The sequence below is a fragment of the Opisthocomus hoazin genome, chromosome 1, assembly GCF_030867145.1.
Source record: "Opisthocomus hoazin isolate bOpiHoa1 chromosome 1, bOpiHoa1.hap1, whole genome shotgun sequence".
NCBI classification, from domain to species: domain Eukaryota; kingdom Metazoa; phylum Chordata; class Aves; order Opisthocomiformes; family Opisthocomidae; genus Opisthocomus; species Opisthocomus hoazin.
The window spans coordinates 144509621-144641161 of record NC_134414.1 but is presented as its reverse complement, the minus strand read 5'-3'; the positions used below and the strand labels follow the sequence as shown (position 1 = coordinate 144641161).

The 131541-nt window shown below is 41.9% G+C and overlaps 3 protein-coding genes across 5 annotated transcripts; 1 reads left to right on the top strand and 2 right to left on the bottom strand.

Moving 5' to 3' along the window:
• Positions 1–10149: 10149 nt before the first annotated feature.
• On the bottom strand, positions 10150–31548 carry LOC104338090 (solute carrier organic anion transporter family member 1C1). 2 transcript variants are annotated; one of them, XM_009944107.2, is made up of 15 exons: positions 31516–31548; positions 29139–29284; positions 28385–28526; positions 28144–28276; positions 26771–26901; positions 26408–26554; positions 22443–22541; positions 21383–21619; positions 19896–20060; positions 18359–18554; positions 15857–16022; positions 14415–14596; positions 12910–12974; positions 11607–11724; positions 10150–10839 (listed from the first exon to the last, which is right to left on the bottom strand). In XM_009944107.2, the coding sequence occupies exons 2-15, from the start codon at positions 29247–29249 to the stop codon at positions 10617–10619; spliced, it is 2115 nt and encodes a 704-aa protein (XP_009942409.1). In that variant the 5' UTR covers positions 29250–29284; positions 31516–31548; the 3' UTR covers positions 10150–10616. The 2 variants fall into 2 exon arrangements, with proteins under 2 accessions (XP_009942409.1, XP_075296220.1); XM_075440105.1 differs by lacking the exons at positions 28385–28526; positions 29139–29284; positions 31516–31548 and having other exon boundaries at positions 12814–12974; positions 26771–28230.
• An 11078-nt stretch (positions 31549–42626) lies between these two features.
• Positions 42627–77123, bottom strand: LOC104338093 (solute carrier organic anion transporter family member 1A2). 2 transcript variants are annotated; one of them, XM_075413126.1, is made up of 16 exons: positions 77054–77123; positions 76086–76168; positions 62687–62785; positions 61426–61567; positions 59369–59501; positions 58322–58428; positions 53740–53886; positions 53334–53432; positions 52623–52856; positions 50339–50503; positions 48456–48651; positions 47515–47680; positions 46264–46448; positions 45665–45729; positions 44996–45113; positions 42627–44124 (listed from the first exon to the last, which is right to left on the bottom strand). In XM_075413126.1, exons 2-16 carry the CDS (start codon positions 76086–76088, stop codon positions 43965–43967), a joined length of 2019 nt encoding a protein of 672 aa, XP_075269241.1. In that variant the 5' UTR covers positions 76089–76168; positions 77054–77123; the 3' UTR covers positions 42627–43964. The 2 variants fall into 2 exon arrangements, with proteins under 2 accessions (XP_075269241.1, XP_009942412.2); XM_009944110.2 differs by lacking the exons at positions 76086–76168; positions 77054–77123 and adding an exon at positions 64017–64040.
• Positions 77124–81461: 4338 nt separating this feature from the next.
• On the top strand, positions 81462–84521 carry IAPP (islet amyloid polypeptide). The gene is made up of 3 exons (XM_009944108.2): positions 81462–81541; positions 81688–81822; positions 84329–84521. Exons 1-3 carry the CDS (start codon positions 81462–81464, stop codon positions 84519–84521), a joined length of 408 nt encoding a protein of 135 aa, XP_009942410.1.
• The last annotated feature ends 47020 nt before the right edge of the window (positions 84522–131541 follow it).

The window sequence follows — 131541 nt, the reverse complement described above, 5'->3', positions numbered from 1 at the left end:
ATCTAGCAAAACTGATATGACTCTGCTTAATCTTGTCTTACAATTATATTTGCAAATGTTTTGATACATCCAGACATACCATAGGAATGAGCTGCGGGACCTAATGGAATGAACCACCTTACCTAACTATTGAACTTGGGAGTGAGTTTTGTCAGGGAAACTAGCTGCAGCTGTCTAGTTCTGTTTGTCTTTCAGCTGTTTTGTCCAGATAACAATTTTTAGAAACCTCTTGGTGCATATGTATTTTTCCTATGGTGTCTTTAAAGCCAGGGTTTGGGTGAGATATTTTTAATTGAAAGTCTGTAACCTTTGAAAACAAATTTCATATGACTAAACATACCGTTTTTAACTGAAAGCAAGAGCTAATTCCACATGACAGATTATGAGAATTATGCATGAGAAATCAATGTCAAAAGAAAGTGTTCTGTCCTGCAGCAGACTTAGGAAGTTATCACTCCAGGCTAATGAGGTCAAGGAGACATTAATACACTTGCCTCTTTGGATACAGAGACAAAGGCTGACACAAGAAGGTCATAACCTGCTTGTTCAGGGTTTTTTCCCCTTTCATGTGGAAAAAATGGTTCCAGCCAGAGTCAGAGTGCAAAGCCCAGCGGCCTTTGAGTGCCACAGGACCTCAGCACCTGAGAGAGAGGGAGAGAAGCCAATACTTTGATTTGTTGTGAGCCTTGAAACAATTGCAGCCTTCCCTCCATCATTAAAAAGCTGAAACTGGATCTATGGTGGAAGCAGAGCAAACTGGACAAATTATTTTATGTCACAGTGCAATTCTGCAATGAATGTTTGTGCTACTGCTGTGGCCCGAGAGCCCTTGTTGCATCAGAAGCACCGTGCACACCCGTGCACACCCACATTCATGCACATGCGCAAAATGGCAATCTCTGCTGCAAGATGCATGCAGTTGAGGTAGGGCAAGATATACATTGTCAAGCAGGGAATCAGCAAGAAATAATGATGACCGCTGCTAAGCATGTTCAGGAGTGATTTGAAGAAAACTAGAGAGCTAATTTTGAGCATCTTCACAGTTCCTGGAAGAAAGTCCAAGCACTTTATTCAATGTTGTTTTTGAGAGGAGAACAATTACTCAGTGGAAAGATGTACATGAATGTGTTTCAGCAATAATCAGTCCCTGCAGCCACAATTAATACACACTGAGTAAATAAAATTAAATCCCTGCATCTACTCTTTTACCAAATGCTGTAAATATACCCATAGCTCCCTCTGCTCAACTCTTCGGAAGGGCAGGCCAGTTTTATATTTTCTTTTATAATAAAGTTCTTCGAATTTAAAAAATACCATTAATTTCACATACCAGTGTGAAATATTCTGGAGTAATGTCAAAGCACAAGGGACACTCCACAGTGTGTGCCCTGTTGGTTTATGGTCGCAGCCCTGACCACGGATGGACCACTGATGTGTTCTACTTGTTCAAGGTTAAATGTCTCATATGCAGTCAGATCTCTCAAGTTTTTCAAAAAATTCATCTGGAATCTCAGCTGTTAAGATAAAAGATATTTGCTAGTGGTCACTAATAGCACTACTTTGTTTTCCTGGTGCACGTTCTTGTGCATGCTTTCTGAAATTCCTTACTTACACACACACTAAGTACCTGCAAGTATTTACTTGCAAAAGCTCCTTAGTTTCCCGTTATTCATACTATTTTTTTTCTTTTTCTTCTTGAAAACAGATTTTTGAAAGCAAGTTCAATACCTGACTCATTTATGAATCATCGTTAATTTCAGCCCACTGGTCTTTTTTTAATCCTCATTTTAATACATGGGATTTAAAGTTGTTTGTTGTTTTCATTGACTTTAGGAATGCATTGAGTTGGTTGAAAAGAAGCATTATGGAGGGAAAGAAATGCTTTTGCCATCCAGGTCTCATAACTGCCCTTATTCCAGCCCTGTTAGACAAATCCTCCTGGGCTACAAGAAATTCAACAGCTAATTATTAAGGTCACCCAAATATTAGCAGATTTAGAAAAGCTGCCATTGGGTGAGCTGTCATTGTCTCTACATGGATGACACTACTCAACAAGGCAGCTTTTTGCACTTTGCTAGCTTTCAGTTAATTTTGACTTGCTATAAATGCCAACATTGGCATTCATGGTATTCACTGGAAAGCAACAGCAGACAATGCATTGAACGAGAAGATTCCTGTTGTTCCTAAAAAGCTGTAAGAAGACTCAGGTTTTCACCAAATTTAAGACTGCAGAACGAAACTGCCTTAGCAGCAGGTACTTATGGATAGATGGATGGGCAAATATTCAAATTCAGAATTAAAATACGTCAAATCAATGTACTATCTAAATCATTTTATCTCCTAAACCAGTTTATTTGCTGAAAACAGTTATCATAATACAGTGCAGAGAGTACATATAGGAAGCCTTTGTGAGACAGCAGCTCTTCAGTGTTATTTTGAAAGTTGAATTAAGAGGGAAGAGAGAAAAGACAATGGAATACACAGAATAGGACTAATTACAAACAACAGACTAAATTGGCTGGTCCAACTTCTGGCATTAATAAAGGAAGTGTGTGAATAATCTAGCCCAGTTAATCCAAAAAGGCAACCTCTGGGTAGGGACTGCATGCAGATTGTTTGTGTTGACGCAGGAGTGAATCCCTGCACTATGTGTAATTCCATGTTGAAGAAGGAGAAAATCATTTGTTAAGGAGTTACTCTCCTACTTGCAGTCGTGTCCTTCCAAGCTGCTGTAACATATCTTCTGCAATGAAAGCTCAGTGACCAGCATTAGCTATTTTTTTCCTTTCCTGCTCTTCAGTTTTTCTCTCAGATTATGCCTTCTGAGATCTACAGAAACACATGGAAATCATGGCATTTCCACTACAGTTTTCTTTAGTATCTTCAGATCTTAGATCAGTCTCCATCAACACTATGTAGTCAGAGGACAACAGAGGAAAACTGCGCTGGAAATAACTACTATATTACACATAAAGATTTCAATGGCCTGATAAGAGAAGGAGTGTTGTTTATCTCCCAAAACTTCAGTAGAGGATCTGTTACCCTCACACATAATCTCATGGTAGCCATATTTTGACATACTGAAGTTGAACAGACTGCCTTGGGTTTTGGGATGTCTCCATTCAGTTCCTTGTTCTGTTACATTTTATTTACTTGGTCAAGAAATGCAAGCTTGGGAATCATAGATAAAATAGCATTTTCCAAAGCACTTATAAGCTTAACCTCTAAGTCAAAATTTTATCTTCCAGATTACTTTATAATGTCATCCCAATGGATGTAAGCTCCAAAAAGCTTAACTCATGTTCAGTAGTGAAACAGAGGACCATATAAGTGCTTTGAAAAATTCCATTTTAATGACTTTGATCACAGTAAACATAAAAATAAACATCTCCTCTCCTTCAGGAGATATTTCCTATTCTAAAAAGATATAGCCCAAAAAACTCGAATGTTATGGTTTTTGTTAATAGTTCCTGAGTTGCATCCTCATTCTGGATGAGCTTTTCAAGTCTGGAAAATACACTGTATCTTATAAGTATTTTATAAACATGATTTTATCTGAAGTCCCCAACCTTTCATTTCTTGACCTAAGAGTAACTTTTTCCTGGAGATGACAGCTCTGCCACTGAAAGTTTAGCTTTATTTCTTCTAGACTTGAATGACAGTTGTACAAACGCATCTTAGCCTTCCAGCTTTCAAGCACAGGTTTTTGTCTTTCAGTCCAAACACTTTCCCAGAAACTGCACTGGGTCTGTAAAGCCCATGCAAAGGTGTCTTCTTCACCACTATAATGGGTGGCAGCTGGATTCAGTAGGTTAAGTTCACTCAGCTGTGATCATACATATGACTGCAGGGTAAATCTTCTTTTTGTATATTGCTGTTTTTTAACTTTATGACCTAGCCATTTTACTGATCAAATTAAGGTCCTGTATTTGGAGCCTAAAGCTAGTCAGGGTTTAGTAAACATCCATTATCTTCAGAGAGGCTGAACCAGTTTGTATGCTGGCTCTGAAATGACACTTAAAATATTCCTAAAACTTACAAATTTAATTGTTTTTGAGATGTCCTGATCTTATTATTTTTTAGGAAATGCATTATTCAACATGCCTAGTACTAGATTTCTGGAGAATGCTGAGTACTAATGCTTTTAAATTCAAAATTGTTACCTAAATTACCTAAAACAGAGCACCAAAAAATGGAACTCTTCCTCTAAACTCATTGTCATCTTTTGAATACGCAGATCAATATTTTTAAGCATTCACAGGACACTTGAAAGTCTCCTAAAGCCGTATTTAATCAATTCTTCTCAGAGCTTGCAATTTTATTCTGCTGCTGACGTGTTCCTCTTTCCAAACCAGGTATCCCAATAAACCATTCTACAATTGATACAATAGCATAATTGGCCATGATAATCTTGTATGATTCACACCTTCTGCTGACTATGAAGAATAAAATTCTACATAGAAACCTATCTACCTGTTATGTTTAGGAGATGATTTTCTCACCCATGCACCCACAGCTTTAAAAAAGGTTGAAGCAATCACTACATACAGCACAGCAGGTCCTCTTAGATATTGCAGTTCACACCATCATTGTTATTAGTATAACCTGTTATTCGTACTGGAGTAATATTTCAGGTTTCCTTGGTCTTGTCAGGTTAAGTCAACTTGAGCACAGACTCTATGATTATATACACTACTAACATATATTGGCCTTGGATCTAATCTAAGGAGGGATCAAGAGATGGAGCCAGCTCACCCTGAAGTTATGCTCTGAAAGGCAATGCAGATACAACCAACTCGGCCTCTGAGTGATGGCTATGCTGGCAGGACCCAGCTGTGCTGGCAGGAGCAGTCCATGGGATGCAGGTAAGAGGACCCGCATGTTCAGGCAGAGCTGTTCTCTCCCACTTCTCATTATGAATCAGCACCCCATGCAGGGCCACCTCACAGTGGAACATCAGGCTCCAATGCTCCCATGTAAGTGAACCAGTCTAGCAACCCACTTTTGTTATCAGGGAGACACATCCTGAGTGATGCAGTTAGCAGGGCCACCAGCAGCTGCAGGGGACAAGCCATGGCTCTCTCCCACAGGGCTGCATATTTGTAGAGAAGCTCAACAGCCGTGCATGAAGGTATATTAAGGCACCTAAAAGTAGGCTATTATTGGAGGATGCCTTTTGGCCTTGTCAGAAACTGCATTAACACCTCTCCTGTGCAAATGCCATCTGAGCTATGGGAGTGGCAGAACTCAGTAGATGTATAAGAAATCCAAGTCGGAGATCTAGTATAATACTAATTTTAGAGATACGAGCTAATACATAGCTTCAGTGTTCCATAGATGAGATTATAATGAAATAAATATACATTCAAATGAGATAGAGTCATTTACCGTTTTTGCAGATGACTGAAAGAGCACTCATTCATTTATACAGCAATATGTCCTACCGAGAAACATGAAACTGTTCTGATGATTTCTTACCTGGTGATTTTAGAGGAGAAGAAAATACTGCATTTTTATATAAATGCCTTATAGCGTAACACAGCTGAGGAGATGAATTCTTTAGGTATGACAGTCACTGACTCAGAGTATCTCTGGTTTAAGATGCAGAACTGTTATAATAATTTTAGAAATACTTCTCAGGTTTTTTTCCCAGCATCATGTAAGTCTTATTCTGACCAAATCTCGAGGAATCTACAAGAATACTTTGTCTCCACCTGTATTTCCCTTATAAGAATTTCTGTATATCCTCTCTTGTAAGTGTGTTCCACTGATCTACCGAAATCTGTTGTCTTGTTGCTTTCTGGTAGTCTTGATCACTCAGAACTTCATACTTTTGTTTTTTCACTAAATGTGCTAAGCTCTTTACAGCATCTTTACAAGACCTAAGTAAAAAAATAGCACTTCAGTCCCATTGGAAAACAATCCCAGGCTTTCTGCTTCCAGTCCCACACCACAACCCTTAGGCTATGTACCAGAGACACCCAAAAAGCAGTCTGCATGCAGTGGGTGGGCCAGGCAGGAACTCTCCCAGCATGGGGCATAGGTGGGTGGCTGTTAAAGAAGCTCTTGCTTAGTCATCATCTTCAAGCTCTTGGGCTTTCCGGTCTTTCTGGGTGGCTCCTTTGTTCCACCTACACCAGTGGAATTCAACCCCTGCCTCAGGCAGCTCATCCTATGGAGGAAAGAGAAGTCCCAGGAACTAAAGTGGGACCATAAATGAAGTGACACCATGGCTGGTCTCAAGGAAGAGCAAATTTACTACACATGCAACACACAGCCTGTCCAAACCCATACAACTCCACTGTGCTGCACTTGGTTGTGCCACGAATGCCACGTCCAAGTTTTGTTTGATGCTTAAAAGAGTCCTGACTGCATGAGGGACAAACTGTGTCCCGACTTTCTTAACATGAGACTGCAACACAGGGGTTTCAGACCTAAGCTACGGGCTGCCATCTTCTGCAGGGCATTGCTGGTGCATTAGGCAGGGTTTGGGCTCAAGAGTCCACCCTGTCCATAACACAGATCTGCCCAAAGAAATGGACGAACACCTTAGCACACATACAGCATGCTTGAGTGTTTCCCATGATCACTCTCCACCCTCCACAACCATGGTCATACGCAAACAAACCATTTACCTTCTCTAAATAGCAGTCTCTGTCCTTACAGACCACTAATATTAGTGCAGAGGGGTCTTATGAAGAAACCTGCTTGGCCTCAAAATTCATGTGCACCTGTAGCAAGATTTTTTGAGATTTTAATACTTGGCCAACTTGGACTGTGACTTAGTTATGTTTTAGTAGCTCAGAAGAAAAACATGAATTAATTATAAAGTAAGATGTAAGTAACGCTGGAGAAAATAACATGTGATTCAGACCTGTATTAACAGTTTCAGCTAGAAAGAACTTTGACCATATTCCAGACTAGAGGTAGGCAAAACGACAGTATGTTCCACAGTGAAAAATTGGTAGACTAAATCTAATGTTACCTTTCTGCTACATTGCTAAAATATTTGAAATGCTTTAAATTTAAATTGACAGTCTGAAGTATTTTCTATTTATTTTGCAACAGCTAGTCCTCTATTCCCAATTTATATTTTGCCAGGATAGATGGGACTTGTTGATAATGGGGACACAAAACCCGTAGGAGGGCTTGGTCTTTGTAGGGTATGTGATCCTGATGTGTACGGAAAACTGTAGGTTTAGGGCTGCTGGGGTTTTTTTCTCTTTGGTAAACAACTAGAAAATATCATAAAAACAGGTAGTCATAGGTCATTATGTCTGCTTGATTATATACCTAAAAGTAAGGAAATGCCAAATAACTGCACTGGCTTCTGGGATAAGGCTCTGTCTTCCACAGTTATTCTGACAGAAGGACTTTGATAATGCCAGTAAAGGGCTTTGTCATAGCCTCAAACAAGAGCTGGGTAAACACAAGGCTCATGCCCTCAAACCTCCCACAGTCTGATAAAAATTCACTGGTTTGTCTATTTCTTCATTGGTTTCAGTGGAATTACCATGATTTATGGCCCAGAAAGTTGTCTGTAATAATCTCGAAACTACTTGATTTGTTGTCTTTATTCAAAACCACCCCTGACACGGTGTAGTTGCAAATTTAAGTGCCTCCAACATAGCTTTCCTGGTTAACACCTTCTCTTACCACCTTACAGTACAAGAAGTTTCTCTTCCTTCCTGGAGTGTCTTCCCAGTGATGGAGCTCAGAGGTTTCAGAGCTAGTTCTGAGCATGTTGACACTGCTGCGTGTTGCCCTGTCACACAGTTTTGATCCTAAAATTAGTAATGTGGCTTTGCAATCAAACCAGGCCTCTCGCAGAGTCCCAAGGGCCTCTCTGCCTCTCTTTTTGGTGAAACCTTGCCTTTGGAGCAGGAAGAATTAAAAGGGAGAATGTCCTTGTTTCTTCTCTATTGTGAGAAACAAGATAACAAAAAACTTATGGAAAACGCCACTTATTTGACCACCTATTTATTTTTTTCTATATTCTATGCTAGTTACATGCTGAAGAACAAATTATTCCCTTGAAGAAACTACTACCTGCTGTTCACTGGAAAGTGCTTAGACTTGCATGCAAGAAACAGTGCATGTTGAAAACACAGGCAAGAGATACAACCTTAGAGTTGGGAGTATTCTGAGCCAGCCTGTGGGCCACTGCATACTGTGTTCAGTTTTGGGCCCCTCACTACAAGGAAGACATTGAGGTGCTGGAGCATGTCCAGAGAAGAGCAATGAAGCTGGTGAAGGATCTAGAGAACAAGTCTTATGAGGGGTGGCCGGGGAACTGGGGTTGTTTAGCCCGGAGAAAAGGAAGCTCAGGAAGACTTTATCGCTCTCTACGACTACCTGAAAGAGGTTTGCAGCAAGATGGGTGTAGGTCTCTTCTCCCAAGTAACAAGCGATAGGACAAGATGAAATGGCCTCAAGTTACGCTGGGGGAGGTTTAGATTGGATATTAAGAAAAATTTCTGCACTGAAAGGGTTGTCAAGCATTGAAACAGGCTTCCCAGGGAAGTGGTTGAGGCACTATCCCTGGAGCTGTTTAAAAAATGTGTAGACGTGGCACTTAGGGACATGGTTTAGAGGTGGACTTGGTAGCGTTAGATTAATGGTTGGACTCAATGATCTTAAAGATCTTTTCCAATCTAAATAATTCTATGATTCTATGATTCTGTGATTATTGATTTAGCTCTGTTATGAAGAATGTTATGTCTTATTTATTTGAAAAAACTCACTTTACAAAGTTGCATCTGGGGTAAATATCTGGACATGAGCCATCAGATCTGACCAGAATCTCATTTCTAGTCTGACATCAAATATCAATGCACCTTTGATAAAACATTACCTCGTAGGAAAAATCAAGCAATAGGTGCAAAAGGTGCTCTCATCAAAAAAGCTGTAATGTAAAAAAAATGTACAGAAATAAATATCCGAACAATAGAAGTAAAAGGGAAACGATGTTAGTATGAGTCACCTGACTGAGTCTATATGCCTAGCGCAGAGCAGAAGTGCTTCTCAAACTTCCAATATTTTTGTTCAATGTTAAAACAGTTTGCAGAAGGAGAAAGGCATGCCATGATTTTCTCTGTAAAATTTATGGGGTTTCTGAAACTTGGATTTTCATTAATCATTTCCAGACCTAGACACAATATTAATAAAATCTGTACTAGAGAAGCTTTCATTCCTGTTCCCTTCTAACACACACTGCTTCCCCATATCTGCTCACAGTTTATAATCAGAGCTGTGATTGTAAAAAACAACGTCTAAATGTGCTGTTCATTGTCTTTAAGCAATAAAATGAAAACAACTCCATCCCCAAGGCCAGGATATGAAGAACTTGTTTTCAGTAAGTACCACATCAACATTTTTCCCATTCCCATTCTCGCACTAACCCAGGGCAGATGGCAGAAAAAAGGTCAGATCATTTAATATGGCGACCCCCTCTCTTTAGCCCTCTGATCTGCTACTTTCTCAAATAAGGGGTGGTAAAATTTCTTTAAATTAGCACAACGTTCTCTTCCATGTCCCAAGGAAGTTCAAGATTAGGAAAGAAAGTTTGTTTCCTATATTTAGGCTTGTGCACAAGACTTCAGGGGGCAGAGATACCTTTCAGAAAAGAAAGCAAAATGGCTGTGATGATGGAGACAAAACCTACAGTGAAATATCACACATCAACTATTTTTAGAGACTTTTTTCCCAGTAACGACTATCGGAAGCATCCTTTATTAAAGATTCTCTCTAGGACTAAGCTGTCTGTGGAAAGCTGTGAATTTGCAAGCTTTCAGCACTGTATTTCAAGGCTTATTGGAGGTTCCTTAGAAAAAGAAAGGAAATCTACACACATGTGGCATAAATGCAATGGTCATCAGCATAAAAATGCCCCCACACACATGCACACAAATAAAATCAAAGATACTTAAACACCTATCACTTTATTGCATCAGGTCAGAGTAATTTTACTCAAACCCAACACTGAAATGTGCTGCAAAATTAGTACACCATTTTCTGTTGTTTGCAATCCTTTTGGATTGTTTACTGTGTTCAAGCCAAACTCCAGAGTCATCGTGCAGTTCTTGTTCAGAGGGTGCTCACCAGTGGCCCTGGGGCTCTCACCTGAGCACGGGCCGTGGGACCCAGTCTGGAACAAAGAGCTCTGGTCATGACCCATGCAGCCAAGGCGGACAGAGCAACTGGACAAGTGTGCCATGATTGGCCATTTAAAGCTGTAGGACTAAATACAGAGCAAGAGGACTTGAAATACAGTCGGTGAAAAATGGAAAAGCATCTTATTGTGGATTTCTTCTTTTTAATTTTTCAATCATAATCAAATATACGACACTTCAAAAATTTTGGCTAGTCCCACTGTTTATCTAGAAAAGGACTGAAAGCAAGAGGACGGGAGAGTTCCCCCAAAACTTTGAAAATATTTTCCCCCTATGCTTTCAGATGAGGAGAGGAAGAGGGCAGCACAATTAAAAGTCAAGGTTTCAAAGATGTTTTTTGAACCCTCAAAATGTAAACTAGCTGTTGAAGTCATAATCAGACTCCTGTTGTGCTCAGAAAAACTGAAGCACAGGCAGAGTTATGAAAAGATCTTATTTCTTTTTTTACATACAAGTTTCCTCACTCTCCTCTGAGGTTCTTGCACCAGGAAGAATTTCTTTTTTGTTGGCAGTAGCTGATTCTTTACAGGTTGATCTTTGTGTATTTTTAATATCTGTCATCTCTTTGCTATCTGGTTTGAAGCGTTTCATTATTAAAATAGAGAGCACCATGTATAGGAGACAGCATCCTGCCCGTAGTCCTGCAATGAGGCCAAGATAGACATTTCTAGAAAAAAAGGTGACAAAATATGTGTATATTAATAAAGCTTGCCCCTTCTGGGTGGAAACAAGTAAGACATCACATGCACTTTAGCAAAACCATCTTCTCAGCCAGGTATCACTCCACATTTTGAGAAGTAACAGACAAATAGCAAACAATCTCATGGTGTATCGTCCCAGGTAGGTTCTGATCAGCTCCTATACCCCTAGGAGAGACACCTCCTGTCTGAACAGTACTCCCAATCAGCAGACTGTGTTTTAGGGCTGGGACAGGAGGAACCATGCCAGCCGGGACTTTGCCTGTTGTCCTGGCCTTCCCCAGCTCCCCACTGGCAGCACTCAGTGCTCCCGGCCACAGCTCTCCACACACCCACAGTCCTTTGGGTCCCCTCTCCAAGTAGATTTTGTGAGTCCTCTTATACATTTGGAAGCAGAGAAATGAGGGATGAGGAAGAGTGTCTCCAGTACTACACTTGCTCCACAGTTGTTCAATCTCCCTCAAAGCCAAAGCAGAGTTATTCAGTGCATTAAGGCTTCAGTAAAGGAATTAAATGTGATGACTTAAGGGAGTGTACTGCAACATCATATGTCAGACTGAATCAAAATTATTTTGCTTATTTGGTCTGTTAAGGCCTAGTCAAAAGAAGTTTTGGTGTTTTTAGTATCTTAATCAGTCTATTGACAATTGTCATGGACAAAGTATACCTTGGTCCTTGGTGCACAAAGCTGTATCAGCAGCCAATTCCCAACCCCTTACCAAAGATTTCAGCTTACCTGAATGCTTTCGTGTCATATACCCGGCAAGATCCAGATCCCCCACAGGTTTTTGTGCCCCATTTCAAGCAAGTCTCATCTATCAAGGCACCAAAATAAATAGGGGCTGGGAGTCCTCCTGCAAAGAAAATTCTTATTACAAGATCTCAGACATGAAGATCTCAGAGTTTAATGTCATGGTAAAGAAATGAGGAAATGAAACTCAGAGTTTCTGAATGACGGCTGCATAAAATGGGACTAAACTTCCAGCTCCAGCTTTGAGGTTCCAAGATTTGTGAAAATATTTAAGTACCTAAAGGGAGTTCAAAGTATGGAATATTATAGCATTATTATATTCAGCAAGGGAAATGTTAGTAATTCTACTTTAATGGCATTTTTGTTAGAATTGCAACTTTTGTTGTTTAAAGAAATAATACAATTAACATTTCTTTTTCAGTCCCCAGTGTGAAATTACGTGCATGATGTATTAATATTTACATATACCAATGTATCTGCTCAGGTATTACACAACAGTTTGCCATTAAAAATGGTTAGCTGAGTGCAAGGGCTGATTTTAAGCACTTGCTGAAAACTAACTAGGTAAAAAGTGTATTACTTATGTAGTACTGAAAGAATTCCTTTCAGACAGTCATAATGCTTTAATATAATCAGTAAGCTGTTTCAGGGATAATGTGCAGTTTTGTGAAGAAAACAATTTCATAAAAGCACAAGACTGATTCTCTGCAGCATTCAGCTAAAATATGGAGATTAGGAGAGAGATCCAAACCAGTACTTCGGCTTGTCTGTGTGGAAGAAATCTCAAAAAGTAGCAAGCAAGTGAAGATAAGGCAAGGTTTGTTAGAGGCAGGGCAGACTACATGCCTGAAAACTGTAATGATTATTTATTGTACATAAACACAAGGAAGAAAATAATAGGCAGAGTACATGGTAGCTCTAAGTGAAAAATGGTCACCAAAAGGAAGCATAGGTGTTAAGAATATCCAGGTCGATCAAGCTCAGGTAGTTGTGTCCACGAATCAAAAAAAAAAAAAACCCACACCCCAAAGTACAATGCAATTTCCTTCCTTTGCCCGATTGCTTTGCTGCATAGAAAAAATCCTGAACAGATAATCATAATATGTAATTGCACACCAGCAAACACATAGCAAGCTCCTCCAAACATTTTAAAATGCTTTGTCTTCTTACAGAGGAAACTTCTGGAAAATACCTTTTGCTCTCCTCCGGAGCAAGGACAATGCACTGGCTAGCTTTGGTGTATCTCTTTGACCACCTACTTGAATCCCACAAAGAAATGAGGTTTTACCTAGTACTCTACCACCTAAAGTTTCAATCCCAACAGCAAAGGATTTCAGGTCTGGTGAAACGGATCTAAAAAGGAAACAAAACACTTACATTGTTTTGAGTAACAATAGAATAATGTAGCTGTAGCCATTCTGTGAACATCTGCATGTGCCCCATTGGAAGAGTATTGTGGCTTACCTAGCATAGCTCACTCAAATCTGAACTGAAAACATTCACCAAAGTTTAAGTTCAGATATAGAGCCTCTTTCCATTGACTTCAGTGGATGGACTCTCATTGAAACAAATGGGAGAATCTACAGAAACTGATCTTGATCCCAAGGAGAACGGATTGTAAAGACTTCTTGGAAAGGACACACAGGAAAATTAAAGTGAACCAACTAAATGCAGGCACTTCATGTCCCTAAGTTCAGCTCCAAGAAGCTGCTTTCCTTTAGACAGGGCTGTACTGTGCAGTGGTGAACAGAGGGAACAAAGGTGTGCAGTCCTTTCTAGCTACATGCAGGTAAAACCCACCTCGGCCTCTAGCATTTTAGAGAGAGACAGCAAATGTGAGTTATCTGGCTACAAAAGTACCTCATTCCTATCAGTGGAGAAACAGCCTGTGTCCATCAGATGAGCTGGAAGAACTCACAAAAAGCTGAGGGCAGTACTGAGCTAGCACAGCAGCAGGAGGGAGACGATGCCCAGTCTGTTCCTGAACTGGAGTTTACACACCAATATATTGTCTTTTCGGCATTAACATGAAAGGCTTCTCATGATACACATCAGTATTGTGAAAAGTTTGCCCAGTAAAGTTACCCTTGTCCATAATCCAGGCATACAGTAAGAACAGCTACACTTCAAAATACTGCAGCAGAACCTGCAGCTTAGCAAAGGCAGCTATCTAGTCATGCACACTGACTACTGAGGGTTGCAATTCATTGAACATGAGTAGAAAGAAGCTTCCATCCGAAAGGTACAGAACATTGTCTTTTCTTCCGAGTATAAAAGAAAAGTACTGCTTTACAACTGAAGGAATGAAAATAAGAAAATATTGCTGCTAACATAGTTCTGTTTATACCCACTTGCCAAAAAGTGGGAGTATCAGACTCCTCACAAGACAGAAAGCATTCTGAAGCAACAAGAAATAACCAAGGTGAATGTTTTTCTCCTGAGTACTGTGAACAGCATAGTTACCCTGCACACAGCTTAGCACCGCATCTTCTTTCAAGTTCATTGCTCTGTTAAAAACATCCCTGTCACCGAAGGTGAAAAATAAAGTTCAGGATCAGCATAAGGCCCACCCATTTCATCAACACAATATCTACTTTGCCTTAAACTGGCATTCAGTTGGTGGACAGGCATTTTTCTGTGCCTCTGAACAGAGATGGATTTCAGTACAGGCAAAGACTCAGGGCCCCAGGTTTATCAGCATGCCATTCCTCACAACAGGAATGAAATAGCAGATACCGTATTATGTTTCTCTTTCCCCCAGCTTTATGGTCAAGGTAAGGTAAAGTATTTCACCTAAACATAATCATGTATGTAGGAGTGCCTCCTAAGGCTAAAATAAATGCACATGCAGTCTGCAATGCTAAAAAATAGGGAAATGCTTTGGTACAGCTTTCTCTTTGGCATTGTCCCAAAACTGCAGAGGAATTGCCAAGTCCATGCCCTTGTCCTTCCACACAGCTGCAGTTGCGAAATACCTGAAAGGAGAAGGTAAGGAGAAATTATTTAATCAGAATTCAATGGCACAAAACTATTTTAGTAGCTAGATTTTTCGCTCCCCATAACAGACAGGCTGCTGTTTACGCTGAAAGAACCTCCCTAATCATCCTTGCAAACTGATGGCTAAGTTCATTGGTATTCTCCAGCCACTCTGAGCTGCACAAAAGAAACTGTGACTCTAGCATTGCCAGGACAGAAGGTGCTCTGTGTGTACTTAGAATGGGTCAAAGCTATCAAATTCAAACGTGAACTGTTTAGCCAGCCATTCTGCTCATGAACCCTGTGAAGCAGATGAACAACAATAAAAATATAGAAGTAGAGCCAACAATGCAATCATGCATATCTATCGTCGTGTATCTAAGACAGCATTTGGTGGTGGACTGAGAGTGGGCTGTTTCACAGCCTTTGAAGTCAGCAGGAGACATGGGTTTGAAAGCCATTTCCCCTAAAGTGAAGCAAGTGAATACTGCTGGGACGTATAGACAGAAGTCTGAAAAAGTTGCCTGTCTTTTTCAATATTGCTACATGAAGGCAATTTTGCTTCTGCCAGAAGACATAACCATTTGTACACACTTCTGCAAACCTACTGTTTTCAATGGTCTTGCCCATGTAGAAATGTTTGAAGTCCTGGAAACGATTTTGCTGCTAATGCACTGAACAAATTGGACAGATTTATATTTATGGGAACTCGTGGCTGTACAATTTAGAGTAATGACTTGCTTTCCTGAGTTATGGCAGCTCAGGAAAGTAGGCAATTCCAGTATGATCTGTAACAGTTTGTGATACCAGCACCCACTATTTTATACAGGTCTGCTGCACACGAGTTGACACCATGGGATTTTGCTAGTATAACAACCAGGCTAGTAAAGTTCTTCTAAAGCAATCCCTTCTTAGCTGTGTTGTACCTACGCACTAAGAGGTTTACTGGGAAACTTCAAGCCAAATTGATGGTCATCTTGCTGAGAAGAAAATAAGTTACAAAAACATAAAAATAAAAGCATTCAAGAAATGTAAGTCAAGAGTCTGAGGTTTTCACGTCTTTCCTAAACAGCTCACTTACCTCACCCCATCTCTTCAAAAAACTCCTGCAACCTTGTACTCATTCAGTTTCTACTGCAAGGTTAAGCCATATAGAATGGACATGTTTGTCTACAGGATTCCTTAATCACAAATCCAAAAAAGTAATAGATGGAGAAATTTAGCTACATCTATAATCATCTATCCACCTGTATATTTACCAAACTCTTTCCCGTGCCAATTGATGATTTACATCCCGCAAAGCAGGCTGTCATGTAAGTGATCCCATTACCCCCACACACAGGGTCCCACTGATCCAGCATGCAGCCGCAGTCAGCATTGCAGCTGGCCATGAAGTTGTTTTTCGGGGAGGAAAGATGTTTTAGTCTGGAGGACAACAGAAAGAAAGAAAAGAATTATTTTGTCAAATTATACAGTCAAACAAAATATCAAGGAGTAGGCAGGAAAAATGTGGAGAAACTGAAGCAATCAACAGGGACAGGTATCTTCCACCATCCAACCGACCATGAAGTTGTCATATGGAGATTAAGCTAATTTCAGCTAAGCCAAAGCTCTCTTGAGATTTTTCATTAAGCATTAACATTTTTATGGATTGTTGCTGAAAAGGCAGGGAACTGGCAAACTAGGTATTCTTGGCTGGAAGGAAATATTTGGTATTACTTTTTCATTTGAAAGCTCAACCCAAAAAAAAGAAAATCATACCTAAAATCTCTTATTACCTGTAGAGTGGCTGTGCTTTTACTTAGCCATAGATATCATAGCACATCTGGGTGCTAGAAGTAGTGATGTAAAACTACATACAACTACAGCAGCAAGATGTCCTTGATATGTTTTTCAGTGGATCAGAGCTGGTTAGTGGCAATGAAAGTTGCACGAGTCTGAGTGGGAAGTGCTGCTTCTGTCTCAGCTCTGATAGCATGCAGCAGCAGTCCTGCACCTGGGACAGGCTTGAGCCCTATTTCTTATCAGACCTCATTACTTGTATATTATTATGGACTTTCATAGCTTCCACCTTTACCAACATTTCTGTAAGAAACATCAAACTCAGACCCCAGTGAGCTAAACTAAGCAGATGACAACTAGCATTGAAATTTAAAAAATGGCCAGCAACTCTGAGGGCATGGTAGCAGGGCTCAGTTTTCAGAAAGTGTTAGGAGTCCACCATCTACAAGTCACCCCTGCTTTGAAGTCACTCACAATATAAAGGAAAAAGTGTTCAAAATTTGCCTTTTCTTCCTCCCTACCCCTCAATCCAAAACACACCTCAAGGGGCCTGCATTTCTCCTAAGTCTTATAGAAGGGAAAGTAACTGGGGGGTTTAGCCCTTGTTTGGCTGTTGCTCATCTTCAGACTACAAATTGTCAAATAGGTAACACGTATGTGGCTCACAATCAGAACAATCCTAGCACTTACTAAATTGTCCACTCTCAGTTCTCCTGAAGAAATTGTAATTGCTCTTTCAGTATTTGCTGTCTTGACGTTTCTGCTTATTTTTATTTCACTTTGCAGTATCAGATGTTGCACTCAACCAGAGTTATCTGCCCTGCACAGAGCTCTGACATTGTTTATGCAACTAACCTCAAAGCTGAACTGGGTGTCAGGTTCACCAAGACAACTTAGCTTTTTCCCTGAACACAGGCTCCATTTCAAAAAACACAGGACAGAGTTTCTGTCTGAATTGAAAATCTAGCAAGCCCTGCTGGATTCAGTTTAATCCTTTAAAATCCCTTGAAATTTGTTGAACCAGATGGAGCTAAATTTAAACAGTAGGCAATTGTGACATTCTGCTGGGGTCAGCAAAATGTTCTCAAGGAAGCATGACCATGGCTCTGGTAAGGGAGGGGGAACATCTGTTTGGGCAGCACACACACCTGACATGACCACTTTCTACCTCACAGCTGAGAAAACGGACCCAGGCAGGTCAGCAGCTCCAGAAACCAAGGCAGGCTGATAACTCCCCATGCAGGCTGATCTAGAAGATTGTCCCTTCTAGAGGCAAAGCCATTGGGGGACTATGGGGAAGCCACTTTCAACACTCTTTTTACTTCCCACTCTCTACATGGTAGCAGGAGCAGAGCTTTGAATTAAAGCTTTGATATAAAATATAAAAATTTCAATTGCCTGTGATATATTTTGCATTAACTAGCGATTGACCATAATACAGAGATATATTATCAATATCCAGCAGTAAACAATTTAGTAATGTCCAGTTTAAAAGAAATTTGAAAAATGAAATTGGGGTATTCTGCCCATCCCCAACACTAGGTTTCATCCTGACAAGTCTATCTCAAAATCTAGGGTTTTCTTGTGTGTATCACCATCAAGGGAGCGGTAAAATTATACAATCACAGTAGCTCCACTGCAGCTGAAACCGCTCTGATTGACACTAGTAGACACCCTAGCACTCTCCAGTTTCAATGAAAAATTGTTGTCTTTAAACAGACACATAGGGGAGTGGAGGGGGGTATGCAAAAGGATGTATGTATATGCTACAGTAAATCAACAGAGAAGCCACATTTCAGACCTCATCCAAATTAAAACCAAAATGTTTGCTAGGGTAGAAGGTTTGTAGTCCAGATGAGATAACAAATGCAGATTAGAATGTGAGCAGAGGAATACAGGTGCGTGCACCACGTTCTGCATGGGGCAGGAAGCAACCATGACAAATGGCACAACCAACACAAACCCAAGGGAATACAAACCCAGAGTAGGGTGCTGTCAAACCGGCCACCCGGAGCACCTCACAACTGCATGTAAAGTACAAGAGGTTTAACAAATATGCTGCTATAAAGGTGATGCATGCGAACTTTGCCATTTCAGTTATGTGAAGTTTGAACTTCTTGATCAGAAAGCCTCCTAGAAACATCCCCAGGATTGTGATGGGCAAAAGTATCACACCTGCAAACAGAACATAACAGAACTCTTAACTGCTGTCTCTTGCATTGTCACTTTATAGAATACACATCTGGCTCTAGTATTTCCAAAATATCAGATACTGACCTTTTTTAGGACTTATCCTCTGAGGTTCTAACAATTCATATTACCCTTAAGTAATTTTGCTTACTCCTTTATTTTCTTTCAAGTCATGTTATGACTTTAAACAGCTTAGTTCCTCAATATTCCCTGACTTTTCATTATCCTGTTGTTTGTATGCATAATGATGTAATAAAACTATATAGGTGCCTGTTAGAAACCGGAGTGAATAAGATCAATGCCTCAGCTCATGGGTACTTCCTCACCTAAAGTAAAACATCAAACATCTCTGAAAGTTACGAAAAAAAAAAATCTCCAAAATGGAACATGAAAGGAAGCAGCATCTCGTTTTGCATTGGATTCCATTTTGCTCTGAGATAGAATGATGGAAAGATTTGAATTTATTTTTAATCCCTTCAGCATTTTACAAACTCCAGCCCTAGTACTCACACGCTAAAGAGAGAGCTTTTACAAGGTTTCATTGTGAGGGGGTTGCCTTTCTCTATGTGCTTTTTTGTTTGGTTGGGTTGTTTGGTCATGCTATTTTTGTAAAACTTTCCCTGTATTCAAGAAAAGATAGGAAAAAGAGTTCTTCCCACATTTGCACCTGACACAGCAAAGCAGGCTGCCTTCAGATTAAAGTCATGGAATATCAGTTCTGCAATGTCTTCAAATACCCCAGTTTTCTTGCCAGGTTATGAGACTGTATTAATCATTTTCTTCTTTCTTTTTTTGTAGAACACTACAAAGAACTCATTGAGGGAACTGGCAAATTGAGAAAGAGCTCTGACCTGAGTGAAATGACTCAAAATTTTACATTTTGGTTTCTTGTTGCTTATAAAATTTGTATTTGTAATGAAAACTAAAGAACATTTATACTGAGATGTTATTCTGAAAAGGAAAATCACACATTTCATTACACATTTTCTAAATTAAATATTTTTTCTTGTAGTTGTTACTTAGTTGCAGTTTGTGTGTGTTCACAAACACATTCATAACCCAATCTCACTCTTCAAACCAAATCTTCAGCCTAAAAAAATTCCACCTAGCTCTAACAATCCTCTAGCTCACTAAATTAGGAACACCAGGAAAATTAACATGTAAATTTAAATCCATTTTCAAACTCAGGTAGGAAAATTAATAAATGGCTGCATACTTTTTTTAACAAAAAAAGTTCACATAAGCTCCTCCTTAAAAAGGAAGGTAAAATAATGAATAAAATCTTCCTTTCTGACAATGGAATTTAAAAGGAGGACAGGTACCTACCAATTAGAAAGATGGCTCTTGCCACTGATACATTAAATTGCTGCTCCATAAACTTTGTCTCGTAGGTTATCATCCCAACAAGAGAATTGTACTGCAGAATAGTGAGGAAGATGTACACCAGGAAAACTGGATTTCCAAACAGCTTCTTCAGAGCCGGGAGGAAATCTGCAACGGAGAGTTATACGCTGTACCCCCTGCTAAACATTGAGAAGAGTTGTTCTGACATCCTTTAGATAGTAAAACTAACTTTGATTTAACCACTGGATCTATTGCGGGCTACAATTCTTTGCCTATCAAAATATATACTTGTCCAAGTAAGAGTTTTCCTTATTGCCAAGACCTGACTCACAGAGGCCGGAAGGCTGAATGGCACGGTGGATGCTGGATTGGGAATCAGAAATCCTTTTATTATTTTCTTGTATGCGACACAGGGCTATTCACCAAAGGCACTAAGGCTTGCAGCACTGATCCTCAGTGCCTGTACAGGAGAGTGTCTCTAGAGGAGCATTAAGACTCTCTATAACCTACCAAGTGAAAAGTTTGGTGCCTACAGCAGGAGCCTTCACAAACCACGCAATAGCCCTGCATGAGGGTGATATTCAGAAAAAGGGAGCACCTCACCCAGCAAAAGGCTGAAACCTTTCTTGAGACTCTTGATTAGAGTATCTAAGCCCATAAAATTAAAGTGAGGACAAAAACCTGCATGGCTGCCCAGGGAGGTTGTGGAGTCTCCTTCTCTGGAGATATTCAAGACCCACCTGGACAAGATCCTGTGCAGCCTACTGTAGGTGAGGGGGGTTGGACTAGATGACCCACAGAGGTCCCTTCCAACCCCTACTATTCTGTGATTCTGTGATTCTGTGTGGCTGTTCACACACTTACCTAAAAGACAAGAGTTCAGAACACTTCTGTGGGAAGTGCCGTAGTCACTAAGGATAGCACATGCATACATAAATACGAATAAAACCCTTGGAGCCCTGAGTCCAGCAATGGGTAGTTGGGTCTGATGTTGCCTGTATGAAGTTAATTTAGCATTACTGAGCTCATTCATAGGAGCCATGAGTTCAGTGAAACCCCTGTAACAGCTCTTGTAGTACTTGTCCCTGCGCTGCCCTCCCACATGTTGGCCTCAGTGAAACAGTAACTTCCCAGCTGTGGATTGGTCGCTGACGAGGGATGGGAGTTTTCCCCCTTTTCATCATCATCAGATTATAGCTGTAACACATCATATGACAACTACCATGTCGAACTGAGAATCACTGGTGCTCAAAGCAATAGCATGAGCTTTTTCCAGCCGTCCAACATGGAGAGAGGACTGAAACACAGTCTTAGAATGTAGTTACAATACCACGAATTAGAGCATTTTTGTCCACCATTTGCACTGCAGAAATGTGTGTTTTGCTGAAGGATGTGCAAATCCATGCTCAGTGCTGAATGAACTCATGAGACAGAATTCACATGCAAACATCTGGGCAGTAATCTTTCACCTTTTACTGCCTCTGAGAACTTTAACTGTGGCTGAACTGCGGGGGCTGTTTTACAGTGATCCCCTCGAACAGGCGAAAGACTAATCTTCAGTTTTTCATTCTCTCCTTCTTTCGGTAAGGAGTGAGGCAGAAACCAGAAGGGCAATGAAGCAATGAAGTTGACCGCTCCACAGATGAGCAATCCAAGCCACCAGGCACCAACCCAACGGGTATCCTTAGGATTTATGCTGATGGCATCTATAAAATACAGAAAGACAGGAAAATAGATTAAAACCCTTGCAGAACAATTAAACTATTTATTTTTTATTTAACTAAGGATACAATAGGTATCCTTATCCACATTATTTCAAGACCAGAACAGAAGCAATTTCTGTTTCACATGAAGCATTGAAATGCACCTTGTATCAAATCAGCCCCATGCAGCCAAAACCAAATGTCTCCATTTAGACGCATGGTGGCATTTCCTTGCCACCATCTTCCAACACTTTCTGCGGGAATACGTGAGAGCACGAGGGCCCTCCACCACCAAAAAATTACTTCTCTTTCTCAATTTTCCACTGGTCCCTCATTCTTCCATCCCAAAACACAACAGTTTTTCCTTGAATTTCCTCAAATTTTCCCTGGGATTAGAGACCTGAAAGTGATTTTAACAACAAAATGAGTTTCCATATGAATCTCTGCCACGTCCTTTTGGAGATAACATAATTTTTGCCAAGGGTTGAAAATGTCCATGAGCATAGGCCTTTCACTGTTCCCTCAGCGCGGGGATGGCCTTTCATCTGCTCGTTGGTTCTCAGCTGCACAACAAGTGTGTAACAAGTATGTGTACAATGGTGAAAGAAGGTACAAACTCCTGCAGCAGGGGTAGGGGTCTTGCATCAAGAGCTATTCCAGTCAAACCACAGTGCTGCAGATGTTAAAATGTAAATAACACCAGCTTTGAGCAGGAAAAAACTCTCTAGAGAGCCCCCCTTTTTGGAGCGGTAAGCTGGGAAGGTGCTTCTTAGCATGCAGGTTCCTGCCAACCGCTCTGGTAATGCGCCGCCCCGCAGCCTCTTACCAATATCCACCACGCCGATATCGACCCACAGGCTGGCACAGAAAGATCCGAGCAGGAAGCCCAATGTCGGCCCAAACATCCCCGAGGATCTCACCAGGCCTGCAAGAGACGGGAGGCAGCAGGGGAGAGTGAGCACAACACTGCGTGGGCAAGCGCTCCTGCTCCATGGAAGGCATGGAAAGGAGGGAGGGAGGAGGAGACCGAAGAGGGGCACAGGCCATTGGGGGACGTCAAACAGGAAGCTTCTGACCAGCAAGAAAATAAGCCATAAGCTGCCAACACGCTAGTTGTGATGTGCAAGCAGGCTCCTTCACCGCACAGGGCTTCACTGAAGCCAGCGCGGTCTCATGTGGAATCCCACAATGCATTTCACTGGCAAGACTGATGTCTTGGAGGGACCAGGAAGAAAAAGAATAAGATTGCCATGATTTCTATCCCTCCTCCTCCCTAATTCTCTCCTCAGATTTCTGTAGTTGTATCGCTGAGCTTGTGGTGGCTAGCTAATGAACAAATAACTTGAGGCCCGCTGGAGGGATCATATATCTACCTGCAACTCTACTTACACCTTGTGTGATGTTCTGTGATTGTAGAAGTCAGGACTTCTCCCTGCACTATGTGTTCAGGTCCCTAGTTTAATTTTACGGAGCAGCAGTTGATCTGATGATGGTAATCTTCTGCTCTTTCTTCCTGTTCCCTCCAAGATGACAGGTACAACAAAAGTGTGTGGACATGGAACTAGGTACAGGACCCCGAGAATATTTTCAGTGCACAATAAGATATAAGTGTGCCTCTGTGTGGTCAAAGTTCATTAAACAGAATCTTTGTTGATTCGTTCAGCACCAGAATGAGCAAATCAGCCAAATGATGTGTTAATAAATACTTATGCAGCTGTAAAAAAAAAATCAAGAAGTCTAGTGATCAGGTAATGACCTCTTTAAAATCAGCTTTCAGTTTTGCTACTGGCTTCACTGAGGTTTCCATTGCCCGCTCTGTCTCTGCTTATAAAGGAGATAACAGAGGATCAGAAGAAGGCTGGATGCCCCTATGAGCAAATGAATAAGCTGTGAAGGCTAGCAGGAACCTAGGACTGCATCTTGCTGACTGGGTATCTAAATGCAGCGTTATTTGATTTTGGTGACTACTGCTGCCAATCAACATAAAATAAAAATATCCGCAAAAATAATTTGGTCCTCATTTTCCCTGGTCACGTGTGTTGATGTGTTGAAGTTTAGTGACGGGGTAAAAGCTTCAAAAAAATTTCAGTGATTCAGATTTCTAAATTCTAGCATGGAACTGCCACTTGGGAGCTATTTGAAGCTGCAGCAGGCTTAACTTTATTAGAAAAAAAGGAATTCTTGACCAAGTGCCTGTCAGTTCTTGCCCGTGTTCAGCTCTATGCTCTGTAAATCCTACCATGTTGTTCTGCTGCAAAGATTTTTCTCCTGTTAGTTTTGCAAACTCTCTTCCGAATATAGTATTCACTCAGCTTATGATTAAGGACTTCTATAATAAATTCTTAGAGTATAATTTCACCACATGATTTTTCAGTTTTGCTTCATTGCTCCAGATGCATATTGCTTTCAGTTAGTTCCCTTCTTTTACTTCATTGGAAGATCTGGCATTTTAGATCAAATTCTGATGCTTCCAAACTGACTGACTTCTGCAGAGTCACGATTTTGACACTAGAAGCCAGGAATTAGCTCTTAATGTTTATCAGTGAGTCTAACGCAGAACTTACTACTCAGAACTATGAAAGATCATCTCCAAAATTCAAGTACTCAGTGGTAAATTTCTGAAATAAACTGACAAAAACCAGCAGACCCATACCAATGACCTTGTATATTGTATGCAGTGTATTTCTTTAAGATATCAGAAGCTACTAGATAAACTAAGAAGCATATGTGCAATAATTTTGTGTATGTATAGTTTTTAAATTAAATTTCACACTTGCATACTCTTTAAATTCAAGAATAACTTCACTAAGATAACGTGCTTGTATTGTGATAAACCAAAACCAAATAAGTTCACTGTGATATTTTCTTATTGTATTTTCCTTAAATAAAATTTCTTGTTTGTAATTAACAAACAGACTAAACCACAGACAGTGAATCATGCAGACTTATCAGTTAATTAGCTGCTGCGTATTGACACAGCTCAGCCAACCCTTCTATTGATGAGTAACTTCGTGTGTAACAGGTACTAAAATTTACAACATACATTGGCCTCAGATATGCTTCTGATGAATCCATAGTTTGAATAATTACAAGATCATATATTAGTGCTCAGATCAGTGATGAAATTTCATTCATTCAAAGCCTCTAATAAAATTAGTGACTGCAGCACATCTACCATCCTCTATTAAACTCTGTAACGTGGCTTAAAAAAAATAGGTTAATTTTTCCTCTTCTGTTCCTTCTATTGGAACTCCAGTTTTACTGCTGTCAAAGGATTTTAATTCTATATTCCATTGACACTTAATAAAAAGCTGTCTCTGCCTCAAAATAAGTTCTGTTCTTACTCCACAAAACATCTCAGGGCAGGAGAAGAAGGAGACACAGGAAGGTGAAACTGCTTGCTCAGGGTCAAATAATGAGATCAGTGGTCAAATGTCAACAACAAGACTTGACAGCAGTCTTTTCATTATAGGACAATTTTTTTGTATTTTACAAAAATGCTGATCATAAATTGATTCAGTCATTTGTTTAAAAAAATCAGATATAGAAACTAATTAAAGTTGATCAAGAAAAGGAATTTCCATTCTATGGAAAAAACTGTATTTCAACATTCACTTTTTTTGCAAATCAGGTCAGTTCATGAAAGTATCAAATATTTTAATGGAAGAAGAGACTGAAAATTACTATTCAGAATGTTAAAATGAAACCTTTTAATGCTCTATAAACACAATACTTTGTTTCAATTGCATGACACAATTTTTCATTTTGGTTGAATCCATACTATTCTCTCTGCCAGCTTTGTATTTTTAATCTCACTTCCCCAATAGCTCCCAACCTGTCATGATTTCCCCCAGATCAGATTCTGACAAGAAAACAATTCAGCTGAGCTTCTTAAAACACCTTTAATCAGAAGCTCAGAGGTGATTATAAATATTTTGGATAACTGCTAAGTGGATTTTTTTTTTGTCAGCTCCCTTCACAATACTTCCATTTTCTTCAGCCTGCAGATTTTCTTATCCCCAAAATGAAGACGTTTGCAATGGCCTGACACTGTAGCATTACTCATTGAGCTCCTCCTCAAACTGTGTCTTACTAGCTCTGTGACCAGTTCAACTTCACCAACTTTACTTCAGGCAGCAGTTTTGACCTCCCTCAACCACACAAACACTCCATGCTATTAAATGTTTGGCAATAAATTAATTAGCTTGGGTGTAAGTCCTTCTGTCTTGGGCAATAGGCTATCTTCCTCAAAACAACAACAAAAGAATCCAAATTAGAAGGGATTTGTTACAACACCCTGGCAAGGGTTTGGTTTTTCCTTTGGTAATTAGTGACTTTAAAAAGCTTTCATCAGGAAGTATGCTGCACGTAAAATTCAAAAGGTGAAAGCTTCTGTAACATGTTTATATTACTGTGATTAAGGATAATTCTCTAATCTGTGGAACAGTGATTAGGGATAATTTAATCTTTGAAGCCATGGTACTGAGGATGATATGCCATATAAGACAGGTAGGACTTCTCATGTTGGATAAATGAATATTTGATTATGCTTCTCTTCATGACAGAAAAATTGACGCATGTAGCAGAAGCCACTTAGGGAAATCAAAAGGAGCATCTGGGAAATCTCCTTTGAGAAAAAACATGGGAACTTTTTTGCATTGTATTTTGGCCTCTTCACAACTCAAAATCATCCAGAATAGAGCAGATAGATAGACAGAAATTTGTGGTATTTGCTTGGCTACAGAAATATTAAATAATGTTTAGCATAAAACCCACTCGTTTGCATATTACCTATGTAAAATGCTGAGTTTTCTTCTTTGGAAAAATCATCGATATATGAAACCCCCAGTGGCATAACCGGTGCTTCCCCAATTCCACGTAAAAGGTTCCCCATCAACACAAAGAGCCACAGATAGGAGTCTGTTGTTTTCTTGCATCCTGCAGGCCATAAACATTTACATTTCTGTGAACATAATTCTGACAACACTTTATTGCAACAGAAAAATTACATTAAATATGGATTTTTAAAATCATTATAGGGTGTGTTTGTATATATTATAGTTTCTAACAGGGGTTTTACTGTTATCCAGTTAAAGAGTGTGTACAAAGGGGACAAGCAGAAGAGGGGAACCTAGCATCAGACCTTTTGCTTACCAAGATTTTTCATTGCACTGGGTATTTCTGTAGCAGCTGTGACCGGATGGCCCACGGACGATGCTGGTGAGCAAGCTGATACACTCATAGAGGAGTTGTCCACAGTAACAGTTATTCTTTCATAATTATAACTGGAAAACAACTATGTAAAACACAACTGACACATGAAAGACACTGCTTTGCAGGAAGTGTGTATGAGTCTTGTGTTTGTACGTGTTTGTTCCTGTTACGTGAAGGCAAAGTGGAAGGGCAACCCATTTCCAGTGCTTTCACTTAAAAAAAGACAGGTATCTTCATATCTTTTTCAAGGATCTAGTAGTAAGTAATCTATCTGTGTCTATAAAGAGATTTACACAGGTGCAAAACACACGTGCCAGTTTGTATTTAGGCAGCCAGCTACTACAGCAAATCTGCTAAGTAAATCGAAGTCAGCTTGAGTACATTTGTGTAACATTGGGGTAAATGGAGAGCAGATATTCCCTCTGACTGTGTAATCATGTGGCAACCTTTAATAGTGTGGTGGATGACAGTGAGGTCCCCATGGCCACTGGGTTTTGCTCAGCATTGTGGAGAATGGGTAATCTTCAGAACTGGGCTGTGAGTTTGGGTTAAATCAGATATTTCCATAGCTCTGCTTCTGGCTTGTGCTGTCCCCTGCAGAGCAGGTTCCCTGCTATTTAACAAGAAAAGTAGTGACTGTGGACACTTTCCATACCATGGTCACCAGATATAATTCTTTCCATACTCTCCTTATCACAGGTGTTGACCTTGGAACTAAAGAAGATGCACAGAGTTCAATTTTTGAGGGACAGAGGGCGTTTATTTTCAACTGCTATTCAGTAAGGATGCTGAAGGATTGGAGATATATGAACAGCTATGTAAGCACTAAAGCTTAGATGCGCAGGGATATTTAGATATTTAACTTTCTCTGAGTTCAGAGGAGATAGATACGCATCTTGATAATTTTAAAGACTTTAGCATGACTAGCCCCCATGGAGAAAGAAACCTCTTCTATCAAGATCTCATTACAGTTCATCAAAGTATAATAACGGAGAACAGCTAAAAACATATGTGTATATACATATATATATATATATATATATCTCCATCCCAGGGAAAAATTCAACCTACTGTATCCCTAATTATGTATAGGTTCTGTAGAAATCTTGGGTTTCTCTTTTACTTACCTGTAGAAAGAGACAAGATTTCAGAGAGGAAATCAGAAAGTCAATACAAAAAATCCACCTATTCAAACCTTCGAGTTATCTGGAAGAAACTACTATTGTCAAGCTTTTAACTTGCGTGTATGATTAAAAAACACTTCATATGGTCAAATTGAATTAGTGCACTATGTGAAAACTCTCCATATTTACCGTCCCATTAGGAACTGAGGCATCACTGACAAAAATGCTCCTAAGGACATGATGAGACATCCAACAGCAATTACTTTTGGTCGATGAACTCTTGGTCCAAGGTAGCTCACCAACACCATTACCATTAAGTTACCTGCATCAACAGGAGAGAGAACCAGCAAGATTACAAAAAAAGATATCTTTTAGGGGAAAAATGTATTAAGAAGCAATATTTCTCCACTTTCAAAGAAAGTACACATACCTATCTCAAAGCTGCCATCAATAATGCCAACAATTGATGATGAGATTTCAAATCTCCTTTCAATTTGACTGGACATGCTCTTCACGTAGCTTCCAGAAAATCCTTTGGCAAAAAAGGAAAAAGCTAGAGCTCCAAGAAATATCTGAAGAGAGAAAATAATTGAGTTTGCAAAGAAACGATATTTTCTAAATGGCTGGATGCCTAAGTAACCTACTCAAGAAACACAAAAAACAAATGTTTTGTTTTCTAATTCTCCGTGGTTAGATTTTTCCTAGTGTTTTCATTAAAACAGAAGATTTTCCTTTCTCTTCCAGGATGTCTGCAAAGAAAAGCAAAGTTGACATTGACTGTGTGCATCTTCTACCTTTCTACCACATACTGTTTTAGCCGTTTCCTTCCTTAGTGAAACTTGCAGCTTAAAGTTGTTCATTACTGGTACTATTATTATAGCATGTCTTCTTAATCCTACTTTACTTACCCTGTTCTAAAAAGCATGGATAAAAAAATATAGTTGCAACTACCACTATGACTATAGCACAAGTCTAAATGATTCGTTAGTAAAATATGGCCTCACTTTTTGACTGCTGAACACATTTATTGACTTCTGTGTGGTTGGAATCACAACCTAGAGCATTGTTTCCAACACATATAGTGACAAAAAGTGTCATACAGAACTAGCTGAATTTTAATAGAACTTCAAATTGTCATTTTCAGTATTCTAGAGAAAATATGCAGTGAGGGCTCCTCTCCATACCTTTAGCTTTGAACAATTATGGCACACACTCTTGGCAGGAACTGTGCTGCCATCAGTGTCCTGAAAGAGTGACTTGTCTTTCAGTCGGCTTGCAGTGATTGTACTGTCCATGGTTTTCCTCCCCCTGATCTGATACGTAGGTCTTCCTGTTTAGAAAATATTATTACGATTAACTACTATTTGCAGAAGAATAAAGGTTCCAATGTTTTTCAGACATACTAGAGGGTGAGACACTACTTGAGATGTCTACACATTGACACCTTTTCTCAGGAAGCATGATGTTAAAGTGTTCAAAGTGACATTGTAATGAGTTACGGATTGGTGCAGCTGCTTTGTGAAATCTGCTTTCTAAAAGACTTCAGGACCTTTTTGGGTAGATGGAAAATTTAAAGGCAACTTGCTGACAGTTTCTAGAAATCTTTGTAGAGAAGGAAAGTCCCTAGGCAGCTAGAGGCTGAGAGAGTATGTCAGAGAAACATCTTTACCATGCTTGAATCAAGTGTTATATTCTCTTTTAGGTATCCGCTTTTGATCACTGTTCCAGGTTAAATGGACCTTTGGTATGATCCAGTAGGCACCTGATAGTATGTTATATTTATGAGGATTTTCTCTGTGTTATCTATGAATTGGCAGAAATACTGAACACTACTCTGTAACATTATATCAACATTCCTATGAGTAATGTTATTTATTGGATAAATATTTGTAGAATCAGACCACAAATGATGACTGAGGACAAAAATAGGGTAAAAGATATGATAGGTAAAGATGTATTAGGGAAAAAGAGGGCACTGATTAAAAGAAACTAAAAGTCCACAAGACTCCACAAGTTCCTGCAAGACAGATGATAAATGTAGCTATTTTAATGAGATTGCAAATTTTTCAATTTAAAAATTGGTTCTGATACAAGGAGTCATCTTAGCTGTGCTTGTTGATGTAGATTAAGCTGATCAGGGGAAACCAGCTAATAAAGAGAGATCTGGAATGATAACAAGTCAAAAAGAGCTATTGCCTAGTTTCTCTGTTGGAAAACTGATGCAGTACTACTGAAATCAATCAGTTAGCTCTGATATACATTGGCACATGTATGAGGGGAATGTAGAGGAACACAGGCCAAGAAATTGGCCTGTAATATTTCCCCCCCCAAGACACTGGGATCTTAGGTAGCCCACTCTGTTTAATTCCTCTGGGAACATCTCGAAGTTCCCCTCCTGCAGGGCCCAGGGGCCAGCTGACCCATGAGCAGAGGCCATTTTAGTGTCGTGACAGATTATCTATACCAGGGGTGGTAGGGCTGTGGCAGGGTCCTGGGGTAACCTGCAAAGGTCACTCTGTTCCTCTGGAGAGCTCAGTTCCCCCAAGCAAGATGCCCAGGAGCAACCTGGAGTCCCTGAGAAATGTCCACCTATGCCCAGAAAGGACAACACTCCTGAGTTGCCAAGTTATTCCTACTGACTGCAAATAGGCATTAATGTCTAATGGAGACATAAAGCCTCTTAAGCATTCTAATTTAAATTTTGTAGTTTTTAGTTCCAAATCCTACTCCAGCTGGATCCACCAAAAGCAACTATGAAAAGCAAAAAATGTGTATTTCAGAGGTAACCATATATGAAATTCCTAAAGGGACCTAACCTTCCTTCAACCATCTTCAGCAGCTGACAAATCAAAAAACATTGAAAAAAGAAGTTATAGATAATTAAAGTATGGTGAATTCTGATTTGTCCCAACTTTTAGATGACGGGAGCTGAAAGACAGAGTTCTCTAAAGCAAATACGTTCTTTATTGATTTCTATTTTGCTGATGATTAACTTTGTGAAACATCTGACTTTGTTAAATAAACAATATTCATATCAGTGACATGGTTTCCTTTTCACAATATTTAAGGATATGCTGCCAGCCTAATAATCTACCTTAAACTTATAGAAAATGTTAAACTGTACAAACACTTCTCTTATGCCTAATGAAACCATAACATTTTCCACAACTACTCTATAAAAATCTGAACTTTGGAAAACCTGTGAATCATTGACACCAGTGGTGTTTAAAATTAAATGAAGCAAGAAAAAGAATACAAGATGTAATTTATGACAATTTTTAAGAATTAATTAATGGCAATGAATAGTTTTTGTAAGGAGGGATAAAACATCCCACTGTCCACAGTGCTTATCCTCCAAAAAAAAAATCCAGTTTGCAGAATTGCACCTTTGCACTTTACATAATCTCTTTCAAGTTCAGTGACACTGAGATGTACACAAAGCCGAGTCTGGCCTGACCTAGCACCTAACAACTAAACAAACAAACAAACAAATAAAAAAATGGAAAGAAGCAGGATGGGAGGGTGGGGAGAGACAGCGAGAGGCAGAGGGAGAGAACTTACTTTGTGTCACTGCAGCGTCAGGCTGTTTCTTTCCCGTGCCCTAGGGCTTTCAGGCTTGAAGCCAGCACAACGTCACAGCAAAAGCGCTGCCTACTCCAAGAAGTGGAGCACTCCACCACATTTTTTTTAAACCTTGGATTTCCTTCTTACAGTGATTGCAAAACTTTCCCACAATCACTGATACAAAAGCTTTGCAAGAGAAGGAAGGTTTCTTTCTTGTGTTGTCACTACCTTGGCAGCCTACCTGCCAGTATGCTGGTGGTGCCAGCCTCTCCCGGGAGGAACAACTTGTTTTCTTCACTTGTTTGTTGTAGTTTTTTTCTAAAGTCTAAACACTAAAGCTGATTTAAGCAACTCTCCAAAGCCGAATGTCTACCATCCACCCAACAGCCATGGAGTGGCCCAGTTCACACACAAGAGCCCTCAGAGGGCAGGCTCAGTTTTTCCAAGCATCTCACCTGCAGCCTCAGTAACTTGCACTTCTTAGTGACTTTGATGAGGGTCAGCAGAGATACTAAGGGATGACTTAGCTCCTCAAAGAGCATGAACTGCATATTGACATCTGCCAACTTTTGGTATGGGCGCTCTGTGTCACAATCCCAATGCAGAGGTGCAAGAGGGCTACCCTCATGGAGATCTAAAGAGAAGCGGATGCCCTCACCAAATCACAGTCTCTCGTTAGACCCCCCGCCTATTATAAATCAGGATTATTTAACACAACCACAAGCAGTACCTGCAGGTGCCAACAGGAGATGTGAGATGACACAGCTATCCCTCCAAGCTGACTACAGACTGGCCAAACAAAAAGAGCAAGCATACTACCCACAGCTTGCCCAGCTCTTGTGTCCTAACAAACTACAAGTAGAAAATCAGCTCTCATGTCTAACAGGGCACACACAGAGTGCAAACCTACCTAATCCATGTCTTCTCTAGAGCAGCACTCTCCAAGTGCAAGGAAAGATTTTTACCTAGAAGTCATTCTGGGTGTTGTCAACAGAGTCTCAAGAAATGTTTTTTGTCACCTGTTTGCATTAACAGCACGGTGCTTGCTTTGGCAGAAACTTAAATTACAAAATCAGATGCATGTCTAATTAAATGACCATTCTACTGCTTTCTAAATATAGAAAAAAGAGTTTTGTGACTCCAGTAACTTCAGGAACCCTGGAAGGAAAAGCATTGTCCTACCATCCCCTTTCTCTCCAGCGAAAGCTAAACTCCTGAAATGCAAACTTTGACAAGGATTGTACGAAAAGCCTTGATAAGCTTTTTCTGTATAAAAATACATTAAGAGATTTTCTAAAGATTAAATTAACTCAATTAAATACATGGAAATGTATTATTTAGTCATGAAAGCTAAAAGAAGTGGTAAACTTGCTAAGCCCATAAATATGCAAGTTCTCATTTTCCCCTGAAGCCTGGTGGTTAACTTGCAGACAATCCTTTTATCTGCCATATTCACACACACTATTGAATTTTGCTTGATAGAATTTCACAGATTTTACTGTGATGATTATATATTTATTGGTTTATTATGGGTCTTTTTCCACCTTGCCAGAGGTACTTTATGCTGTCACCAGATACTCAGTGAGAAAATCAAAACACAGCTCATTTCTACCATTTAATAAGAATATATACAACACAGAAAAATGTTATTTTCTATAATGGTTTTAGTTGCAATGTTCCTGCATTAGTCTTTAAAAGATAACTTCTTGTTTAATTAATTTCGTTTTAGCACAAGGGAAGAATGCACATATTGAAACATTCTTTCTCTTAAAAGAACTCAGACAAAGAAAAGGAATCAAACCTGTTCTTAGGATAAACTGATCCATTCTCCTACTTTTATTTAGGAGAAAAAGAGTTATCTTTGCCTAGTTAACGCTTTTTTAAAAAAAAAAATCTTTAAAATGCTTAGATTCATTCACCAGAATATCACTAGAACAAATCAGAATTTGCTTCAACTGATAAATTCAAATTTACATGTATTACAACCTGCATTTGGACTGCTTTAAACTCTAAGGGTATTGCAAAGTTTGAGGGAAAACATATATGAACGTCAGCAATGGGTGCCCTATTTATCATTGCTGCAAGCTTGCAACCAAGTGGAAGAACAGAAGTCTGTTGGAAAGGTAACTGCAAGCCTGTTGTCTATCAGGGGAGAAGCCAGAGCACAGTTCTCAAAATAAGACACCCAGAAAAATCCCAGCAGCACTGCTATAAGTGTTTTTTTAAAGTTGAGTAGAATACAGAGAGGTTTATCCATAGAGGGCACGACACTTCTTGTGATGTCGCACACAGACGGTAGGATCCACTTACGAGGCAGCACTGCGTGGGTTCTGTGCAGACACTTCCAGATGAGCCGCTCTTTATAGTCAGAGAAGGAAAACAAAGCATTCCCAAAGGCGTGAGCTGTCTGGTCTGTTTTAGGTACTTACTGTAGATATGAGATGAAATGAACTCCAGATATGGCTGTGAAAGCAGGCTAGACAGCAAGATCAGCTTTTGGCTACAGGAAGTCAGGAGAGATGAATCCCACCACAAAAAATCTTCAGTGCTCCCATAAAAATAGTCTTCTGTAGCTTTTGCAAACTAAAGTCCAGCATCTGTGACAGCATTTGCCATCATGCCTGTCCATGCAACTCAGTTGTGATACGGCTGCTGCTAAGCGATGAGGAAAAGGACCCCTGCCATGGCAGGGCAGTGCTGGGGAGACAAGCCGCAGCTGCCGGCTCACGGCCAGCCCACTAGCACATGCTGGGGAGAGCAGCAGCAGCAGCACACGTCAGTGCTTCTCCACGAGCCACGGCATGGGCTGTTGTGTCAGCCACCAGCCCAACAACTGGCTGTACAGTGGCCTTGCCCACTGGGAACCTGTTCTGCAAGGCCCGTGGCAGCATGGAAAATCAGAAACAGGAGACCAGGTCACCGGCAAAGAAGTGTTTGTTGTGGCTGATGAAGTGTTGCTGCTTCCCGTGTCGCCCCATACCACCTGTCTGCGGCAGGCTGGTAGTGGCAAGTGGTCAGAGATGGGTGCAAGACACCCTGCAAATGGCCCCAGAACAGTTCTAGTGGAGGGAGCTGCCTCCCGAGCCCAGCCGGGTGCGGTGCTGTGCTGCATAGCACCACCAGCCATGTTCCCAAAGCAGGACACAATGTCCCTGATGCGGTGCGTCCAGCTGGCTACACATCAACACCCTCGGTGTGTTATGAACCGCATCAAAACGGGTGCAAGATATTCTGCAGCCGTGGACAAGTAAGGACATTCAGAGCACGTGGGTGCTCTGCCAGCTTCTTTCTTCAGGAGGTGATTTTGTGTGGCAGTCACTTCAGAAACCGCAGAAGTTTTAGTCTTGGCCTCCTGCCATGCGGAGGTAAAGCAGATGGCAGCTCCTGCTCAAGAGGCTGCTCAGTCAGAGCTGCATCTTGTCCATCAGCGGAGGAAGCATTGTCCAAGGGGAACCCACTGGCCATGGCTTTAGCTGTGCTTGGTTGCACTGATCGAGCTTTGCTGCCAAACCAAGCCCCAGCCCGAAGCGGCACAACCCCAAGTGCCAAGCCAGCAGCCGAAAGATCACATGGCGACGCCGTGTCAGGGCTGATGTGGCTGCAAGACCAAGGCTCAGAGAGCTCAGTCTGCAAGTCTCACCGTGGGTTTCCTCAGGAGTAAGTAGTAGGAGAGGGAAGAGGAGTGTGGATTCTGATAGATTGTTCCCTACTACTGCTGAAGCATGGAAGGACAAGATGTGAAAGAAGACGGGCGGAGAAAGTTAATCCTCTGCTTCAGAAAGAAAAAAGCTTTCAGAAGCATGATTTGTATGTAAGGTATTCAGTCTTTTTCTTGACACCAATTTTTCACCGCTGGAAATGTGCACAGAGGATTTGGGGTTGCTATACTAAGGCATCATGTGATATTATTTTAGTAATTCCACCTTCTTTAGGTCCCAAAGAGAATTCATCAAAGACAAAGACACAAGTGGTAAAATAATCTCTGAGTGCTCTTCTGTGAAAATTTTCGCAGTAAGGGAATTTTCTCCCCAAGGCTGGGGCCCCACTGAGTACTCATATGTAAAATCTCAATTAATAATAGCAGAGGAGGAGTGTTATTGATCTCTTCAAACTGTAAGACAGATATTACGTGTGTGCTCATATGGGAAACAATACTATTAACCTTGGAGGAACAGACCTAAAAAATATTTCAAGTCATATCATTTCTTGGTAAGATGGGCTGCATGTGCCTTTAAATTTAGATATAAATTGTGATTGAATTAATCAGTATTCTGAAAAAGAAAAGGGTATCTCAAAAAAAAAATCAAGTTTTTGTCAGTGTCCATGCACAACTTCCAGCCTGGATCCCCAACACATGCTGGATCAATGCTTTAACCTGAAGAAGGGAATTGTTGTTTAGAAGCACTCTACACTTACAAATAAAACATCACGGGATTTGGATAGCCCAAACAAACATACTGGGGATGCTTTCAAAGCTCCAAAGGAGAAGTCTAACCACCACTGACAACTTTCACAAGAGGGGTGCCTACCTTCAAAGTATGCCATTGGAAATCACCTTTTACAAGTAACTTCTCTGCAAGTTGTATTAAACATGGATCTAATAAACTCATGGGGAAATTTAGCTTCTAAAAACAGAAGTATGTATTAAAATAAAATAAACAAGCAACTCTACAGTGAAATACAACCCAAAAGAAGTCATCTTCAAATACGTTTGTACTGATGTATTTCTCAGGCCAAGATCTCTACTGACCTCTCTAAGCTCCAACTCAGAGTGGGAGCTACCGACTGCCTCTGGCAGCTCTGTGGGAGCGCAAAACGCACATGAGCAAGGAGGAGCAAGCCTGTCTGTCCCAGGGAGCAGGATCACGAAGTCTGGTTGTGCCTTCACAAGCAGAGCACCAGTGGAGAGAAACCCTCCACTCTTACGTAGTTAGCTCTAGGCACTTCCAATAATGCGCTTACGCAAGGAGTGCATTTTCGATCTCATCTCCCTGTGGATGATAACCTAAAGGCACAGAAGAAATTCCCTGCTGGCAAAACGAGTGCAAATCCCCTGAATTCCAGCGAATTTGACCATAGGGAGTACTCTTGTGAGCACTGTGATGGAGCTGCACCACCTTTGTCTATCAAAGTGGATAGTGTTTAAGTACTGGCTAGCTCTTCGATTCAAAAGTATAATAATAACTTCTGGTATTGCAAAGTAATTCTGAAATAGTTTTCACTCTGTCCTTGGTGGGAAGCGTAGGAGGAACATCTCATTACTGATTTGGTTGTACATTAGGAAGTTATAAACTTACCTTCACTTTAAATATGAAGAAACCTTGAAGTACTTTTATATGCGAGACTATTATTACTTATGCAGCTTCGGGGTTTTTTAACTACTAAATGATGTTTTAAAAGTCATTAAAGAAAACTTATAAACTTTGTGCATTTACTTAAAAAGTTCTAGATGCGTGAAGCTTCAAGGTAAACATTTCCTAATTGTTCCCCAGATCAGTATTTCTCCTTGCAGTTCTAAGGAAGGCTTCTTTTCTCACAGCTACTTTTTGAAACAATATTTTACATAGAGTTTTGTTTTTTAATGAAGTGATGCATGAAGGATTTTTTAAGCATTAGTTGCTGTAATTGGTTTTGAGGGAGTTGGGTTTTTACATGAGGACTACCTAAAGCAAACATGATGTGAACTATCACCAAAACTATTGTGCAGCGTAATCTCAGGCAAAAACAAAAGGGGAATTTCTTTCTTCTGCTAAGGAATGTAAAGATATCTTCCTCTACAATCTGTAAGAAAAGTCATAGAGACCATCAGTAATACAGTTTTAAACATTAGAAAGGCAGTATACTCACTATTTTGGTGCTCCACTCCAGGCAGCAGCACGGGGACCCATGTATCTTTTTTTTTATTATTGGCTTTGGAGGTTCTGAAAAGCAAAAATAGGAGTCCCTCAAACAAGTTTCTGACATTCAGTCACACCGGGCCAATGACAACACAGTTCACAAAAAAACAGTTCTTTGCTTTTTGTTTTGTAGATGGCACAAATTATAGAAAAATATCAAAGGTAAAAAATTCACACAGTCTCAAAATGTAGGAAGACCTCAGTTAAAGCAACACTGGTAGGCCTTTTTCAAGGTAATAAAGTAATATGCCAATCAAGAACCAGTTTTCAGAACAAAAGGATGTTCATTAGATGAACATCATACAAATTTTGTGCATTCTTGGGACAAATCATAACGTGCTCAGTACATAGGGAAGGTACAGGCTTCATTTAGGGAGCTTGACACAAGTCAATATCTGAAGAATGTAAAAACATCAAAGAGAAAAAAATAATATTAAATTGGATTAGAAACTCAATATTAAAAGAAAAAATGAACACAACAGGGCGTCTGTGACATACTGGGAGAAGTTCCAAGACAGTAAAATTAACAGAGTATAAAACTATCTCCAGAGACGTAATGGAACTCATGCCATCTATATTTTAAAATTAGACTTGACAAACACTAATAAATACGTGCCAAGAAATACTCTTTCACTGGTGGTAGAGAATGGAATTTATTCACTGTACTTAATTTGTAAACTCGGAAGCACTAAACAAACCCAATTAGGATTAGAATTAGAGGCCTAAATTGTTCCCATCTATCCATTATCTTCCCTGCCTCCGTCCTCCAGCAGGAGCACTTTATAAACAGGCAGTAGTTTAAATCCCCTTTGATAGCCCAGGGCTCCCCATTTGCAGTTTGTGGTGCAATTGTTAGACCCGAGCCAGATGCACCAGACGCTCTCCTTCCCGTCGTGGTGGCGATGCCAGGGACGCCAGCCACAGCACTCTGCTTATTGCCCTCCCTTTCTAGTTACCACAGGCAACACTCTTTTATCACAGATTGTTACTTGCCAGCTCAAAACTCTTGGGAAGCTGTTTTTCTCCTCAGGCAAAGCCCAGGTGGCACTGGAGCTCTGGATTATGGGATTATTCCAGCAGGCATTGCACTTGCTAAACATTATGCGCAGGGATTAATCCTTGGCTGTTGCCTGGCCACCTAAGGGCTGATTCCCACAGCAACTCCTATCTTCTGCCTGCTATCCTATAGTACATAAACACTGCATAAGGATCACTGTGCATCTGGAGTTATCTGCATCCCATTCTATGCAAAACACAGGCTAAACAGACCCTTTTGGTACCTCTTCTCCTTCCTGCTGCACTCTTCAAACTAAAGGCACGTGCAGACTAATCTTGGTGCTCTCTCTTCTTGTCACTTTATTTAAAGAAGATATCATTTAGTGAGTTTGTGGTAATAAACATGCAAACGAGCATTGACAGCTCCCCTGTCATTTCGGGGCATTCAGGCCTTTGATGTGTGCGTGCATATATATATACTTTTGATTGGAATATTCCTGCAAGCTCCTGGTCATAAGTGGAAGTAAGTCATGAAGCAGCAGCAGCAGTGTTACAAAAACTGGTATCCTATTCAGCTTCACCAGGAGGAACACGCCAAGTTGAAACACAGTATGATGTAGAAAACTACAGGGCAGAAAAAAAAAAAAAAAATAAAGTGGGGCTCATGCCCTCTTGGAAAGTTTTTGAAATTCTGACAATTTCTGCAGAAACTTATGCTTGTTTTAGATATGATTTTGTCTTTATACCAGAAAGCTTTCGTGAGATTGGTTTACTACCTACAGCAGCAAGAAAATTGTCGTGTGCCAGTGAGCATGCAGTTGCCTGCACTCTGACCTTCCAGAAAGCTGCCTTGAAACAATAGTAACAGCAAAGGTACAGCATGAACTGGACCATTTTGTGTTCATTAACCTCAAACAAGAAATTTGTTTTTTTCAAAGCCTGTTTTGGAACCATTTAAATTATTACATTATAAAGCTAGGCAGCCTTTACACAAACACAGGGGGTCAAGGCCTTTAAAAAGCAAAACCTTTGTAATGAACTTTTTCTTTTACACCACCATTTCCCACCTGTAATGGCCTTCTGCCCTCCAAGTGAAGTCCTTCCTCAAACACTGCCCAGGCTATCAGGGTCCTCTGTCCAGCAGCCGTCCGCGGTCACATGCATGTCTGCCCTGGACAGAGGGTGTTTGTATTCCCTAAGCACCTCTGTTAGAAATTAACAGGCATATATCAGGCTTCTGCCACGGAGCCACCGCATGGTTTCTTGTTGAAGGGACATTCGGCATTGAGATACCTAAGACTGCACCTTCTAAAGGGATCTACTACTTTCTGTCCTGTGATTAAAGTCTCGTGTGATTTAAGAAATCTGTGCCCTTGTCTCCCTGAACAAAGCAAGAGAGGGGCAATTACCTAGTAATTTTCCACATTCTCAGAGAAAGCCCTAAACAATGAAAGCTCAAATCCAAACCACATAACTGGGTACACTTTATGCCCTCTTAAGAAAGGAAAAGACCAACAACAATTCTGTAAAAAAAGCATCAGTAGCCAAGAACTTGTTGCTGGATATATCCAGTTTTTATCGCATGACCAAACTTATATAAACCAAAAAGTGATTTGGCTTTTTTGCATGACAAATCCCATCCCAGATATGGTCAGGGTGTTCCTTGCTCCACATCCACAGGCTGAATTAGCTCCTGGTGCTAAGAGGCTTGCTTGGATAAAAAGAGTCTGTAGGGAGGAGTTACCTGCTAAAACTCAACTTGAGATAGGAAGGATACAGAAACAGCCTACTGTTCACTGTAACGGAAATGACTGAAAAAGAAAGTGAACTTAAACTGCCAATAATACTTGTCCAAAACTGTAATACTCGTGCTCAGAAGCGATACACGTTAACACAGTATGTTTGTGTCACAAACATAAAGCAAGCATTCATATCATAAATCACAGTCATGCCCTCAGCCACATTATTGTGTAATGATGCAGCTTTGGTCACCACACCTCTCTTATGCCCATTAATTAAAATCAACTTGCCAGGTAACATTTTTTCCTCCCAAATGAGTAATTTCCTCTCAAAAAAAAAACCATAGGTTGAACAATATGCATAATCAGAAATGTTTAATTGTGCATCAAGAATAGGTTAAAATTTTTAACAGTTAGAAGCAGCAGGGAGACAATGATGTTTATACAAGACAATTTTTTAGGATATATATAAAACTGGTAAGAATGACTTGTAAAATACTGAGAGACTTGGCAATAAATTAGCCGATTAAATTATAAGTTGATACAGCGGAAATAATGTAAAGAGGAAAAACCCCCACAAGCCTGCACATGCACAGAGATGTGCTTTTTGCAAAGCATTGCCATCTTCCAGTGACATCTTGAAGACTTTGTTGTTGTTTCTGTGAAAATCATTGCTCAGCACCAGATAATGGTCAGAAAACCCCAGTGGAATATCAGGGATCATTACAAAAGGCATTGAGTACAAATCGCTAGATAAATACACGTGTGCACAGTTTGTGTACCACGGCCTTTAAAATATCTCCAACATGGTTGTACTGGTCACATTGCCAGAAGAACATCAAGTGTATGTTTCTCAGTGTCTGGCAGCATCCGTATCCAGGCACCAGCACCTACCCTTTCACTTGGTAGGTTTAAGGACAAAATTCAACTCATGGGCACCCTTTACCAAGTTAAAACTTCAGTGACAAAGGGATGTGGTTGATTGTGCTGTGAAAGCCATCTGCTCGGCTCTCAGGCACTCAGAAAATAAACCTCCCACCCATTTTTATTGATATTTGTATGCGACTGCTTTATAAGAACTTTACTGCTACTGTTAACTTCTATTGGCATTATTCCCATCTGTGGCTTGTGCTACCCACAGTGCTGATGCAAGTCTTGGTGCTTGAAACATCAGACCAGGTTCAGCCCAAACTTTCAAGCACAGCGAGTATCATCTGAGTACCTACTGCAACGCACAGCAAGTAGAAATGTGTGTCACGACAGTGTCAGTTTGGGGCTCAGTCTTGAAATGTCCAACATCACCCACTTCAATAACATCAGTAAGGCAAATCATTTTTAAGTTGAGCACATGCTTAAATGCTTTGCTGAATCAAGGTCAGCATGCTCAAAGCTTGGAAGCATCGAGTCTACAGTTTGGCTTTGCATTCCAAGGAATAGCTCCACGAGTCCTTTTCTAACCTCCCAGCCTAATCCCAGGAATGTCTGTTGTACCAGACACGGCACATCGTAAAGGTTTTATGACAATTACTCTGGAGTGACCTGCACTATCTCTTTCCTAGTTTTGCTCTGGGGAAGTAACGTTCCCACCGTAGGCGTGTGCCAAGCGGCCTCTCTGCCGTGCCATCACCCAGCCAGCACTGCCTCAGCTGATACACAGTCCGAGTAGCAGGCTAGTGACTTCAAAGTGTCTGGTGAAGGTGGCCTGTTTCACTGCTACATTCCCAAGCAGATGAACTGGAACGATTGGAAAGAAAGTTTATGTATCTACTAAAATGAGAAGTTTAAAACTTGGAAACGTTCCCATCTGCTTCCATACATTTCAAAACACAGTGAGTTAACGAGGCCTGACTCTCTGGCAGCGGTCCATTTAAATGGCACAGATTTGCCTACCTAACAAAAGTCCTTTTGTTTCCTACAGCTGTGAAACCTCAGTGCACTGTACCTTTTCACGTTTCCCAGGTTACCTTGGCACCAGACTGTGACTGAATGCCTGCAAAAGATTTTTAACTCTAGCTTTAGAGGAATATAATATCCAGAAGCAAGAATGACGGCTTTCAGTGAGTGCCCTGTGGTAGCAAGAACAATGCTGAAAACCAGATGTGCTTCAAATGTCCGCAAAGCTTCTGGATGACCTGTGGCTTGATAGAGAACTGCACCCTCTGCTCTGCTACAGGCTGCATCACCTTTGTCTTTTCTTCTGTCCCGTTTCCTCATGTTATACCTGTTCAGCTCCGTCATCTGGTGCAGAGGGAGAAAGGGGCTGCGACATATCTTTTCAAAAGAATTTAAGTGTAAGGACCTCCTCTATTTGAAAAAACTTTAAATTCTGGAGATGATTTCTTACTCCATGGGAAGAAGTGGATCTTTTGTTATTGATTCCACAAGAGCAGGAAGCAATTCCAAGCACATACACATATGGTGTTAATAAGACACCTTGAAGTAAAACAGAATGTAACTTAACTGACCATAACTACTTTAGGGAAATATCCTTCCCATTTTTTGGTGGCTGCAGAAGGTTTCAAGTGGATAAAATGGGAGTAAGTCTGGGTCATACAGATTAAATGGGTAGGAAACACTTTCAAGTGCTGGAGAACTGGTCTATGCTAAAGTTCCAAAAGCTCCCTCCATGCCTTATGCAGTAGGGAATACCAATCAGGAAGGGGTTTTTATTTCCAACAGCTGTAATAAAAGGACTTGAGAAGTTATTGCATGGCCACCTGCAGACAGACTTAAGGGCCCTCTGCACTGGAGCCAAATACGAATGAGGCGGTTCCCATCCAGAAGCACTATACACAACCAAAGATACACCTCGTGTGACATATACCCTATCAGCACAGTTTTCTGTATTTTTTTGTTCCTGAGACATTCAGGGTCTTTTCCTGAGATATTTAAGACATCCCAGGGCAACAGCTCACTGTCAGTGAACCCCCAGATGGATACTACATTCACTGTATCGTCACATCTGAGAGAAATAAAAATTGGACAAAGACCAGGAAGAGCACATGGATGACTATGGTTATGTACCATTCAAAGAACCATTTAACAAGACATGAGAAGGTATAGGATTTAGCAGACAGCAATATGATGGGCAAAATGCTCACAGGTACCATTCTATCACTCTTAATGTGTGAATTATTCCCCTCTAGAGTGAATGTAACTAAAGTAACAAATTCTTAGAACTTTTTCTTGTCCACGCTCTATGCAAACCTTAAAACCTTACCGCAGCACTGCATTTTTGAAAAATATATTTTTTTCTTTCTTTATTTGTTATTACTACCACAGCACCCAGACCATGTCATAAACCAGGTTCCCAGTATATTGATGACCTACACTATGGAGAATAATAAACAGCCCCTGCCTGAAAGGGCTAACAGCATAATTAAACAAATCTATGAAAAACTCATACTGCTACAAATCCTGTCTACAGGCAATGGGAGAGGCTGCAGCAGAAGCCATTGGAGAATTCCAGGATGAAATGTGGCATTACTGGAGTCAGTTGCAAAACTCTCACTATCATCAGTGAAACCAGGACTGAAAACATACGTTTCTGCTTCATAGCCCTTTCCTCTGACAACTCAAATCTGGCATTTCATAAGTTTTCTTATTTCTACTCCTTGTTCTTTTGCACCAAATGTATTTTTCCTGTAATCTCTGTTTATGAACCAATACTTTCATAATGTAATTAGGATACAACTATGTGTAATTCTATTAATCTCTATCCAAGTGTTCACTACTTAAAGTATAAAAACTTTCACAAGGAGATATCCAAAATTTACACTGCAAGGTTTTTCACAGTATGGCCTGCTTTGAAACACTAATTCCGTGCTTCTTGTTCTTTATCCTGCATTTCTACTGGTGCATTTAATAAGACTTGGCTTTCAGATTTAAGTTTCTTCTTTAAAATAAGGAGAATTAGAGCACTTGGGATATAGGACACTCCACGTAATATTGCTGGCAGGCCAAGATAGAGCCACCTGAAAGAAAGGATGAGCTTCATTAAATATATGTATTCGTGAAAAAGTACCAAAACTATTCAGCATATGTTGTTTTGCAACAATTGCCCAGTCACTCTAAAGCTTGTGCCCTGATCCTTTTGGATCTCACAGAAGATGGATCAATATAAGAACAGAGAATATGTCAGTGTCCAAGAAATGGCCATTTACATCACCTAACTTCAGGCAACTAATTTAGCTAGTGACATTACCCACATAGTACCCTTATGGCTTTCTCCACAGGGAAGAGAGCCCTGAAAAGGGCAGCTCAGACAGCCTGTGTAAAACTTCTGAGTATTCATGAGCTATCATCCTTCTTCCAAAACAGCCTCCACACAGTATTAAAAGGAATCAGCCTGAGGTCATTAGTTCAACATTTCTTCAAAATTACCCCAGTGCTCCTTGAAGGGCTGAAAATCCATGAAGTGTACTATCCTGAGCCAATTTCCAACTTGGTAACTATATCCTCTCTATTAATTTATCCTCTATTTTAATTCAAGTACTATTTCAACCATTTTCTGTTCAAAAATATTGCATGGTAAGCCGTTAAACATTTTTCCCACAGGGTTTACTGCTTTTAATTTTTTAATCAGAATTCAGTGTTTTAACGTCTATTCTCATGGAAGGCCATTAGTGAATGCAATTATGGCACCAGGACATTTCTGTTCAAAGGGTGTTCCAACATATGTGGCAAAGGTTGCACTTAAAGCCAATGTCAAAGAAAAGTGTTGTGTCAAATCTCTAGTACGAGAGCAATTTGTCTAGTAGGAAAAGATAAAGTGTGTAAAGTTACATCTCTATGCATGTAATAATACAGTGAGAAGGAGAAATGAAAATAAAGTAGAAAATATACCTGTATGTGATAATGTCGTACATCCTACATGCCCCTTCTCCACCACAAGTCATAGTACCCCACTTCAAGCAAGTTGTATCTATCAAAGCTCCAAAATAAATAGGAGATGGAATTCCTGCTAAAAAGAATATTAGCGACATTTTTGTGAATAGCATATTTCTTCTGATTAGCAGATACACTGTAGAGCCTGTGCTGTTTCTCACCTACTCCATCTGTCCTGTCCTCTTGCAGAATGTTCTCTGTATTTCTTATGTTCTCTGTTCTTCCTTATCCACCTACCCTCAATCAAAGATTTTCCTTCCTGTTGCCTGTTCAACAATAGATACATGCTACAATACGGACTATGATTTATATTCAAAACTTAAAATTTTCTCTCATCAGTGAGAGTGAGTGTTGTGTTGGATAAACATGTAACAAGAGCGAAGGAATGTAAAATGGCTTTCAGATAAGCACCAGATGTAGCCAGTCTATTACCCAATGTAAATAAATGCAAACTGAAAGCTGTTCTAATTTGCCATGCTGTCTAGATCTGTAAAAAAACCCCAAATTTTTCCTGATCAAAGGCAAAGAAGTAGATTCCTGTGCCATGCCCATAGCCCTGATGTGATCTTTGTTGAACTCTAGATCAGACCCAACTGTGCTTTTGAAGTGTGTTAGAGCTTTTCTTACCAAATACTCTTGAAGCTAGTCCATGGATACCCACTCCAAATGATTTTTCTTCAGGCTTTAGAGACCTGTATGATAATTACATTGTACACCAATTAGTAGAGGTGACATTACTATGAAATGGGTTTTTTTAGTCAAACTCTTCATCACATTAGGCCCAAACCATTCTAATTAGAGAATTGGTTGAAAGAGTTCATTATCCTCATTAGATGCCGTTTAGTAAAGTTCCTTACCTAGGACTGCCAAATCACAAAAGGGAAGCTATTGTCCTGTTGGACTGAGGCCAGCCCAAAGTGCGGGATAGTTGTGCCTTAATGAACATCATGTTGATGTGATCAATAACCACATGGGTATCACACACTTCTCAATATCTCAGTGCACTGACTCAGCAGTCCTACATTAATTCAGGATACAGCTGACAGCTGGAAGCAACAACAGGTTATAAAGCTGACATGACACTAAACCTTAACACAGCACATAAACGACAAGATCTTTCTGTTCTTCCTCCATACACAAACTAACACACTTTTCATTCCCGGGGGTGTTTGACCTCAGAATAAAAAGCCCAGTAGATTTCTTAAGATAAGGACATTTTACCGTACCTTATTAAGACCATGTACCCAGGCATGGCTGCTAAGGAATAAATGAAGCTGCAGACTAATGACAGTATTAAAAAGTAATGAAGCATCTTGTCACAGTTTTCTTCTCCATCACACTGGCCCAGAATTGCAGAAACATTTTGAGATGAAAACCCTGAGGCTGCAACACAGGTGCAGTTTTCAAATACCTGTCAAAAGAGTATTTTAATCACACAGACTTGTCAAAACTCACAAATCGAGTGTGAAACTTGCACAGTTGGCACCTAGCTCACTCTCTCCTGCGCTGGAGTATGTTAGACTTGCAGCACTGCACTGCAGCCTCTCTTGCAGTCTGCCAGGCACAGGTCCAACCATCATCTGTCTGTGGTGTACGGGGCTAGAGAGCAGGAGCGAGCTGTGGTCTGCTTATGCAGCTGGGACTATGCTTCCTCAAATTGTCCATGATCAAGAGAGCCCTCATATTTCCCAGCACGGCCTGGTTATGTGGTCCTTCCAGTGCCAATAGATCTGACCCTCTTTTTCATGAGCTAGTGTGTGGTCTTCTGTATGCCAGAAGAGAAGAAACCAGAGATGTTTGATTGAGGCTGGGTTGCAAGATTGTCACTCAAACACTTGCTTCTGATGAAATCATTGAGACTATTGCCAGAATAAGGGCTCGCAAACGTCAGCCAAGGTGAGCAAGAGCATCAGTGTCTGGCCTTACTGTCATCTAATACTTCTCTAAATTATTTGTAAAGTACAGAGGCTTCTAAAATCTGTATGATTTGGGTTTTTATTGAGCTTGTTATTTTCAATCTAATTAGAACTTATAATTTTTCAAAATGGAAAATGTATTATTAATTAAGATGATAAAAGTTCTGTAATACCTGGTTACTTGTTTAAATCTACAGGGTAAAAGAGATCGTTAAGTCCATGCTATAGAATTTCATATTGGCTGAAATTCTCTTGTGCACTAAAGTTTCCATCTGGCAATACTTTGAGAATAATTTCTCCCTCCATTTTAAGCATGTAAGATTCCTTCAATTGTTAGAAAAAAAGGAAGCTTCTTCATTATATTCCTTAATATAAACTTAAATTAATGTTCATATTCAGTTTGGAATTTCTGTTGCCACTCAATGAATTTGTGAAATTCTATTTATCACCTTATATATTTAATTAAATGTACATGTATGGATATTTCACACCCTATATTAATATGGATATTTCTCACATACTATATTTCATAGTTACAGTGCAATAAAACATATGCTTTACCACATTTTTTCCAGTTCCTCTTGAGGCTTTACACCCAGCAAGACAAGGTGACACATAAGTGATTCCATTGTTCCCGCAGACAGGGTCCCATATTTTAAGTGGGCAATCACAATCCCTGTTGCAGCCAGCAAGCAGAGTGCTTTCTGCATATGAAACTTGCTTTAATCTGAAATACATTTGGAAGATGAATAAATATTTCAGTAATGAAATACCTACAGTAGTTCTTTGCAGTGCTTAAGATTCTGTTCTAGCTCAAGTGTTGGTCCAGGACACAATCCTACATGATCCTATCCTGGAGAAACGCCTTTCTATCCTTCTATAGGATGTTCTGTTGTGTTGTATTATATTATATTGATCTTATCAATTCGTGAATAGGTATGCATACCCTACAGCATATTCTCATCTATGGCATGTACATTCTTGATTGATTATAAACGTTACATATATACCTACACGTGCATTTTACAGACAGACAACCCCTCCCAGTGATTAATGGCAGCCTTCAAATCAAGAACCTGCAGATAAAATATCCTCTGATAACTCAACAGCAAGCAAATTCCAGTGAAACAATGCAAAATAAAGGGTTTTATCCCTCTGTAATTCTGAAATTGCATTCATGTATGCCTAATTTGATCAACAGCTTTTTATTTTTATCTGCAGTTACATGACTTGAATGTGTAATTATATTAGTAAACGAATATGGACATGCAATTGCATGAGTCTTGATGTATATATATATATTTTTTATACACTTTATTGTTTAAAACAGGGATAACAGAAGATAGACCTACTATCTCACACAAGTAAAAAGAGTTGAGAATTTAGATCGTGAAACTAAAATGTTGCAAAGCTATATATTCCCTGGCTGATTCTTGACAAAAAAAAAAAAATCATTTTGGTGTCTTAAGACTTAAGTCCTCTTGTGTCTTTAAAGAACGTACCCTTCATAGGAAACTGTTAGGCCAGCAACTGGTGAAGTATCACAGACAGTCCAATAGGCAGCAAAGTAGAGAAGGTATTCCAGTAAAGATACCCAAAATGCTATGTTCGCAGCCTGGTAGATATTTATCTTGAATTTCTTCATGAATAAGCCTCCGAAAAAATACCCAACGCATATAACTGGTAAGTTGTAAACACCTATTTAAACAAGTGAAACTTGCATGTTAAAAGAAAGACCATCAAAGCTTAAGGGAAGACTGTGTTTGGTAAAGATTCATATAGTGCCTCTGGCTGAATAATTTAACTACAGTAAGAAATGGGTCTCTGCTAGTTCCTTTGCACACCCAAAACATCTGCCAAAGTCAACAGCAGTTGGCAACTGTTTGGACATCGAGCAAGAGGGTAGGACTGAAACGATTCATTAGAAAATTGCAATCTAGAGTTGCAGTCTAATTCCAACACACACAAAAAAAGGCAGGGTTTCAGTACAGCCTCCCTAGTTGAGAGAGAAAATTAGCAAGAAAAATAAGCTAGCTGAGCACATGCTGGTGTACACTGCGCATCACAGAAAGGAGAAACAGACTTTCAGTTTTCATGTGAGATTATTGAACGTGCTCTCACTGTTCTTTGCTGTTTGATACTTTAATGAAACAAAGACTTACTGAAAGACATTTAGGAAGCAGTTTTACACAAGCATCATATGGCTTGGTTGGCTTTGCTCAAGGCAATGTTGGTTCTCTAACAATACTGGACTTGTAGGTGGGCATAGAGAATGTGAGCAAAAGGGAAGACTATTTGACCTGAATTTGGATCCTCTCAACATACCATGTATTTCAATATGGAAAACTGTCTGAAAAACAACCCATCAGCGCAACGTCAACGCAAGACAGACGAGATGTATGATAATTACATGCCTTTGGACACAGCTTCAAACACTGGTAACAGAGGGCAATAGTAATACTCTAAAGGTCTGGGACATTCTGTGTGGCAGGTGTTAAAGAAAATGGTGCAGCTACTGTGAAAGATGAGCACAGAGTTAAGGAACAGACGTATGGCTGGATGTATTTTAAGATGATTCTTCTATAATTAAATAATTTCTAGTCTAATTAAGTCGCTGCAGTTAAACAAAGGAACACTGAGAATTTAAGACATGATAACGCTGAACCATAGAAAGGCTCTTATAGTTTCAGGATATTTGCTTTGTGCTACAACTAGTTGCCATTACCATTTCCTAATGCATGAACACCTCGTCCTCACTCATTTAAAAAAAAAAAAAAAAAAAAAGACAAACTAATAAAGAAGAGACAAAAGAGGACAGCAGTTTTTGGTTAGTGCTTTTTTTCCATGGAGTTCTGCATATGAAAGAAGATCTGAGGCTTTCAGAAGGTCCAAGACAAACACCTGGGGAGTGGAGACGATGGAAAGTGTTGAAGACCACTGGCAATTTTAGCTGTGCATAGGTTCAACCCATCTATGTCTTAGGATTGCTAGTGATGGCATTTTCATGAACATGAAAGCTACTCTCTTGATTAAAAAGTAAACTACGCTTTATAGTATACTTTTTAATTGAGATAACATAAACATTGGACCCACACTCTCTTGATGTAAATTGAAATCAGTGGTGCAAGTTTCATATGAGCTGAACTTTCTCGGCCAATTCAAAAGATGGGAAGTAGATTATGAAGTCCCGCACAGATAATTAGGGGGTGCTTAGCAGAAAATTCATGATCATTTAGAAATGCTTTGTAATGTGGAATCTCTCATTCACAGAAGCATTTGACCTGAGTATGTATACGTATAGATGTACACATAAATATATACAGAGAGAATCTGCAAAAAGACAACACTGCTTGGTAGAACAGAGCAAAGCAAAATGCAAACATACCAATTAAAAAGATGGCATCTGATGCAGATTTTCCAAACTGCTGTTCCAAATATTTGGGCATGAAGGATACCATGCCATTGAAGGCACTAAACTGCAACACAGTTATGCATATAAATAACATATAAACTGGGTTGTGAAACAGAGCCTTGAGGAATGGGATGAAATCTGGAATGAAATAATGTAACTTGTTAGTGTGATGCTTTAGGAAGTGAATCACTCATTGCTTAGTGTGGCTGAGTGAGGAAGAAGGGAACAGAAATAGTCCTTAACTGGATCAGGCTAATTCTTGTGCTTTGAAGACATCACAGGCAGAAGATTTCTTGCTTAACCCAGGCTACCCCAACATGTCTCTTCTACACAAAGATAACCTCACACACACAAATGCACACCAATGCATGCTGCTGCTTATAAAAAAAATCACAGCAATAACCCTATTGTAAAAGTTTCCTGAAACTTTTTAGCTGTACAGTGACTGAACTTTGCACCTGCAGATTTCCAGCAGTGGCTACTCCCCCCACCATTCCTACTCCTTTTTTTCTCATCCCATGCTGCCAGAGCATTCACCAAAACACCCTTCCTGCACCTGGTGTGCAAAGGGAGTACAAGAAGGAAGAGGTGCAGACGCACTAGATAGCCGTGGCAACCTGCCCCTGGCGACCTGATCACTGATTTTGGTTATTGCTACTGTCAGTGACGGGGCAGAAGAGGCCTGAAAAGGGACATGGCTGCAGTTATTTTTGTCATACTCTCAAAGCCTGAATCCACCAGTCCTCATTCAAGTAAGCATCTGAGAAAGTAATTTACACAGGTCTTTTCTCTGTGTAATGCCTATTAAGTCAGGATCTGAACCATAAAAAGCCCCACAAATCCTCTTTGTATAACGTTCTCTACTAATTAATGTGCTGAGCTATTGTCAAGAAACTGCAAAAAAACATAAGCATCTGTAAAACAATGGCCATGCTTCATTGAAAGCGGGTACAACTGAGGACGAATATATATCTTTCAGAGACAGCCAAGTATATTACTAGAAGAGGATATGTATGCAAGTCTTGCAAAAATGGGTCAAATATCCGAGGCACTATAAATAGGCTGTGTTATTTATATATGCCATGCAGTTTATAGTCTGAGCTTCCTGAGCAAGAGATTGATTTTAACTATAAATACTTCAATTTTCAACTTGAAATCCTTGTCAATTAAAAAGCTGTCCAAATACGTCCTGGTCAACTGGCTGTAAGTGGCCCTGCTTGAGCAAGGGGTTGGACGAGGTGACCTCCAGATGTCCCTTCCAACCTGAAACATTCCGTGAAATGAAAAGATTCTTATTTCAGGATATTCAGGGACAGTGAACATTCACACTAACACAGGGAGTGAACGATGATAAAAACATCAGCTCTGAAAGGAGTCTGGAATACTAGGACTCACAATCTGAGCTAGGAATCTTTCCTCATGAGAGTAGTACTTTATTCATGGATTCATTTAAGGCTACATGATAGCAGAGAAAGATGCTGTGTTTATCAACATGAAGTTGCAATATCAGCCAAGATCTGAGTACTCACTCTGAGTGAGTGGAGGACTCGGCTTGAAACACCATGGAGAGTAGCTGGCACTTGGCTCTTACTCTCTGAAAATGAAGATGCTGTCAAGGGGCCCTGAGCTGGCTATACTGCATCATGAGACTACTCTGAAGATCATTGCCTTTGACATATTTTATTCACTTACATTTCCAGCTAGCACAAAAAATAGAAGGAAAAAAATAGCTTCCTATAGATATATAGATCTGAAAGATCACAAAGGTGAATGTTGTCAACAGTAACATGAATAAATGTAAGTCAAATAGATACTTGTTCAACAACCATTAAATGTTTATGAGATACTCAACCATCTGTCAATTCCCTTTTATGGCTTTAAGTTGGAGTCAAGAACTGCACAGTGAATGTAGAGTACAAGGAACTAACATCTGCAACTTGTCCACAGCTCACTGAGGTGTAATATTATCAACCAGATTTCAGTGCATTAATCCCCTACCAGGAAGAAAAGATCCAGATCTACCTACGCCCGGAATGCAGGAGGGGGAAATGAGTGGATTCAGATCCTGGATCTACGAAATTAACTTTCTTCCTCTGCGAGGAGCCATTCTAAACCCCTGCACAAATCCTTTGTACTACAGAGAGATGAAAAACAGAGTATGCATTTCATACCTTGGACTCATCTTTACTTACAAAAATACACAGACACAGTTCACACCTTACAGAATAAATTAAGAAGGAAATAAAATATAACTTGCCTTTAGCAATTGCATACATGGTTTGTTTGGCTTCATTTTTATCATTTTCTTGCAATAGTACTACACTTTTTTTACTCATCCCCTCAGGTTCATTGGTTTCTCCTTCCTTCACAAGTGACTTGGGCAAAAACCAGAAAGGTATTCCCGCAAGAAGATTCAGTGATGCACAAATCAAAATGCCCAGCCACCATGCTCCCACCCAGCGGGCATCAGTAGCTGTTATAGTTATGTCCTCTATTTAAAAAAGAAAATTAAAAAAAAAAATCAAAACTATACATCTTATCTTAGTTCAGAAACATTCTTTGCTGTCATTGTGTATTTTCCTAGTCATCTGTGATGTGATATATTAAAAGCATTTTAAATATTCTTAAAATAAGGCTAATAAAGTCTCCAGTCTTCTTTTTTCATGTTGTTAATTTTCTGGCAAATTTCAGTGATTTTTATTAAATTCATTGTAATCCTTTCCTATGTTAAGCCAGATGACACAATTGTTCATCAAATGATTTATATGCAGATTCATTTGTGTATGTATGAATTCAGGCCTTTTGTTGAATTAAATATTATACACAGATTTTCCATTCTAAAAGAAATACCAGCAAACTCATATAAAATTAAGACACCTCATATTGCAAAGAAACATAGTTTAGTGCTGATAAATACACCATCATGCCTACTGATTTTTATGTAAGATTTTATATATTCACCCATTACCTGCATCTACTGATCCTAGATCAACAAACAGTTCTGCACAGAATGATGCCAACAAAAAACCAAGGAAGGGGCCGATTACAGTTGCTGTGTGTAGACATCCTAAAGTACAAAAAGGAGAAAACATACTAAATTAGAACCCAGACATAATTGTTTTCTTAGAAATATTATATATGTTTAAGACAGCTCTACTGAGTAGGCATTTGTGCCTAAAAATGGCCTCATTTCAACAAGTTCATCTCTAGTTAAATTACAAGTTCAACAATATTATTATTTTGAAAAGGTAGTAATGTCTGTCTTCTCTCTTCCTTTATTGAACTGAAGGGAGTCATGATAACTCTCTCTTTTGCTTTTATTTATGTGTGTGTTTGTCTGGGGGAGGGGAGATATCACAACAGGGTAGATTTACCCAGGTAGAAAGGTGAGTTCTCTGCTTTGGCAAAATCCTCCAAATATGAAATGCCTAAAGGCACAATGGGAGTTTCACCCATTCCTCGTACTATGTTTCCAACCATCACAAATATCCACAGCAAGGACCCAGGCTCTTTTTCACATTCTGTGAATAAAATAAGAAGCCAGAATTAATGTTTAAATTCTAACTACTAATTAAATTCCAGAGACAAAGACAAAGAACTGACTAACAGCTTAAACTCTGGTGGGTAGGCCTGTCCTGTGAAACAGGGAAATAGTAGTCATGATACTTGAAAGGCTCCAGAACTGGAAGAATCTGTCATATTTGCTGGAGCAGACTTTAAAGCCCTCCCATCTCCATGCCATACCTTGTTCAACCACCTGGCAGTCCAACCACTGCATAACCTAGGCCCTTCCCTTTATTTCACTTCATTTCCCTCACCAAAACTGCCGTTTTCACATCAGTGAAGAGAAGACAGTGCCTTAACATCAGCGATGAAGGGATGAAAAATCATGCCTGACTAACCTGCTCACCTTCTACAATAAACTGACACTTTCTGTTGACATGGGGAGGGCAGTGGGTGTTTTTCACCTGGGCTTCAGCACAGCATTTGGCACTGTTTCCCACAGCCTCCTCCTAGACAAACTGGCGAGATACAGACTGGATGGACAGTCTGCAAGGTGGATGGGAAATTGGGTCATAGGCCACACTCAGAGGGTGGTAGTCAATTTTACTGATTTACAGGCTGGCAGCCTATTACAAGTCAGGTCCTCCAGGGACCGATACTGGTCACCACTCTATTCAACATCTTCATAAATTATCTGGATAATGGGACTGAAGGCACTCTTACCAAGTTTGCTGATGACACCAAACTAGGTGGTAAGGTGGACATGTAGGGAGGGAGAGCTATCTTATAGAAAGACCTGGACAGTCTGGAAGAGTGAGCTAGCAAGAACAATATGACCCTCTCTCCGAAATTCAAGAGTCTTTTGCCATGATTCAAGTAATTGTTGCATAAAGCCCATACATTGTCGTTTGATTATAAGAGTATTGTCTGAAATAAACCAGAAGAGTTCCCGATTTCACAGTGAGGTGCCACCTTTTGCTTACAAGTAAGCCATGCCAGTGCAGAAGGTGTGGTGACAGTGTACCTTTGCATGGAACGAAATTTCTGAGCTTTCCAGCTTCTTCTCCTTGATTCAGACTGTTAGCTTCCAGTTTACTAATGTTGCTAAGTCCCCAGAAGAGCACATGGAGAGTAAATCAATCTGAGCCTAAATCACTGGCTGTTTGTCAATAACTTCAACCAGAACTCTGTACAACAGTCCTCACCATCTGGAAACCCCAGCTTAGACCCTTAACTCAGAGCTCTGTTCTAGCACTACAGATTTTTGCCTTGCATATCAACGACCTCCCTATCCAGAAATTCCATCTGTGCTGATGTTATCTGTTCAGGTATTGAATTTGAGATTTGGGACATCTTGAAGACAATGCAAATTCTGATTTCACAGAATCACAGAATCACAGAATAGCAGGGGTTGGAAGGGACCTCTGTGGGTCATCTAGTCCAACCCCTCTGCCGAAGCAGGGTCACCTACAGCAGGCTGCACAGGACCTTGTCCAGGCGGGTCTTGAATATCTCCAGAGAAGGAGACTCCACAACCTCCCTGGGCAGCCTGTTCCAGTGCTCCGTCACCCTCAGAGGGAAGAAGTTCTTCCTCATGTTCAGATGGAACTTCCTGTGCTTCAGTTTGTGCCCATTGCCCCTTGTCCTGTCACTGGGCACCACTGAAAAGAGCTTGGCCCCATCCTCCTGACACCCACCCTTCAGATATTTGTAGGCATTTATAAGGTCCCCTCGCAGCCTTCTCTTCTTCAGGCTGAACAAGCCCAGTTCCCTCAACCTCTCCTCGTAGGGGAGATGCTCCAGTCCCCTCACCATCCTCGTAGCCCTCCGCTGGACTCTCTCCAGTAGCTCTTCATCTTTCTTGAACTGGGGAGCCCAGAACTGGACACAGTACTCCAGATGAGGCCTCACCAGGGCAGTGTAGAGGGGAAGGAGAACCTCCCTCGACCTACTGGCCACACTCTTCTTGATGCACCCCAGGATCCCATTGGCTTTCTTGGCAGCCAGGGCACACTGCTGGCTCATGGTTAACCTGTCGTCCACCAGGACACCCAGGTCCCTCTCCGCAGAGCTGCTCTCCAGCAGGTCCACCCCAAGCCTGTACTGGTGCACGAGGTTGTTCCTCCCCAGGTGCAGGACCCTGCATTTGCCTTTGTTGAACCTCATCAGGTTCCTCTCTGCCCAGCTTTCCAGCCTATCCAGGTCACGCTGAATGGCAGCACAGCCTTCTGGTGTATCTACCACACCTCCCAGTTTGGTGTCGTCAGCAAACTTGCTGAGGGTACATTCTAACTCTTCATCCAGGTCGTTGATGAAGAAGTTCAACAAGACTGGGCCCTGTACTGACCCCTGGGGGACACCACTTGTTACCAGCCTCCAACTAGACTCAGCGCCGCTGATGACAACCCTCTGAGTTCTGCCATTCAGCCAGTTCTCTATCCACTTCACTGACCACTCATCCAGCCCACACTTCCTCAGCTTCCCTAGGAGGATATCATGGGATATCTATTTGGCAAATAATACACAAATTCTACCACAACTGGCGCATGTCACCATATGTTACAGCAAGGTTTTCTACCTCCATCATACCTCTGCAACTCAGAAGGTCAGTGTTTCCCTGAGCAGGCACCCACTGGAACTTAGCCCTCAATCTCCCTATCTGGGCACTGCTCTGAGGAAGTCTCTGACTCACTGTGACCTTCATACAACTCTCAATCAAAATCAAGATCCATAACAATATATCTGGCCAGCCTGCTGAATTTGTCTGGAGATCTAGCTCTCATTTATTCACATCTGTCCTCCTACATAACTCAGCAGAAGAATGCTGTGCTGCAGCACAATCCTGTTTGTCCCACATCGGGACAGTTATATCAGGAACTGTTATGGCCTTTAATATTTTCTTTCTCTCCCTAACCATGGATTTCTTCATCCCATACATTCTGCTTCAGATTCCACTGGTCTCCATGGCCCACTTTGTCATGCTGAGACTTCTCAGTGCCAATTTGTTAATAAGTAAAACCCATCTTTGTTAGCGGCAACTGATGACTTTCTAAACCAAAGCATTACTGTTCAGAGATCAAGCCTGGATCTCCTGTATCAGTATTAGATTGCTGTCCACAAATACGGGTGAAGCAATCCATATGCAGATGTGCTCAAATTCAAACCAGTTTTGCATTACATAGGAGATGGACTCATACATATGAATGCCACAGTTTTGCTTATCCCTAAACAAATAGGGGAACAATCACCTTACCTAAGTATAGTCAGAGGCTTGAGGAACTATAGGTTCTAGTGTGTAAATTGAATGGCTATATAATTTAGAAGAAAGTGCTTTACCTATCTATACCTTAATTTGTGCATCTATAAAATGAAGAAAAAAAGTATCTTAAATCTTCAAATGAAAGATTAATACCAAGTGCTATTAAGTATATGCTTTTCTCAACTTTTCATTGTGAAGATGGAAAAATCAATGCCTCAACTGACATGCAGTCTTGGAAAGCCTGGAAGCTACATCCGTTACTAAATGGGGACACAAAAAACTACAGTAGAACACCACTATGGTTTGATGTCACTGTGTACGTACAATATTACAGCAGTGTAATTCAGCTTTAGCACACATTGATGGAACACCGTCACAAAACATAACTGCGGCATTCATCTCACCTAACATTTGCCAGAAGGTAATCTGACCCACCCTAAGTAAAGAGCATGAATACCCTTACAGCAAGAGACACACTCTTCAAGAGGTCTGTAGCCTCCTTTCACCAACTATCAAGGGAGTCTAAAGAGACGGCTCAGACTAAATGCTTCCCTCTGAGGTAGCCAAAGACTCAGGAGATTAATCTCATCCTCAGTGTGAGGATTTTGTGTGTGATCATTTCATAGTTACCTCTGAGCCTTTTGACTTCATAGTAGTAAGTTTATATGTATGTTGCTAGTGCACATACATGTTTCAGTCTCCCAGATAAATTTCAGCCTAGGTTAAACTATTTTCTCTTTTCTCTAAAAGGAAGTGGAATCCATTTTTTTGCGCTGTCTCTGTTTTTCATTCTTTTTTTTTTTTTTATGCAGTACAATGAAAAAGAATCCTGATGCTTTTTACCCAGTCCATTCAAACGTGTTTCCCACCTCCTCACATTATCATTCTATCCTCGTAGTATTTCAAGTCAAAAAGAGGAACATTTATGAGAACAACCTGGTGTTATATTTCCTGAAAGTGGACTGACAGGGATGTTAACTGAGCTGTTTGAATACTGTGAAAACTGCATTAAAAAAAGCTACAGCTCTAGAGTCATAAGACTAGAGAAACAAGAACATCTAGCTTTCATGCTTGCAAAAAATGCTGATCAAAGGCAGGACCCTGAAATAATTGCTAATGAAAATAAAGTCCTATTTACTTAAACACTATAGAGACTGAGGAAAAAGTATTAGTAGACATAAGAAGAGTCATACCTGTTGATGGTTCCTCTGTAGGTAAAGAGAACAAGGTTTGATTAACAAGGCACAGAGGCATGACTGAGAAATTGTCCTGTGGTGAAATACTGCTTTCAATGCGATACCTGTTTGAATCAAAGGAAAGGATGTATAGGTTGAGAAGAAATACATCAGAACTGCCTCATAAATCTGTACTTCAGTAATGAAGCTACCTATTAGAAGAGTGTGTAGCTACAGGAAGAAGGAAATCTACATCAAAAGTTAACTGAGCCTTGGTAACATATCAGTCTAGGAACAAAGGAACCATAGCAGGGAACCAACCCAGTGTTTTATCCAGACTGTTATCTAGCCTCTAACATAATCTTGTAACAGATGCTTCAGGACAAGCTGATGAAACACCCTAATGACATCTTGTTTATCATCTTCTCTGCTACCCTTCTTACATTCTAATTCAATTTACTCGCTAAGCAGAGGGTACCACCAAGGCCATCAGAGCCATACCACATTGGGCATAACAAGATTAGAGGATCTTCTTTTCTCAAAAGATATCTCACCAATTAAAATATAGACAAGCCTAAATTATTATTTTGTTAAGACAAGCACAAATAGTGAAAAAGTGGTTAAAGAATCACTATGGCCTGTAAAGGTCTTACCAACACAGTGACCAGGTATGATCTGTCATCCAGATGAAACACATCTTTATATCATCTCATATTGCCCATCCAAGCAGGTAAGAGCTAGTAGTGTAATGTGACAGTATCACAGGGCACTGTGATCGATGACAGATCATGCCTGATCATTTCTTTGGAGAGTCCACACAAGACATAGCACAAGGAGGAAGGCAAGGCAAGGCACCCAGCAGAGGGGTGACTCTCCTCAGGAAGTGATGACTGACTTTTGAAGCCATCTCAGAAACAAATCAAAGCAAGCTGCTCTACAATTACCACACCATACCCATGCTCAGCAATGTCTCTCTCAATAAGCAATACTATTTCAGTGGGAGAAGTTATGGATTAGGGCAGGTAAGGATCACAGAAGCTCCTGTGAGCTAAGTGAAATACTCACCTTCCAAATAGGAAATGAGGAAGTGATATCAAAAGACATCCAAATGACAGAACTGTGCAGCCCAGAGCTATTATTCTGGGTCTGTGAAGCTTTGCTCCAAAGTAACTCACAAATGCTATCAGTAGCAAGTTGCCTGAAAAAAAAACATGGTTCATATTTACAAAACAAGGCATTCTTTAAAAGATATAATGTGCAACAGAGATTTAAGTATACCTTGTTAGCTCAACATCTGGTATTTCTCTTGTCTTGTAAGAACTGTAATTACACAGGGAACTGCCTAAATGATGCAGTAATTCCCCCTACCTGTGATCTTTTTCTGGGAGAGTTACACCATATGGAAAGAATATGAGAATAGAAGGCAGAATGGAAAAGAGATTACGGTGAAAGAAATTTTTGACTGCATCTATGCAGAGAAAAGATTTCCCACTACTTTACATAAAAACCAGGCCCAGGGGCTGCAGAATAACAGCTGTTTTAGGAAGTTATTCTCCTAGGAGACTCTATTCTGCAATGTGTGGGAAAATACAGAACTATACATGCAAGTGGTTTTGTACTGAAAATAATAAACACGAGATGACATACAGGGAAAAAAAGGAATAATAAATTAATATTAACTTTGTGAATAGTTTGAGAAAAATAAAAAATACACATTTTTGTACCTAGTACCATTTAAAAATACAAATGTGCCAAAAATCTTCCTTCTCTTCTCCTCCACTTTCCCTTCAGAATCAGTTGATTTTCTCTACTCTTCATTTATTGCTATGCAACTAGGAAAAGAATCGAGCTTCCTGATGTGAATCAGGCCCCATAAAAATAACAATTTAGTAATCGTACAACTACTAATTTTGTGACGTTTTTGTCAAAAGAACAAAACCATGTATCTGAGAAAGGAGCATCATGCTCTGAAAGAAGTTAACATCTTTTTTTATGTGTGATTGCTAGCCAGATTATATTGAACCAGTGGCTTACAGGGTCCTAGTAGGTTATTTATGCCAGCCACATACACTGACTCTTAATCATTTCAAATACCAATATGATTATTCACAGTTATTTTACATCCTTGGAGATAAGAATGCCACAACTTGTTATACAAAAGTGCATATGAGAGGATAATTTATTTGAAATAATCAACGTTTTACTTACCACTTAATTAATGTCGGCCATTTCATATTTCTTAAAGTCTCCTCCTTATCAAAAGCAAGATTATATTCTGGGTATTCCTTCTCTATCATAACTTTGAGCTGCCCCATCAGACTGCTTTCCAGGCAGCAGCACAGTGTTGCCAGTAGTTTCTTCTTCTTGCACATGCAGGTATAGGAGACCAGGAAAAGGGGGACAAGGAGCCTTGTCTCCCCTCCCCATCAGTGTATATAAGCCTGTGCAGACCATGTCCTCAGCTGATCGAGGGATAATAAAGATCCGCATTATGACTTTAAGGGTATACAGGATGTCCTCTGAGGATCTCTATTTAGATGGGTTTGAAGCTATCAAGCCTTTTGTTTGGCTTTTTTGGAAATGACAAGACATAAGCTTGTCACTGGGCTATAAAACTCACTGATGGACAGGGTAAGGGTCACTAAAATTAGAACTGGAAACTTTCTTTACAGTTCTACAGTTACAAAATCTTGAAATACTATTGAGTTTGAGGAAGAAGACAACCAACTCCAACCAACTTTGAGGTCACTGATTAAAAGAACTGTAAAATGCTAAATTTGACCTTAAACTCAAACAAAGTTTATAAAATCTTTCTGTTTTGTTCAGAAAGGTTCAATACAAAGCCCTTAAACTAGTTCTGTTTTGTTAGTTGACTAGTTCCATTTTGTCAGTTGCTTTGTCATATCTTGCAGTAGTAGAGAAATTAGCCAAATCAGCTTTTAATACTAAACTTCCTCATTTAAGTTGTCCTGTTAGTTTCAAAGACAGTAAATATGTATGTACCAGCTGAAACGGTAGGATAGAGTTTGTCACAGATTGCTATGGACATGAAAGTCACTAATACATGCTCAGCCAACATGTTATATTTCCAAAGAATAAGAAATATTAAAATGAGTGATTACCAATTTCAAAGCTTCCATTAATGATCCCCACTAAGGAAGCTGGAATATTAAATTGTTTCTCTATCTGTGTGTACATGCTGTTCATGTAAGCACCAGACATCGTTTTACCAATAAATGCAAGTGATAGCGCCAGCAGAAATACCTAGGAAGGAAAGAAGAGAATACATGAAGAATTAAAAGTTATATATTTTGGAATATTCTGTGGTTATTTTCCCCACCCAAGATGTGCTTCCAGATAAAACAAGTGAACAGTCCTCATCCACTGATATGTGCGTAAATACAAGTTCAGATCCCATCATCTATACCTGTCCACAGAGTTATGGCTTCACTAAACAAAAAAAAATGAAAAGAGATTACGTTCTTCATCTGCTCCCATTGACCAAGAAACCTTAAGCATCATTTCCCCAGCCAAGACAGGCATAGCACAGCCTCTCCCACCGTGTGTCTGCTGCAAGATTGCCATCTGCAGGACTGCATAATGTCTGCCACCAGACCAGAGTGAAAAGTCCTCCACACCGTTTGCTCATCTGAATGATACATTACTTGCAGAATTAAGATCGTTTCCTTTGATTGAATTACTTGATTGAGCATCTGTTCTCTCACCTCAGTAGAGGTCATGAGCCCAGAACAAGTAATTTCAAACAGAAGTAGTGAATAGTGTGTCCTTTTTAAAAGAACCTGGTAGCAACTGACAGTAAAAACATAAATATATGCAGTAGTATTCACATCCCTTTAAATTTAGGGTTTTTAATAAACAGTATTTATGAAATAAAATCAAGAGTATTTTTAAATACATCTGCTGTAAATGCTAAAAAGTATAAGTAATGTATTTGGGCCTTGAGTTACTATTGAAAAAATGCTATTTTACAAACTTTTCCAGAGCTTCTTGACAACTTGAACAGTCTAGGGTACATCAAAAGTCAATTTTTACTGCTATGTCATGATTGGTAAGGCTCATTTCCCAGGTTTAAGAAGGAATGGTTAACATGTCAGACTAGGGGATTACACAAATTCAGAGGCGGATCTTTAAAGGAGCCATCAACCATACCTCCAACACATCACAGAGTGTAAAGTTCAGGGACATAAAAAGCAAAGCATGATTGCTTACAAACTTGCTTGACCTTGGTTAAGGCATGAAGGATAAGGAAAGAAACAGAGCCTAGTCATTCATTTAGTCTAGATTGTAACTTCTACCAAACCACTATAAGTACAAGCAATTACAGTTGTGTGTTCATACAAAATTGTTAAAATATTTCTGTACCTTCAGCTTGGAGATGCAGCAGAATTTGTCCTCTGCACGTGGCTTCTCAGCTTCTTTCATGTTGCCTTTTTTAACTGATCCCAATCTCTGTTTCTGAGTCTGTCCAATGATCCCATTACAGTGTTGAAAAAGACAAAAGAAAAAAGAGGAAAATTTTTGTCCTCTGTTTGCAAAAAATCAGGTTTCTTCTAATATATTTGAATGTCTTCCTTAAATAATTGCAAACTGGATTCCAGAAAAAGCTACACGCCTATACACTTTATTCTAATAAAGAAAATCTGACATGGGAACGTCAACAATGCAACAGCTAGCTATTTCTCATTAGATACTGAAAGCCGCATACAACCAGTAAGCAAACAACAGAGAAGAGTCTTTCTGAGGGCAAGCTAGTTTGTCTGTAATGCAGCTTTTCAGTCCGCTTCACAAGCGTTTGGTACTGACCGCTGTGGGAGACAGGACTATGAAGACCTATACGTTTGACTGACGTCTGTGGTCTCCATTTACTATGCCTGTCCTTGCTAGCCATAGAAAGGACATTTAGTTCCAATCTTCATGTTCTCTTGAGCCCTCCCCTCTTCCACTGGTATCAATGTAAATTTTTTAATTTTAATAGAAACTGTATTGGAGACTAATCTCTTGGCATTAAAAATAGACTGAGAAAACGTAAGACCAAAACCACCAGATCAACTGAAGTTCAAAATGGAAACAAACCAGACTCCATTCTGCTTCCCCTCTCAAGATTTGCAAAAACATCTTTGTCTGTCTGTCTGCCTGTTTTTAGTCATCTCCATCCTGACTTGACAGTTAGAGCTTCTGGTAGTGCTAAGTCACCTGCTTTCTTACACGTCTTAGATATTTCCCAAATACGTATTGAAAGAAGGAGCAATATATTCCAGGGACTTGGAATATAGTTACCTGTAAAAGCCCCTACACATCTGGGGGTTAGCATAATAAGTTAAACAAGGAGAATACCAGTTTAAAGATTTACCTCTAAAGACTAGCACAAAGGCTTCATTAAATCAAGTTATTCAATACAGTTCGCTGCTGCCTGGTGGGGTAAGTCAGAGCCCTACCTTACAGTCGGGATGGATATAGGCTAATTTTCTCTTTTGTCTTGGATACACTTCCCGTGTGCAGTCTTGTGGCACCTGCTCATCTCTATGTTTTCCACTTCATGGAGCCATGGCTGGGAAGCAAGCCGCCCTTGACAAGCCCACCAATAGGACTGAATTGCCTTTCACATTCTTCAACCCAACACACCCCCCCCAGTCAATCTCTTCAAACACTAATTTCCACAACAATGTTAATCCTCTCAAATGTATTTCTTAACTAACTTGATTCCTGGCAAATTCATGGACATTAACTCATTCTACGGCTACCTCCTCATTTTCAGTCTCTAAAAATGCAATGCATTATTATACAATTCCTGGAAATACTTACTTTACAATGAAGTGTAAGTGATCAGCAACTCGGACAATTAACTATGATATATAAATAGTTTGCTTTTCTGCTTTGCTTAATGATACTTACACAAACTGTTCAATCACCAGTACTAAATTGTCCTTATAAAACTTTTCAAGTTCTTTGCAATTTGGCATAAAAGTTTATATCCTAGACAATCTTTTATGCTGTATGTTAATAATTTGTTCAGATTGTAGCCCAGCTGTGATGCCAAAAGTTGCGCAACAGAACAAAGATTGCAGTCCCCCATGTCTGTCCTCTTCTGCCCCTAGGAGTTGGCAACAGGAGTCTGTCCCTTACTGTACCAGTCCCTTCATTTCACTAACTGTGTTGGGTCTGGCTGAGACTGACTTAATTTTCCCCATAGCAGCCCTCACAGTGCTGTGCTGTGTACTGGTAGCTAGAAAGGCGTTGATAACACACCAGCGTTTCCGCTGCTGCTGAGCAGGGCTTGCACAGCATCAAGGCTGTCTCTCCAACATTCCCCCCGCACTAGGAGGCTGGGAGCGGGCAGGGTTTTGGGAGGGGACGTAGTCGGGACAGCTGACCCAAACTGGCCAAGGGGATATTCCATACCATGTGATGTCTGCTCAGCAAGAAAAGCTAAGAGAAAGGAGAAGGAAGGTGGAGGCATTTGTTATTATGACATTTGTCTTCCAGAGCAACTGCTACGCGTACTGAAGCCCTGCTTCCCGGGAAGTGGTCGGACATTGCCTGCTGATGGGAAGTAGAGAACCAATCTTTTGTTTTCCTTTGCTTTGGCTTTATTAAACTGCCTTTATCTTGACCCAGGAGTTTTTCTCCATCTTATTTTCTCCCCACCCCTTCCTGCTGAGGAGAGGAGTGACAGAGCAGCCTGGGGGGCACCCAGAGTCCAGCCAAGGTCAGCCCCCCACACTAACATACACAGGGAGTATCATCCGCCTAATTACACACTTTCTATTCTGGTGGTAAAAGAACCCAGCCAGCAACCTCTGTCCAGGTTTCTCTTGGGGCATCAGAAACATTACACTGCCGCTCATACAGTTACAGATGACAAAATGGCAGTATTCGCCTTTATTTATTATTACCTTACCTCAAAGCACAAATTATGACAGAAAAAAATGCATTTCAATCCATTTTTTACGGGGAAGATTGTTAAGATTACTAAGCTAATAACAAAATAGACAGAAATATTAATTCCACCTATGTTCCTGAGGTTGCTTTCCCCAGCTTTAAAATATATTTTTGGTCACACTTGGTCAAATGGAACTGAAGCCAACGCAGACGAACAGCCTAGACTACCAGAGAGATGTAGGTGCGTACCTCACTCTGCTCAATCGCATTTACAACACACTTTAAATCCAGGTTAGAACTCAGACTACTGTTTCTGTGCCTAAACATGAACCAATTCTGTTCCCACTCCCTTCTCCCATCTCCTTGCTCTCCATTGTGCATTCCTGTTGCTTATCTTGCTTCCATTCTTGGGCTCTCCAGACTCTTCTGCAAACTTTTGCAACTCATTAAACAGGCAGAAATTTAACACAGCAAAATGGTTGCTTTCCAGCTAGTCAGCTGACTTGGCCTGCAGAATGGTTCAACAAGTGTCAGACCCACATAAGCAAAACAGCAGGAAAACGGAGCCAAGGACATGAGAAGTGAGGAGAAAGTGGGGGTGAAAGTAGAGTAGGAAAGGATGCAGAGTGAAACCTGCCCATCTGAGCATCAGTGATGTGTTCTATTTGTGAAACTAAGGTCTCAACCCTTAACCTAAGCTGCCCAGGCCAGCCCTGAACACAGCTGGCCTCCTAGGATCAGCACAGCTGTAAGGAAGTTATCTCTTTCAGTGAACATCCATCAGTATCTCTTTAGACAAGAGCAAGAGGAGAGGCAGCTTATGCGACTAGGATATTCACATTGTGACGAAGTTTTCTAACAAACCACTTGAGGAATTTGCACAGGCCAGATGAGACTATATGTTTATGCAAAAGTTAGCCCTCGGGTCCTGATTAACCATGTAAACACCTACACCTGAATCCTACTCATAAGCCTCCAACGTCCACTGAAATTTCATGGAAGAAATCAGCAAAATCCCTACTTAAAGGATCTCACTCCTTGCACTTCTGCACTGAGTTTGGAACATGTTTATGGCAGGCTAAGAAGTTAGTTGGCAGTAACATCACAACTGCCTCTTCCAGCCATCTCCACCACTGGACTAAATTTCCACAGGCAACCAGAAGGACAGACAGGTAGTCAGAAGGCTCGTCTCTAGCAGACACACACTTTCTGTAGTGCACAAAGAACTACAGCTCACAGTGTGGACAGCTTCAGTACAGGCTACGGCTACAAAGCAGATGCATGAAGTACAGCATCTGGTGTAACCTGGGCTGAGCAAGGTTGGCTTAAAAACAAAGCAGATACATACACCCTGCATGGATCAAAGCAGACTTCTTCAGCGTAGCTGACAACAGCAGGCAGGCTAGCATTGAGAGAGGAGTTTGGACCCATTTTTCCTACACAAACCCATAAATACATTTTGTAGCTTTAAACCACATTTCACCTTAGCTAACCAAGAAAAAGGAGAACAAAAGCACACAAATAACTGCCTTTAAATGTCTACAAAGCAATATTCTGCAAGTAGCCTTGCCTGAGTCCCAAGAGGACATCCTATTTTCAATGTAAAATGCATCTTCCATTTGGCTCAGCTTAGTCATATGGATAAACTGATAAGCCCCTGTTTTGTTTACAAACAGGATTAAAAATCACATGAGGTAACCAAGCAAAGAGTAATTATAGTGTCAGAATTTTTTAACTAATCTATTTTTCTAGCTGCAAAAAGCATTTTGAAATCTTGTTTTACTAGGCACAGTTCAAACTGTTACTCAAATGCAATTACACTAATGTTAGACTGAGACAAAGGAAAATATTCTTGTGGCAAAACAATTGGGTACTTACAATTTTGAAAAGATTTGCAAAAGAAATGACTGATATCATATGCTTAAACTTCTACTTTTATTCTAAATTGTTGAAAATTAACTCGTGTACTTATTGCAGAATTTGCAGTTTTGCCAGATGGTTTCAGCTGTGCATTTTGGGGTACTCACTCAGATGTGAAAGACATGGGCTAGGTTCTTTGTCAGAAAAAAAATTAAGCCTGTCTCTTTCTATTTGTGAAGAGCTACACAAATGAGCTACATTTGTGCTCATTTGTGAGCTACAGCTGAGTCAGATCCCTGACTGTGAAGTGCTGACACTCCTGCCCACTGAAGACATCCAGAGAGCACTCACAAGCAAGAAGGAAGCTTCAGGAGTGCAGTTTTACAGGTTAGGCTGTGTCCCAGCAAAGGGTGACACAAGGTCAGAGTAGAAGAGGGGCATGCATTTGTTTTTCACATCTTGAGGAGGTGTTGAAGACCTGAGTTAGTGGATGGAAAGCAGCGCAGGCATATTCACTGGCCTCTTCTTGCTGTCTTGGAATGATTTGGAAGAAAGTGTAGCCAGTTAGTATAATGCACTTAGAGGCTCTGCTGTAGGGCAGAATTGGGTCTGAACCAAAAATGGAGAGAATTACCTCAGCCCCTGAAGCACAGAGGCATAATATCACTCTTCTCAGCATCCCCAGCTGCTGGTCTTCAGTGTTTCTTGTCAGTGTAACAGCCTTTCTGGATCTGTTTTTGAAGTATCCAAGTTCAGCTACCTACTATATAACTGAGGAGTTGTTAATTCTAGAAGGGGGCAAAGATCCTAATAATTAGGCATTGCAACATTCCCTTTCCTTTGGACTTTTGTTGAATAATGACAGTTCACCATGCAGAAGTGAAAGATAAAAAAAGCCATCCACAGTCACATAGCCACCCTGAGGCTGTCCTGCAGGCTGGGTGCTGGTGGTTGATGGTTGCTGGATGTTACAGAATCAGAGTGGTTTGACCACGTGTGAATAGTTCAGGCTGATGTAACAAGAATAGATTATGTGGCTGATCAAATCGGGTAGACATCAGATCTGAGAATCGATAGATACACCTTCAAATACTGGTGCTGAACTGTCTTGATGACACTTGTGTTTGTCTCCCTCACAGAAACAACTACTAGTGCAAATGAAAAGCCTAAATGCAATGTCTATAAAGTGTGATGAGGGTGGGATGGGGATTAATGAAAGCCTGGCTTTGAGCACAGCCTTCAGGGCAGTGTTTCTCAGCTTTCTGAGGGAGCACCCAGCCTTCCTGAAAAATCTCCCTGGCCTACCACATATCCTATGTGGTTACACTGCTGGGAGGGTGAAATACTACGTGGGCAAGAGACTTCGCTTTTTGGTTACACAGTGTGGTTTTGTCTCAAAAAACTTACAAATCTGCTGCTGTACTGAAGAACATTTTGTAGGGCCTCTGCTGATGCCTTACAGAGCACTGGTGGCCGAGGATCCTGGCCTGTTCAGTGCTGCACCGAAGCACGAGGTAAGGCATTTTTCCCCTTAGAATAAAAGTTTTCTTAGAATAAAAGTTCACAGTTATGAATTTCTGAGAGCATATTTTCTCAGTTCTCACACACCAGAAAATATCTGAAGTATAAATCTATTAACATGCTTCTAATATGTGAAAAGCTTCATTCTCCCTCAGAAAATACACATTTCATAAGAGCTATTGTGCTGCTTTCTGTTCTTGCTTCATGATGGTCTCCACATCACAACTGAAGGCTATATGTACTAGGATTTTGCTCATCCAGTTTAACTAGAAATAGAAATTCTGTTTCCACCTTTGATTTCCTTTAACTAAAATCTGAGATAAAGTCTTATTTCCCACCAAGACATTTTGAAATTTTTCTTGCATTTTATGTTTTCTCCACTTATTCATTGCCACTTTTCAAAAATTAAAAAATCCTCTGACAAAATAAGAAGAAAATATAAAGACGGTGGAACAAGTTCTGCCACATACTGCTTTGTGTTCATAGAAGACAATACAATGAAAAAGCAACAGAGAGCAGAGGTAGAAAATGGCTGAGTGTAGAGCTCCCTTAATTCCATGTGGCCATCCTTGCTTCCTTTAGAAAAACAGCTAAAGGTTTTGAGGGAAAAGGATGCTTCCCACCAAAATGGCAATTGTTTAACAGTGTACTTCAACAGCAATGTAGTGTTCATTCAGATGTAAAGTGACTTCTCTACCTATACAACGTGCAACAGCCCTCTGTGTATGACTAAGCCTTGGTCTATGTAGGGGAGAAGTCTCGGTGTCATTAGAGCATTTCCCTTGGTTTTGCATTAAAAATATCTTAATTTCAGTATTCTAACTTCCATAGTTAGCTACAGAAATCTGACTGCAAGCACCTAATCAAGAGACTTAGCTGAGAGAATGCACAGGGAATTTGATATATGGTGTTTATCTTAATCGATTAGAAACTAGAACTGTAGATCTCAGTTTAGTTGTTTTTTACCCTGTGTTTAGCTATTACAGGCTAATACATTATTATTCTCTCTCTTCCCATCCTTTTTAATATTTTCTCTCATATCTGTTTGCAGAATGTCTTCTACATATATTTTATATTTTAATCCATGTCTATCTGGGGGGAGGAGACACTACGATTTTGTCCACAGAGATCACGATTTTCCAATCTCCTTATCCATCACAATGATTTAAAAGTGAGCTTGTGAGACGTATGCAATATTTTCAGTATCTACAGGAAATAAGAAAACCAGCGAAATAAAAGCCATTATCTGGTGTTTTAATTAATTATTTAAAAAATAACTATTAAATAAACTTTGATGAGATAGCAAGTCATAGTAACGTCACATACAGGACTGTAATTATACAATCCTAGCAGGATTATTTTGTTCAAAAATAATTTCTGCTCTTGGTGAGTAAGGTTGAAAATTCAGACCCAGCAAAGGAATTACAAAAAACAGAAAGCAAAAATTCCAGTCAAATAAACACCTCCTTATAGCAGGCACTTAATCTGCTTTAAATATTTCTCTCCATATCAGAAACAAAAACCAAAATGGCAGCTTAAGTGATTTATAGTTTGTGTGTACTGTCATATGATTTTTCTAGTTCCACTTTAAAGAACCTTGCTTTTGAAATTTCCCCTAGAATTCATCATCAGTAATTTGCGTTTTAGGAACTGAAGACAAATAAGTGCCCTCCTTCCCCTTGAAAAGAAAAAAGAATACAGGTGAAGAACAAGAAGAAAAAAAAAGACGACATTATCTTTCTAAAAGCTGAAGTACCTTTTCAGGATGATGGCTTTAATTCCTGCATGCACTGCTTACTTCAACTGACTTTTGAAATTTAAATGCCTTTGTCCAAAGATTCACATTCCCTTTACAGAAGATTTACTCTTATACATAACACTCAATTTTGGTCAATTCATATTAGCATATTTGCAAAGTGCCTTAAAGTAGGAACATTCACAGAAGTCAAAAGAATTTCACTTACTGGAGTGCTTAAGTACGAACTGAGTTTATCTTTAAAAGCAGAATGAAGAAATAGATGTTTTAAGGGCATGTTCCTTCAAACACATACATGCACACACAGACAAACACACACGAATGAGAGTTTTCCCCAAAATTCTCTACATACAGACCTTCTCTCTGGTGTTTTATTTTTCTGTAGCACCATGAGAAAAAAAGTACTATCAGAAATACATCAATAGTTGCTTCATGGTGAAGGTATCTTAGAGACTTCTGCTTACAAATGAACAACGGCTGGTATCCATAAAACTGGCTCCACAGTCCTGGAGGCAGGAAAAAGGCCTTTTACAGGGATAACGAAAGAAATCATTCCTATGAAAACTGTGTTTTCCCAGAAAAAAAAAAATTAGACTGAAAATATATTTATTTTAGTTTTTAGCTGCCTGAGAGTGCTGGAGAGCATTTATATTTCTTCAGGCTTTTTGGAAGCTGAAGGATGTTGGGGGAACCTTTTTGGGGTGTGTGTTCCCAATCTTAAACTAGCTAATTGTAGCCTACTTGCGTGGTCTGTGTGAATAAAAAAGTGCCTGAAGCAATACACCCTTAAGGGCCATACCTGGGCACTTTAGTGACTTCTGTGAATTTTCAGCGGTCGGATGTGCTCAGGTAACACTGGTAAGCACCTACAGTGCAGATCTTGACCTTTAAAACCCACTTTTGTTTCAGCACACAGCATTCTGTGGTGGCAGTGGAATACTGAATGAGGGTAAGGAGTCACTCCCAGACATTTACCAGTGATCAGTAACATGTATAAACTAAATACCTCTCCAAAAAATTCAGAAGTAGAGATATGAAATTATGATATGTTCACAAAAGCACAGTTTCATATTCAGTAAATTTATGTAAAATTCAGTGCATATGGAATTCAGTATTTTTCTCTATTGTGATTAATTCATGGATAATGCAGCATTATAGAGAGTCTATGATGTCTAAGCATATTGAGTTCCCATCTTCTTCATGGGATTTCTCCTAAAGGCTGTATTTGCACCAAGTTCACTGCTTCCTGCATTATCAGCCCACTGCTTGAGAAATGGAGACAACGAGTATTTTTTTCTGTCTGGACAGATTTTCTTTGAGGGGGTGCTTTAATCATTCTAATGCTTCAATAGAACGAAAATACCTTGAGACTATCAAGTATTTGTGTAGAATCAGGTATACTCTATTCTTAGCAAGTAGTTTTGTTGAAGATCCTCATCTAGAGTCTCACAGTAGGCATTAGAGAGAGTCAGATATATCCAGAGAGTCATTTATCCATTCTTAAGACAGCCATCTAAAATAAGTGGGAGGAAACGGTCTCTGGAGGTGCTTCTTTATTCCCTTTGATTTGAAAGTCTCTAGAGCTAGCTTAGTCTAGGTAACTAACTTTTAGACAGATAAAAATCAGGTCAGATGATACCTGTCCTGGTTATCTCTCTTTGTCATTCTAGTTCTACTCTTCATGGCCAGGCAACAAATAAACCAGTCATCCAGCAGCCCCCAGCCTAAGGTCAGGACCCCCTTACAATTGCTTGTGCAAGCTCACAGGAAATTCAAATGGAGACACGGTGTTCTTATGCTAATCAGCAGAAGTTCTCAGTAAAAAATGCAGAGCTGATGTACAATTATTGGACGTAGTCCAAATGTTATATGTAGTGATGGGTTACATACCAAAACCCAGAAGTCATTTCTAGCTTCACTCTAAACAAAATACATGATTTTGGAAACACTGAGGACTAAGTAGCTCTTTCCCAGCACCGCAGTTGTAAACAACCATGAATGTAACTAATTCAAGAATAGCTGGAAATATGAGTTATGTCTCCACAGAACTGAGCACTACGGCAATCATGGGGTGCACATCCCTTGGGACATAGCACGGCAACCCAGATAAGGATGTCATGACACAGATTAGGTTCACTGTCATTGACCCCATCAGTTCAGAGGTGGACTGCAATGCAAGCTATGTTTAAAACCATGGTTTTTTCTCAGTTCTGTCTCCTGAGATCTGCTTCTCCACTGCAGGCTTATCAGGAGACACAAGGGAGCTTAAAATTTTACCCCTCACTAGTATTGGTTGGGACAGCAGCCATGCAGAGCTGTGATTGTTGGATAGTGATGCAGCTTCCAAACAAATAGAGGCTAATGGAGAGAATTTCTAACAAGAACAATACCGAATTTTCTGCTCAGGGTTGTGCCCTGGTTTGGGTACACACTCCAAAAGCTTCACTGCAAAGTTCAGCCTTTGAAGAGACCAGCAAAACCAAGTCTGGAAACCTCGCAAGACAGGCTCTTTCACAACATTTTCCCTCCTTTCAGCTGCTCATAGAAATCACAACATCTGTACAAAGCAAAAAAAAAAAAACTTCTCAAGATATTTTGGGAACCTACTTTCTCAGAAGATAGAGAGGAAGGATGCAAAATAAAGAAAGATGTAATAATGTAACTGATCCTCCTTTAATCAAAAATTTATGTATTCTAGCAGTGGTTATACTAGACTGAGGTAAGTCATGGGAAGTCACAAGGTCTCATTGTACGGGCCAGTGAAGAGACTAATAGGTAAGCACTTCATCTTCTCCAGCCAGGTAGGGAAGCACCCATCTGCATTTAACACAGAAAGTGGGGTGATGTTTGTCCCTGTACATGCAGAAACACCGAGAGACACAAGACTTTCTGCCCATTTTGAGCCTGAATTCAAATTTAGTTTTACCATCCAGTAAAATATCCTTTCCTCTCACCACGGAGTGCATGTCAGCTACAGACTAGATGAAGACTTGGATCTGTCTTCCATCCTCAACTCTGCCATCGACTCTGTGCATCCCCCTTAACTCATCATCATGTCAGTTTTTTCCCCCTGTAACACAACAACAATATATAGTCATCTATATCAAGCATTCAGATCCATACATTGGAGGTAATATTGTCTATGTGCCAAACGCTAATTGTTGTCTATTTTCACAACTACTTATTTATTTAAACTAGTGAGACTGTCGTAACAGCTTCTTTCCCAAGAAAGTCGTTTAGCACATTGATTTCCACTTGTATGGATTTGGGGGGTTTGCTTTTGTTACAGCAAAACAAGTTCATGTCTTCCAGCCTTGTGGTAAACTTTATGAAGACATAAAATTTTTTATTCTTCATAAAATTTGCCACAAGGCTGGAGGACATTCTGTTACACAAACTTCTATTTTTAAATGTCAGAAAACATAAATGTTCCAATTGTCAAAACAGCTTTTCAGAATAAATTACCTATATAAAGAAAAAAGTTGAAAATCTAATTATACACTTATGGGCAGTACCTCCTTTTTAAAGTGCAAAGGGATTTGTTGTGTGCTCAGGTCAGCACCTTTCCACTAACAAGGCATATTGTCTCATGAACATACTTTAAGAAAAGTTAAAGGAACAAATATACTGTAGGTTGACTGACAGTTCAAAGGCTTCAAAGTCTCTCTGGAGTCTTTTCCTCTAAGAAAATGACATTAACTATGATTCATCAATCAGTGGTTTATGTAACCTGATAGCATTTCACTTTCACTATCCATCAAGTCCCCTAGTTTTTTGCTATGTGATAATATGCGTTCTGTGCAGAGATGACATCAGGCTGGATACTGGTTACTAGAAAATGCTTAAACATCTCCCCAGCTGGAAATGTGTAGAAATCCTGTAAATCAAGGGGGAAAAAAAAAAAGACCACCATCAATCTAGACAATGATTTATGCAATAGAAAAGACTCTGAACCCAAAAGCAGAGCTTAAGATACCCATTGTAAATAAACACTTAGTACACACTCAGCACCCACGGATTTTAAAGACACTTGTCCTGAAGTATGTGCTTCTCTGCTGCTCTGCACAAGGTTCTTTTCTGAATCAAATGCTATGATAAGATGACTTTTCAGCTTTGTCCCATTGAAACTGTAGTATTCATTGGCAGAATATGTGTTAATACGAAATTATTTTAATATGTTAATGACTGAAATTTTCCAGAGCCTCAGATGTTTTTGTCTTGTAGTAATACAGTACCTTCAATTTTCCACTGGGTATTTGGTTCAATAACAGTTTGTTGCAAAAAACATCACCTTTTGAATCACCCATATCACTTATAGCTCCTAACGTATTTGTGAAAGCTCACATTTAAATACTGACTTTTCCATACCATTCATGTTTTCTGTTATCAGGGACCATCTCAGCCAAAAATGGAATGGTTGCTAAACAGATGAAAACAGCAGTATTTCATGTAAAAGACACTACCATAACAGAGCAAAAATCCACTAAAATTATCCAGATACATATGCTGAAGTCCTAATGAATTTTTAATTACGTCTTACAGTGGAGAGGCAATTTCATGTACTGATGCACATTTATTGTGCTTATCAAAATCTTTTCTCATCTCCAAGTAGAACGAATAGGTCAGGTCTTGCACTCACACATATAATAATCCAAGCATACAGTAAATGCAGCCCTACTGCACTTCTCTGATAAAGAGCTGTCTTATTTTGCAGCCACATGTGCCAACATACCATAAATAAGTTAATTTATGTTTCATGGTATTGTCAACATAAATTCTCCTACGTAAGCTAGTACACTGCATTTGCCCTTGGTGAAAAGTTATTACTAACATGACTGATTTCAGTTCAGCACAAATCCCCTTTTTAAACAGCAGAGAAAATGCCACTATTAATAGCAGAGCTGTCAAGACAGCATCACCTAAAAGGCTCAGAGTGTTTCAAGACAAAGCCAGATTGTCATTCTCTTGCTGCAGTTTGCAGAGGGAAAAAAAAGTCTAGTTATTGAAAGGGAGATAGTTTAAAAAAAAAAACTTAGCTAAAACTTATGCACTGAATCAGGTAGAAAGGGCTGACATGATTCTGTCTAGATTTATTTTGAAAGCCAGCAGTTTCTGTTACTGGTGAATGGTTCTATTTGCTCTGTACTTACTAGCGATTCACCTCCACTGAAATAAGTCTGTGGAGCATAGAGCGTGGTTCCTGGTCTCACTGTACCTTTTACATACATCTGTACTCATTTATAAGATGCTGGGGTGGGGAAGAGGGGGTGGAGGGTTCCCACAGTCACACTTAGTAAATCAGAAAGAGCACGTCTACACGTACCTAATTCCTTAATCTCTTTTTTCCCCTTACAGGAGCATTCAGGGAGACCTCATTCTGCACATTCAGTAGCAATATAATCACTCTGGACTCCTGTGTAAGGAGACACCTGTGCAGTGAGCCAGGATGTGAATTTATGATGCACTGACTCTGTAAGGAGGTACTCCAAGTAAGCACCAAGCCCTCCCTTTCAACAGAATTATTCTTCTGCTTTGGAGTACATGAGTCCACATGTTATAGGACTCCATATACTATTGTAGTAGTGGTACGTATACATCACAGCAATATATTTGAAAGCTGAATACCTTTTTATAGATTAATTCTTATAGACAGTGACTTTAGATAATTATCATAGCAGGAAGCAATGGATGGCTTAGGTTACCAGAAAGGAAGAATGGTAGTACTATGTCATATTACTTACTTACCATTAGCACTGTCTACAGCCCTTGTAAGTCACATTGATAACCAAAGGAGGGTTCTGATTTCAGTTGCAGAAGCAGACAGATTTCTGGAAGCAGGTTGCAGAAGAGATAGAGGAACAGAAAATTAAGAATTTAAATCTTCTGTTGTAGTCAAAAGTAAATTGTTGCATGCAAGCCAGCAAAAGCCATGCGTTAAAACTCTATAAACTGTAAGTAGTGATGACATTAGGAACTAGAACTCATCAATTACTGCGCTATCAATTCTGACTTTTCTGATTTAAACACGGGATTTATTCCTCTAGCTTGGGAGATTCACAGCTATAGGAACTGATTCAGCACAAACTCTGCTAAGCTCATTCTCAGAGCAATCATAAGCAACAGCCTGTTGAGGCTACATCATTGTTCTGTCAATGGAGTGAGCTGAGTAGCATAACACATCATAAAAGCCAGATTTAAGATATTATTATATATCCAAATGACTTTTTTCCATTTGCTAGTCAAATCCATGGATGCCCATTCTTCATTTCTGAATCACCTGTTTTTTCTTCTGGGGGAGAAATTATTAACTTTGCTCCTACTACCTCTTCTGCTGCTGCTTCTACATTTCTTCCACAAGTTTAACATCAGTTTTGGGACCAACAAAATCCCAACGAGATCAACAAGACAAGCTCTTTGAGTTTTCGTCAGTGCTGTAATGGCCCACACCAAACAGAGTAACAAAGAAAGTTGCATTAGCAAAGCCACATTTGATAAAACAATATTTGAATAAAGCAGATACACATAGCTTGAATGCCAGCAGTACAACTCCACACACTGGAAAGTATTCACCAACATAGTACTAAGCAAGAAATACTAGGAAGAGAGTATTATAGCCAAAATTTTCAGACTTTAGCATCCAAATGTAAAAAATGTAGAGAATAATCAAGGTTCCTAATCATAGCTGTCTAGTGTAATTTTAAACTCCCTCTTACGTTCTGCTTAGTCTGCAGTTGCTACGATGGTGTCCTACTAGCCAGGTTCATGAACATCAGTCCTCGATATCCTAGGACATCTAAAATGATAGCAGAAAACTAGATTTAGGCACCTGACTTACTCTTCTAATTTCAGATTTCGCCATTTAAACACAAGGCATTTAGACTTTTTCAGAGGTGCTGGCACTATCGATTAAACCTTTTTTCATACTTTTATTTCAAAGCTTTATTCAGACTTATTTAAAAGCAATCAAAGGCTAATATAATTGTTATAAAATGAAACAATTTTGTCAGATCACGTGAAACATTGTGCTCAACTCGTAACAGTTACAAGTAGTGACACATGCACCATTTGTTTCATTACTGGTAATATTCACACAGATGCATATTAATGCTGCTGCTGTTATGATTTCCAATTTATCCAAAAAATTGAAATAAGCTCATTTCACGTTAATGCCTAAAGATTTTCCTTTTGTGTTTTGATACAACAAGCAAACTAAACTGTGAGTTAGTCACACACTTTTAGTTCCTGGTAACTGAGCAACAATGTAATTTACTGGAGACATCTACCTTACACAGCAGAGCAGCATCTGGTAAAGTGCATGCAACAGGTAGCAGCTTTTTGTCACTCTCACAAATGGGAAAGAGACATCCACTACCAAAAGTCTTCATATGTGTTATTAATGTCAGTAAGCAAATGTGGAACTCAGAAACTGAAAAGCAGCTGTTAAAAGGGGAAACAGCTGTCCATCAGGTGTCATGAGTAGTGTAAGAAAAAGATAAATACGAGAAAGAGAGGGACACAATCTTAAATGTTAGGAACTGATCATAAAAGAGAGCTAAAGCACCCGGACGGAATTAATTTCATGTTCATTTAGACACCTGGAGTGTAACCATCTGTATCTGAGCAAGTCACCTGAGGCTGTTTTTATCACCAAAAAGGAGAAGCAGGCACAAACCATCTGAGCTATTTTAGACTTCTACATTAGAAACAGGCACTAGAATGGTCTCTCTATTCACCTCACATTCAGTCAGATAAATCTCACTCCCCAGTATATAAAAGCAGCAGACATGTGAGACAAGGTTGGTTCCCTGTTCCTCTGCTGCCAAGACATTACAACGCAGAGCATGTTCACCATCTTGCAACTCAAGACATATATATAGGTGGTTTCCAGAAGGAACTGGGGCATTGGCATACCATATCTTCTGGATTCTTTTTAAACCTCAGCTCTGGTGTCCCTAACCCTCATATAGGCACAACACTTCAGACAAATCTTTTCATACAGACTTAAACACCAGTAAAAATATGTAAAATCACCATATAACTACTCAGGATAGAATTGGTCATAGGTTTCTTTACTGAGAATACTTGATTTTTTTCCTTAGGTTAATAACATTTGTTACACAGAGTAATGAAGGGTTTTCTCCAAGATCAAGGTTAAGGAACTTTGTCAGTAGGAAAAATAACTAACCACTTCATTGAATGGTACTAACTGCACAGTACCTAGTGCCAGGTTCTTGAAATCTGAGTTATGAATAGTTCTGCTGTCAGAGAGATTCCACAATTTCATATTCCACTCTTGTTTGTGTGGGAAAACACTACTCTTGCTTAAGATAACTTGTAACAGAAGCCATAACATCATAATTTTGTTAACATTACAACTGACAAATAGCTGGATAGACTTCTTGCTGACTCTGCCAAAATGCTCTTTGGCCCAGGAGGCAGGCAATGGTCCTGGGGCATCAAGAGCCCAGTTTCATCTCTACAATGCATTCAAGAATCAGTTTTTCTCTTTTTCCCTCAAGGCATCAGAGGCTCCCCAAGGCCACTTGCAGGACAGCTGGAGTTAGGATTTGGGACCAATATTTCTTTAAAAAGCCTGCTTCACTTTTCTTATGTCAACTCATAGCTTGGTTCAAGCTTTATACAACAACCATTCACTTTGATGCCTTAAAAGGTAACAGATTTTCAATATTCAGTCCAATCTTTTAAAATCTGAGATGCAAACTGCATCTGATCTATCCATTGCTTTTCAGGAATAGAAACAACATGAGCTTGCCTTTTCAAAAGAGCCAAGCATATACACCACTACTGAGTGTCAGTGGGACCTGGATCTCTTCCCACTCTGGAAGAAGTGCACCAAGGCATTTTCAAGTTCAGTTCAAGCAGTGACTATTGGCTGGTGGCAATCACCAACCAGATTATTTGCCTAATTGTTTTTTTTAGCAAAACTCTTTCTCTGTAAAGTGGGTGCAATCATGCCTTCATTTGAAGAGTGAAATTGCTACAGTGAAAATAACACCAGAACGTTATTTGATTGTAGTCAAATGCTACAGTGAAAATAACCATAGAAGACTCTTTGGAAAGATAAACTTGTTTCAGATGTTGTACAGAGCATATTGTCATGGTGAAGATAAAATAACACTATACTTACTTCTCTTACATTGGGACTGTCCATCCAGGGGAGGATGACATGAACCTGGGGAAAAAATTATATATGATTGTATCATTAAAAACAGAGAGCAAAACACCCAGAAACAGCATCCCCTAAAATAAAATAAAATAAAAAAAAAAAACACCAAACATTTTGTCACTTGCTGGAATCTTATTTGCAGAGTAGCTGTTGTGTCAGGTTAAGAGGTTACTATCCCAGTTAAATATTCCTTCTGTATTCAACTCAAGTAGCACTGATGCCTGAAGAGAGCCAACACTGGAACTTTATCCACTTCAGTGAAAATCTGGTGTTACAGACTAAACCATCAAATAAGGAGGCTTCCAGTTAAGGCAGTGTACTTGCCATTAAAGCAGTTATGAATTAATTCATGTTTTGTTGAAATGTGGAAGATGCGTATGATAACTTCTTGTCATAGAAAACTTTGCCTGAGCTTTTATGCCAGCATCTTAACCTCCATAAATAATCGAAAGACCTGTTTTCCAAAGGTGTTTGGGCACCTAAAGGCAACTAATGAGACAGGGAAAAGGAAAAAAATAAAAGTAATTTTCCTAATTCACACTGAAATTGGGAAAAAATGGTTCTGATCTGTAGCCTTGGAAATCTGCAATCAGGTAATTTATTAACGCTGGATTTAGTCTATTAAAAGCTGTATATTTTTCCCTGAACCATACTCTGTGCACACTAGTGAAATGGATTTGTACAGACAGCCTTCATTCTGGCATTTCCTAGCTTTTTATCCTAGTCTTTGCTGTCTTAACAATATTAATTGACACAATTTTCATGCATGACATAAAGAACCTGCCAGTTAGTAAAACCTAGGATTTTATATTAACAGTGAGAGATTGTTCATTCATATTTGTACTTTACTGAAAAAGGCACATGACTTCTACCTTGTTATCCTGAATGATCACCCTGTCCATTTAAATGATTTTCACTCTTTTCTTATTCCTCATGCATCTTCTACCCCTTCAAATATTTTTTCCATTTTGATCATAATGTACTTCTACAACAAACCTCCACAACTTTAACTATCCTATCTTTATTAAGATACCTGTTTTCTTACATTTCAATTACTGGTGATCTGGTGTTTCATTTATTCTGGCTTTGTTTATAACTTTTGTTACCTTATTTAGCCCTTTAAAACACCACAGGGAATATTACCTCAGCATCTTATGAGAACTGTAAAATTGAGGCTACAGTTCCGATGTGCAATATGCTATTACAGTATCTTCACAAGGGCATCCTGCATATACCAGGTGAATATTTACTGATGTGCTAATGTACTAACGACCTATCTGCCTCTGCTCCTCTCTGGGGTACTTTCTATCTATAGGGATGGGAATTAATGACAGTCTCTCTGTGCTGCCTGATGTCAGAGCTGAGAAAGGTGTGAAGGGTATATAAGAGCGGTATTACCTGTCAGCAAGGAAGGGGGAGAAGGGACACTCCAGAGCTAGATGCAAGCGTGGAATTGTTGCATGCACCCTTCTTGCTAACCCAGGAGTGCTTCTTCAGTTAGCTCACTGACCACTGAAAGGTAAACAATTTCCTTTTTTTTCTTACTTAAGATGCAGTGCAACAGATGTGCTTTTAGGAAAACAAAAATGTTTCCTATTATTAATCAATAGCATTTTTCAGGAAAAGGCTAAGATAACTGCAAGGTAAATTACACCTGGACATGGCATTTTCCTGTCGGGAAATGCAAACGGCAGATAAGGGAAAGGATTGACACTACTAGATGGAAAGTGAACATTTAGTGTTGAGAGCTATCTGTCTGAAACTGCCTCTTGTGACTAAACTTATGGGGATCAACTTTTACTCTAGCCTGCAAAAAAGACCAGCTGCTGTTGATTTAGGACAGAACAGGCATCAGTAACAGGGTATGCTGAAGAGTGTTTGGGTGTGCTTTCAGTTTTGAATCATTATTCTTTTCAGAAAGTTTGGAAGCAAAAATGTGCAGCCTAAAGCTGTCAGTTCTCTTCATCGCACTTTCTGTCACTCTGAGCTGTTTGGAAGCTACACCTATTGAGAAGTGAGTAATAAATAATCACATTTATTTCTTTTTAGGGGAAAAAGTGTTCAGATTATTACATGAATTGTTTTTGCTATCATATCTCAAAAATTTGAGCAAAAATAGAGTTATTCAATTTCACAGGGTATGATTTTGTTGTTTTAAAGATTACTATCTGTGGCTGATGATCTATCTGATAGTACTTCCAAGAGACAAGGATGGATACCGCCAGCAATGTCACAGCATACACTCTCAGGACTTAGTGAGGAAATGCCAGAAGAACCAGCAGCAAAGACAAAAAGGTATTGCTTTTCATTGTTTCTTCTAGACATATCAGTTAGGATTAAATTATGAAGCAAACTTTGTGTTAGTGATATTCTGTTACTTGAGACTCTCTGTGTCTGTTGTTTATTCTCAAAGAGCTTAAAATACTCTTCTTCTTGTAAATAGAGCCATCCTGTAAGCATTCAGGGTAGAAAGTGAAATCCAGAGACAGAAGCTGCAGATCATTTAACCACTTTACAACTATAATGCTTTAATAAATGAAAAAGGTGACAAATATGACATTATCTTGAGAAGAAAAGTGTATTTTGAAAGGGCTTTCTTCTTTAATTTTGTCACATTTCCAAGCCTGAAGGGAAAAAAAAAGAAAATACACCCTTCTTAATAACACTAATGCTCTGCCAGAATGGAATTCTTTTATAACATAACTGTTTCCTGCAAGTAAGTAGTATTTCATTATACTGTTAAATGTCAATTTACTCATTGGAAGAAGGAAAAGAATCAACTGGTTCTGATAGATTTTAACTAGTCTGAAATGCATTCATGGTTCTAAATCCATAAATACAACTTTCAGGTATTTTTTTATGAATAAAATAGCATTTCAAAAAGTATTTGAAATTTGTACTAAAAGATAAATAAGCACTGAACTATTCTAATTGTTTGTCAAGCTTTTGCGTGAATTTCTTTCAATGACAATTCTGTTATGGATAGATTCAGTAAATACACGTCTGTATAGTTGCCTGTTCCTTTCTCTCTGAATTCATAAAAAAATATAATCATTATATGACAATTTGGTTAACTTCCGAAATACTTTGATAATGGAGACTAAGTTTCTACATTTTTGCCACTATTACTTTTTAAACAAGTAGAATAATAATCATAATACTCAAACAGAAGGCATCATCTTTATGAGTGTGGTATGTCTTATCTGCTTTTCTGGGGCCTTGGTTTACGATCTCTTACTGGGTGAACTGTCTCATTGAAGCACATACTCAGTTAAAGGCTACAGATCAGAGAGCTAACAGGTATAACAAGTTCAGTCAGGCTAGACATCAGCTAGAAATCTAGTAGCTTCCTGTAGGGACTGGAGTTTTATTTACCTTTAACAAAAAAGTGAATTCTGCCTCCACAAACAGATCAGGATTTCCATGAAAACCCATTGCTGTTTGAACCTCATATCTTAAGGGCTTGATTAAAACTCTTTTTAAATGAACAGAAATACCCATGGAAACCTAACAGAAGCTATATCAATACCTATCCAACCAGTTCCTTTCAATACAATAACATATTTAAAATACCAGTTGCTTAGAAATTGCTGCCTATTAGCTGATGAAGAACCAGTAAAATACAGATTTCTCTCACAATTACTATTACATTTGGATTCTTAGATTAATACATATAACACTAAAAGAACAGATGACATTTTAGATAACGGATTAAGTCAATCAATAGGAAAATGTACTCGTCGGTAATTGTTCAGAGTTTAAAACTGGAAAATCATCACTCTTCATAGTAAATTTTTGCTGCAAATTGTCGTCTATGTCTCGCCACATCAACAGGAAGAAACTCAAGAAAATTAACAATAACCCAATAAGCAATCTCAGCAAGCATTTCTGTCTGAAGGAACAACATAGTTGTCTAAGAAACAAGTTTGAAAACCCAAGCTCTCTCCAGCTAATCATTATATTTTTATTTAAAAAATTGAATAAACCTTATTCTTCATAAGTTCTACATGCAGTTCTTTATGGTCTGAATCAACAGACCATTTACAATACTCTTTTTAGATATGGATTACTCCATGGATACTCTTTAAAGGCTCATCCAACAAATTATTATCTCCTACCACAACAGCACTTTCACTTTCAAGTTGCTGTGGTTTCAACAAAGATGTGGCTGCTTTTTAGTAGTTCAGAAATCTCTGTTTAGACAGCACAAAATCTTAAGTGGTACTGAAGACAGCAGCAGTTGGCAACGCCTGCCACCTGTCATGACATGTGGCACAATTGGGAGAAAGAGTCTCTGGGCTCAATCCACTTAATGTGGACTGGAAGATTACTGTTCACTTCAGTGAGAGCAGGATATGATTCTGTGGAACAAGAGAACTAAAATGTTAGTGGTGACTGTCATTATGTTAGTAATCCTCGTGATATCAGCAAGAGCTCTAAATAGATTTAGAATTTCAGCTTAAAGGTAAACATTTAGTCATTGTTTTCACTTACTGTCTTAACTATACTATTATTACAGGTTTTCTAGATGTCATAAACTGCTATGCAGAATATCAATAAAAATGACATATGACTGTTAAGGTCTTTGCATTTAAATAACTCCAATCATTAAAACATAATAGCATACAGCGCAAGATTTTTTTTCAGGCACCAAGTAGGTGGTAGGAAGATTGTAATGTTCCTGTATTTGTGCACATATTAAAAGAACTCCCACATTAGCACAGCTCAAATGACTATTAGAAGTGGCACACTTGATTGCTCATCACTTGACTTCATCTTGGCTCTTTTTGTTTTACCTTAGTAGTCACCACCTGGAGAAACGAAAATGCAACACCGCTACGTGTGTGACACAACGCTTGGCTGACTTCTTAGTTCGTTCCAGCAACAACATTGGAGCAATTTATTCACCTACGAATGTGGGGTCCAATACGTATGGAAAGAGGGACACAGTTGGGCTTTTAAATAGAGAACCCCAAAATAATGCACAACTTTAGGGTGTTAAAATGACTAGCGATACAGTTTTCATTATGAACTCCGTTTTTATGTATCAATAACCTCTTGGTCATTTATTACTTGTACAGTCTTAACAGGGCCTTGTTTTCTGTGTGTGCTCGTGTATGTGGTTTATGTTCATTTCACTATGTATGTACAATGGCATGCATAGCCTATTGTTTCAACCCCATTAAGAACTCCAGAAATCTGCTTGTCAAATTCCTTTGTAAAAAAAATATATATCACAAAAATAAATGGAAAAGCAATTGCAACAGGGTTTATTATTATTATTATTAAAAGATGAAAAAGATAACCATGATGTGTATGTCTTTATAGTCACAGTTTGGTAAAAGAAGGAAATTATCTTAATTAAGATCAACAACAACCAGAGTGCTAACAGAAGTTAATAAAACTAAAGTAAAACAGAAGGATCTTTGGGTTTTGAAACATCTACAGTGTATGATTTTACACAACTGAAGGAAAAACTAGATGAGACAAGATGGCTGTGTTGTGCATATGATTATGCCAGTTAACTGACTGCTCCCTTTCCACCTTAACACGCATTAAGCAAGCAGAAGTGGCCTTGTGGCACAGATTTCCACACATACCATGGGATTTTAAGAATTTACAGTTCTTACTTTAAGATGGTATCAGGAAAGTGTAAGCATAGCGAGCATAAGCGCTTTTAAACATGAAAAAAAGAAAATTCAGTTAAGAAGCTAGCAGAAACACTTTGTCCTTGGGTATTCCTTTCCTTGGACTAGAGTAACACAGGGAAGAGACAAAACCAAAGGTGGTTCAACATCAAAACCTATCATAGAAATAGGGTAAATTTGCCTGCTGGCATACTTATGCTGCTATCAAAATCTGAGAAAACTAGTTTAGAGATGAGGAGACCTTAATGGAAATTTGACAGTGTATTTGTCTCCTACCTCAGCCCAGTATCAGTGCAGGCTTCATAAACATGTTTGTTCCTTTAAATTGTTATGAAAACTTTCATAGAGTTGATATGATACATCACAGCAATGGTTGTTTTGTCCACCATGCTCTCAGTGAAGAGTTCACTATGATCTGAAAAATATTATTGTCCAATTATGAAAAACATTCAGCAGAAGCTTAGTGCTGGAGAAGCAAATGAAATCTTAATAATTGCCATTGGATGATATGTTTCTGTTATAACGTATGCCTCAAAATATAAACATTTTTGCAAAGTTTCATGTTAAATGACATATTCCCTTCATTTCACAAATAATACATGGGAGTAAAAATTACTGCACAGACTTTTTACTGCAAAAGTGTTACTGATTACTCTGTTGGGAACAGTTTCAACTTTCATTAATGTTCTAATGGATATTTATTCTCAATTTTATTGAGAAAACCATTCAGATGGTATTAAATTTGTCGAATGTTTCTGCCAGCTTGAAGTGTTTTCCATTCAAGTTACTTTTGAGATATATTATACACCTATTGTGTGCTTAATTTGTTTTTCAGCCAGAATATTTACCTTTCAGAAAAGAAATGAGAAAGTGACAGGATACCTCTGAAGTGTCACTGTGACTTTGTTTGTAAGGCGGAGTAACCAAGCGGAATCTTCATTGGGGGTGGATCCTGATTTCTAGGCTGATCCCAACCTGAAATACATATAATGCTTTATGCATCAGCTTTTGCTCCTTAAGCTACTATTTGAAAAATCAAAACAAAGCACAGACTGTCTATGCACAGGTTCTGTGGAATTGCATACATTATTTTCTGCCTTATGTACTCCTGAACCTGATGGATATGAAACTAACATCTATTTAACACATTTGCCCTATTTGGCAAATACTAAAATATGTTACTCATCTCCAAAATCAGTGAAACAACAGAGAGGAATAAGAGATATATCAATAGCTCAGACGGGGACCATCTCACCTATGTTCAGCTGCTTTTTGTGTAAACAGTTGTCAGTGCTCTCCTGCTATTTGTTGGAGAAAGACAGCTACTTCCAATTCATGCCAGCTTAGACATCTATTTTAGGATGGGATGAATCACACTCTTGAAGTGCCTCTATTCCTTCACTGATGAGAATGTCTAGACAATTAGCTGAAAACGGGCACTTAACTTGAAGACAACTAGAGTATCTTAACTTTAACTGGAGTGACCGCTAATGCCAGCTGCAGTTGGTATGAACTGTTCCACCTAAAAAAGAAAAATTTGGTACAAAAAAAACCCAAAGAACCACCCCCCCAAAACATCTCAGGCTCCAAATCACAGTGATCAGCTCTCATATTCTGAACTACATCAGTTCATTATCTTGAGAAACTGCCTACACTGAGATTTGTTTACCCTTATACACCCTTGAGAACACAACTCTGCTACCCTTCCTCCTGCTGTGTAGTTACCACCGACTGCACTTGGACTGCTTAGAGAAGAAGGATCTAGTCATGATAAGCCTGGAGACAAATGCAATCCTGAGACAATGAGCAAGGAAAAGAGTGGATTTAGAAAGAAAAAAAAAGAGAAAGAAAAATAAAAAGAAAAAAGAAGTGTTTAAATATAAATTCACCAGAACCCCAAACAGCATAACTTCAGACATTTCAGAATATGAAGATTGATAGGTGAAGCCTAGTTAAATAACAAAAATTAGGTGCCTCTGTGCATTTTTAAAAGTCCCAGTATGTATTTATCTGCATCTTTAGGGACATAAATATTTTTTGAGAAGCACATCTTACATGGCTTTTGTTCTTTTTCTGTTCATCTGGATGCCCTACATGTTTCTGAGAATGTGCAAGAAAACAAAACATACAAAAGAAGAAAATCAAGAATGTAGACAATGTAACAAACACAGCTATATTCCCTTTAAAAATAAAAATACTAAATCTCTGATTTTTAGTGTCTTCTATTAAGATGTCTTTTAAAAGAACAGAATAGGAACACAATATTGAATTTCACTAAATGAGAGGAGGAAGAATAAAAGTCATCAAACAAGCAAAAGGAATATTAAAAAAAAATGATATGAACATGAAGAACGTTTTAAATGGAGTAGTGGGCCCTAGGGTCTCATATTTCTCAGCAGCTATGACAGCTTCATAAAAGACAAAATTCATATTTTTCATGATGAATAGAGTTGAGGTAAGAAATTGCTTTCACTTTAAAAGCTTGGGCTAAAACCAAGAAAACACACAATATTCATGCAACATAAAATGTACTTTTATTGAATTATAAGGTTTGAATGAACAGTTTCAATTTGTATTAAGAAAATATACATATTTTTCAAATAAATAAGAATATTGGTGAGAGCTTTAAGCACTAGGTTGGCAAAGCTTCCACTCACTTTCAACAGGATAATGTTCCTAGCAAGTCTGGATTTTACTGAATGGTTTTCTAAAACTATTTGAAAGTTAATACACTGATACTATGAATAAATTTTTTTTCCTGTAATGCACTACTGAATATCTTCAGTAGCTGCAATCTTTGCTTTCTGGAATTATACTGGGTTTGAGTCAATTAGCTCGCTTACAAATATAGTTTGACAGGTGTGGTAGACTGTTTTTGTCCAGTTACAAGGTGAAGTAATTTTGTTGTCTAGCTTCATTATCACATAGAAAAGGGACTGCTCTACATTGCTTTTGCAAATCAACTAGCGAAAACTTGTGGTTAGGTATGACACATCTCCTTGCTGTATTCAGAATACAAAAATAATGGTTGAAGTAACTTGAAATGGAATATTTCTATGGGATATGACAACTTCTGTTTCAATCATCTTACTGTTATCTCTATTTTTTCACATTCAAGAAAAAAATCTTATACTGAAAAAAAAAATATTTTTGTAAAGCTGTGTAAGCTTCAAAAACCAGTCTCAAACTCAGACCTGAAAACCACCATTTAAACTAAGCTTAATTTTAGGAACAAAGGCCCCCAAAATCTGGATTCTGTACTGATCAGTTTTTCTGAAAATTTTAGACAACGTGGTTTCCAGCTTCAATTGCTATGAAAACTCTCTATCCTTAATTAGATCCAGTTAAGAAGTGTTTGTCTGAGGAAAACCTATCTTCATATCAAAATGTTAAAAAAATTCTCAAGCTAGGAATCATATATGCCATCAAAAGTTGAAAGTCATGACATCAGAAGTTCACTAAAGAATGAGACAATGGGGATAAGACAATAGTTTAAAACTGCTGTTCATTATGCAACAAATTTTGTCCTTGAATGCTAAAACATCTGAACAAAAGAACACATTCATATGCATTTTAATCCCAACAATAGGGTTGATTTGAGTATCAATCATGCCACAAAGTCACTATTTCCTAGAAATGCTTTTATAAACACAAAATCAGTTTAATTATTCAAATTAAGAATGTTAGACCTGTCCCTACTTTAATAACATTTTTCCTCTACATTAAAAGACTATTTTTGATCCAGTATTACAGAGAGTGAAACTGTTTCTTATAGCCTATTTTACAATATCCTTAATATAAATGCTTGCTGCACAGGTACCCTGAGATCTGCTGCGGAACGACTCGTGACACCAAGGGTGATAGAAACTGATTGAATTGAATTTCTTTAGTCCCAAGCTTTGATTAGTGCATCGTCTATGTGGTGGGTTGGTGTTTCTGGGTTTTTTTTTCGAAAGGAATTAAAATACTGGGATATATTAACATAATTGGAGTTTTATTAAATAGACCATTATAGGTGTGAATTGAAATAGGTGGAATCATTTTGGAAAGAAATGCTACTCAATATGACTAAAATATGATTAAAAACAGAAGGTGCTGATTTTTTACACTGTCAACAGAGGCTGATCGCTTTATCCAAACAGAATCGGTCCTTATTCATTCAGAAGTCCCTTTGGAAGGGTTGAAAGTGGGACTTGCCTCCATTAAGGGAATTGTGTAAAAATTTAATCAGCCTGTGATTGTCAGTCCAGCACTGAAGAAGCTGAGCTACTTAACTCTCAGAATATGGGTCATTTTTAAACACAATTCTTGGATGAGTTCATTATTTGTGTTGCGTATGGAACTAGCCACATAACAGAGGAAATATTTTCTTAAGATTTCTTTTTTTTTTTACAGGGGGAATGGAGAAAGGCATCATAAAAACCGGAGGAGGAGACAAATAATGTCAAGGTTGTGAAACACTTCAATCCTGTTTTACAGAATCAGTAAGCACATGGCAGCCATTTTTTATTTCTAAATTGTCTGCAGTGTTACTATACAGGAAAGAGAGAGAAAAACTAAGATTCTGGGACAGTATATTCTTTCTTTCAGAAAAAATACAAATTTGAAGCAGACTAACAGAGTGGGAGATGTTCAAGTGGATCTTAGGAGGAAAGACTGCCTCGCTGCTCCAAGCACCACTTCAGATTTCAGGATGACCATGCAGTGGTATTAGAGAGATCAGAAGGCGCTGCCTACGCTGTAACAAGGATTTTCACATCCAGAGCAAGTTAGCAGGACCAGAACTTCCTGGTCGTGTTTAGGATTCAGTGCCTTGAAAGATGCTGTTGGAGCAAGTGGCTGTCTGCTGCACTTTTTGTGAGCTGCTCACTTCTTAAGCAATCTCAAACATCAGGCTGGCTCCCCAGCACCTGGTGCTTCAGGCATCTGTGTGCAACACTTCCTCTCAGTCTGTTTTTGTTAACCTGGCTTCAGACAGCCTGCACATTTCCAGGAGGAGGAATCAATACTGCTTGCAACTGCAGGAGGAGGTGTGAAGTGTGCACAATACAGCTAGCAGAGCCTGTGGCCAGTGGAAGTAACAGCACGTCATCCATAGTTTTCCTAACCTCTTTGGTTTTCTGAAGTTATCCCTGCATATCCCTAGTGTTTGAGGAAGCCTTATTGAGCAAAGACTTTTTAAAAATCTTATTTTTGAATCCATAATTACTTGTTGTTAACTCTTTTTTTTTTTTTTTTTTTTAAGAAAACCCTTTCCCAAATCAAAAAGCAACTGTTGCCACCAATTTTTCCTACAATTTTCTTCCTAGTATATTACAGTCGGACCTTCCTGAGACCCTTTGCACTCCACACTGAGGACAAAGCCAAACCAGATATAGGCATGTTTGGAAAAGAACTAATAAAAGTGTCATTAGATGAACCCAGAAAATGTAAACAGTAAAGAAACCTAGCACGGTGCTGCAATATATTTCTGCATGAGAAAAAGGTTGTGTTTTTCTCATTACTCATTCAGTGTTTTCCCAGCTCAAATCCAGGCAAATGAAGCACAGCACTGACAGCATCAACACCAGTTCTGTGAGCATGAACACACTGATTGAGCCTAACGTACCATAAAGCTACTCGATCATGACATCTAGAACTGAATGACTGCAGGAGAAGTCTGCTTCATCCTAATATTCTTCCTTTTCATGCCACACCTTAGCAATACAACTTCTGTGAATCACCACTCACAGCAGTGAACAAAAGTAATTAAAACCCCAACTCTTTACACTTTTTTGACGTTAAACAATTGGCACTGGAGATGAATGTCTCTGCAAAATGATTTCCATCACCCTCAGTATTGCTTTCAGATGAATCAGCTATAAGGTCTGAAGGCAAGCTGCCCTCATGACTTGACATTGCCCAGTTCAAGAGGAATCTAGAGGATAGTTAAGACAGTGGTTTTCCAGAACAGTATGCTGCGAAACTGGTTCCATAAAATCAAGAAAGAAATCACTCTGTCCCTAGAAGGGTATGCATGTGTTCAGGTCTCATTCCAGCAGACACAATAACATTACTGTATTTTTCCTGTCCCTTATGGGATGCTGAACTAAACACAGGGGGCTCAGCAGTCATCTTCTTGCACTTCCCTAATTTCACCACTGTTTTGCACCCCAGAATCCTCTGCAAAGATACTGCCTCACAGATCACCATGACTAGGGTTTGTGCTACGGAGCTTCCCAACAGTTTTTCCAGCAAAATCACTCTCACCAGAAGGGAGGTTCCCCTCTCACTCCAGAGCACAACACAGGAAAACCCAGACAGCAAATGTCTTCCTCCACCCTGGTGGAAGTTACAGGCAGAGGCTCTAGGAGCTGCTGCTTGGATTGGTGGTCCCTATCCCAAGCAAACCTCGTTTTTTAGGCACTGTTACTTTCCAGTCTGGCTTTTGTTCCTTATGCACCCACCCCCTTGGGAAAGTTTGAAGGAGGGAAGGAAGGAAAAAGAACAAAAAACAAAAAACTATCCATTGCTTTGAAAACAGTACAGCACAGTCAGCACAACCAGCTGCAGGAAAAGTTATCTGAATGTTTTTCAAGGCTATAGACAGACGCAGCTCCAAAAAAAACAGACTCTCAGTCACAAGGACAGGCTGACTTGAACAAATGACATAAGCAGCTATGCAGAAAAAACATGGATTCATCTAATGACCACATCAGGTACCACAGGACAAAAGCAGAATTTTCCAACATTAAGGTAAAAAACAAAACCTTGACACAAAATTTTGGATATATATTTGTTTCTTGAAAAAAAATTCTTGCCCAAAAGTCGCAGAGACTTTGAGACCTATACCAAATTCTTCAACCTTAACAAATCTGTACTTTCCTTCAAAAACTTTCCACCACATATTCAGGTAGCTATTTCACTATACATTTAGCAAACTAGAGGGCACATCTCATTTCTGATGTGATTTTTCAGAAAAGTAACGTTGATGTTAAGATCACTATGAAGTCTGGCAGTACAAAACCTGGCTAGAATAAGAAACGCTAGCAAACTAGGAAATAACTTCTGAGTCAACTTCAAAACCTCAAAACAGCAGGGTTTCAGAATGCTTACAGTACTAATAAGAGCTGAAACTTTGTGAAAGTTCTGCAGCAAGGCAGCAGCAACGAGCCTTGGCATATAGACCATTTCACTGACTCTCTGTATATGTCTGCATGCATGCACATACGCAAACACAGCACAGGGCAAGATTCTGCAGCTTTAGGCAAATAGGAATTTCCTCTTTGATTTTCATTTGTAACACACTGAAGTTCCTCATTTCTGATGGGCTTCCAATTGTTTATTATTTATAATAGTAATACAAGAACTAATATCAATATTAAATTTATTTTTTTGACAAATTCTTTTTGTCAAAATTCTTTTTGATGAATGCCAGAAAGAGTTTGAAATCAGCACATGTGTTATTACATGGTCTGGGGAATAGGGAAGAATGAGTTAAGAAGCATAATTTATTAATATTGTGTTTGTTGGCCTTGCAGGTAAAGTAGGAAAAAATTAAGAATAGCATGATGAAACTCAGGAGGCACCTAATCAGCAGCCTGGAAAAAAGTCTCAGAGACAGAAGTGAAAATAGAGAGTAGCTAATATAAAGGGGACACTATAGGTGGTAGAGCTAACTTTTGCATCTTTTGAGACCGAAGTGCATCTCAAGGATTCACACCAGGAGAAGAACATAACACTTTTGTCTTACTCTCAGGACTCAGAGAAGATCATAAGCTTTGCACAGGTCTTCTACACAGGAGCTAGTTTCATCCTAGAGGTGAAAAATCTCAGTTTCTTAATTTAATCATCATATTAAGTAACGAGATTGACTGAATAAAGACTGCAGGATTTAGTCTACTGCTGCTACGTGTCTGTGGAGAGAATCAAGATTGTGCATGTTCTTAAGAAATTCTTTTCTGTACCCTCTATTCAGAAATGCAAGCAAGAGATTCCAGTGAGATCAATCAACGGTCGTAAATTTTACTGCTCACATATTACACCATATTTACTGATATATAGTGAAAGGGACTGAAGATTGGATATGTGACTAACCTGGAGGTTATAAATTGATCAGAGAAGAAATCTAAACACAACTTTGAACTTCCTCCTCGTCCAAACACATCTGTTGCATTCTAACAATTTGAAGTGCAGTTCTAATCAAAAGTTATCTGAACTTTTTTTTTAATCCAGATATCTGCATCGAACACATTCACTGACAAAAATAAGATTCTCAAGGTTTTGGGGGTTGTATTACTGGAGAACTAAAGAACTAGCACAAATGACTGACAGCAGATTTTCTTGTGTTTTCCATATCTTATAGAATCTTCCTCCCCCCCCCCCCCCCCCCCAAGTTTATATAATACCTTAAAACTGAAATCAAAATATCCATAAAATGAGCTGGTACAGTGTGAACTTGTTATTTTACAAGCTGGATGCCACTCTGTGCCTCAGAATCTTTCTCTGAAATGTGTCTTTGGAAAATGCCTGATGTTTCAAACTGACAAAAATGAGCTGAAGAGAAGACCAAAAGAAATTATATACCTGCCTCATTGTTCACCATTGTGTTTCATTCTCACACCTAATAAACACTGAACATAAATGAACACTGTTAACTATTTCACTGTGGCTGGAAGCAGACAAGAACGTAGACATAAAAATTACAATAATTTGCCAATCTGTTGGTAAGCTATTTGTTTTGGGCAACAGGTTTTGCTATCGCTTGGATTTGCAAGCAGCTCGGATTGCCAGAGTATTGTGGAATTCTGCTTTTTGCAAAAGAGTAAATGTGATACTCCATTCCACATGAGTCTTCAGATATGCCAGTTGGCTAGATCAATTCGTCAAAGCAAAACTGATTAACAAAGTCTTGTACATCACATAAAAGGTGAAGTTTAAATACAAAGCAAGTCCCAATAAAGCCCAAGTGCGCAAGCATAATCTAAAGCATGAATATTTTTCTAAGGATATATCACTCATTACCACCCAGTACCATTTTCTGTTTTACTTTTTGTGGTACCTACTTGTGTCAGTCACTCTTTAAACCTGTGGACTTTTTCCCCACTTTCTATGCAATGCTTTACTTTTCACATGTAATGCTTTTACTTTTCAATGCATTAAAGGGTACTGCTGCAGCCACAGAACACTCCTACTGCACTTACACTTCCCCAATATGCAACAAATAGTGTTAAGACACATAGCAAACTCTTCTAGAAATACCGGCCTTCTGCCCACAACTCTTCCCCTAAACATTTCTTCCCACGAGATTGATCTCCATAACCTGAGTTTGCTGCAATCTGTCCTCACCTGCTGAACTGCTTTTATCCAGTGCTCTCACTCCTTACTCTGCTTAGAAAAGACAACCTAGAAAGAGGTTAATCTCAGCAACACCCCTGCACATAGACAGATATTACATCATATAGTTGTGAATACAACTTGACACATACTAGTACCAAAGGTACTAAAAGGAATAGACAGAGAAGGACTTCTATGAGGGTGGAAGAAATAAAAGCAAGTTCTCTCCCAGTTCTTTTTGGAGCAGTGTCATTCTGAACAGAAACATGCAGGAGAAAGTTGAGAACAGGGAAGTACACCTTGTAGGTAGGACAATGGACACTTGAGATCAGACACTTGGGTAGGTCACAGCAGCAGCTGTACTCCCTCTGAGCTTCCCTTTTTTCCCCCCAGCTGTTACAGAGCAGATTAAGGTAGATCTCAATCAACATTAGGGCCAGTCAGGCTCCACTGCATGTATTGTCTCCAGATCTGAGTGCAACCAAAAAGGACATAGCTGTAAGTTGTAAGGCAATGAAGGGGGCAGAAGCCAAAAGGGACAGCACAAATCCTAGCGCAGTGGAGGCTTCCTATCGAGAGGGCAGCAGCCAGTGGTGTCAGTGTGATGACTCACAGCACAGAAGTGGAACTCGTTGAGGGAGAGCAAGAGGCAGTCCAAATGCGATTCAGTCTGGTCACAGGACCTTTTCCAGCTCTGTTACGAAGACCCATTCCCCATGTCCTTAGGCCCCCCTCATCATCTGCCTCTTATCATGGCCTTTGCTTAGCCTGCCCAGATCTACACACTACCCAATCCTTCCAAACCTTTGGTTCCCCAGTACTGGTATGGCCCCTGGTCTCTTTTCCCTCCAGCCTCTTGACCCTCATGCCATTCTAGAGGCTGATGGTAGCTATCCTACTATGCTTATCTCAGCACAAATACGGTACTTGAAATATATAGATCAGTGCCACTTGGAATAGGATTCTGCTGCAATCCATTGCCACTGCCCAAAGAATCAAAAGAAAACAGAAGTCACCAAACTGGCTGAACACTTGAATACAATCACACAGCTGAAGATATACACAAATAAAACTGTTCTACCCCAAAGAAAAAAAAAATGACCAGCTTTCTAGTGAAACACAGGACAGCATTAATTTCCACAAATGACACTTAGTCATAATCAGACAGGGAATGCTTGCTCTGAGTCTATGCTATGACAAGAACATGAAAGTCTTCTAATGGCAAGTCAGAAGGGACCCGGTGCCCTCATCACATCCCCACTACCAGAACTGATCCTTTCCTCCCTTCTACCTCCACATCGTCAGGCCACAGCCAGTTCCTCACTGGCAAGCCATGGGCTATTGATTAGCATCCACACTCACCCTTGCTCCAGGCTGCACCTGACAGATGAAATGGAGCTGCCCATCCAAGAGCTGCAGCCCTGCACTGATTACTGACAGCCCCAGCACTGCACAGAGTATACTTCACTCCTGCCACACCCAAGTCCACACTATCCAGCAGAGCAGCAATGTCCAAGTTCAGTGTTCAAGCTGGTCTTCTCTCTTTCAAAGAAAACAAAGATAAAAGCAGCTGTGAGCACAGGAAGACAGCCAAGTTTGTTTGCCCTTGAGAGCAGGTGGTCACACACGGGGAAAGACAAAATGAACAGAGAACTCCTAAGAAAATATATTCCTTCTAGTATCTCCCCTCGGCATTAGTCAAAAACTGCACAAGTTGTGCAGCAAGATACCACTTTTTCAAACCAGAGGTAAAATGTTTGTGCCTTTTCAACACAAATAAAGGAAAGCCAAACATAGGAACATACATGTTGCCAAGGAGAAAACACCTTATTGAGGATCTGAGGTTCCCTCTCACTAACATAAAGTGTAAAAAAGACAAGTAATTCCTTCACTTAGTGCCAGAAATGCCATCAGAATTAATATAGTGGTAACTACTATAAGCAACAGGGTCAGCAAAGAAGGCAAACATCTGTGCTTAAAATAAGTAAGTTTCAGAGACAGATAATGAGATCACGAATGCGTTAATGCATACAAATATGTACACATTTGACCCAACTGCAAAAACACTCATAGGTGACTCTTTCAAGCCAGAAGAAGGACATTTCCACAAGTTGAAACCTTTGGAAAATGGAGAAGACAAGGGCAAAATACTTGGAGAGAAGGAAAAATGTTTGCTGCCTGAGGTCACCCCTACAGTGCGGAAAATGGAGTCAGAGAAGCTTGGTTACCCACCATTTTCACTGGAAAATTTCAGCTGATGGTATTGTTGTAGGCTATAAAGGGAGTGAAAGACAGGGACACCTTCACTCCGTGAACAGTCTGGCCAGAAAAAACTTCCAGGTAGATGACAAAGCAGAGAGAAAAGCACGCTTTAATTCACAGCATGCATGCAGTTCATCTGCTGGGGTGCAAGGATCCCCACTCTCCGACTCAGAGACCAGCCTGGAACTGTCTTCCCCACTTCCCGCTTCCACAGACACAGGCCATGGGTATCGGTGATAGGACTGAGGTTCACTCTCTCGCTCTGAATGATGAATCACTCCGCATGAGGTCACCAGTTTCAGTACATGGTCGCCATGTGTCACGCTCAGCACCTTTGTAATGAAAAGGAGAAAAACAACCTCAAGGATCCTGAACCTATGTTCTGGTTGCCAGCACATCCTGAAGTCCATATCTTCACTACTACTACTGCAATCAAGGCTGACAAGACTAAATGATACACACATATGAAGGGCGTTCAGTGAATTCATACATACACATGAGCCTACTCCTTTTTTATATTAGTCCCTGATCTTGCACTGAACTTCTATTTTATCCATCATACACTATCTCGACAACCAACCAACCCTGCTCAGACAATCAAGCAAGCTATGCTACCCAGTAGGGAGCTGCTAAGATTGTCGCAAGTGTGAAGTTCTTCTTTATCACCACTGTGGCTCTGTTCTTCAAAGGGATACTCTTCCAACCGTCCATTTTTGTTCAATTGAACTAATGCATTGAGTAAGGTTTTCTCACTGAACTAAGAATATGGTTAATAACAGACTTGTAGATATTAACAAACTGGCTCCCTAGGTGAAATATCAGCAACAAGAATCAACATAACTGTTTAAGAAGAGTCAAGCTGTATTAAATACTGAAGATGTTCATATCTGACGGCTACAGGTTTCACATGAACATGAACAAGCACAATTAGTGGAACGGCTGAGCTGGGAAAAAGCAGGTAGGAAATAATATTTCTACTGCCGTAAAATGCCTTTAGCCATTGAGTAATCTCACCTCTGTAGTGACACTCCTTTGTTTTGTAAAACACATTAAAAAGTAGAAAAAGAGTAGAAAAACAAAAATAAAAGCCTCAGCGAGTGGAAAAGAACAGTGGAAAGGGCTAAAAAGTCCTGTAACTCAATACCATGGTGTGCATCATTTATGGTGGATATGAGGAATGAAATTAACTGTTAATACTATTTATGTTTGTAGCTTACATTAGATATAAGAAAAAAAAAGGCGAAGGAGAAAAAAAGAACTAGACAATGAAATGCTAATAGAAGATATGTATAGCTTTTAATAAAAAAAAATCATATGAAAAGTAGGTGAGAGACAAAGAAGAAATTAATGTAGGAAAAAAAAGAAAATAAGCTAAAATTGAGAATTGTAATATAATTCTTCAGTGCACTTTCTGGAGAACAGGAAAATACCCTAGAGGCTGTTTATATCCTGAATACCCAGGGAAAGGTAAGAAAAGAAAAGTTCGAATGGAAAAGACATTCTGAGCATATAGAAAGTGCTATGCAGAAAGCTCATGAGCAATCAACTAAGGCAAAGAAGTGCACTCATGTAGACCATGATAAGCTCTGGAAACCAGAAAAAAATGGGAGAAGTAGCACTCCAGCCAGACAGGGTTATGAAATAATTTTTACTATGCCACAGATACATATTCCTCTGCAAACATAAATAGTAATGATGGGAGCTAAAGAGCTATATGCTATCAGGAATATAGTTCTGAATAGAATGGCTCTTGTATTGGGGAAAATAACAAAAGAAACTAGCCAACAGCACAAGTAAAGGCAAAAAGTTCCTCCACAAAAGTGCCCAAGGCAATTGGAGGGGAACATACCTGTTCCTTAAATCCAAAATGTTCATATCCCATATGTTGAGGTATGTACTTGTACAAAAAGAGGTTTACATTACAAGAATGCCAGCAGAGTTTTACCTTATGACTCAGACCATTTGAGTGAAAATTTAGTCATTTATTCTTGATAGAAATAGCTTCATACATTTTTGTTTCAGGGACTGATTTGGTTCACTATGGAAATTTAACTAGCAACACTAACTTCCAGAGGAAAACACAAAATCAGAACTGTGCAGTTTCTTTCCTAGTTCATGACGGTATCTGTTAAATTCATTGTCTTAGGAGATTAATTCTCTTTTTCAAATTGAGGCATTTACAAACTGATAAAATCTTCAGGGTTTCCTCCCAACTCCTAGTGCTTCAGCTCAGATGAAAAAAACAGCATCTGTTGTACTCTGAGATCTTTTGCAGGACTTAAGTTAGCTCAACAAGTCCTTTAGGCAAAATTCTATCAATTTTAATCATGTTTGTGTATTGTAAGCAATGCCATGAATTTTCATTAAAAGGCTATGTTTACCATTTACTTGGGAATGAGTTTTTGTAAAATTAGAATCTTAACAGTAAAATTCAAAAATATAGGGCAGAAATCTGCTGTCATTACATCTTTGTGGTGTGGAAATGACAATTCCACAATAATGCTGTGCTCTTTGGATGCAGATGGGAGCAACAGTGAGTGACCATTTTCATCACAAATAAAAGTAAATTGTAATAGCTAGTAGTTAATGACTATTGTAGATTGAGACAAACACAAGACATTGTAATACCATTCTGTTTTTTCTTCACTCTGAACAATCGGTATTTATTCATATTACTACAACCAGCTTTTTCAAAAAGTAAAGGCCTCTTTGAAGATAGGACTAATTGCACTGGACACATAATTTTTAACTTTTGAGATATTTAAACCATAACCAAGTAATAAACTTCCTCAAAGCTGATTATTTCAATGCTTAATGTATCTTAAGCTTTCCAGTTGCATATGAACTTCACACGTTCATAGTACATGATGAACTTCTGTTCTATTCTGTCTAAATGGAAAATGTTCTAAATCTTGTCATAAAACACGATAACAGACTATGGTCACTCTGACCGGTAACTCGAAATTTCCCCTGCCCCAGAATATAGACACTGAGACTGTACTTTTAATTACTTGGGAGTAATATTAACTACCCACATTTGAAGAGTCAGTTGCTCACGACAGCTTTAGTGGGGCACTCCATCAAAAAGTGAGCAATGACAAAGCCTAATTGGCTGTGCTTCCTGCTAGAAGGACAAACTGAGCTGAAAAATTCTGGATACCACTGAAGTCAGAGCCGAAAGTCACAGGAGCTGTGGATGCTTATTGACTCTCAAAAATGGGTCATTTGTTAAAGTTTCCATATCACATTAGAAATAATGAATCCACCCCCTTTAAAACAGGACACAAGAACAAGTTTATCTTTAAAGCACCAATAAAAAAAAACTCAAAAAATGTCATTGAATTCAAAGCAATTATAGGGAGCTCCACTGAACAGAATGCAATTGCCCACATACCCAAATCAATATGTGCTTACATACTTTGCTGGTGAGAAGTCTGTATTTCTCCCCTATTCATTCTGCATTCAGTTCTACCTCAGGTGCAACCCTACACTCACTGATGCTCCTTGTACTTCCTCAACCGTAATATGACTCCGTGTTGCACACACTTTTCCCACATTTACTGAATTCTGCATGCCATTCCATCTTTTTGTTTTCACCCAGGTAGAAGATAGGGTGTGCAGAACAACTGCTAATTTTTACCTTCCACACCCTTTCTAGACTGAAGCCTTTTTAGGGGGAGGTAGGAATAACGGCACAATCCTTCAGCATCCTGTTGAAATCCTCTAGGTTCCTCTCTACTCCAGAAAAGAAGAGAGTGGGGCAGTTTGCAAACACTGACAGTTTTCCTTTAGACCAGCCTAGAATTTATTAGCGGGCAGGAATTTCCTTCCCACTCACAGGTTGGCTCCAACAGTGAACAAACTTTTGTGTCACCTGGCAGGAAAGAGAAGGCACAGACTACTCATCCCATCAAGAATCTCATGAAGTGCTACTGAGAGCAAAAATTGCCACTGAACACTTGAAACACTAGTATGTAGGTGAGATATATAATCAAAATTACACTGACAGCTATCATGTATTAATGATTTTTCTTTTTTTTAAGCACAAAATACCTTTCATTCAAGTAACATATGTTTGATGCCTTTTTCTGACTTGTCTGAGCATGAATATGCTTTTGCCAGACTTGCATGCACACAGATACATATACACATGCAAAGACTGAGAATACTTCTAGAGTTATTTCTACAGCCCATTAGCTGACTGATTTTTCTGGAAAAGACAAGAAAATATTAGTCAGAACAAAATTCTGGAACTGAGCAGTCACGCAGTGAATGTTAATACAATCTTCAAAGAAATCTAGCAATATCACCATCAGTGTTAACTAGCCCTAAAACCAGCTCAACTAGCAAAAACCGAGTCCTGATTCACTGAGGGGAAAGACTCATTCCTCTCTGCACTTACAACAGTTCAGGGGATAAGCTGAATCTCTGAGTTTTCTTCCTATCATTCCTGGGGAATTCTTCCAACAGTCAGTTTTGTACTCACATTTCTCCAGATTTCTCAAATTTTAAGCTGAGTAACCAACATGCATAACATTCACACCTGCCCCCTTACTAACCACATTTACACACCAGCAGATCCAGTTGCCTTTGCCCCTGTATGGATTTCTGTCTACATGATTGTTATCAGTGTGAACTTTACAGGGCTTCCTTCAAAATTAATGCTGAGGGCTTTTTTGGTTCACAAGAACAGAACATGAAGAAAAGTTAAAAGCAACAAAAAATTAATGACATTTTGCTTCGATCCTTCCCACCAATCACAGTAAGTCCTGCTTTACTTGGTGTTCCCTCTTTTTCCCCTGAAAAACTGGAAGAGCTACATGATGCATCAGCACCCCCGCAAACCATCGTTCAGAATGTCTAGTGTCGCTTGTAGCTAGACATACTCTTTCCTGCCTGATATTCTGAGCAAATGGGGAGTGGGCAAACAGGCTGCAGGACGGTAAGAGGCAAATTTTCATTACTGAATTTATTATACCATTCGTCTGGTCATCAGTTATCTTTGAGTAGACTCTTCTCACCAAAGATACACCTGGAATTGTAACCCTTTAGTCCATGCAGGCAGCAATAAACAACTACTGGGTTTATATGATTTTTCCAATACTCTTCATATATTCAGAACTAATACCAATATCTTTCATACATTCATTTATCAGCTGTGTTATCTGGCTATATGGCTTATTTTCTAAGAAAAAGAATTTAAAATATATTTCTATGAATGTATGCTGTGGTAGATCACATTTCTAAATTGACTTAATGTATCTGTATAATGTGATGTATCTTTTACAAAATATGATTAATTACTCCTCAGAAAAACATGTTTATTAGCAAGGGTCTTAGGGTGCCCAGAGTCACCACCAGTCTTTCTCTTGAAGCACACAATTTTCTTATCATTCTCTACACGAGAAAAGGACAGTTCTCTGTGTCAACATAGCAAATGTCCAACAAGAAATACTGAGCTGTATGAAACAGCATATTTATTTGTAAAAATACCTTTAAGGTGAAAAGATTATTTATGCATGAGAAGAGAAAAGACCAAGGGACAGTTTCCAGTTTCTCACTGCTTTATTTGTGGTAACTTTAAAAGGTACTGTACCTAAATAAGGTAAACACTGTCAGAATCAGGCTTCAAAAGATGTGTCCTTGCATTTTTTTTTTAAATCATGTATTAAAAAAAGGAAAATTACAGATCATTTTAAACAAGAAATTGGCTCCTTGACTTTGTAAACTGAGGTGGCTTGCAGCCAAAAGAATTGTGCTGATTTGCACTCCTGGCTCAGTCCTTATTTTTGTAACCAGTAGATTCACAGGGATTCTGTATTTACTTAAGAATATTTTCCAAAACTGCCAAAAACAAATGAAAAAAAAAATGGCTCTAACTTGAAAGATGTTTTCCAAATGTGGATTTTCAAAGGTAATGTCCTTATTATTCATACTTACATACGACCACATTTTATGATCCAACAAGGTGATTGTTAAGGTCATGGTCATTCTGTCAAAAAAGGTTTTGCTTTTAAACCTTTAGCAACATATTTATAATTTTCTGAATTCTGCCCAGAAGTTAGGGCTATGTTGACCTTTTCAGAGAAATAATATGACAAAGGATAAATCAACTGTGATAGCTTCCTATTATTAGAAAAAAAATCATGTTCCAAAAACTTGCGATCCAGTTGAGCCTCTGATGCACCAGCAGAGTTACATGACAGCATCTGTGCTAAAATGAATCATCAAAAGAGACTAATGAAAAAAACATTCCAGAAGAGTTTCTCCCTTTGTAAATGATTCATAAATGTAATATCAGGGAAGAAAGAAAGAAAAGAAAAAAAACAGAATAAAGGTAGAAATTTGTCCGGTTGGAAAGTAAGAGGCCAGAAGACAAGAAGTATGCTTTTCTTTGAGTACCACTTCTAACTTTTCGATGGGTAGCTGTATACTGGGTATACCTGATGGGAAAATTAAATATTTCTTACTGTGGTGATTACTGCAGAGCTTTATGGTAGATTCATTTAACATGCACCAATTTTTCCTTCACTTCAATACTATTCACGGATTAGTTTAAGCATCTTCATCTAAGATGCCAGATCTCTAAAACTGTCTTCCTACAAACACCAGGGAAACATCTGCCATCTTCCTTTATATCAGTCTGGCCAGAGACTTAAGGCAGGCAATATTCAATCCTCATCATGTCACAATTATGATCACCATTCCTCTGGCACTATTAATTTCACAACTACTGTGGCATTGCTACAATAACACAATAATTAGGAAGAGCTAGGGAAGCAGAATCTAGCCAGTAAGGTGAAACTTTTAGTGAATCTCAGAGTTTAAAGCAGAACTTGAAAACCACTAGAAAGAGGACATATTTGACTTGTCCAGTGAAATATGCACTAGTCTCAGACAGCTCTAGGGTATAAAATTCTAAAACTGCCTCATTTTAATAAATAAATAGAACAGGTTATTTCTGAAGATTTTCATGGAGTTGCTAAGTGTAGTTTTCCTTGCAGCCTCTGTCTTGTGCTGTTGGAATTATGATTTGTCAGACTTACTAAAGCTTTTTTCAGAATAATAGCCTTAAAATGTTGTGCAGTTTTGTGGGTTTTTTTTCTTTACCTTGTGTGTAAGAGAATACAATTTGTCTATTTGCATCTCTATGCTAAAGACAAAGATGTCACAGGTAATTTACAGCCCATCCAAAACCATGTAACTAAAGCCACCAGATATTTCCTGTAACTGATTGTTAAACCACTAGATTTTCTTAGCCCACTGAAGAAGTAAAGGCCGTACCAGAATTTATATCTAGCTGCAAAGACCTCTCAACTAGTATGTCTACTGAGTAACCTCTGGGTCTACATGTGTGGAAAAAAAAAAAACCAACCAGTAATTATACTCCTTATTCAACTCAACTCATTTCCATGAGGGGTTCTTTCTGGGGTTATTCTATTCTCCTGAAAGAATGAGATTTGAGCTGCACATGACACTTGCAGAAGTTTCATGTCTCATGTTAAAATGCTTCTCCATTGCTCAGCATTTACGCTACCATTGCTGGACGAAATTGTGGTCAGAGAAGGAAGATCATCCTTCAGGTAGGAAGAACAAACGTCACTGAAGATTTGGATATTAAAATGTAGTCCTTTGTCTACTTTAGAGTATAATAGCACTTTCCTCTTCCTAGCAACATTCATTCAGTTTGAATTCAGCAGAAGACAGTGCTGCTTTACCAAGTGCAAGCTTTGTACTTACCCAGAGAAACAGGTTGGCAAACAGGTGTGTTTGATAAAGACATGCAGAGCTACCAGACCATGCAAAAATTGATAATATTCCAGTAATAATTTTGTTTTGTGGAGTTCAAGAGATGACTCCATAAAGTAAAGAAGTGGCCTGTAATGATGCTGTGAGAAAACTACACTCACTAGAGAATATTTCTTTCACTTCTGCAAACAGCCAGAAACATGCAGTATCAATTTCACGAAGTCCTCAGTTACAGTAAATTGAGATAGGCTTACCACTCCTGTACAGATGAAAAGAAAGTCGTGCACAAAAATAACAGGATATTGCCTTTGTTCTATTCCTTAGTCTGAAGGCTAAGGATGATCAAGCTCCATTTCCAGAACTGTCAATCATAGTATGAATTCTTGCCATCACCTGCCTGCCTGTGAAACATGTAAAGCACTTTGGCATCCTGAGATGAAAGTGGCCTCAACACACCACAAAAATAACTGAGATGGAACGCTGTAAAAAAAAGAAGAATAAACGGGTTAAGTAAATTAATTTAAGGTAAACCTGTTTTATAGTCATGATGCTATTAAATACCCTGGTTTAGACTGCAACCTTTTACTCTGGAAGTTTCTTAACCAAAGACAATGAGAGCCTGGAAGAACATCCCAGAGGAAGGTTACTCCATGTCATTTCTCTATGTTGATGTAACTGTCAAAGACCAGACGACAGTCTGGAAGAACCTTTGACTCAACCCTATATGACTGTTCTTATGCACATGGAGGAAGTATACTGTATTTTATTTCTGTTGCACTGCAATTTTTTAAAACTTATGGAAAACCTACAGTCAGAGTTTTATAAACATCTATATACAGAACTACCTATATATACCCCACTTTGACATACATTCCAGAAACTATCACAGAGCATGGTGTTCTATGTTGTAGTAAGAAACCACGTAATGTAACAAACTTAAGATCTTAGAGTTGTAAAATACTACACTCAAATCATGCACTCAAAAAAATTCTTAATGGCAAGGCATCTGTGACAGCAAAGCAGGAAATAAATCTAATGTATAATATGCCCTATAGTTATTTGTCCCTAGAGTAATGACAGAAAAATAAAGCAGTTCACGAACGACGTTTCTGTCTCTCTTCTGATGGTTTCATTTATCAACAAACAAGTTCAGCTCCATGACAAGGCTACATTAAGGGAACTATTAAGCAAAAGGTGACCTAATGTTATTTGTTTTACCTACCAAAACATCACTGTCAGAACCACTGCCAACACGACAGGCTTGCAAAGAGAGGCTCAAAACCTGGTTGTTTTAAACTATTCTTTTAAAAACACAGTTAAGACGCAGCACGGATAGAAATTTTTTCCCCTTACCTTGTGCCACTATGACAAGCCAGGAAATAGAGCAAAACCTCACAAAAAAAATTAAAGGTTAAATCTTTATCATAGATGAAAATGACCCTGGGGAGAATTATATGTACATCACAAAATCACCAGTGAACAGCTTGTACATATTCTGTGGACATGCTGAGCTGTCTGGTCGTATCAACAGAGGGCCATTGCTAGGACCAGCTGGGGAAATCTCACTAGGTTGGATAGCTAAAACTGATCTGCAGACATAAGAGGTTTGAAACACCTAGTTTAGTATTAACCACACAATTAACTTACATATTGTTTATCATTTCTTCCAGACCTTCTCGGCCCCCAGGCAGAGGGACGAGGGGCATCTCCAACTGCATCTGAACTACCCAGTGCCTTCTGGGTTGATGCTAGTAGACTTCACAGGGAAAAGGCAGCAAAACCACTTAGAGGGTGCTTTATAGTGTCTGTTGTCAGCAGTCCCTGCACCTGAGTACCCCAGCACTGCACCTGGGCTTGATCTCAAAGGCAACCTCTTGCCTAATACCGGGAGCCAAGCCCAGAAGCAAACTAACTTCTACACCATGAGGATGACCCGAGGACCAGGAGATGGATCAGAGGTGCAAAGAACTGGAAACAAACAAAAAAGCGCAGATGAAAACATTTCCGTCAGGCACTGACAGGCCTTAATTCCCCTGATCAGTCTCACCTGGGGCTCTCCACGCCCTCTGCCCTGGAGCCCCACTGAAGCTCTGCTGGGCTTTGGTCTACGTGCACCTGGTCCCTGGATGGGTCTTCGGCCTCCCCTGTCGTTGTGTCTCCTGGTGGGACTCCCCACATGGACCTGGCTCACCAGGTGCCACACTTGGGGCTGCTGATAAGCCCCTGGCCAGGGCCTGCCCTCCATGCTCAGTCCCGCGGGGTGTGCCCGGGGTGAGGGGTGTTGCCTGCACGTGGGTCACCCCGATTCCAGGCTTGTCCCCCTCCAGAGGCACCTCTGCTCCTGCAGCTCCCTCACAGGTCGCGCCAGCTGCCTGGCCGTCAGCAACCCCAGGCTACTGGGTCAGCTTTCCCGTCCTATGTACCCCTCTATGGCTCCTCAGGGGAGGCCTGGTTCCCGCCCCCGTGCCTGGCTTCAGGGACCTGGCTCCATGGCTCTGATCCGACACACCCTGAGGGCTAGGGAGGCTGTGGAGCCTGCCGGGAGGCCTTAACCGCCTTCGTGCCCCATTTCAGCTCAGGCCGGGGCCTCCAGCCTTGCCTGCGCCGTGCCTGTGCCCAGCCTAATCTCTGTCCTGCCTCCTGCACACACCACAGACCTGCGCCACTGCCCTGCCTCCGGCTGCTCCCCAGCGGCCTCCCTAAACGGGCCCATCCCCTGCCCAGGGCTGCCCCGCCGGGCCTGCTGCTGCCACTGACCTGCCAAGCTGCTGGGCTCTGGGCTGGGGCAGCTCGCTGCCCGCCATGCCCCAGGCGGCCAGGGCTGCCATGCCCGCCTGCCTACGGCTGTGGGGGTAGGGCGTCCTCCTCAGGACCATGGCTCAGGATCCTAATTGGGAAGAAACAACGTGGGCTGAAATATCAAAACTTCTTGCAGGACAAACTGGTTCTGGCACATATGGCTGTTAAGGGCTTTTGAAATGCGAGCTTTGCCCAAACCCAGGGTCAGACATGAAGGCAGGTTTACCTAGGAAAAGATGAGCTGTGGCTATGGAGAAGAGAAAGCTCCGGGGTGACCTTAGAGCAGCCTTCCAGTACCTAAAGGGGCCTACAGGAAGGATGGAGAGGGACTATTCACAAGTGCATGGAGTGACAGGACAAGGGGGAACGGCTCTAAACTAGAAGAAGGCAGATTTAGATTAGATATTAGGAAGAAATTCTTCACCATGAGGGTGGTGAAACACTGACACAGGTTGCCCAGAGAAGCTGTGGCTGCCCCATCCCTGGAAGTGTTCAAGGCCAGGTTGGATGGAGCTCTGAGCAACCTGGTCTGGTGGAAGGTGTCGCTGCTCATGGCAGGGGGGTTGGAACCAGATGATCTTTAAGGTCCCTTCCAACCTTTACCGTTCTATGATTCTATGATTCTGTTTCTGCTGTTGGCTCTGTGGAAAGCAACCTTGATTTCCACAATGTTCAATAAAACTTCTCTTAACCCATGTCAGTACATTTTGAAACGTTTGAGGGAGTAAAAATCCCTCTGCCGGTAATTTAGCTCAAGTATCTTCACAGCACAGGCTGCCACAGTGCCCAGTCCTCCATGCGCCATTGCCCCACAAGTGAGACTGCTCTGCTCATAAGGTCTCGTCCAGTGCTTCACCCCTGCTCCACCAACAAAGTATTTCAATCAGCTTTGAAAGGACTAGTTAAAAAAAAAAATAAATAGTTCAGAGCAGGTATTGTTCTGAGAACATCATTTCTAACTGTTCAGGACACTTGGAAACAAGCAGACAAAGTGATGCTTGCCATCTGGATGATGCCAGAGAGCAGGGGAGGAGGGGCAAACACAGATACAAAAATAAAGCTACGGGGAAAAATAAATTTTCTGTCCTGAAAGCAAATCACTTCCCAAAGCTGAATTGCGAGCCAGACAATTTGCTGAGGTGGCTCTGTGCTTGACCTAGCTGGAGCCAGGCTTCTCCTCATTGATGGTGCTCTATCCAGGGGCAGTGCAGGTGGCAAAGGGTAGCTGGCAAGGGAGCAGCATCATGGCCCCCAGTACTGTAAATTTCCCTGGCAGAACTAATCCAGGCTGGCACAGGCATGCACAATTAATGGGAAGTGACACGACTGTGATCTGATAATGAGGTAACAGAACAGAACTGTCAGAGTGCTTCCCAGAGCAATGATAAATGATGTCATCTCTATTTCAGGTGGAAAGCAAGCTTTCACCACACAAGTTACGAAATGAGAATGGAAAGGTATTATACCCAAGAATAACAACAAAAAAAAAAAAGGTTACCATTATATTGCATATGTTAGGTCTTGCGTTCTTGCTATATACCGCTTCATTGTGTATACTGAAAATCTCTGTGCTTTTCCCTGGGTGGATCCTGGCTGAGCCCACAGGCCTTGCTCAGTATCTAGGTACATATCCATCCCAACTATTATTTTGCTTTCCACTTGGTTAATTCACAATGGGTGGGTTACAGGGTGGCTAGGAGCTACGAGACTCAGATAGCCCTTAAACATTATTCATGGGATTGCTCGTTTCTGGGTTTTTTGAGTCTCTAGTACACACTTTCCTGTCTGCTTTCTATTCACCAGGCAAGTATGGCAATTTATATATCTATTTCATAGCTTAACAGATCAGTTCAGACGATCAGCAAAGCCTCTAGACCTCCAGCTCGCCCCTGCTCTGCCAGCCAAGAATGTTTCTGGTGTGCAGCTGGCTGGGCAGTCAAATGCATGAATTACTGGTGACAGCTAGCAGGTATGTGTTAGGCCTCGCAATCGAAAGGTAAATCACAGATCTAGCAGGGCTTGTATCCTGTTAAAGAGTTACAATTGCTCCCTGGGGAGAGGGTCCAAGGCAGAGTAGACTAGACCAAGTCTACTAAGGTGAGGGTGCCTACACGTGGGTAGACAGAGGTCCACGCACCTCTTACAACTCTTCTTGATCCTCATTAAGCAATGACAGAAATTAGGGGATTCCAGCCTTCATTGCCGGAATTCACATGCTCTCCAAGAGCTCATGAATTCCCTTGAATCAGACAACCCAGAAACTGTGGGGGACAAACACTTAACCATTGTGTCATATCACAAGTACAAGAAAAGGCAGTAAGGGGGAAAAATGGCAAATGATACAGCAGCAAGCCTAGTATATTTTCATTATATGCGTTGCAGATTCTCAGAATATTTGATAAGACTATAAGAAAGTATACTGGCTCTCTTTAGCAGTCAGTATGTCCAATTATACTGTTCATATGTCTTTTCTCATGTTTATAAATTCTGAGTTTGCTTAGGTATTTGCTGTTGTCCAGTCAATCCTAAAGAAATGGGGAGCCGCCAAGATTTCATTTTTAAAAGCTAGCACTTACTTACACAAGCCAATGAAATAATATCCCAGTCACACACAGGGTGCTACATTAATATTTTATTTGGCAAATACATCAATCCCAGAACAAATCATGCTATTAATGAGGTAAAATATTAAAATACTCCCCACGCAGATTAGCAGCTCCTTCATACCAGGAGGTCAAAAATAAATACATTGTTCCCTTGCAAAAAAAAGCATCGCAAAATGGTACAACAACTTGCATGGTGTTTCTCCAAAATAGCTACTCACACACAAGTGCCTTACAAATAAACAATTCATTGAAACGACTTCATACAGGTATACAGGTCATTACTAAGTTCCCTTCTCTCTGAACCCCAGGGTGTTTGGGCTAATTGAAGCATTTTCTGGCTGTGAATTAACTGAAGAGACCATCAGAACCATAGGTCCTCTGAGCAACGTCAAGACTCATGGAAAGTGAGAGACTTCGGCTCCTGCTCTCCCGCCTCATGCCCCTCACCCCAGTGTCAGCACTCTGCAGCCACTGTCATTCCATAGAGTCATAGAATCATAGGTTGGAAAAGACCTCTAAGATCATCAGGTCCAATGATCCACCCAACACCACCATGCCTACTAAACCATGTCCCGAAGTGCCACATCTACACGTTTTTTGAATACCTCCAGGGATGGTGACTCCACCACCTCCCTGGGCAGCCTGGTCCAATGTCTGACCACTCTTTCAGTAAAGAAATTTTTCCTAATATCTAATCTAAACCTCCCCTGATGCAACTTGAGGCCATTTCCTCTCATCCTATCACTGGTTACCTGGGAGCAGAGACCAACACCTGCCTCACTACAACCTCCTTTCAGGTAGTTGTAGATCTCCCCTCAGACTCCTCCAGACTAAACAGCCCCAGCTCCCTCAGCCACTCCTTGTAAAACTTGTTCTCCAGACCCCTCCTTTGGCCCACAGGCACCTTCGACTGTAGCACAGCCGACCAACGCAGCTCCAGCTCATCGGCTAGCTGTAGTTCCGCTCTGAGCCCGGCAGAGTCAATGACACTGCGCAGAAGCCAGAGCTCCTGCCACACCACATAACTTAGGGCAGAGAAGCACCTCTGCCGGGTGAGTTAACGAGCAGCTATCCATTTACCCCTTGGCTGGCACCCATCCCCAGCCTGCGGCTCAGCAGAAGAGTCCCACCCGCCGGGTTTGCTCTTCGCCCCGCGCACCGCAGGCGGAGCGCAGCCAGCTGTGACCGCACAGCCCCGTGCCACGTGTGGGGCTCACTGCCGTGCAGCTGTGCGAGTCCCCCCGCCACGCCGTGACCGCTGCCTGTGGCACCGGGCCTGCTCCTCCCAGGGCTCCGTCGCCTGCACGGCTCAAATCGGTTGTGAGCAAAGCCCACGTCCCTCCTGCTTTCACCTAGCGATGGGAAACCCGAGGACTGGTGTTGCAGGGACAGCCACCCCAACGTAAACCTCTGGAGATCCCCGGTCATCGCGTTTAGTCATACAGAGATGAAAGCAGAACCCAGCCAACGCGTTTTCACCAGCAAGCCCCTGAATGTTTTCACTAACTGCCGTACTTTCAACTAACGAAAAATACTTTGACAACACAAAACTTTCGTTAGGCTGGTATTTAATCATCTGTTATTTTCAAGTCCAACGTGTCAAAATTATCACGCGTGGCGGATGGATGTTTCTTGGGATGAAGCCCTAAGAGCAACCACTTCGGAAACAGAGAAAACAGAGGCATCTCCGGGTGTGTGGTAGCAGAACACAGGGCAACCGGCTGACACAGGCGCGGTGTCCGGACGCCGAGATGGCGGCGGGAGGCAGCGGGTCCCGGCTGTCTGCGGGCGGCCTGGCGGCGGCGGGCCCGGGGCCGCTGCCTGAGGGCCGAGGGGCCCGCGGGGCAGCGATCCCGGCCGGCGCGGCCGAGGCACGCCCGGGCTGCGGGGCAGGCACAGCCCGGCAGGCACAGCCCGGCCCTCCGGCCCCTCTCCGCCGCGCACGCCAACGGGCCCCCGGGCAGGCTCCGCCGGCAGCTCCCACCCCGGCCCGGCGGCTGCGCCACCTGCGTGGCCTTGCCTTGATCTGAAGGGGCGGCAGGGAGTTCCCGTGCGAACGTCCCGTTTGTCTGACAGTCGGATGATGAATGGAGATGTTTTCTCGCCGGAGAAGCCTATAAGAGCTCAGCCGGCCACGGCGCCGGCTCGCCTCTCCCCGGACGGGACCCGCGCAGGGAGCCGGCCGGAGACCCCCGACGCTGCCATCGCCCCCCCGCCGGAGGGACGTAAGGCTGCCCGCGCTCCCCCCCTCCCGCCGCGGTAGCTCTGGCCGATGGCGCTTTGCTCGGCCCTTCGCGTAGCCCCGGTGCCTCTCCCGCCTGGACCGGGACCGTAGCGAAGCCCTGCGGGCGGGATCCCGCCGGAGACGCCGCTCTGGAGCGGGCACGGGGCACTGGGGAGGGGGGCGTGGGGGTGTCCTGCTGCGCCCCTCCACGCCGCCGGGTCCCGCGTCTCGGCCCCGGGCCTGGGGCGGCGAGGCGGCGGCCCGGCTGAGCGTCCCACCCGCCCGGGAGCCCGCCTCTCAGCGGGCTGCCCCGCTGCTCCCGGCGGTTCGGCGGCTTCTCGACGGGGGTCGCCCGCGGAGGGGCGGTGCGGGTCGCTGCTGTCGCCCCGGGGAGAGGAGGGCCGGGCCGCGGCCGAAGGCTGCTGGCAGGCGGGGGGCGAGGCGGGCGGGGCGCGGGGGCGACTCTTCTTCAGGGCAGCTTTCCTTTGCGGGGGTCCCTTCAGCCCCCCTACCCCCGGCCGCGCTGGGAGCGGGGCGAGGGACTGGCTGGGGCCGGCGTGTAGCGCGGTCGGCGGCGGCTCCTCTGGGGCTCCGCCGCTGGGGCGTCCAGGCCCGCACTGACGGGGCAAGGTGAGGCACGTTGGCACGTTGAGGGGGCCGGGAGGAGCAGACCCCCTGGATCAAGAAGCCAGAGGGACGCGCAGTGCGGTGTGGAGTACGGGCAGGCCCTTAATGCTGATTTAATGCCTCATGGGGAACGCGCTCGCTCGGGGCCTGGCCCACCCGAGGCCGGGCGCTGGCGGTCGGAGGGCTGTGGGTGCCGCATGGCTGCCCGGCACCAGGCCCTCCCCGACCGTCACGCTGGGTGCGAAGGAGGGCAGCTGGTGGGCACCATCCCCTTGGCGTGGCCCCGCGACAAACCGGCTGGATGGCGGCGTGTGGGAGAGCGAAGCCCGGGAGCAACCCCGCAGACAGCCCGAGGGCCGGCAGCTTGGGGCACAGCTTTGGGGCGTCCTCCGGCAGGTGCCCGGGGTGCAGACGGGCAGCGCCGGCGCGGGGGAGCGTGCAGCCCTCCACTTGATGGCTGATGCAGGCCTGGGCCTCCGGGTGCTCGCTACTCACCCCAGCAGCTGTCCTTGTCATCAATTTGCAGTTAATGTCTGTGTGCGCATTTGATGTTATGTTTGATGTTACGTTATGGCCCTTGTGTTTTCATGTTGCCCTGTAATTGTTGATACAAGTCATATCGGCAAAAACAAAGACTCTCTAAAACTCGTTTAGGAACTTTAGAAAGCGAGCATCCTTAATGACAACGCCGGATGGGGGGGGGGAGGCATCCTCTTCCTCCTGGCATCCATACCACATATGGAAGTAGACATACCTTTATTCAATTTCTTATCAGCAAGATAAGATGGGGCAGTCCCATGTTGTTGACTGTTACAGCATTTACATAACACTTGGTCAGTGTTTTCACACAGAGTGAGTAGGAGTCCGGGGGTTTTTCCCCCAGGGGGTGTGATTTTTAGTAATATAATGTTTTATAATGAAGGATGGGTTACTTTCAGACATTACTTTTCGGCCAGAACCAGCCAAAGCTAGGCAAGCGCTAACAAGCAGTCGTCTAAGGGCGTTCTTATCTCCTTCAAGGACAATTCCCGTGATTTAAAGGCTCTTCTTGGCAGCTTGAGGGCAAAGGTTTCAAACACATTCCTAAATCTTATCTTAAATAAGCAACAAAGTCCTGCTATTCTAACTGTACTAAGGCCTTTATCATAACATTGTCTGGCAGGGCCAGCCGCCCTGACTCTGAGCTGACTCAGAAGTGTCAGAGAAGGAAGTCCCCTCCCTACATCATGGAGGCTGCCTTCTTTGACAGCATCGTTTCCCCTGTGGTTTCATACTGCTTTGTGACTTGCTGGTTGCCATTTTCAGTGCTGTCGTGCTCATATGATCTTGGAGTGCCCTCGGCTACATCGCTTGCCCATCTCATTTGGTCCATAGACAAAAATTAAATGTTTATTTTATGTGCATAGATAAAGCATTATGTAGGTATAGATACGGAGATATATTGATCGATTTTATATATGCAGAGAAAGTATATATACAGCAGTGTACAAATACGTATATCTAATTTATTTATACCTAGGTACATTTTATATGTATATATATGAGTGTACATACAGTATATATATTCAAAGACATATAAATTCAGTACATATATCCATAAAAGTGTAGGTATAAAATGTATAAAGCATCCTTTAATAAGAGCTAATGAAATTGATATATAAATGTCAACAGAAAGGAATTAAATAAAAGTAAGAAGCAGGTTCAGTGATGTCACAGTCCAATACTCTCTGACCAAGTTCATTTAGAATTTCCATGCATGGATGGTGTAATGTTTAATATCAAATTTACTTTACTTTACTCAGTTCCCGGAGTTCAGTGAACAGTCACAGCTCCTCAGTGCAAGAGAAACACGGACATACTGGCGAGACTCCAACAAAGGGCCATGAAGATGATGAAGGGTCTGGAGTGTTTCATGTAGAAGGAAAGGCTGAGAGACTTGGGACTGTTTAGCCTTATTAATGCATATAAATACCTGAAGGGAGGGTGCAAAGAGGATGGAGCCAGGCTGAACACGAGGAAACGCTTTTTAGCTGTGAGGGTGACCGAGTACTGGCACAGGTTGCCCAGAGAGTTTGTGGAGTCTCCATCTTTGGAGATACTCAGAAGCTGTCTGGACACAGTCCTGGGCAATCAGCTCTAGGTGGCCCTGCTTGAGGAGGGGGGTTGGACCAGGTGGCCTCTGGAGGTCCCTTCCAACCTCAACCATTCTGTGATTCTGTGAATATCCCTTTGGTCAGTTTGGGTCAGCTGTCCTGCCTATGTACCCTCCCAACCTCTTCTCAGTCTTCTATTCTTCAGGCTAAGTAAGTGCGGCTCCCTCAGCCTTTCCTCATAAGAGAGATGCTCCAGTCTTCTAATCATCTTTGTAGCCCTCCACTGGACTCTCTCCAGTAGTTCCTCATCTTTCTTGAACTGGGGAGCACAGAACTGGACGCAGTACCCCAGATGCGGCCTCACCAGGGCAGAGCAGAGGGGGAGGATAGAATCATAGAATTATTAAGGTTGGAAAAGACCTCTAAGATCATCAAGTCCAACCATCCACCCAACACCACCATGCCTACTAAACCATGTCCTGAAGTGCCACGTCTACACATTTGTTGAGCACCTCCAGGGATGGTGACTCCACCACTTCCCTGGGCGGCCTGCTCCAATGCTTGACAGCCTTTTCAGTGAAGAAAGTTTTCCTAATATCCAATCTAAACCTCCCCTGATGCAACTTGAGGCAAACTTGCTGAGGGTACACTAACTCTTCATCCAGGTCATTGATGAAGTTGAATAAGACTGGCCCGAGTACTGACCCCGGGGGGACACCACTAGTTACAGGCCTCCAACTAGACTCAGTGCTGCTGATGACAGCCCTCTGAGTTCTGCCATTCAGTCAGTTCTCAATCCACTTCACCGACCACTCATCCAGCCCACACTTCCTGAGCTTCCCTAGGAGGATGTTATGGGAGACAGTGTCGAAAGCCTTGCTGAAGTCGAGGTAGACAACGTCCACTGCTCTCCCCTCATGTACCCAGCCGGTCATGCCATCGTAAAAAGCTATCAGATTGGTCAAGCATGATTTCCCCTTGGTGAATCCATGTTGACTACTCCTGACAACCTTCTTTTCCTCCACTTGCTTGATGATGACATCTAGAATGAGCTGCCCCATCACCTTTCCCGGGATGGAGGTGAGGCTGACCGGCCTGTAGTTCCCTGGGTCCTCCTTCTTGTCCTTTTTAAAGATTGGAGTGACACTGGCCTTTCTCCAGTCCTCGGGCACCTCTGCTGTCCTCCAGGACCTTTCAAAGATGATGGAGAGTGGCTCAGCAATGACGTCCGCCAGCTCTCTCAGCACTTGTGGGTGCATTCCATCGGGGCCCATGGATTTGTGGGCGTCCAGATTGCTTAAGCGATCCCTCACACAGTCCTCCTCGACCAAGGGAAGGTCATCCTCTCTGTAGGCTTCTTCTCTTACCTCTGGGGCCTGGGATTCCTGAGGGCCAGCCTTGGCACTGAAGACTGAAGCAAAGAAGGCATTCAGTAGCTCTGCCTTCTCTGCATCCTCTGTCACCAGGACACCCTCCTCATTCAGCAGCGGCCCCACATTGTCCCTCGTCTTCCATTTGCTACTGATGTAGATGAAGCCCTCCTTGTTGTTTTTGACATCCCTTGCCACATTCAATTCCAGGTGGGCCTTGGCCTTCCTCGTCGCATCCCTGCGTGCTCTGACCACATTCCTGTATTCTTCCCAAGTGGCCTGTCCCTCTTTCCACATTCCATGGACCTTTCTCTTCCACCTGAGCTCCGCTAAAAGCTCCTTGCTTATCCATGCTGGTCTCTTGCCTCCTTTGCTAGATTTCTTTCTCAGGGGGATGCACCACTCCTGAGCGTGGAGGAAGTGACGTTTAAACAGTGACCAGCACTCTTGGACCCCCCTGCCTTCGAGAGCCCTGACCCACAGGATTCCTCCAAGTAGCTCCTTGAAGAGGCCAAAGTTAGCTCTCCTGAAGTCCAAGGTTTTGATCCTACTTGTCACCCTGCTTCCTCCACGCAGGATCCTGAACTCCACCATTTCATGGTCGCTGCAGCCAAGTCTACCTCCAACCTTCACATCCTCAACCAGTCCCTCCTTGTTTGTTAATAGAAGGTCCAGCAGAGTGCCTTTCCTTTTTGGTTTCTCCACCACTTGCATCAGAAAGTTATCATCGATGCTCTGCAGGAACCTCCTGGATTGCGTGTGCCTGGCTGTGTGGTCTTCCCAGCTGATGTCAGGGTGGTTGAAGTCCCCCATGAGAACCAGAGCCTGTGACTGTGAGGATACTTGCAGCTGCTTGTAGAAGGCCTCATCAACTTCCTCCTCCTGGTCAGGTGGCCTGTAGTACACACCCACAATAACATCACTCATATGAAGCTGTCCCTTAATTCTAACCCATAAGCTCTCAACTCCTTCTTCATCCGCCCCCAGGCAAAGCTCAATGCATTCCCTCACATGCAGAGCAACTCCACCACCTCTCCTTGTTGGCCTGTCTTTCCTAAAGAGTCTGTAGCTATCCATGACAGCATGCCAGTCATGCAAGCTGTCCCACCACGTTTCTGTGATGGCGACCAAGTCATAGCTGTCCTGCTGTACAGTGGCTTCCAGCTCCTCCTGTTTGTTGCCCATGCTATGTGCATTGGTGTAGATGCACTTGAGCTGGGCTGTTGATCTCACCCCTGACACTGGCATGCCATGCCTGGGCTCATCTCTAGTGAGCTGGGCGATGTCCCCTTCCCCCTTCGACCCTACTTTAAAGCCCTCTCCATGAGCCCTACCAGCTCATGGGCAAGAATACTTTTTCCCCTTTGAGACAGCTGGACTCTGTCTGTCGCCAGCAGGCCCGGTGCCTTGTAAACCTCCCCATGATCAAAGAAACCAAAATTCCACCGATGGCACCAGTCCCTGAGCCACCTGTTAACCAGGTGAGTTTTCCTGCCCTTTCAGTGTTCTTCCCTGCCATTGATGGGATTAAGGAAAACACCACCTGTGCCCCTGATCCCTCAACCAGTTGCCCCAGTGCCCTGAAGTCCCTTTTGATGGCCTTGGGACTTCTCTCCATGATCTCATCCCCGGCAACCTGCACTACCAAGAGGGGGTAACAATCAGAGGGCCACACCAGACCAGCGAGTTTCTTTGCGACATCCCTAACCCGGGCCCCAGGGAGGCAGCGGACTTCCCTATGGGATGGGTCTGGTCGGCAGATCGGGCCCTCTGTTCCCCTCAGAAGGGAATCACCTATGACAATTACTCTCCTTTTTTTCTTAGCCAAGGCAGTCGTAATACGTGGGGCTGACTGACTCTTCCTAGGCAACCCCCCGGCTGGACCTTCACCCACATCCTCGTTAGCCGGTCCCTCACATTCCAGAGCCCCATATCTGTTGCTTAAGGCCAACTGGGCAGATGAGGGCGGCCGGGAGGGGATTTGCTTGCCACCCCGAGCAGGGACCCGTTTCCATTCCCCCCCATCTCTTAGGTCCCCTCTTTCTGCTTGGTGGCAAGAGGGTAGGGGGTCCTCTTCTCGTGGAGCCGTCTCCTGCTGCCTTGGCCTCAGGGAGGGCAGGGTGCGGCTCCACCAGTTGATCTCCCTCTCACACTCCCAGATGCTCCTTAACCTCTCCACTTCCTCCTTCAGCTCTACCACTGGGCTGAGCAGATCATTCACCTGCTCGCCATTGTCTCTGCTGTCCGCCGGTAGGAGCGCCAGGCTCAGGCACTCCCTGCAGCCGGAGACCTGGACAGCCGTGTGTTTGTGTGGGACCTCCGTCTGGGTCCCCACGCTCCTTCTGGCAACGGCTTTCCCATGGGTGGAAACCATGGCTAGAATATCTCCTGGGAGGGCGATGTCCACTAGTTGGGTTGCCAGGAGGGGGACTGCACCCTGCCCGCACGCCTTCCCTGCACGAACTGCCACGCAAACTGCCGTGCAAACTGCTGCGCTGCACCCTGTTTGCCAGCCATGTTTGCCCACGCTCCCCAGGGGCTGCTCTTGTACGTGAGGGGGTTAGGCTGCTGTCACACTCGTCCCTGCCACGCTGAGTCAGAGCTGCCGCTTGTTAGCAGCTCCCTCTTTCCCGCTCGGGGTGGGGGGGCCTGGGGTCTCCTCTCTCCCCCGGCGCTTTTGCCGCCTTGCCGCTGCGGTTTTGCCACTTCAGGAAGGGTCGCTCAGCGTGAGCCTCTGCTCCAGAGCCCTTCGCCTTCAGTGGCTGCACCACCCAATGACCAGTTCCCAGTCTGTCCCTGAGCAGCCATCACGGAAACCGGCAATCACGAATTTCACTAAATTTGTGAAAAAGTTTGAACTCCTGGACAAGAGATGATTCGAACTCATGGAAAATGAGAAGAGCAGAAAGCCTCTCGCTCCCTGGCCAACCCCCATTCCTAGACTGAACATGATGTCCATGGTATGGAATATTTCCATTGGCCAGCTTGGCTGGCTGCCTGGCTGTGCTCTCTCCCAGCTCCTGCACACCAGCTTGTCACCGAAAATCCGGGAATAAAACCTCCTAACACCAATGTAGTGTTAAAAGGCAGGCATTCTTTATTGCAGTGCTGGATGCACGGGGGATAATTCCACTCAAACTTTTTCCATCCAGTTTATATAGATCAAAAATATACATATTTATTTTATTCATGCATATTCAATATTATTCTCTTTGGTGATTGGTGTAAACTTTCTTGCTTCCTATGTAAATTATTGCGCAGACTCAGTCACCTTTTTCCATTGTTCCTTTTGGAGTAGGTGGTATCACTTGAGTAGGGGGCCAGCGAGTCGGTGGTCGCGATCTCCCCCTGCCGGAATCACCTTTTACCTACTCGGCTCGCAATCCTGTAAATCCCGGACAGTTTCTTCAATCCGCTTCTCAAAACCACACTCCATCATTTCTCTTGACAGAAACACAATTACCTACCATTGTTAGCATTAATGGTTACCTAGAGACTAGACCCTCTGTTCCCAGACCTAATGTCCAGATGGGTAGGGCTGTACAAGGGACATAGCAGCATTGTTCATGTTTAGGGTAAACTGATCCTATCACCCTGGTTACAAGCTCATTAGCCTAATATGGGAAACTGGAAGAAGTCCTTGATTTCATAGCCACAACTGAAAACATCAGTGTTATCAACATTCTTCTCATACTAAATCCAGAACCCAGCAGCTACTGAGACGAAAACTAACTATCCCAGCCGAAACCAGGACAGAGGAGCATACCCTAGTTCCTCTGAGGTATTTCACTGGTGTTCCCCTGTTGGCTCCTATTATCTCAGGAGCCCCTGGCTCCTCTCTGTAAGACTTCAGCTGTGCCCCAGTGTACCCAGCAAATCACAGAGTAACAGGCTGAGGGCCCTCGCTAGCACCCCATCCCTCAGCCTCCTCTTGTCCAGACTAAACAGCCCCAGATCCCTCAGCCGCTCCGCATAAGAGCTGTTCTCTAGACCCCTCACCAGCCTCGTTGCCCTTCTCTGGACACGCTCCAGCAACTCAAAGTCTTTCTTGTAGTGAGGGGCCGAAAATGTTGGTGCCCATGTGAAACAACAGCAGCGGATAATAGTCAGTGGACTGCACAAGGCTTGGTAGTCTCTTGGTGATGTCCCTGATACGAGCGCCCGGTAAGCAGCACACCTCTCTAGAGAGTGCATCAGGTTTGCAAACAGGTGCCTCTGTACCTCTAAGAAGAGAGTCGCCTGCTACTATCACCCGTCGCCTTTTCTTAGTTGTGCTGGTTGTTGTACGGGGAGCAGATCGGGCTGCCTTACTGGGCTCCAGCGTCTCTCCTGATGTGATGGGCCTTTCCTCTTCCATCTGCAGAGCGGTGAAGTGGTTCTGCAAGGGCACCTCAGGCTTCGGGGGAAGTCTCTTCCTCCTGCTGGTCCTTGCCACTGCAAGTTTCCATTCTTCTCCATTATTGGCCCCCCTCCCTTTTGTGTGTGCCAGTGGGGGAGGTTTTGGCTGTTTGGCCAGATGCTGCAGGTCTGCTGCTTGGAACCATTTGTATTAACATGTTCCCAAGTTCAGCAAAATAAAGAGATAAGCAGTGCCACCAATGAACTCCATGACTCGCCCAGGAGCTTGCCACTTCATAACTACTATAGCTATAGCACGCTTAATACAAAGCTGTCATTGTCTCACGTCCCATGTTGGGCACTGAAAAGGACTGTTGCATTGACCTTGGCTGGACTCTGGGTGCCCCCCAGGCTGCTCTTTCACTCCCCTCCTCAGCAGGAAGGGGTGGGGAGAAAATAAGATGGAGAAAAACTCATGGGTCAAGATAAGGGCAGTTTAATAAAGCCAAAGCAAAGGAAAACAAAAGATTGGTTCTCTACTTCCCATCAGCAGGCAATGTCCGGCCACTTCCCGGGAAGCAGGGCTTCAGTACGCGTAGCAGTTGCTCTGGAAGACAAATGTCATAATAACAAATGCCTCCACCTTCCTTCTCCTTTCTCTTAGCTTTTCTTGCTGAGCAGACATCACATGGTATGGAATATCCCCTTGGCCAGTTTGGGTCAGCTGTCCCGACTACGTCCCCTCCCAAAACCCTGCCCGCTCCCAGCCTCCTAGTGCGGGGGGAATGTTGGAGAGACAGCCTTGATGCTGTGCAAGCCCTGCTCAGCAGCAGCGGAAACGCTGGTGTGTTATCAACGCCTTTCTAGCTACCAGTACACAGCACAGCACCATGAGGACTGCTATGGGGAAAATTAACTCTGTCTCAGGCAGACATGCTATATGTAGGTTTTCGTCAGGGGCTTGATGCCATGCAAAGCTGGAGTTGAAGACTCAATAGTCAGAGGGCTATTTAAGCAGGTATTCTTTATTGTGGTGCTGGGTACACGCAGAACATCTCCTCCAAACGTGCACACCAAACACCGTGATTTCAGGTTAAATACAATCACAGTATACATATTCATTATATTTCCGAGAAATGCTTAGCATATTCATGACTTTTCCAAGAACTAATTAGCATATGTTAATGTCTTTCACGCATGTCTGTTAGCATCCTTGTGTGGTCTTTGGGGGTCTCAAGATGAAGGCTTATAGTCCTCATCACAGTGTCCACTGGTTGACCTTTGTTTCTGTGCAAACTCAGTTCTAAGATCAGTATACCATGTCCTTCCAGGTTGTTTTGCTCTGGTCTTGTTGCCCTTTTGGTGCGTCTTTATCTCTGTAGCTTGGTGCATCTGCCCTCTCAAGGCTGAGCTGTCCAAATAACATTATTTAGGAGTCTATCTTAGAGCTTTCCTATCCCTCCACTGTCATGGCTGGATTAAGGACTCGTCATACGATCAATATGATCAGACAAAAGCCAGTTTATTGCGCTACAAATCCGTGTTTATATAGACAAATTGTTACAAATTGTTTCTTTGTCACGCGGTAGCTCTAACGTGATTGGATGCATACACTGGCCACGCGCCGTTCACACATACTTCTCAGTCTCTGATTCGTGTGACGTTATCAGCCACGTGCATCAAACTCCTCCTCAAGATCTTGTTTGTCTTCTTGCGGTTAATGCAGGCCCTTTAGTTCCTCATTTCTTCGTGTTGTAACAAGTTTTCGGATCGCAGTCGTCCTTGCCTGTGACCTTGATGCCTGCTCCTTTACAGGCTATCAGGAGTCAGGCTCAGAGTATCTGGAGGGCTCACCACATGGCTGTGGTTCTCCAAATATCCCACACTCCCCAAAACAGCAAGTCAAGTTTGTCTAAGTAATGTTATTTAGGAGCCTCTTTATCTTAGCGCTTTCCTGTCTTCTCAAAACAGCAAGGATCTACTTTAGTTTAATTAGAATCATAGAAAATCATAGAATCATAGAAAGTTTTGGGTTGGAAGGGACCCCTAGAGGTCATCTAGTCCAACCCCCCGCAGCGTGCAGGGACACCACTAACGAGATCAGGTTGCTCAGAGCCCTGTCCAACCTGGTCTTGAATGTTTCCAGGGATGGGGCCTCCATTACCTCTCTGGACAACCCATTCCAGTGTTTCACCACCCTCATTGTAAAGAATTTCTTCCTTATATCCAGCCTAAACCTACCCTGTTTTAGTTTAAAACCATTACCCCTCGTCCTGTCACTGCTGTCTCTACTAAAAAGATTGTCCCCATCTTTCCTATAGGCTCCCTTTAAGTACTGAAAGGCTGCAATCAGGTCTCCCCGCAGCCTTCTCTTCTCCAGGCTGAACAAGCCCAACTCTCTCAGCCTGTCCTCATAGGAGAGGTGCTCCAGCCCTCGGATCATTTTTGTAGCCCTCCTTTGGATCCACTCCAACAGTTCCATGTCCTTCTTGTGCTGAGGGCTCCAGAGCTGAACGCAGTACTCCAGGTGAGGTCTCACCAGAGCAGAGTAGAGGGGCAGAATCACCTCTCTCGACCTGCTGGCCACGCTTCTCTTGATGCAGCCCAGGACACGGTTGGCCCTCTGGGCTGCCAGCGCACATTGCCGGCTCATGTCCAGCCTTTCGTCTATCAGTACCCCCAAGTCCCTCTCAGCAGGGCTGCTCTCGATCCTTTCATCCCCCAGCCTGTACTGGGGATTACCCCAACCCAGGTGTAGGACCTTGCACTTGGCCTTGTTGAACCTCATGAGGTTCACACAGGCCCACCTCTCCAGCTTGTCCAGGTCCCTCTGGATGTCATCCCGTCCTTCTGGTGTATCAACCGTACCACTCAGCTTGGTGTCATCTGCAAATTTCCTGAGGGTACACTTGATGTCGCTGTCCATGTCATTGATAAATATATTGAACAGCACCGGTCCCAGTACGGACCCCTGAGGGACTCCACTCGTCATTGATCTCCATCTGGACATTGAGCCGTTGACCACTACCCTTTGGCTGCGACCATCCAACCAATTCCTTATCCACCAAACAGTCCACCCATCAAATCCATGGCTCTCCAATTTAGAGAGAAGGATGTTGTGGGGTACCTTGTCAAAGGCTTTACAAAAATCCAGATAGATGTCGTCCATTGGTTTTCCCTTGTCCACCCTTGTTGTTACACCATCACAGAAAGCCACTAGGTTGGTGAGGCAGGACTTGCCCTTGGTGAAGCCATGCTGGCTGTCTCGAATCACCTCCCTGGCCTCCATGTGCCTTAGCATATCTTCTAGGAGGATCTGTTCCATGATCTTCCCAGGCACAGAGGTGAGGCTGACAGGTCGGTAGTTCCCAGGGTCTTCCTTTCTACCCTTTTTGAAAAGGGGCACAATGTTTCCCTTTTTCCAGTCACTGGGCCTTCCCCTGACTGCCATGACTTTTCAAATTTCATGGAGAGTGGCTTGGCAACTACATCATCCAGTTCCCTCAGGACTCTGGGATGCATCTCATCAGGTCCCATGAATTTCTGTATGTTTAGGTTCCTCAGGAGGTCCCGAACCTGGTCTTCACTTACAGCTGGAGTGATTTTAGCCTCCTGGTCTCCTTCATGCCATCCATCGACTTGGGAGGGGTGAGGAGAGAGGTTGCCAGTGAAGACTGAGGCAAAAAAGTTGTTGAGTACCTCAGCTTTCTCCTCATCTGCTGTTACCAGTTTGCCGGTCTCGCTCGTGAGCGGGCGGGTACGCTTTCTTTGACCATCTTTTTCCGGCTGACATAACTGTAGAAGCCCTTCTTGTTATTTTTCGCATCCCTTGCCAAGTTCAGCTCCAGCTGTGCCTTGGCCTTCCTGACCCCATCCCTACACAACCGGGCAGCTTCCCTATACTCTTCCCAGGAAGCCAGTCCCTGCTTCCACTGCCTGTGCAGTTCCCCCTTCTTCCTTAGTTTGACCAGCATCTCTTGCCTCAGCCATGCCGGTCTCTTCCCTTCTCTGCCCGACTTCTTACACTTGGGGATCGAGAGCTCTTGCGCTCTCTGGAATACATCCTTAAAGACCTGCCAGCTCTGTTCTGTTCCCCTGTCCCTGAGAACCGTTTCCCAGGGAGTCCTTCTGACTATCTCCTTGAAGAGCTGGAAATTTTCCCTCCTAAAATTTAGGGTCCTGACTATGCTCTTCATTATTCCCATTTCCCTCAGTAGCATTAGTTCCACCAGCGCGTGGTCACTGCAGCCCAGGCTGCCTCTGATCTTGACATCCCCAATGAGCTCACTCGCATTGGTGTCCACCAGGTCTAGTATTGCATCCCCTCGGGTAGGGGTGCTTATTACCTGGCTTAAGAAGTTGTCCTCGATGCATTCTAGGAACCTGCTGCATTGCCTACAGCTTGCTGTGTTGCTTTCCCAGCAGATGTCGGGGTGGTTGAAGTCCCCCAGTAGGATGAGAGCCTGCGAGCGCGAAGCCTCCTGGAGTTGGAGGAAGAACGCTTTGTATGTCAGCTCCTCTTGATCTGGCGGCCTGTAGTAGACACCAACCACTAGGTTCCCTTTGTTGCCTCTCTCTCCTATTCACAGAATCACAGAATCACAGAATAGTAGGGGTTGGAAGGGACCTCTGTGGGTCATCTAGTCCAACCCTCCTGCCGAAGCAGGGTCACCCAGAACAGGCTGCACAGGACCTTGTCCAGGTGGGTCTTGAATATCTCCAGAGAAGGAGACTCCACAACCTCCCTGGGCAGCCTGTTCCAGTGCTCCGTCACCCTCAGAGGGAAGAAGTTCTTCCTCATGTTCAGACGGAACTTCCTGTGCCTCAGTTTGTGCCCATTGCCCCTTGTCCTGTCACTGGGCACCACTGAAAAGAGCTTGGCCCCATCCTCCTGACACCCACCCTTCAGATATTTATAAGCATTTATTAGGTCCCCTCGCAGCCTTCTCTTCTTCAGGCTGAGCAAGCCCAGCTCCCTCAGCCTCTCCTCGTAGGGGAGATGCTCCAGTCCCCTCACCATCCTCGTAGCCCTCCGCTGGACTCTCTCCAGTAGCTCTTCATCTTTCTTGAACTGGGGAGCCCAGAACTGCACACAGTACTCCAGATGAGGCCACACCAGGGCAGTGTAGAGGGGAAGGAGAACCTCTTTCGTCCTGCTGGCCACACTCTTCTTAATGCACCCCAGGATCCCATTGGCTTTCTTGGCAGCCAGGGCACATTGCTGGCTCATGGTTAACCTGTCGTCCACCAGGACACCCAGGTCCCTCTCCACAGAGCTGCACTCCAGCAGGTCCACCCCAAGCCTGTACTGGTGCGTGGGGTTGTTCCTCCCCAGGTGCAGGACCCTGCATTTGCCTTTGTTGAACCTCATCAGGTTCCTCTCTGCCCAACTTTCCAGCCTATCCAGGTCATGCTGAATGGCAGCACAGCCTTCCGGTGTATCCACCACTCCTCCCAGTTTGGTGTCATCAGCAAACTTGCTGAGGGTACATTCTAACTCTTCATCCAGGTCGTTGATGAAGAAGTTCAACAAGACTGGGCCCAGTACTGACCCCGGGGGGACACCACTAGTTACCAGCCTCCAACTAGACTCAGCACCGCTGATGACAACCCTCTGAGTTCTGCCATTCAGCCAGTTCTCAATCCACTTCACTGACCACTCATCCAGCCCACACTTCCTGAGCTTCCCTAGGAGGATGTTATGGGAGACAGTGTCGAAAGCCTTGCTGAAGTCGAGGTAGACAACATCCACGGCTCTCCCTTCGTCTACCCAGCCAGTCATGTCATCGTAGAAAGCTATTAGATTGGTCAGGCATGATTTCCCCTTGGTGAATCCATGCTGACTACTCCTGATAACCTTCTTTTCTTCCACTTGCTTGATGATGGCCTCCAGGATAAGCTGCTCCATCACCTTTCCCGGGATGGAGCTGAGGCTGACCGGCCTGTAGTTCCCTGGGTCCTCCTTCTTGCCCTTTTTGAAGATTGGAGTGACACTGGCCTTTCTCCAGTCCTCGGGCACCTCTGCTGTCCTCCAGGACCTCTCAAAGATGATGGAGAGTGGCTCAGCAGTGACATCCGCCAGCTCTCTCAGCACTCGTGGGTGCATTCCATCGGGGCTCATGGATTGGTGAGCGTCCAGATTGCTTAATCGATCCCTCACGTGGTCCTCCTCGACCAAGGGAAGGTCGTCCTCTCTGTAGGCTTCTTCTCTTACCTCCGGGGCCTGGGATTCCTGAGGGCCAGTCTTAGCACTGAAGACTGAAGCAAAGAAGGCATTCAGTAGCAATGCCTTCTCCGCATCCACCGTCACCAGGACACCCTCCTCATTCAGCAGCAGCCCCACATTGTCCCTCGTCTTCCGTTTGCTACTGATGTAGATGAAGCCCTTCTTGTTGTTTTTGACATCCCTTGCCACATTCAATTCCAGGTGGGCCTTGGCCTTCCTCATCGCATCCCTGCATGCTCTCACCACGCTCCTGTACTCTTCCCAAGTGGCCTGCCCCTCTTTCCACATTCCATGGACCTTTCTCTTCTGCCTGATCTCTGCTAGAAGCTCCTTGCTTATCCATGCAGGTCTCCTGCCTCCTTTGCTAGATTTCTTTCTCAGGGGGGTGCATTGCTCCTGTGCATGGAAGAAGTGATGTTTAAAGAGCGACCAGCACTCATGGACCCCCCTGCCTTCGAGAGCCCTGGCCCACGGGATTCCTCCCAGTAGCTCCTTGAAGAGGGCAAAGTCAGCCCTCCTGAGGTCCAAGGTTTTGATCCTGCTTATCGCCCTGCTTCCTCCACGCAGGATCCTGAACTCGACCATTTCATGGTCACTGCAGCCGAGTCTACCTCCGACCTTCACATCCTCCACCAGTCCCTCCTTGTTTGTTAACACAAGGTCCAGCAGCGCGCCTTTCCTTGTTGGTTCCTCCACCACTTGCATCAGAAAGTTATCATCGATGCTCTGTAGGAACCTCCTGGATTGCGTGTGCCTAGCTGTATGGTCTTCCCAGCTGATGTCAGGGTGGTTGAAGTCCCCCATGAGAACCAGGGCCTGTGACTGTGAGGCTGCTTGCAGCTGCCTGTAGAAGGCCTCATCAACTTCCTCCTCCTCCTGGTCAGGTGGCCTGTAGTACACACCCACAGTAATGTCACCCTTATGAGCCTGTCCCTTAATTCTAACCCACAAGCTTTCAACTTGTTGCTCATTTACCCCCAGGCCAAGCTCAATGCATTCTACTTGCTCCCTTACATATAGAGCAACTCCCTCACCTCTCCTTGTTGGCCTGTCTTTCCTAAAGAGTCTGTAGCCATCTATGACAGCATGCCAGTCATGCGAGTTGTCCCACCACGTTTCTGTGATGGCGACCAAGTCGTAGCCGTCCTGCTGTATAATGGCTTCCAGCTCCTCCTGTTTATTGCCCATGCTACGTGCGTTGGTGTAAACACACTTGAGCTGGGCTGTCAATCTCACCCCTGGCCTTGGCACTCCAAGCCTAGGCTCATCCCTAGTGAGCTGGGCAATATCCCCTTCCCCCTTCGAACCTAGTTTAAAGCCCTCTCAATGAGCCCCGCCAGCTCATGGGCAAGAATTATTTTTCCCCTTTGAGATAGCTGAGTTCCACTTGTTGCCAGCAGGCCCGGTGCTGTGTACACCTCCCCACGATCAAAGAAGCCAAAATTTGACTGATGGCACCAGTCCCTGAGCCACCTGTTAACCAGGTGAGTTTTCCTGCCCCTTTCAGTGCTGTTCCCTGCCACTGATGGGATGGAGGAAAACGCCACCTGCGCCCCTGATCCCTCAACCAGTCGCCCCAGTGCCCTGAAGTCCCTTTTGATGGCCTTGGGACTTCTTTCTGCTATCTCGTCCCCGCCAACCTGCATTACCAAGAGGGGGCAGTAATCAGAAGGCCGCACCAGACCAGGGAGTTTCTTCGCAACATCCCTAACCCGGGCCCCAGGGAGGCAGCAGACTTCCCTGTGGGATGGGTCCGGTCGGCAGATCGGGCCCTCTGTTCCCCTCAGAAGGGAATCACCTATGACAATGACCCTCCTTTTTTTAATAGTTGAGGCAGTTGTAATACGTGGGGCTGTCTGACTCGTTCTAGGCAACCCCCTGGATGGAGCTTCACCTTCACCCACATCCTCGTTAGCCGGTCCCTCACATTCCAGAGCCCCATATCTGTTGCTTAAGGCCAACTTGGCAGATGAGGGAGGCCAGGAGGAGATTCGCTTGCCACCCCGAGCAGGGACCCGTTTCCATTCCCCCCCATCTCTTAGGCCCCCTCTTTCTGCTCGGTGGCAAGAGGGTTGGGGGTTCTCTGCTTTCTGTGGAGCCGCCTCCTGCTGCCTCTGCCTCAGGGAGGGCAGGGTGCTGCTCCACCAGTCGATGTCCCTCTCACACTCCCAGATGCTCCTCAACCTCTCCACTTCCTCCTTCAGCTCTGCCACCAGGCTGAGCAGATCATTCACCTGCTCGCACTGAACACAGCCGTTGTCTCTGCTGTCCGCCGGTACGAGCGCCAGGCTCAGGCACTCCCTGCAGCCAGACACCTGGACACCTGCGTTCTTGCGTGGGGCCTCCATCTGGGTCCCCACACTCCTTCGAGCGTAAGCTTTTACCAGAAGCTTTTGACCTGCTCGTGGTTATTCTTCAGGGACAGCTCTTCACTCTGTAGTGTTTTCTTGATGTAAAGGGCAACGCTCCCGCCCCTCCTTCCTCGCCTGTCCCTTCTGAACAGCCTGTAGCCATCAAGAGCTACATTCCAGTCATGGGGTTCATCCCACCAAGTTTCCGTGATGGCAATCAGGTCGTAGCTTTCCAGCAGCACGATTGCTTCCAACTCCTCCTGTTTGTTTCCCATGCTGCGTGCGTTTGTATAGAGGCATTCATCTGAGCTGTTGGCCTCGTTACCTTCATAGCAGAGCACCCCCTTTTTCCCTGAGGTGTTTCATGGGTATTTTCTTGTTGGCACCTGATACTTCAGGCGCCTCCAGCTCCCTTCCGCAAGACTTCCACATTGCTGCAGTGTCCCTCGCATGCTGCTGGGCAACGGGTTGAGGGCTCCTACTAGCCCCCCATCCCTCTAACCATTGTGTATCCTCCCCTAGCCTGTTGCTGGCAAGCCTGATAGGTTCTCCTTCGCCCTTCACCTCTAGTTTAAAGCCCTGTCAATGAGCCCCGCGAGCTCCTGGGCAAAGATCCTCTTCCCCCTTTGAGAAAGCTGGCTCCCATTTGATGCCAGCAAGCTTGGTGCTGTGTATGTCGTCCCATGGTCAAAGAACCCACAGTTGTGGCAGTGACACCAGTCACGGAGCCATGTGTTAATAGACTGAGTCTGCCTATGTCGCTCAACATCTCTGCCCACCACTGGAAGGAGCGATGGAAAGATAACCTGTGCTCCAGATTCCTTTACTAATCGTCCTAGGGCTTTGAATTCTTTTTTAATTACCCTTGGGCTACTTACTGCAACTTTGTCCACACCCACATGGAAGAGCAGCAGAGGATAACAGTCTGAGGGTCGGACCAATATAGGAAGTTTCCTAGCAATGTCTTTGACCCGTGCTCCTGGGAGGCAACAGACTTCCCTGAGAGGAGAGTCTGCCCGGCATATCGGACCCTCTGTTCCCCTCAGCTGGGAGTCTCCTACAACTATGACTCATCTCTTCCTCTTTGTGGAGCTGGTAGTAATACGAGAGGGAGGTCCTTCTGATCTTTGTGCCTCCTCCGATGTGGATGGGTCAACCCCTGCACCATCCACTGTCCTGTCCTCCACATCTAGAGCCTCATACCTATTATGCAGAGGCATCTGTGGAGATGTGGTGGGCAAGGGAAGGGTTCGCCTCCTGCCCTGATTGCGGACTCGCTTCCACTCACTGTTTTCCTTTGCGGCCCTTCCTTCAGCCCGATGGGGGGATGTTACTAGTGCCCTTTGGTCCCAGGCCTTTTTTACAGGTTGTTCCTGGGTAGACTCCTGGGTTGTCAGGGCATGGCTCCACCAGTTGATCTACTGCTCGGCCTCTCTGATGCTCCACAGCCTATCTAACTCTTTTCTTAGCTCTGCCACCAGGCAGAGTAGATAGTCCACCTGGTTGCACCTCATGCAGTTATTCCCTTTGCTGTTGTCCGTTTCCAGCACTAGCTGGTGGCACTCGCTGTAGCCAGAGGCCTGGACAGCTATGTGCTTTCCAGGGACCTCAGTCTGAGTTGAGGCTTCCTTTCTGACCAGCAGAGAAGAAGCAGCCTTCTGATGGTGGGGTGCCATGGCTGGGCATCCTTCCTGCAGAAGAGTTTCCTGAGCTTGCCTCTTCTTCCTTGTCCACTGATGTAGTCACTCCATTGTAGAAGGCCACTAGATTAGTCAGGCAGTTTGTCCTTGGTGAAGCCGTTTGGCTGTCTCCAATCTCCTCCCTTTCTTCCATATGTTTCAACATGTCTTCCAGGACAATCTGTTCCAGGCCCCAGAACTAACTGCTCCACCAGCCCTTTTATTAACTCCCTACTACCTGCTGTTGCTCCGTGCCTGAAAACAATCACGGTCTTTGAGCTTTACAACACCCCCACTGCTCTTACTGCTCTCCTGGCTCTTCTTGCGGTGGCTGTGGTCTCGAAAAGCATGGGTCTGCAGGATGTGTCCCAAAGCCTGAGTCTTGTTGCTTCTGCAGTAATCGTGGTCTAACAGGGCCATCCTGATTGCATGCTCTGCCTTCTGCCTCTTATTTGCAGCATTGCTCTAAGGACAAGGAAACACATTCAGCACAAGCCTATACCCCATTATGGCCTTGCAGGCAGCTGTGACACCTCCCCCTCCCCCCCAGCCATCAGCAAAAGGAGGTCTCCACCACTCCCCAAACTCTGTGTGTGAAGCTTACCTCGGTTTCTGACTCACAGGCTCTTCGCCCGGTTCTTCTGCTTCATGTGGTCTTATTGGGAAATGCCTGTGGGGTCTTTCCTTATTGACCCCACGAGCAGGACCTTCTGAAGCTGTTATTCTG

Bases quoted from the DNA above. Each gene is read 5' to 3' on its own strand.
- LOC104338093 (XM_009944110.2), bottom strand. From the start codon at position 64,040: ATGAATTTGCCAGGAATCAAGTTA. The intron at 53,887-58,321 runs GTATGACTCTTC...TTTTATTCACAG, and splicing joins TACAGAGGAACCATCAACAG to AATGTGAAAAAGAGCCTGGG. The intron at 50,504-52,622 runs GCAAGTTATATT...ATTTCATTCCAG, and splicing joins CATGTATGCAATTGCTAAAG to ATTTCATCCCATTCCTCAAG.
- IAPP (XM_009944108.2), top strand. From the start codon at position 81,462: ATGTGCAGCCTAAAGCTGTCAGTTCTCTTCATCGCACTTTCTGTCACT. The intron at 81,542-81,687 runs GTGAGTAATAAA...GTTGTTTTAAAG, and splicing joins GAAGCTACACCTATTGAGAA to ATTACTATCTGTGGCTGATG. The intron at 81,823-84,328 runs GTATTGCTTTTC...GTTTTACCTTAG, and splicing joins CCAGCAGCAAAGACAAAAAG to TAGTCACCACCTGGAGAAAC.
- LOC104338090 (XM_009944107.2), bottom strand. From the start codon at position 29,249: ATGGACAGTACAATCACTGCAAGCCGACTGAAAGACAAGTCACTCTTT. The intron at 16,023-18,358 runs GTTTGTATTCCC...GTTGTCCTCCAG, and splicing joins TTGACAGCACCCTACTCTGG to ACTAAAACATCTTTCCTCCC. The intron at 14,597-15,856 runs GTAAATATACAG...TTCTCCTTTCAG, and splicing joins TTGGCACGGGAAAGAGTTTG to GTATTTCGCAACTGCAGCTG.